General features: G+C 40.1%; 2 protein-coding genes across 3 annotated transcripts; both read right to left on the bottom strand.

Moving 5' to 3' along the window:
• Nucleotides 1-33,731: 33,731 nt before the first annotated feature.
• RSL24D1 (ribosomal L24 domain containing 1) lies at nt 33,732-49,681 on the bottom strand. The gene is made up of 6 exons (XM_012507292.2): nt 49,424-49,681; nt 45,033-45,146; nt 43,300-43,372; nt 37,774-37,837; nt 35,750-35,835; nt 33,732-34,640 (listed from the first exon to the last, which is right to left on the bottom strand). The coding sequence occupies exons 1-6, from the start codon at nt 49,502-49,504 to the stop codon at nt 34,567-34,569; spliced, it is 492 nt and encodes a 163-aa protein (XP_012362746.1). The 5' UTR covers nt 49,505-49,681; the 3' UTR covers nt 33,732-34,566.
• A 5,904-nt stretch (nt 49,682-55,585) lies between these two features.
• RAB27A (RAB27A, member RAS oncogene family) lies at nt 55,586-142,438 on the bottom strand. Of its 2 annotated transcripts, XM_030814066.1 has the most exons (8): nt 142,425-142,438; nt 125,687-125,813; nt 121,904-122,023; nt 85,860-86,034; nt 81,487-81,572; nt 79,700-79,803; nt 74,967-75,090; nt 55,586-58,294 (listed from the first exon to the last, which is right to left on the bottom strand). In XM_030814066.1, exons 4-8 carry the CDS (start codon nt 86,010-86,012, stop codon nt 58,096-58,098), a joined length of 666 nt encoding a protein of 221 aa, XP_030669926.1. In that variant the 5' UTR covers nt 86,013-86,034; nt 121,904-122,023; nt 125,687-125,813; nt 142,425-142,438; the 3' UTR covers nt 55,586-58,095. The 2 variants fall into 2 exon arrangements, with proteins under 2 accessions (XP_030669926.1, XP_030669925.1); XM_030814065.1 differs by lacking the exon at nt 125,687-125,813.
• Between the last annotated feature and the right edge of the window lie 1,741 nt (nt 142,439-144,179).

Below are 144,179 nucleotides of genomic sequence, written 5' to 3'. Positions count from 1 at the left end.
GACTTCATGTCTAAAACACCAAAAGCAATGGCAACAAAAGCCAAAATTGACAAACGGGATCTAATTAAACTAACGAGCTTCTGCATAGCAAAAGAAACTACCATCAGAGTGAACAGGTAACCTACAGAATGGGAGAAAATTTTTGCAATCTACTCATCTGACAAAGGGCTAATATCCAGAATCTACAAAGAACCCAAACAAACTTACAAGAAAAAACAATCCCATCAAAAAGTGGGCGAAGGATATGAACAGACACTTCTCAAAAGAAGACATTTATGCAGCCAACAGACACATGAAAAACTGCTCATCATCACTGGCCATCAGAGAAATGCAAATCAAAACCACAATGAGATACCATCTCACACCAGTTAGAATGGCCATCATTAAAAAGTCAGGAAACAACAGGTGCTGGAGAGGATGTGGAGAAATAGGAACACTTTTACACTGCTGGTGGGACTGTAAACTAGTTCAACCATTGTGGAAGTCAGTGTGGCGATTCCTCAGGGATCTAGAACTAGAAATACCATTTGTCCCAGCGATCCCATTACTGGGTATATACCCAAAGGATTATAAATTATGCTACTATAAAGACACATGCACATGTATGTTTATTGAGGCACTATTCACAATAGCAAAGACTTGGAACCAACCCAAATATCCGTCAATGATAGACTGGATTAAGAAAATATGGCACATATACACCGTAGAATACTATGCAGCCATAAAAATGTATGAGTTCATGTCGTTTGTAGGGACATGGATGAAGCTGGAAACCATCATTCTCAGCAAACTATCGCAAGGACAAAAAACCAAACACCACATGTTCTCACTCATAGGTGGGAACTGAACAATGAGAACACATGGACACAGGAAGGGGAACATCACACACTGGGGCCTGTCATGAGGTGGGGGGCAGGGGGAGGGATAGCATTAGGAGATATACCTAATGTAAATGATGAGTAAATGGGTACAGCACACCAACTTGGCACATGTATACATATGTGACAAACCTGCACGTTGTGCACATGTACCCTAGAACTTAAAGTATAATAAAAATAAAAAAATTAAAAAAGATCTTGTGACTACAGTTTTGCAGTACATAAAACATATGTATGTATTCACATACACATACATACATATAGATATATATAGTAAAAGCTTGGAAAATTATCTGAAAATATCCACAAGAAGGACATTTTACAGATCAGCAGAAATCGTTTCTATTTTAATGTATGAAAGGCTTTGTTTCTCTGTATATAATTCTATGTTTAACTTCCAAGCCTTAGAATAATGCTAAGAGTCAACTATATCTATAAGCTGATGGTCACTCCTTGCATTACAGATACTGCGCATGATCAGACTACAATTTACTTTCACTGTAATTCCAGATGGACTTCAGAACCTTAAGATATTAACAACAGACATCATCTTTGGCTAGAGAATAAAGAATTTTAGCAAGAAAAGAAATCAAATAATTACAGCCTCGTGTTATAAGAGCTGAAAATGAGGCATACATACATGGTACAGTTGGAACTAAGAAGGATGTTAAAATCTCTGAGCAGAGAGAAAACAGCATCTTCATAGAGTAGAAATTATCAAGCCAAGTTCAAAATATTTAATATCTATTGATTCCTGTCCCTCCATATCCTCATATCAGTTACCTTCAGTAACTATTCAGCTGCCCACAAGCTATTACCCCAAAAAAGAATCAATGGGTGCCTAGTCCAGGAGGCCAGCAGATGGTCTCCCTCCACTATTAGATGGGGTTAAGAGATTGTTTGCCATTGTTTTAACTCTATGGGGCTAAAACAGCAGAACTCAAAGTCCTTGCAACACTGTCAAACTCGGCTTCACAAATATGCCCTACCAAATGGCAGTATAAATTCTATTTCCATATTGGCCCCCATTTACTCATTTTATCAGATTAATCATCTCTGTCTATTCTCTCCATAAAACAAACCAACAGATGCACCGTGCATACTGAACAGTCACAGTATGTCAGCTAGTCAGCCACCCCGGTACCCCCATACACTTCTGTTTCCACTGATAAGTGAGTTCCATGTTTACCAAGAGTCATTTGTGTTTGTTCCCAAACCCGTTTGTGCCTGCTGTACCTGTGATCTGAATGGGGATTGTGATAGACAGAAACATGCCTCCCAAAGATGTTCATATCCTAATACACAGAATTTGTGAATACATTACCTTACACGGCAACAAGAACTTTGCAAATGTGATTGAGGTTAAGGACCTTGAGATGGGAGATTTGCCTGGATTGTCCAGGTGGCCCAATCTAGGCACATGAATCCTTGAAAGTGAAAAGTCCTGTCCAGCTGTAGTCAGTCAGAGAGAAATGTGATGTGAATGGTTCCGAGAGTTTCTGGCTTTAAAGACAGAGCAAGGGGGCCAGGAGCCGAGGGATGTGGACTGTCTCTAGACGGTGAAAAAGGCAAGGAAACCGCCTCTCCCCTAGAGCTGCCAGAAAGGAATGCAAGAGCCCTGCTGACACCTTGATGTTAGCCCGGTCAGACCCGTGCCAGACTTCTGACCTGCAGGCTGTGAAGTAATAAATTTATGTTGTTTTAAGCCACCATGTATTTGTGGCAATTTGTTACAGCAACAACAGAAAATGAATTCAGGGATTAAATACCTCATCCTCTCCATGCACACACATCCTCACCTAAGCCTTGCTGCAGCTACTGTGGTTTTCTACGGGCGTTGAAGGAAAGCCTATACACAGGTGGTCTGTCATGCTGTCCCCAGGGCCATGGCAAGGATGCCCAAATCCTGCATGGTCAGAACTCAGTATGGAAACAAGCGGGAATGCCAGTCTCCTGACAGCGTTTCAACAACAGATTTGCTAGGTCAAAGCCTACATATGTTTCTAACGTGGGGAAGAACAGGGCTCAGAATGAAGTTACAAAGAATCGAAAGCATAAAAATAAGAGTCATCTTTTTAATTCCCCATACTTAGTGCCTATAAATGTGCAAAGAATTTGGGGGAGGCATGTGAGATAGTGAAGCAAGCACAATCTCTAGAAATGGGCAGGACTGAGTTTAATTCCTTCCTTGAACAAATCACTTAACTTGATTGGCAAATGGGAATAAAAACGCCAGTTTCCGGAGTTGTCAAGATTATCAATAATGCATGCAGGTCTCCAGCCACATAGCCATTCAGTACATCAGTCACTATTACTGTTACCCGTCGCTTGCACCATATGCTGCTTCTTGATTTTTGTTTCTTGGCCTCTAACACTACATTAGGCCTTACTCAGAACAGTAACACCTGCCACATTCAGAGCTGCAGTTTTTCATTCATGTATGTTGCCTATTTGATTTTTACAATACCCTGAGAGGTAGCAGAGTAAGCTTTATTGTTTTATAGAGGTGGAAATTGAGGTGTGGGGTGGGTTAGACAGAGTGATTTGCAGGCTGCTATTAAGTGGCAAAGAAAAAACAAATCAAGAAGGCAAACCCTGACTCCTCCTCTAGTACTCGTTCTGCTGTCTCCCCACCTGTGGCCTATTGGTCCTGTCTCTGGTTTCCATACGCAACATGATTCTATTTGTGCAGCTGCTCAGCAAGATCCTCAGTGCCATTTTATCTGAGGCAGTGTTGAGACCTTCCTATTCCTACACTTGTCATAGTGACAGCCTTACACCTCACTGTACAGTATCTACCAAGCTGTCTTTCCCTCAGTCTTCCATTGCACAAGTCCTCCCACCTGTATGGTGCAGAGGAAGCCCTATGTCCAGGCCGGTAGACAGTGTCCAGGTTTGGACTTGTGTGCAATAGTAGTCAGAGTTGATGGGTTTAGGACATCTGCAGGGTCGGCCCTATAAAGAAGAGGGGCCATCACTCGAATCACTCCATTGATCTATAGAATGGTCTGACAGTAGATAGGTTTATTGTTGCCTCAGTTTCCCCAAAGGGGATCACTTTTCAGGATGTCATTAGAAATATGGTCCAAAGGCATATGGCACAAGGTTTGATGGCTACCTTTTGCCTCTCTGAATGGCAGCAGTCTCCTTGTTTCATAACCTCAGCACTGTGAGATACATATACATATACACATAGATGTAAGTGTACGTATTCTTGGTTGTCACATCCATGGGAGGTGCTACTGGCATCTAGTGGGTAAAGGCCACGGATGCTGCTAAACATCTTATGATACATGGAACAGCCCCACAACAAAGAATTATCCAGCCCAAGATGTCAATAGTGCTGAGGTTAGCCAGGCACAGCAGCCCATGCCTGTAATCCCTGCCCTTTGAGAGGCTAAGGCAGGAGGATCACTTGAGCCCAGGAGTTCAAGACCAGCCTGGGCAACATAGTGAGATCCCATCTCTACAAAAAGATTTTATTTTTAATTAGGCAGGGGTGGTGGTGGCACCTTTAGTCCTAACTACTCAGGAGGCTGAGCGGGGAGGGTTGCTTGAACCCAGGAGGTCACACCACCGCACTCCAGCCTGCATGACAGAGCAACACTCTCTCTCAAAAAAAAAAAAGAAGTGCTGAGTTTGAGAAAGCCTGACCTATAAGGTTCAGTCTCAACATTGACAACCCACTGGCCTTGCCTTATTTCTTTATCTTCTTTCTTTTCTGCTACGTTTCTGAAAAACTGACCAGAGGTTTCAGTAACATACCATTGCTAATAATTATCACAACAGTTACCATTTATTGAGCACTTACCATGTGCCAGATATCAACCCTTTAATTATTTAGTCCTCTGAGAACAACCCCCTGAGATAGGTGTTATTTTCATCCCCATTTTACAGATAAGATGACTGAGACTCAGAAACGTTATAAACTTGGGCTGGGCATGGTGGCTTATGCCCGCAATCCCAGCACTTTGGGAGGCCAAGGTGGGCGGATCACCTGAGGTCAGGAGTTTGGGACCAGCCTGGCCAATATGGTGAAACCTCATCTCTACTAAAAATACAAAAATTAGCTGGGCATGGTGGCAGGCACCCGTAATCCCAGCTACTCAGGAGGCTGAGGCAGGAGAATCACTTGAACCCATGAGGTGGAGGTTGCAATAAGCCAAGATCCTGCCACTGCACTCCAGGCTGGGCGACAAGAGCAAGACTCTGTATAAAAAGAAAAGAAAAAGAAAGAAGGAAAGAAAAAAAAAGAAAGAAAGAAAGAAAGAAAGAAAGAAAGAAAGAAAGAAAGAAAGAAAGAAAAGAGAGAGAGAGAAAGAAAGAAAGAAAAAAAGAAAGAAAGAAAGAAAAAAAAATGGTATATAACTTGCTAAGTATTACCCAAGTAGAAGAAGGCAGAGTTGGGATTCAAATTTAAGCGAGAGTTGATTCTAGAGCTACTGTTCTTAATAGCCATGCTATACAACTACATGCATAATTTCTCTAGCCTTCTTTTGTCTCTGTAAAATTATTTACTGTTTTCCAAACTTACTAATTCATATACCACCCTAATTACTTTTTTTAGATTACATGCTCTCAATGCTACTTGCTTAATGTTTGTCTTTGAACCTATTCATTCTTTTTTCATAGCCTCATTCTAAGCAAAGATATCTGTGAAAATGTACATGAGGCAGACACTGTGAAGTGACCACTCCAAAGCCCTTCAAAGCTCCCTTTTTCTCCTTGGGTTGAACCCAGAAAACTTTAACAACATTTAATTTCCAGGACACTAATGTCACAGAGCTGCTGTACCAGCCTCAGACTATAGGGATGGATACAGGTTTTCTAAGTTCTAAAGTTTATGCAGTTTGGGGAACGTCTACAAAAGAATCTAAGATTAGGAAACCAATATTGTTAGACCCTCCCAGGGCCTTGAAAGGAGCCCATGCAGGTGTGTGGTCCTGGAGCTTATAGCTTTATTAAATTCATGGGAAACTGCCTTTGCTATAATTCCCTGTTATGTAAAAAACACTCCTATCCCCATCTGTTTAGGCCACTGTTCTTTGGGTTTTCTTTTACACAGACCTAAATGCAATCCTGATTGACACAATGGGTTGGTTACGATTTTTCCTAGTACACAGTAAAATAAGCACATCATTAAAACAAAAACCTACTTGGTTGTGCACTGGCTGTACTACCTGGATATGGTTTCCTACACCACTGGGAATAATTCAGTCCTCTTTGGGAAATACTGATCCAGATGCTTGCTGGTGCCCCTTCTCATGTTCTCTGCTCTGGTAGAAGTGGCCTCAAGTGCAAAGGCCAGCAAGGCCGCATGAGAGATTTAATCTAAGACCTCAAAACAATTAGAACCAGAAACAGACATATACACACCAACCTGATGTGCCTCCAAAGCACCACCCACATGAAGATAGATGCTGGTGGAGAAGTGGTCAAAGGCTCAGCAATCAGGAGGAAGGTGAGAGGACAGATACAGTGTGCCATCACGTGATCTCAAGTTCAAAAAGTCAGGAACTGGAAACACCAGATAATGCAGAGGAGACTGAAAAGAGGATTGCTTTAAATTCTGCATAAATGCTTAGCCTTGTTGCCAGGTCTTCATCACCCCAAAAGCTCTTCATACGGCTAAACTATCAGCCAAGTGTGAAGGTAAAATAAAGACCTGTTTAAGTCATGTAAGGCCTCAAAGCATGTGTCCTGTGATCACAGCTATATATTCGTATAAAACTCTACATAAGCATAAATGAAAAAATTTTAATTGTTGAAAAGATACACAAAATCTCAATTTACTTCCAAGACTCGTCATCTCAGAAAGCCGCTGGAGAATGGGCTGAGGCTTTTGAAACCAAATCCAGTGAAGAAATGCAGATGTTTTCTTCTCTCTCCACTGTTCTACCCTTGCTAAAGGAATGAGCGTGAGCTGCTACGTAGCTGTGTGAATAGGAGGAGCAAAGGGAAATTTTCCAAAAGAGAAAAAAAGATCATTGGTTAATAGCCCCAAAATATTTTTCCAGCTACACACCACTGCCCGACACTTCCTCCTCTCCCCACTCCTAACATTAACAGCACAGGATGAATCTTCTTACCTCTTCCACTAGTCTGGTTACACAAGTTACAACATAAAGGCAAAGATAAAACAACTAGAAGTGAAATGGGCATTGGTGTTAGTGATCACAGAGGTAGAGTCAGCAGTTTGATCTAATCGATTTCAAGATGATTTCTTCTCAAATCTAAGAGATTTGGGGCAAAAATATAGGAACAAGGAAACAATGGTTTTATTATGAAATGTAGGAATTTGATTAACTAAACTGTTAAAGTCATACTGATTCATTGATATTTGACCTAGAAATAAATCTTTATTATAACTCATTTTAACTTACCAGACTGACCAGTTTTAGGAGCAAACAGTGAAGTGCTACTTTTTAGTTTTTGTTCACATTGTGTCAGTTGCCTTTTAACTAGCTACTAAAAGTTAATTACCACATCTAGGTTAGTAATCAAAACTGTAAACAGTAAAATAATCACCTTCCCCACACTATGATGGTATTCTCATGTTTACTACACATTCCTTTAAAATTTACCGTTGAATCACATTCACAATTGCCACAAAAAGAATAAAATACCTAGGAATACAGCTAACCAGGGAGGTGAAAGATCTCTACAACAAGAATTACAAAACACTGCTCAAAGAAATCAGAGATGACACAAACAAATGGAAAAACATCCCATGCTCATGGCTGGAAAGAATTAAGATCATTCCAATGTCCACACTGCCCAAAGCAATTTACAGATTCAATGCTATTCCTATCAAACTACCAATGACATTCTTCACACAATTAGAAAAAACTATTTTAAAAATCACTTGGGGCCAGGCACAGTGGCTCACACCTATAATCCCAGCACTTTGGGAGGCCAAGGCAGGTGGATCACTTGAGGTAAGGAGTTTGAGACTAGCCTGGCCAACACTGTGAAACCCTATCCCTACTAAAAATACAAAAATTAGCTGGGTGTGGTGGCACACACCTGTAATCCCAGCTCCTCGGGAGACTGAGGCAGAAGAATCACTTGAACTTGGGAGGCGGAGGCTGCAGTGACCCGAGATTGCACTGCTGCACTCCAGCCTGGGCGACAGAGTGAGACTCTGTCTCAAAAAAATAAATCAAAATCACTAGAAACCAAAAAAGAACCCAAATAGCCAAGGCAACTCTGAGCAAAAAGAACAAAGCTGGAGGCATCACGTTACCTGACTTCAAACTACACTACAATGCTACAGTAACCAAAACAGCATGGTACTGGTACCAAGAGAGACACATAGATCAATGGGACAGAATAAAGAGCCCAGAAATAAGGCCACACACCTACAACCATCTGATCTCTGACAAAGCTGACAAAAGTAATGGGGAAAAGACTTCCTATTCGATAAATGATGCTGAGATTACTGGCTAGCCATCTGCCAAAGATTGAAACTGGACCCCTTTTTTATACCATATACAAAAATCAACTCACAATGGATTAAAGACTGAAATGTAAAACCTAAAACTATAAAAACCCTGGAAGACAACTTAGGCAATGCCATTCTGGAGATAGGACCTGGCAAAGATTTCATGATGAAGACACCAAAAGCAATTGCAATAAAAACAAAAATTGACAAATGGGACCTAAATAAATTAAAGAGCTTCTGTACAGCAAAAGAAACTATCAACAGAATAAACAGTCTACAAAATAAGAGAAAATTTTTGCAATCTATCTGTCTGACAAAGGTCTAATATTCAGCATCTATAAGGAACTTAAACAAATTTACAAGCAAAAAAATGAACAACCCCCAAGGTGGGCAAAGGACATGAACAGACTTTTCAAAAGCAGACATACATGTGGCCAAAAAGCACATGTTTCAGTTCTCAATATCACTAATCATTAGATAAATGCAAATCAAAACAAAAATAAGATACCATCTCATGCCAGTTCAAAAAGGCTGTTACTAAAAAGTCAAAAAATAAGAGATGCTGGCAAAGTTGTGGAGAAAAGGGAATGCTTATACAGTGCTAATTGCACTGTAAATTAGTTCAGCCATTCTGGAAAGTAGTGTGGTGATTCTTCAAAAAACTTAAAATAGAATTACCATTCAATCCAGTAATCTCATTATTGGGTATACCCCCAAAGAAAAACAAATTATTCTACCATAAAGACACACGCACATGTATGTTCATTGCAACACTATTCACAACTGCAAAGACATGAAATCAACCTAAATGCCCATCAACGGTAGACTGTATAAATAAAATGTGGTATATATACACTATGAAATAGTATGCAGCCATAAAAAAAAACAAGGTCATGTCCTTTGCAGCAACAGGGAAGGAGCTGGAGATCATTATTTTAAGCAAACTAATGGAGGAACAGAAAACCAAATACCACATTCTCATTTTTAAGTGGAAGCTACATGATAAGAACACATAGACACACAGAGGGGAACAACAGACACTGGCGCCTGGGCCTACTTGATGGGGGAGGGTGGAAGGAGGGAGAGGATCAGAAAAAATACCTGTTGGGTACTATGCTTATTACCTGGGTGACAAAACAATCTGTACACCAAACACCCATGACATGCAGTTTACCTATATAACACACCTGCGTATGTACCTCTGAACTTAAAATAAAAGTTGAAAAGAAAACAAAATATTAAATTTACCTTTGAAATAAGTTCATTATTTCCCATTTCTTACATATGTTGTGATGAAGTCAAGACACCTGTATTCTGAATGCAGCTCTACCATCTACCACTATGGGTAAATACCATGGGCCTCAATTTTCTCATCTGTAAAATAACGTCTTTACACAAGAATGATTTCCAATGCTCCTTTCAACTTCAATGCTCTATGATAAACTCCTTGCACAAAAATTCCAAAATAGTCCAGAGCTAAGGTACTTTGTACTAGAAGTGAATGAAACGCAGACTGTGAGGAGTTAGGCAAGAGAAGCATTAACGCTGAAAAGCCTGCTCTTTCCCCCTAAAGTATGCATTCAATCTTTCCAGGCTGAGAAAAGTTCTGTTGCAGGAGGCAGCTAGTGGAGAGACATTAGAAACACCCAGAGAGAGACAGCTGTCTGCCGCACTGAAGATTTGCAACCCCTCAATCATTTATTACACAGCAACTCCAATCTGGTGAAATTTTTGTCTAGAGAAACCTCAAGCCTAGTTAAAAGAATTAAATCCCTGTTCTGAGTTTTTCGCATGTTACTCACAGAGCCTGAAAAACAGAATCATTTAGGTTAATTTCTTTTAGTGTCTACCCTGAGCTTGGTTTTGCCATCACCTTGGTCCTCTTGTATCTACCCTTCTCCTGACGTCTTGTGGCAACAAACTCAGAAACAGTGTCTCCCATCATCCACTTAATGGACTGTTTACTGTTGAGCCCAGACAGGAGGTGTTTCCTAACTTTCTCCTTAGAAAATGTTTTCACTGATACCACAGAAATACAAAGGATCATAAGAAATCACCACATACAATTTTATGCTAACAAATTGGATCATCTAGAAGAAATAAATTCCTAGACACAACATACAAAGACTGAATTCTGAAGAAATAGAAAATCTGAACAGATTAATAATGAGTAAGAAGATGGAATCAATAATAAAAAGTCTACCCAAGAAAAGCCCAGAACCTGATGGTTTTACTGCTGAATTTTACCTAACATTTAAAGAACTAATTCCAATTCTTCTCAAATTCTTCCAGAAAACTGAAGTGGAGGGAATACTTTCAAACTCATTCTACGAGGCCAGCATTATCCTGATACCAAAGCCAGACAAAGACTCTACAAGAAAATTATAGACCAATGATGAACAGAGGTGCAAAACTGCTCAACAAAATGTTAGCAGACCTAACTCCGCAACATTAAAAGAATCATTGTCATAATCAAGTGAGATTTCTCCCAGGAATAAAGGATGGTTCAACAAATTCAAGTCAATAAAAGTAATATACCACATTAATAGAATGAAGGATACAAATCACATGATCATCCAAACAGAAGCAGAAATAGTGGTTGACAAAATTCACCATCCTTTCATAACAAAAATTCTCAACACATTAGGTATAGAAGGACGTAATAAACGACATATACGACAAAGTCCTAGCTAACATCATACTCAATGGTGAAAAACCAAAAGCTTTTCCTCTAAGATGAAGGACAAGGCAAAGATGTTCACTCTCACCACTTCTATTCAGCATAGTACTGGGAGTCCTAGCCAGATAAATTAGGCAAGATTTTTTTATTAAGGCACCCTAATAGGAAAGGAAGAAGTTAAATTGTTTATATTTGCTGATGACATGATGTTATATATGGAAAACCCCAAATACTTTAGATATCCCCAAAAACTGTTAGAACTGATAAAAATTCAGTAAAGTTGCAGGATACAAAAATCAACATACAACCATCAGTAGTGTTACTGTATAGAAATAACAAACTATCTGGAAAAAAAGAAAATCAAGATAATTCTATTTGCAATAGTAACAAAAAAATTTCAATACTTAGGTGTAAATTTAACTAAGGAGGTAAAAAACCTGTACACTGAAAACTATAAAATACTGATTAAAGAAACTGAAGAAAACACAAGTAAATGGAAGGATATTCCATACTGATAGACTGAAAGAATTATTATTGTTAGAACATCCACACTACCCAAAGCAATCTACAGTTTTAACACAAAATTCCCATCAAAATTACAATGTCATTTTCCACAGAAATAGAAAAAACAATCCTTAAATTTGTACGGAACCACAAAAGACCACAAATAGCCAAAACACTCTTGAACAAAAAGAAAAAAAGTTGGAAGCATCTCACTACCTGATCTCAAAATATATTATAAACCAAGTGCAATCAAAACAACATGGTATCAGCATAAAAACAGACCCATCTACAAATGGAACAGGATGGAAAAGCCCAGCCCAGAAATAAAACCACACATTTGTGGTCAACTGATTTTCAACAAAGTTGCCAAGAATATACCATGGGGACAGGAGAGTCTCTTCAATAAATGTGGTATTGGGAAAACTGGATATGAAATTGGATGCTTGTCTCACATCATATACAAAAATAACTCAAAATAGATTAAAAACTTAAATGTAAGATCTGAAACTGTAAAACAGCTACAAGCAAACACAGGAAAAAAGCTCTACAACATTGGTCTGCGAAACAGCTTTTTTCTACATAATCCTGAAAGAACAGGTTACAAAAGTAAAATCAGACAAAGGTAATTGCATCAAACTAAAAAGCTTCCGCAAACAAACGAAAAAACAGAGTAAAGAGACAGCCCACAGAATGAGAGAAAATATTTTCAAAACATGCATCTGACAAGGGGTTAATATACAAAACATATACAGAACTCAAGAACTCAAACTATTCAATAACAAGAAAACAACCAGAATTTTTTTTTTTTTTTTTTTTTGAGGCAGAGTCTCACTCTGTCGCCCAGGCTGGAGTGCAGTGGCGCGATCTCGGCTCACTAGAACCTCCGCCTCCAGGGTTCATGCCATTCTCCTGCCTCAGCCTCCCGAGTAGCTGGGACTACAGGCGCCCGCAACGACGCCCAGCTAAATTTTTGTATTTTTAGTAGAGAAGGGGGTTTCACTGTGTTAGCCAGGATGGTCTCGATCTCCTGACCTCGTGATCCTCCCACCTCGGCCTCCCAAGGTGCTGGGATTACGGGCATGAGTCACTGCACACAGCCAACAAACAGATTTTTTTAATGGGCAAAGAACCTGAGCAAACATTTCTCAAAAGACAACATACAAAAGGTCAACAGACACGAAAAAATACACAGCATCGCTAATGATTAGGGAAATTAAAACCCCGATGAGATCTCACCTCACACCTGTTAGAATGCCTTTTATCAAAAAGATGAAAGATAAGTGTTGTTGAGGATTTAGAAAAAGGGGAACTGTTGTACATTGTTAGTAGGAATGTGAATTATATAGCAACTCATAGAAATAGAGAGTAGAGTCATGGTTGCCAGAGGCTGTGTGGTAAGGTGAGGGAGGGAATGGGGAGTTACTGGTCAAGGAATACAAAGTGTGATAGTCAGAAGGAATCAGTATTGATCTATTGCACCACAAGGTGACTATAGTCAATAATAACGTATTACACATTTCAAAATAACCAAGAGAGTAAATTTCAAATGTCTCACCATAAAAATGACAGGTAAAGGAGATGATGGACATATTAATTATTAATAGCTTGATTTAATCATTCCACATTGCATATATCAAAACATCACATTGCATCCCCATAAATGCATACAATTATAGTTTTTTAATATTAATTTTTTACAAAAGAAAGGGCTGTTTTGTTGCAATTAGCCTTTGCTTTGAACAGGTAAAGTACACCCTTCTTAGGATGCTTCTGCAGGATTCCAGAAGAATCTATCCCTATTCAGTGCCTCTGTCCTGAGTCCACACACCCCAACCCAACTCCCCCTCAACTCTCCACTCTTTTCTCAGTCTACCAGGTCTGACTCTGTTTCCTGTTTATAGTATTACTTTACCTTCCAGACCACTTCTCCAGCTCCAAGACCCTGTTTCAGCCCTGGACTATGATTTGGCACTCACTTCCTAGTTAGGATGCCTCCTGCCACTCTCAGTAAATATGCTCTTCAATTCAGCCTGGCCCCTAAGTGGCCTGCAAGTCCTTGTGGCCAAGGTCCCCACCTTGTGGTCGAGGCCTGCCCACAAGCAGAATCCTTGCCACTGAGAATCCAGTCAAGCAGGGAAAATCCCTACAGCAGCTCCATAAAGCTGCAAACTTTGTGAGGGGGGAAATCTGAACCCTGATCCAGAACAAATGCCTGAGACAGCAAGGTCCTGTCCCCTGTCTGTGCTGTTGGTGGGATACCTGATGATAACCAACTCTTGGTCTTGAGGAATGGGAGAGAGTCATGAACAATATTTCATCTTAAACAGCTCCCCAAAGCCCACAATAATGGTTACTACAAACAAATGCCCATTTTTGGATGAGTGACTGAACACTGGTTTCCCCTATGGCAAATGGCCAGTGATTGAAAAAAGGAATCCTAAATTATATTGTATGCAGCCTTATCAATGGAAAACCAAATGAGAGTCCTCAAAACAAATAGAAACTTGTTCTTTACTCCTGGAATTATTCACAGGAAATAGCGCCTAGTGATTATCTTTTGATACCAAATAAATGTCTACAAAGGGAAGATAAAACATTATTTCTAAGGATATAGCTGCCTTTGCCCATTCTCCTATGTATTTATGTCTAGATAAATGTATTTTTATTTCACTAAGAAACATTATTACAATATTGGATTCATAAAAGTAGTTGGAATTGTATTTGCTCATTTCCTGCTTAATATTTTGAGAAATCTTGGTCATTTAAAACTCCTTAAGCATAGTGTTGGAGAAATCAAACTACCTGCCAGGAGCTCAATTTATTCAAGCCATTCTAATTATCTCTGCACTAGGCTGCTACTAAATGGCGTCTATTTTTACAAAACAAGGATTTTGAAGAGGAAACGTTCCCCTTACAAGTCTGTCCAAACTATCTTGTCCCTCTTGGAAAGCAGCAGTATAAGCCTCCTCCCACTGTTAGCATCTAGCTGCCCTTCTGATCACCAAGATATGCTGGAATTCCCACAGAGGAAGCTCCAGCATGTTTCTCTGAAAGGCTGGGTTATCTACAAACTGGTCCAGGTCAAAGCAGGAGATGTTATTATGCTGAAACAGAGGTAGCTTTGTGTGATGACATGAAAACAGCTAAGAGAATGGAGGCCTGGTTTCCAGCCCTGCTGCTGCCTTTAACTGGATATGTGACCTCGAGCAAGTCTGTGGGGCCTTTATGAGTTTCAGTTTGATCATCTGTCCTAGGGGAATAATAATATGGGCCCTTCAAACTGTGCAGGGTTGTAACACACCTCAAATGAAAGAATTATGCAAACGTACCCTGAAAAGTTTAGATCTCTGTAAAAATGCCAGGTTGCAATCACCACTGAATGAAATCTCATGGTATTTGGGGAGACAGCTAATTCTAAAAGTTACAGAACCTAAGTCATATTTGCTCCATTCCCTGGTATATAATCTGAAATCGCTTCTTGATGCTTTATTGATGAAAAATATCCCAAGTCATCCTCGTAAACACATTTTTCATGATTATTTTCTTTCACAGTGTTTTTCTATTCAAAATCAACAGCTGAATAATTCAACCATGTCTGTAAGCCCACTGCCTTCCGTTGGCAGGACTAACAATGGAGATGAGAAAAAATGAGGGCAGAAGAGAGCAAAGCCATCCCTTTTTGTATTTCCATCAGAGACCTTGCCTGGAATCTGTCCTAGGTCCTTAGCTTCTCTTATTGGTGAAAATATTCCCTGTTACAGCTCTTGTCACTGCCTTGGAGACATTTCACCCTGACTGGTAGGCTGATCACATTGCTGTCAGTGGCCTCAGCGGGTTCGCCTACCTGCTTGTATTGCATTTCACATCCGTGAAAATTGCAGCAGTAAGGTCAGCCAGAGAGATGCGCAGCCTTCCACCGTATCTTCAGCAGAAGCCCACTTCATGCCCTCCTCTGCTCACCATTCCTCAGCCTGGGTCCTCAGGCCTTTATTTTCTGCCCAGCTCACACAAACCCTATTACTTATTTTTCTTCTCTCCAGCAGTGGAGCAAAGCTACATTGCCACCTGGAGACACAATTCCTCCTGTAGATCAGACCAAAAGAATGTCTAATCTTCCCAGTAGTTTTTCTTATCTTTAGAAAAAAAATCCAAAGTGACTTTGGCTGTGGTCAATCATTAGCCCTGAAGACACCAACTTCATTTGTCTGTTTTATTCTTAAAATCAGGGTGACAGGAATGTTCTCTTGGCAGCTGGCCAGCCCTTCCAGTATCATCGCTGTGTCTTCAGTAAGCATGAAGTTTGGGGTTTGAGTTGAGAGTCCTGGAGACCTCAGCTTCTTCCCAAGGCTAGAAGTTCTGACAGCATCTTGGGCAGGTTACTAGTTTGCTTCCCTTTGAGCAAAAACTCAAGTATACCAGATTCTTGGGCAAATAGGGGTTATCAAAAATGAGTCAGTCCTTCAGTAGCATGTAAGAAAATGTGTATGACTTTCCTCTTGATCACCATCTCCCAAAAGAAAATGATTGTTTTCCATGGCAACTTCCTCTACACTGAGAGTCACAAGACTGGTCCAAAGTTGGCCCAAGAAAACCTGTAACTTTTACTCCCAAGTTGATTTTTCAAGCATCTCAGACCATTACAGACCAGGTCAGCTTTCTCAGCTCTTCTCTAGTGAGAAAGGGTCTCTGGAGAAGTCGGTGAGGACAGCTACTCAGGTCTTCCATGGTCAGTTTAGGAAAACAGATCAAAATATTTTATGAGGTGTAAAAATAAGCCATGAAAAATTGTATACTTCAGCAGAAAGCCAGTGCTAAAATCTCAACACACTGAAAAATTTCCCTGCAGTAATATTGGTCCACATTTCAGAAGGCTAGAGGGAAAACACTAAGAAATAATTTTCTTGTTCAAAGAATAATTTGTTCTTTGGTAGAGCTGCAAGTTTAAGCAGTATTTCATAATGGAACCCTTTGAGAAAGATTTGAAACAAAATAAGCTACATTCATTCCCTCATTCATTATTCAACAGTTATTTATTGAACACCTACTACATGCCAGGTTTGTTGGAGACTCAGTAAGGTTTCCAAAGATCAATCAACCCTGCCTGGATCCCAAACTAGGAATTTGACCAAACTCATTGAAGAGGAAAACATCAGCATTAGCAGTATCAACATAAAACTTTCTGTTTATCAAGTGCTAGGAACTATGCTGGATATTCTCTTCCCAAAAACCCTACCAGAGAGGTACAAGTGAAGTCGGTGAGATTAAGAGACTTCTGGCAAACTGGCCATCATATACACAGCTAGTGTGTGGCAGAATCAAGATGCAAACCAAGACCACTCTGACCCCAAAGCTTTTGATATGATAAGCACCATAAGGTTCACTCTGAGAAAGCTGACTGGCAGTGCTAGAAGGGGAGAAATGACATCTCAGCCTTTCTTTAACATAGGGTACCAAAAGCAATGTTAACCTAGACTTGGTGGTGTCACCTTAATACGCATGTAACATACGACTTTTCTTATCCTAGGAATGAACCTGGCAGCTCACTTCAGTTTCTCATGCCCACTTATTTTTGTAAAAGTTACTGATTGGGTTACGGATCTTAACATCTTTGGATTGGCTACTTTGTCCTGACCTCTCCCGTGGCAATCAGTTCTAATTTCATTGAAATTGCTACATGTTCAGTCTGTCCACTTTCCTTGATCGCCCTTTTCTTTCCTGGAAGAAACCTTCACCATGTGGTTCCCACGGGGTTAATCCATATCCTCCCGTAGTAGTCCATTCTCACGTTGCTATGAAGAAATACCAGAGACTGGGTAATTTACAAAGGAAAGAGGTTTAATTGACTCACAGTTCTGCATGGCTGGGGAGGCCTCAGGAAAATTACAACCATGTCGGAAAGCATCTCCTCAGGACAGCAGGAGAGAGAATGGGGAAATGCCAGAGCTTATAAAACCATCAGATCTCGTGAGACTCGCTCATTAACACGAGAACAGTATGGGGGAAATCGCTGCCATGATTCAATGACCTCCACCTGGTCCCACCCTTGACACGTGAGGATTATTACAATTCAAGGTGAGATTTGGGTGGGGACACAGAGCCAAACCATATTGCCTCCTTTCCCTAAGAACAGGATCAATCCAGATAACCTGAATATTCCCTTCCCACTGACCACAGTGATTGGTTCAGATATGGGCATGGGACCCACTCATGCCAATCAGTCTGGAATGCCAAGGGAGAGAGTCTCTTGCCACTGGGTGCTAAGTTGGAAGAGTGTGAGTTCAGAGCTCAGTTTGCCATCTTTCCCCACATACACAGCTGAGGGACAGAGTGCGTGCACCCTGACAACACCACAAAGTGTCTGGCCCCTCATACCTGAGGCTAACTGCACATCTGGTCTTTTCAGTGTAGAGTGCCAATAAGTGCCTTCTTTCTAGAAGCTCTTTTGAGTTGGGTTTCTGTCGCTAGAAATCACAAAAATTCTAACACATTAGGGCAGTTATTTGTCTACAGAATTCTTTCGTTATGTGTGCCCCATCACTAAAAAGTTTTCCTCACCCTTAGTATATGTACATTAATTATATACTTGTATTGTGGTACAAACATTACAAAGCATACACAAAACATATACATTATAAAAGGATGATTAAAAGCTAAACATAAATAATAGCTTAATCTTTTCTTTCTGAATCCCTTTGAATTACCTTGCAAGCCCCTGAATAGCCACATCCCACTTTAGAGACAACTTCATTAAAGAATAGTACCAACCTAATGGTTTACAACCTGAAGCCATATTGGAAGGCTTTTCTTCAGAATGCCAGCGTTGTCAATAATATGACTGCAATCTAACATAAACCTTCAGAATCAAATTCTCCTATTATAAGCAGATGCCCGATCATTAGCTTTTAATTATATATTTAAATTGCAAATATTTCAAAAAAGAACACCATTCCAAATTGACACATCTGGAACTCCGTGGAAAGGGAAAATGATCTAAGCAATAATTCTGGACAGAGCCATGTGTACTGTCTTCTACCTAGAGAGCAAACAGGAAGAACACTATTCAGTTTCCTGAGGTCTGTGTGGAGGCAATCAACGCAGTAAGAAGAATCATAGCAAGAGTGTCAAGGCTCATGCCTATGAAGAAACACCATCTTTGTACTTATAAACTGCTCAATAAAAGTTTCCTAAACAGAGTTAGGAGGATAAGAGATATTGGGCAGTACTGAGAGGAAAATCAGAGCTCAGCACTTAAAAAATAAAGCAGTTTCTATTGGTGATGCATGCTAGCCTGTGGCTTTGCTGGTGATTGGTAGAGATGAAGGTCATTGAAACTTGCAAGACTGGGAACTTTAGAAAACGGGATGATGAGGAGCTCAATAGTGTCCTCTCCTTTTCAAGGCCATCGCTGAAACCCTTGCTGCCCTCCCCATGGAATTAACTTTCTCATAACTTGGCTTTGGTGCCCGTCACACTGTGTCATAGCTAGGTGGCCTTCATCTAGCTCTTTCACCTAGCTGTAGGTATTTTGACTACATTTCATTCATCTCTGCATCCCTAAGGCTTGCTTAACACAGGAAGGGGCAACTTCTGTGATGAACAAATGCATGTATTACCCAACTTAGAGCCAAAAAAAAAATTTATTTAAGGCTTTTGTTTGGCAAGAGATAAAACAGTAAGAACTCCAATGTACAAGGAACACCATTCCAAATAGAGAACTTTCTCATCTCTACCTGAAGATGAAAAGTGGATAAGAAATGGTGAGCCTTATGTGAGTCACTTTAAACCCACATGTGGTAAGACCTGCAGCCTGAGTCTACTGCTTCAAAAGGCAAGAGGTACCTTCTCATGCTTTCTCGATGACACATTAAAATAAGGAAAATAATAATGGAAAATATTCAATATATGTGATAAGCTCTTTACATGCATCAACAAAAAATATAAATATGTACTATCATCCCCAATTCACAGATGTGAAAACTGAGATTTGCAGAGGTCAAATAACTTACCCAAGTTAACAAAGTCAAAATCCAAACACAGAATTGTGTGACTTCAAAACTGTGCTTTATTAGAGGTTTCATTTGTTAAGCAGCCCCTCTCCTCTAGGTGGCCCTAGCTGTCATCCCTCTCAACCGGGATGCAGGATTTGATCTTTGGGTCCTTGTTGACTACGTTCCCATTTAACCCCTTTGCTGACTGACATCCTGTCTTTCTGAGGCTCTAGGATTGGTAGGACAGTACCTTTAGGACTCCTGATTCTAGCAACTCTCTGCTGCCCCCACCTGGCACCCAGAAGCACATACTCGATCATTTCAACCTAGTAAATCCCTCACCAGCACTATCCAATAGCCACAATATGCAGCTACGTTTGCAAGAAGCTACATTAACAAAGTAGAAAGAAATGGATGAAATCAATTTTCATTACTTTGTTTGGAACAGGGTCTCGCTCTGTGGCCCAGGCTGGAGTGCAGCGGCCTGGCGTGATCTCGGCTCATTCCAACCTCCAAGTCCCAGGCTCAGGTGATCCTCCCACCTCAGCCTCCCGAGTAGCTGGGACTACAGGCGCGTGACACCACGCCCTGCTAATTTTTCTACTTTTAGTAGAGACGGTTTCGCCATGTTGCCCAGGCTAGTGTCAAACTCCTGGGCTCAAGCAATCCTCCGCCTTGGCCTCCCAAAGTGCTGGGATTACAGGTGAGAGCCACCACGCCTGGCTACATTTTTATTTAAACTTATATATCCAAAATTTTATTTCAATACCAAAAATTAATGATATTTTACACACTTTTTCCATCAAAATCTGGTATATATTTTTACAATTAAAATACATCTCAGCACCATGGGAAAGGTATATTTAAACACACATACACGTAATTAGCCGCTTTTTAGGCACTCAGTTGCCACGTGTGGGCTAGTGGCTGCTATAGTCGACAACTCACCCTGAGACACTAAATCCACTTTTCATGTCTGATGAAATGAGTAAAGTGTTTCTGTCTGGAGAGAAAATGGCATTACCAAATTTAAATACTTAGCTAATGTGTTCCACCAAATCAACCTGGATTATGACAGAAGTCTATTACTTGAGAGGCAATCTTAATATAATGAGGAAAGCACGGGCTTAAGTCAGATGATCTCAAGTTCAAATCCCAGCAAAAGAACAGATGAAAGGATCTTCACTAATTGTAACTGTGAGAAAGCAGGCATTTATTTAATGGAAAATTAACACTCAGCAAATGAATAACAACTTGTGGTACATTTATGTGATGGAATATTATAACTCATTTAAATTAATAAACTAGTTCTACCTGTATGCACAACATGGATATAACAATAATAATATTTCATGGAAAAATATATGATACAATAGGATATCTTCACATGAGACCATTTTTTAAAAGTATAAGTGCTTGCAAAATAATATAATATATTGTTTGTGGATATAGACTGATGAAGCTAAATGATGAAAACATGCCTGAAAAGGTAAATATCCACTTCAGAAGAGTGGTTCTCCCCCACCCCCCACCCCCACCCCAGAGAGCAGAGAAATCTGCTGGCCCCTCACAGGGCACCAAAGGAAGGATGCTCTACAATCAGGGAAACGGGGCTATAGGCCCCGGGAAAGCTGGCTTGGCTACCTGCTGTTCTTCTCACAGAAATGCCTCTTAATTTTTTTTTTTTTTTTTTTTTTTTGGAGACTGAGTCTCATTCTGTCACCCCAGGCTGGAGTGCAGTGGCGCAATCTCAGCTCACTGCAACCTCTGCCTCCCAGGTTCAAGTGGTTCTCGTGTCTCAGCCTCCTGAATAGCTGGGATTACAGGTGCCTGCCATCATGCCCGGCTAATTTTTGTTTTGTTTTGTTTTGTTTTGTTTTGTTTTGTTTTTTAGTAGAGAAGGGTTTTCATCATGTTGGCCAGGCTCGACTTGAATTCCTGACCTCAAGTGATCCACCCATCCCAGCCTCCCAAAGGTCAGCCACCACAACCGGCTAGAAATGCTTCTTTAAAAAGACATCTGATGAAATATTATAATTTCTAAGTGTTTGGATGTTGGTATAATTATTAAATTAATCATTGATACATTAATCATTTCAATTTAGCTTCTTATCCATCACTACAATTCTTAAGATAAAATGTCTGCCCAGAAATAAGAATGTGGAGTCGGAAGAAGCTTTATTACTAGAAACATTAAATCAAGATGAAATAGCAGAGTTGTTCCAAGACAAAAATGTAAAGGCACCTTCTGGCCCTTTCTATTGAAAACTAGAAGGCATTTGAAGGGGTAGTTATTGTTGTTAACGTTTCATTGTGTGACAATTTAAGGAATTTACTTTGTTACAATACATTGACTTGGTTATAATACATTACTTGGTTATAATACATTTGACATTGCCTCAACTCCTGTTCCAATCACAGAAATGCCTCCAATAAAATACCTGCCAGGAATTAAGAACACTTTTTAAAGGGGATATGGGGAGTTCTTTGCGCAGTCCTTGTGATTTTTCTCTAAGTTTGAAATTATTTCAAAATAAATTTTAATTAAAAAAGGGGGTGGTTCTCTAGGGGTTCTCTGGATGGGGAGAAATGGAACACAGTGTGGAAGGGGAGACTTCAACTGTATTGGCAATGATTTATTAAGAAGGAGGAGGAGGAGAGGGAAAAGAAATGCTAAGACCAAAACTCGGGCAGTTAACAAATGACTACATGTCAGGAAGCCCCTCACCTGAAGAACACCATTTGTTCAGCCTCTCTCTGTCCTGTTAGTTTTGAAGGAGCAAACCCACCCAGTGCAATTCTTTTTTTTTCTTTCTCTCTCTCTCTCTTTTTTTTTTTTGAGATGGAGTTTTGCTCTTGTTGCCCAGGCTGGAGTGCAATGGAGCAATCTCAGCTCAATGCAACCTCTGCCTCCCGGGTTCCAGCGATTCTCCTGCCTCAGCCTCCCGAGTAGCTGGGATTACAGGCATGCGCCACCACACCCGGCTAATTTTGTATTTTTAGTAGAGATGGGATTTCTCCATGTTGGTCAGGCTGGTCTCGAACTCCCGACCTCAAGTGATCCATCTCCCAAAGTGCTGGGATTACAGGCATTTGCCACCGCGCCCGGCCACAATTCTTAATCTATAGAGTTTCAGACAAGCTCCAACCCAAAAATCTGTTTTCCAAGGTAACCCACCTTCCCACATGGCAAATCTGTCCTTCAACGACACTGGCTTCCAGAAGGTTCGAGAAGCACAAAGGGGTAATTGCTAAATATTGAACTTACTACCTAGACAAGTCTGGGAAGAAACAACTGTCTGAACCACCTAATAATTTAAGTTAAATGGAGCATGAAAAGGAGTGCCTCCACAGTTTACTCAATCTGTAGGATTTCTACAGAGAGCTATACCCACAATAAGAAATTCTTAAGTAATTAATGCAGTCGCTTGTCCTGCAGGCATTTGGATTTTAATACAGTGCTTAGAGAGGATTTATTCCTAGACATCTTTTTTAATCAACATCTCCTAACCCATCTGTGCTTCTGCAGTGAGGTTTCTAATGCTGAAGTGCTATGACTATTTCCATTTGCTCCATTATAATTATGCAAAACCATGTGTTTTGTTCTGCCTGATCCCAGTTCAATTTAAACACTGATTAAATTGGAAATAAATTAATGTGGTGCAAGTGTTGATGGAATCATCATAAACTGGCACTTACCCCTGGAAACAAACCATCCTCTAATGAATTAATTGTACTCTTTATTTGGGGAGAACATTAGATGTAATCAAATGGAGTGCACACACATTCACAGGCCCAAATAAATGGGTATGTTACAAGTGTGACAGTAAATTAAGTTAATTTCAAGAGGCTCTCTAGCACAGGATACACAGGCTGTAATTAGAAAAATAAGGAGTCCAGTAAAAGAAAACATATGATCTGCCTTGCCCATTTGACAACACCTTGTCCTTCCAAGGTAATGTGACTTTCAATCAAAGAGAATGGGGATGATTAATTCCTTGATTAATAACATGTACACATTCAAAGTAATGGAAATTCTAGATATTCACCAGAGAAAGTTTCTGCAGACACCACAGGAGTCTTCTACAAACCAGTATAATGCCACAAGCCCTGGGTTCCTTGCAGATAAAATTTGGAAGCTCATTAAAGGTATTTTATGGCTAATCTTTATTTCCATGAGGGTCTTATAAAGAGGAGGTAGCTAAATTAGCAAGTGCATTTCGACTCCTAGAAATCACAATATTCCAACCCAAACAGTGAGATAACTCTGCCCCTGCTTTTCTGGAGATGAGCCTGCATTGGACCTGAAAGGATGGAGTTCTCAGCAGTTGAGGCATTCTCTGGGCACCCTGCCTATCTTTGGGGACCCTTGCTGAAGGATGGAAGGGGTCCCTCTAGCTTCCTTCAATTAGAACCCATGAACTTCTAAGAACACGCTATGCAAAATAAGGAACAGATTACTTTCCTGGATGGATAGAGCTCACAATTAAGTGGGCGAGTACAGCAACCCATGTTATGGGAGTAAACCAGGCCCAGACATAACCCAGGTTCCATCCAAATAGAGGCATCACAGATACAGGCAATGAGGTATGCACAGGTAAGGAGAACAGTAGGAAAAGAAAAAAATGCCCGAACCTTTTTAGAAAAAAACCTTCTCAGGCTGAGATAGGTCCAAAATTTAGCACCACATTTTAAAATAGTTTTTGTTTTTAATTACAAAGTCAGTACTTCTCATTTAAAGCAACATCTGAATTAACACACAAAGAAAAATAACATTTAAAACATCCATAATGCTATTTATTCAGAAAATATTTGTCCTTGCAATGGTATTTGTAATTGTTTAAAAGCAGGATTTCTAAATCTCAGTACTACTGACATTTTGAGCCAAATAATTACTTGTGGTAGGGGCTGTCCTGTGCATTGCAGGATGTTCGGCGGCATGCCTGACTGCTCATCACTAAAGGCCAGTAGCACCAACCTCCATCCTGCTTGTATCAACCTAAAGCGTCTCCAGACATTCACAAATGGCCCCTCAGAGGCAAAACTCACTCCTGCTTGAAAACCACTCTTTTAGAGGAATCATATCATACAATTTTGAAACCAGCAATTTTCATTTAATGTATTGTAAGCATCTTTCTATGTCACTAGAAACATGACTGCAGCATCTAATTTAACTAGTCCTTAATCAGTCCTTAACTTTATTTAACCAGTTCTTCTTTTCAATGTTGTGCTAAAAATATAGTGAATATTTTTGTATGTGCATATTTGGGCACATAATTATTTCCTTAGGATCTATTTTCTTAATTAGGATTTCTGAGTCAAGTTTTTGTATATTTTTTGTCATTTTTCTTTTAAAACCCTTGACACACCTTGTATCATTTTCCATTTGTGATTGGTGTCAGCCTCTGTGGCTTTCTCTCCCTCGCTATTCCATGAGTGCAAGGATTGCCATCTATTCCATTTACTATAATATCCCCACCATGTCTAGAAGTGCCTGGCACATAGTAGAACCTCAATAATATTTATTGAATGGGTGAATGGACATGAAAAAATAGCAGTTAAACTTTCAAACACTTTGCAGGTTGCTAGTTTTGTAACCCACTCATCTTCTCCAAAAATAAACATTTGAAATTGATCCCAAAGTAATAAATAGGCTATAAATATAGCTTGCTTTCAGAGAAGAGGGAAGGGTATTAAGAAGCGGTAGATTAAAAGTCCAAAACCTAGATAGGAGCAGTGAATCACGCCTGTAATCCCAGCACTTTGTGAGATTGAGGTGGGTGAATCACTTGAGCCCAGGAGTTCAAGACCAGCCTGAGCAACATGGTGAAATCCCATCTCTACTGAAAATACAAAAATTAGCTGGGCAGTTGGTGGCAGGCGCTTGTAGTCCCAGCTATACTCAGGAAGCTGAGACAGGAGAATCGCTTGAACCCAGGAGGCAGAGGTTGCAATGAGTCGAGATCGTGCCACTGCATTCCAACCTGGGCAAGAGTGAGGCTGTATCTCAAAAGAAAAAAGAAAAAAAAAAGTCCAAACCAGAACACTTGGGTTTCAAGGCTGCAGTTAAGAGTGAAGAGATTTTGGTGGAGATAGGGAAGCAATGAACTATTTATCAAATCCCCATAGCTCCAGAGCTTCTTTAAAAAGTAATACTAATTTACTACCCTCATGACTGTAGAGCTCCCTTCCTGGGAAGAAAATAATAAAGACAGAAAGTGGTTTATTTGTTTTTGTAAGTCAGCTAAGAAATTCAGAAGATGCTGCTTTGACTAAATCATTTGTGTTTTGTGATGGAAACCCTCCAAAATGAGACTGAATAGTTCATCTGCACTAACACACTGTACCTGTCCATATCTCACTAATGGACCTTGAACTCCAGTGTCATTGGGGAGACACAAATCTGATGGTAGAACGTCTTAGTCTGTTTGCTGCTGCTAAACAGACTACCTGAGACTGGGTAATTTACAAGGAAAATAAATGTGTTTCTTACAGTTCTGGAAGCTGGAAGTCCAAGGCTGAGGGGCTCGCATCTGGTGAGGGCCTTCTAGCTGCGGCATTCAATGGCAGAAAAGCAAAGGGCAATAAAGCACATGGGAAAGACAGAGCTCACTCCCAGAGCCATTTTTCAAAGGCGTTAAACCCACGCACAAGGGTGGAGCCTTCATGGCCTAATCACCTGTTAAAGATCCTGTGTCTCAATACTATTACAATAGCAATCAAATTTCAACATGAGCTTTGGGGGGAACAAACATCCAAACTGTAGCAAAGAAGTTCTGATAAAATGCTTCAAGTAATATTCCACTTACTGCTATGCCCGTCCACAGATGGTACAACTCACTTATCTTGGAATAAAAACCCCAGTGTCTTCCCTGCATATGTCCTCTTCACCTCCTTTTAAAGTTAGGTGAGTTTTTGTGTGCGTGATAAACCATGCACCAATGGAAGGACAAGATGATGATGAGTGCCTCATTTAGGATCCAAGCAGAAGTCTTAGCCAGGCCTTCGTAATTGGGAGAATTAAAGAAAAAATCTGTAGATCCTGGCAAACGGACCATGCAGTCCTCACTGTTTATTTCCAAGGTCACATCGACCCAGAGAGAATATTAATCAAACTCCAATACAAAATGAAAATGATTGTCTTTGTACCTTGTTTTACAGCTCAAGGAACATCCAGCTAACCATCATAGTGCAGTCATATTAAGTACTTGGAAAATTATGTAACTGCTACTGTAGTTATCCAAGCATCAATCTAAAAATGTTCCCATTATTTTGGTGAGCCACTTGATAACATAAAGAAATAGTGTTTCACAACATGCCTCTTGAAAAGCCACTATTTGAAAACACCTTTACATTAATTACCTAAACTAAGAAATTCTAGCTATTACCGAGATCAGTAGTTCTGAACCTTGGGAACACATGGTGGCTTTTTAAAACTACCAGCACCTGGGACCCAATCCCAGAGATTTTCATTTAATTATTCTGGGAGAGGCCCAGGCACTGGTAATTATAAACCTGTCCCAGATAATTCTAATACGCAATCAGGTTTGAGGCCTCTCTCTCAATACTACTGAAGCTCATCCTCTGCTGCTTTGACCCAAATCTTCCTGGATACCTAATCTCTAAGGGAGACTTCTCAACTTAAAGAAAGAAAACTTGTTCAGTAACGTAAACTTTATTTCTGCGAGTCCATATAACTAACAGTGGGGATGAAATATTGTCATGTGTGTGGTGCACTGAGAGAACATGATCTTAGATTCTTTGCCTAGACAATTCAAATGGCACACTAGTAGTCGGGAGGATAAGGCAGGATTGCTTGAGCCCGGGAGTTTGAGTTTCCAGTGAGCTGAGATTGCACCACTGCACTCCAGCCTGGGTAACAGAGCGAGATCCTGCCTCTAAAAAAAAAATAAAATTGCCGGGCGCAGTGGCTCACGCTTGTAATCCCAGCACTTTGGGAGGCCAAGGCGGGAGGATCACGAGGTCAGGAGATCGAGACCACGGTGAAACCCCGTCTCTACTAAAAATACAAAAAATTAGCCGGGCGTGGTGGCGGGCGCCTGTAGTCCCAGCTACTCGGAGAGGCTGAGGCAGGAGAATGGCGTGAACCCAGGAGGCGGAGCTTGCAGTGAGCTGAGATCACGCCACTGCACTCCAGCCTGGGTGACAGAGCGAGATTCTGTCTCAAAAAAAAAAAAAAAAAATTAAATTATTTTTTTTTTAAAGAAGAAATCAAGTAGCACATCGGGCAACTTCAAAGCGTACTTCTCACCTTAGATGAACCCTGACGCTTAGCATTCAAACTTTCATGCCCTGGAACAAAGACAGCATTCTTATTGGCAATAATCTCCACAATTTGGAGAACCTGAAAACTGGCACAAGTGCAATAAATAACTATTAGATTTAAACGGTCCTAAAAGACATGAACTATAACTAGAATACACTTCCCTATGATTCAAATTTCTCAAATATAACATGAACTATTTTGTTGCTAAATGAGGTAAGCAGTGCCTCACACATACAGCAGACACACAATAAACACTTTTAAATCTAATGCTGAAATTGCTCATAAAGTGGGTATTGATAAAATTAGAATTCTTATTTGATAACAAGATTAGCAGGCATTTCAGCGCTGACCGTAAGACAGTTCCTCCAACAATTATACCAGAATTAATGTCATTGCTGTACTAAGTTTTTTCAGAAAGGTAAATTTCAAAAATCGTCATTTTATTAAACTTGCTGTCTTAATTACACTTAACCTCAAACGATATCCTGTCAGTCCTGAAAGAACTGGTAAGAAAAAGTATCCATTCTTGTCACAAGAAAAATGTTTAATTTCCCCAAGACATTTTCTTTTACTGCTAGATTTTTTTCCTCCAATGAATAAAAACATGTATTGAGGGCCAACCATGTGCCAGGCAGACGCCATGCTAGATGCTGTTTAGGATATCGGCTAGTGATTAGGAGTCACACAGACCGTGCTTGAATCTAAGCTCTGCTAGTTGTTAGTGACATAGATCAAGTTATTCAATTTCTCTAACTTTCCTGTTTCTCATCTGCACAATAAGAAGGGCTAACTTGAGGGGTTGTTGATATTGGGAGATAAAATATGCAATGTACCTGGCCTTAATTATTGCTCTATCACTGGAATCTCACAACTCTGGGACTAGGGGGTACTATATCCTGTTTGCAAATGTGTAATCAAAGGCACTGAGAGGTTGTGACCTAGATACTTTATCTTTTTTTTTTTTTTTTTTTTTTTTGAGACAGTGTCTTGCTCTGTCACCCAGGCTGGAGTGCAGTGGTGCGATCTCGGCTCACTGCAACCTCCGCCTCCCGGATTCAAGCAATTCTCCTGCCTCAGCCTCCCTAGTAGCTGGGACTACAGGTGCCCGCCACCACGCCCAGCTAATTGTTGTATTTTTAGTAGAGACGGTGTTTCACATTGGTCAGGCTGGTCTCGAACCCCTGACCTCGTGATCCACCAGCCTCAGCCTCCCAAAGTGCTGGGATTACAGGCGTGAGCCACCACACGCGGCCAATACTTTATCTTTTGAGATGTTTTCCCCCTACACTTTTTTGGGGGGTTTGGGGGCAGACAATATCTCTCTGTTGTTACCCAGGCTGGAGTGCAGTGGCACAGTCAGAGTTCACTGCAGTCTTGATCTCCTGGGCTCACGCAATTCTCCTGCCTCAGGCTCCCGAGTAGCTAACGCTACAGGCATGTGCCACAGTGCCTGGCTATTTTTTTAAGAGTCAGGGTCTCACTATGTTGCCCAAGCTGGCCTTGAACTCCTGGCCTCAAGTGGCCCTTCCACCTTTGCCTCTCAAAGCACTGGGATTACAGGCATGAGCCACCATGCTATTTCCATTGTATATTCTTTTAATGCATCTTCTGGTAATTCTTGTGTCTTCTAGAAATGGAGAAATTGTATCTCTACAGAGTCAAAAAGCTTCTAGCTCTTGTGTTCTGGCAGCATGAAGAATCTGAGAATACTGAAGAAAAACTCAGGGGACAGGATTGTATGCAACTGTAGCTTAACACAGCATGAACAAGCCTCTTGTATCCTAATCTGCTTTGGGATGGCATACCCTTGTAATCAGGTGAACTGCCTTTAATAGTTGCTTGCTGCCTGCATTGCATTTTCTGATACCAGAAAAGGAAATACATGACAAAATCATGAAGTACAGACTTAAGAAACTGTATGGGGCAACTGACAAGAATAGCATTCTCACTGGTGTTCCTCTTAAGATTCTACGGCTTGGTGTGGAACCAAATGTATAGACACTTTCTAAAATATAGTACACTAAACAAAACAAGTATGTAACAGTTGGCATTCTGAAAACAAAGAGTTTCTTACAATACTAAGGAGCCAATGTCCTATATTTTTGTCTTGAAGAAAAGAATCTGTTTCAACAGATTCTCCCTAATTCATTCTCCTTATTTCTAATTTTATACTCTGGCTATTGAAGTAAAGGACTATTTCCATCAACAAAGCAAGTTCCAGACAAAAGTTCTTTAAGAAACTTGCCCAAAAAACAGCTCATGCTGTTTCTCCTGGGATTCCTTGACATGTGAATGCTCCAGCCAGACCCAGAAATGCAGCTTTGTTTTACTACCATTCAATAATGATCTAAGCAGCAAAATCAGGTACGTAACCCTAAAGCCAGCACTGCTCCCCAGCAAACCTTCCCAACAGCACAGATTTCATTAATGTCAGAGTCACACCGGCTGCTTCTGTTCTTGGTATATCTCTCTGTTGTTAATTTATTCTTTGTATCTTTCAAATTACTGGTTATTTTTTAAATAGATTAATGTAAACCTAGCATATGGCTACACACACATTTTCCATTTAGTTGACATTTACTGAGCACCTTCTATGGTCCTGGTACCCAATACATGCCTGGGCTAAGAAACAGTCCCCGCACTCTTGGAAATTATGATAGAAATGCACTACCTGGATATGTTGGACGATGCCTTCCAGTTAAGATTTGGGGCTGCAAACTTTGATAAAAAGGAACTTATTAGCAGGATCATAGGGAGACACAGAATCAATCAGAGGCTAAGGTAAGAGACCAGGTAACTGGTACCCCAGGGAAGATCATGCAGCAGAACAATCACCTGTCCCGTCCCACGTGCCAGCTTCAATTGATTAAGATTAAAGGCTGGTGCAGTGGCTCACGCTTGTAATCCCAGCACCTTGGGAGGCCGAGGCGGGCGGATCCCGAGGTCAGGAGATCGAGACCACAGTGAAACCCCGTCTCTACTAAAAATACAAAAAAATTAGCCGGGCGTGGTGGCGGGCGCCTGTAGTCCCAGCTACTCGGAGAGGCTGAGGCAGGAGAATGGCGTGAACCCGGGAGGCGGAGCTTGCAGTGAGCTGAGATTGCGCCACTGCACTGCAGCCTGGGTGACAGAGCGAGACTCCGTCTCAAAAAAAAAAAAAAAAAAAAAAGATTAAAACGGGAGAGCTTAAATCAGAGGTCATCCTATAGCACCAGAAGGTAGACTCTTATTTAGCATAAGGAATACACTCTTCAGAAGAGGTAATTTCCCCTTTTGTAGAAACGATTCAAATCGACATGAAGACATGCAAGGTACAATTTGTGGATCTCCTGTTCAATCTTACAACATATTAATCAAGGAATATAGACTGGGAAATCCTTCCAGAGTCCTTGAAATCTAGTTTTTAAGTTTTTAATGTTGATGTTTTTCCCTTTTTCTTTTCAACACGATTGTCTTTTCAACACAATTCAGCAAGCTGCCATGTTAACTTTTACACAAAACTCTTCATTGGATATTTGAATTTACATTAAGCTGTGAGCAATTAAAGTCTGTTGTCTTTTTCCAGATCTCCATTTAAAATGTAAATTAAAGGGCAGAGGGAAAAGTAACTTCCCTTATGTCACTTAAATTATCCCTTAAGATTACGGGAAACTATTCATTTTTTCAAACTAAGAGAAACCAAAAATGTATTTCCCCTTCCCACTCTTCACAACAGAAAATGCTGAGGCAATGAGATGCTTTTTTTAATAACAGAACTTTCTGGCTGACTTAAAGGCTAAAACTGACATTTTAAACCATACATGTCCCTGTTTTTGTTAAGTGGACTTCACTCAGTTTAGCCACAGCTATCCCCAAACCTTAACACTCTCCACCTTTCTCCCAAGTCGAATCCCATTGCTGTTGTTAAGTTTTGTGTGGCCACACACAACCAATCCTAATAGCTAACACTTTAACACTAGTTTACTATGGTGGTGGCCTTTAAGTATTTTACATGTATTAACCGATTGAATCCTTGCAGAGAATTCCACGGTTGGTCCTATTATCATCTTCATTTTTCAGATGAAGAAACCAAGTCACAGTCAAGTTGAGTGTCACTCTCTTCGCTGTTATCTGGGCTTGTGAAGACTTGATATACAAGTCCTACATAATACAGGGAAACAGACTTGTATAAACACAAATCACTAACACCTTGATCTTCTAGTTCTGTGGTAAAGGAACAGGTTACCTAATCCTCAAATTTTTCTACCTATATATTTAAATGGAAATAATGCTATCTACTTCATGAGATATTGTGAAATAGGCCAATCTTCTCAAACTCTTCTAAACTCAATCTCTTCTAAACTTATTCTTCTAAACTCTTCTCAAACTCTTACAGATACAGAAGTTTATCTACAAGATAAACTTCTTCCTAAGGTTTCTATTTTTAAGAAATAAGAATTTTTAAAAATAGTTTTTCTATATTCTTACAAGGTATTGTAAGGTATATGTGTTAAGGATATTCCTTCCCATGATTTCCAATCCTATATTGTTCCAACCTGGGCAACATGGTGAAACCCTATCTCTACAAAAAAAAATAATAATAAGACGAAAATCAACCAGGCAAGGTGGTGCAAGCCTTAATACCAGCTACTTGGGAGGCTGAGGTGGGAGGATGGCTTGAGCCAGGAAAGCAGGGGTTGCAGTAAGCCAAGATCACGCCACTGCACTCCAGTCTGTGCAACACAGCCAGACCCTGTCTCAAAAAAAAAAAAGTTCCCTGTAGTAAACATTATGCTTTGTTTCACTGCTAGCTACTCAGCACAGGCCTCTACCATAAACAAGCTGAAACAAAGTAGCCTAAAAGTATTATACCATAACAACTTCTCAGGCAACATTTTCACGGGAAGTGATCCAAACAAGCTTAGAGGGTTATGGTGGGATGAAAAAAGAAATCATGGCCTTTGTATCCATATAGTTTAGAATGAGATCTGGGTTCTCAAAATACTATGAAATCATGACGAGGAAGAGAACTGTTTGTATGCTAAACTTAAGATGCAACATCAGCTCTTCAATTCAGCCCAATTTCCCCCAAACTGATGGTCGCAAGGCAAGGGCAGCTCGCTCCTTCGCTGGCAAGGTAGGACACTTGTTTCCTAATGAAATGTAACTTTTAAAATGTTTTATTTCTTTGAAAAATGAATATGGTATGTAGTAAAAACTCAAATTTTGCGAATGTCTTTCCTCGGATGTATCATTTCCCCTAATCGTCAATCAGTAATATTGTTTACAAATAAGAATACCCAGGCAACACCACACTGGAACTTCGGTCTCCGAGCACTTGGTCCAGGGATTGGTCTACAGCTTTAGTTTTACTATGTAATACTGAAACAAAAAATGAGCCATTACTTTATAACTATGTAAGGCTAAGAATTAGTAATTTTTTCTAAATTCTACCCTAAAAAACCATTATGCAAACTGATAGTTATTTAATATCTTTAACATACTTAAAATTGTAAACAATGTAAAAACACAGAAACATTGTATCTATTTCTTATTTTTTTTTTTTTTTTTTTGAGACAGAGTCTTGCTGTCGCCCAGGCTGGAGTGCAATGGCGCGATCTCGGCTCACTGCAGGCTCTGACCCCCGGGGTTCACACCATTCTCCTGCCTCAGCCTCCCGAGTAGCTGGGACTACAGGCGCCCGCCACTTCGCCCGGCTAATTTTTGTATTTTTAGTAGAGACGGGGTTTCACTGTGTTAGCCAGGATGGTCTCGATCTCCTGACCTCGTGATCCGCCAGCCTCGGCCTCCCAAAGTGCTGGGATTACAGGCGTGAGCCACCGTGCCCGGCCCTATTTCTCTTTAATTAAATCTATCTCCTACTTAAATGGGATGTATGAAGATTTCTTCTTCCAAGTAATCAATATTTCATATATTTGTTTAGTGCCTTTAAATAATAAATATCAGCATTACTTTTAAAATGGTTTTATTTTATGTACAAATAATGAACATATGTTGTACTCATAAATTCTACTTTCCAAAAACAGGAGCTTTTTAAAAGAAAACCACATAATAACTTTTAAAAGGCACTGGGATTCCTCTGCTTCTAGATCACTGCTGGGCTAGAAAAATAAAGTTTGTTCTACCAGGAATCACAAGTTAGAACTGAGTATTCTCCAAAGTGGAAATTCTGGAGTGTGGTGTCACTCCAGGCAAAGATTATTCAGTTCTCATCCCCAGCATCCACAACTACCTATCAGAAGGGTTAAACCAGGCCAAAACAGTCCAGCATAATTATGCTTCATCAAACAATGTCATTATGCTCTTCTAAGATGCAAATAAACCAAAACAGGAAATACTAAAATAAAAATAGTATCTGACACTGCCATATAAATTGTTAGTTCCTTTTTATATCCCCCCCTTCTATAACATCAACAAAGGGAATATTTTACTGCAAAAAATATTTTATTTTATACATCACTAGCCATGAATTTTTGCCATTAGTTACTATACAAATGCTGCCTAGTGCCATTATCCAAATGGCATAACCATTTTACATCCATAATTCTATAGTTGTAAGTCGAATTTTCATTATTTACTTAAGCATATCTATCAGTGAAGATTTAACACTGAGATGCAATCTAACATCCGTAATATCTGATGTTATGTACATGGCAACATAGGAAAGATGTATTTTAATCGCTTTTCATTTAAGTGACCTTATGTAAAAAATAAAATAATTTAGCAGTTCCAAGTCTCCAAAGGGCATTTTCAAATGTACATAAAAGAAATGGTTACAGAGATTTTTAAGCAGCATCTTCCATGTCCACATCCTCTTGTAACTGCTGTACCATTTTCTCTTCCAACTGCTTGCCTTTGCCTTTAATAAAGTAAAAAATAAACAACTTAATTCAATGTGACCTTACAGAATTCACATCAACACTTTATAAAGGATCTTGCATGTTTTCAAGTAATATTAGCCATTCCTAAAAAATTTAATAATAGCTAAACATAGGTCTTATGATAGGCCATGCATCAAATAAACATTCTACATACATTTGCTCATTTCACCCTCATAACAACCCCCATTTTAAATATGAGAAAACTGAGGCTCAAAGACAGATTAACTTGCTGAAGGTCACTCAGGTAGAAAGTCTTATAAGTCAAAGCACTGGCAGGTGAACCCCAGCCATCTGGATCCAAGGTGCCTGTTCTTAACACTGTTCTATCTACCTCAAAGAGGATTATCTAAAAAATTAGATAACAATGGTTCATTTCTGATGCTTTTTGACTATCAGTTTGTTATCATGTATATGTGAAACAAATGCTCCAGAATTTTGTCTATTTTGTTTCAATAAAATTTGGTACAAAAATAATACAAGTAGATTTACACAATTGTACTCAACATGTGATTACAGAATTTGACCTTTACTAAGATTTCCTTCCCTTTAAGTGATCTACATAAGTAAATTGCATAAGAGACTGTACTGGTGTTAGCTGAGCAAAACAAACAGTAGTCCAAATTTTAGTATCAGAATCATCTGGAATGTTACTGAACAATGGCCCAGACTCAAAGAGCCTGGGCCTATGTATTTATACTAAGTTCCCCAAGTTGGTAATTCTGATACCAACCAAAGTTTGAGAACCACTAATAAAAAATATTGTCCTTTAATCAATACAAGTGCAAGACAAAAATCATCTACAAAATTATTACTCAAATCATTTTGCATAACTTGGGGAATATGGAATATAGAATTCAATGAAGGGAAAAAAGAAACACCATATAAATAGATTGACTGCAACTGGGAAACACACTGAATAAATTACATTTTTATAGACCAAATCATATCATAAATTTACTATGAAAAATAATATTTAAAGGAAAAAATACCCAAAGTTAGTTGCTACCCAAATACACAGACCACCAAAATTCTAGATTTTTTATTTTTCTTCCTAAAGCAGAAAACTCCTGTGCAACGTGGTACTCACCTGCAAGAGGGGCTCGGATAAGATGGATGTTTTGCTTGACTTCTTTGATATCCTGAACTTTCTGTAGCTCTTTATTTTTCTTCAATCTACAACAAAACACATTAAAGACAAAATTTCAGTTACTAACACTGCTTTAAGAGGCATCAATTCACAATACAGCTTCTAAATTCTGTTACTTAAGTTAGCCCCACAGATGGGGAATGGAAACCTGATGGCTGCCTTTCTGTTCTCTCCCCTTTCTTCTCCCCACAACGCCCCCCATCCAGCAGGAGCATCAACACCAAGTGAACAAAGAGCCTCTCAGTTCTCTCACATTATTCCCACATAGCAAGTGGTGAACTTAACCTAAAAGAGATATATACCTTACATTTATTCCCAAATCTAAGGTAAGGTCACCTGTTAAGCCCTCACAAATGTACATTTTCTTCCCTAACAACTCAAACTCAAAGTGGTTTTTTAGTTCGTAATTAGCTCAAAATAGGATTCCTACCCTACGACACTTGTTCATTCATTCATTCTTTGTCCCTAGACTGGCACAAAATGGGAGCTCAATATATATTTGCTGAGTAAATGAAGGATGTGATTCATGAAAAGAAGTAGTGCTCTACTACATAAAACAACCTTTAACTGTTACAGTGCCTGTATCTTTTCTCCTCAAATAGATAAGTCTGTTATATAATTTTTAAAAAACCATTGGGTAACTACAAGAGCACAAAACACATGATATTCAATAGAAATGCCAACAGACTAGTTCTCAAACATTTTTCTGAAATGCTTTAAAATTTTTAAGCCAGAAACCTGCTGGCACGTGCTTCTTTTCCATGACATATTCCATAGCAATTAATTTAAAAGCTAATGGTCCTGCTCTGAAAAAAAAATAGCTGATTCCAAGCTGGGGAAGAGGAAACATCTCGTTAGCTATAAAACATGAATGCACTCAAAGAATGAGGAGAATTGTCAAAATGACATGATAGTCTGCCTGAAGGAACTCCCACAGGCCAAACTTGGGCCACTTAGAACATCAAAATAAATAATGACAATAAAGAATTATAACCCAATGTATACCATAAGAATCCATGAATACACAGATGTAATATGAATAAAGGAATAAATCTTGAAATTGATGGAAAAGGGAAAGCTCTTATGTGAGAAAGTCAACTAAAAAATGTAGAAGAAATGATGGAATTAGAAAAACCACCATTTGGCAACAATCACAACAATAGTAATAACTGATTCAGGCAAGACTCTAATGAAAACCAAAACCAGTAGGTACAAGTTTGAGGAGTAATAGGCTCTTTATTGAATCTCTATGTATCTCCCCCAAGATACGTACTGATTATAAGGAAGACAAAATAGTAAGAAACCTGACAGACATCACCTTAATCAAGTGATCAAAGTTAACATCACCAGCAAGGTGACACCATCTGCTTCCTGATATGATGCATGAGAAGGATACGCCATCATTTCTGTGACATCCCTGCCAAAGGTGCCTACCCAAAATCTAATGAGGAAGATATCAGACAAACCCAAATTGAAGAACATTCTACACAATAACTTGACCTATATTCTTCAAAACTTTCAGTGTCATGTAAAATAAAGAAAGATGAGAAACTGTCCAGATTAAAGGAGCCTGAAGAAACATGAAGGACTTTGTGTTGCTATGGACGTAATCAGAATAACTGGTGAGGTCTAAACAAGGTTTATAGATTATATAACAGTATTACATCAACGTTAATTTTCTGACTGATAAGACAACCACACTGTGTTTATTTAAGAGAATATTCTTATTTTTAGGTTACATACACTGAAGTATACTTAGAAGGAAAAGCATATGTCAATACACTGTGACACGGATAAAGTAAATGTAAAATGCTAGCAGAATATACAACAGTTCTTCATATTATTCCTGGAAGTTTTTGGTAAGTCTGAAGTTATGTCAAAATTAAAAATTAAAAAAATACTAATGCCTCTAAATATCTACTAGTAATTATTTCCCAAAAGTTACTCTATACAAATATTCATACCTGTTCATTATAAATTTAGCTTGGCGTTTCTGTTTGATCTCTTCAACTCTCTTCATTGCATCAACTACAAAAAAGTTCGTAAGAGTTAGCAAATGTATGCACATTCAAGCAGTATGATCAACAACTGCATTAACAAACACCTCTTTATTATTCTGATTTAGAAATGAATTTACATGAAAAAAGTCATTACAAAAACAATCCCTACTCAAAAAGCTGAAGAAGGTATATACTCATGGCCATCATGACTTTCAACATTCTCTTTCACAAGTATCATTTCTCTAATTTTTATTTGACAAAAGTCTCTATTGCTGTTAAATTTTCCTTCCACTTTAAACCAATCCAATGCTTTTCAAATTTTACTATAAAGAGAATTGGGACTACTGACAACTAATCCCATTCTTAACTTGTAATTTCCACGAATAAACACAGCATCTTTCTGGTCATGAACACTTCAGGTGCCTGGGATATGGTCAGCACATGATACTGGCAGAATGATCCAATCCATCAATACTAACAAGTTCTCGATCACAAAAATCCAACTGTTTTAGAAAATGTCTACAGGAGCATTGGCTAAAAGGGAGCTGAGTCCAACTATGCTCTAAAATCTCTATCAGTACTACTCTATGAAAGACAAACCACATATGAAATTTTAAATTTTCTAGTAGCCATATTTTTTCAAGTAAAAAGGAACAGGTGGAAATTTAATGATACATTTCATTTAACCTAAATTTCCAAAATACTGTCATTCAACATGCAATCTATATAAAATTATTAGTGAAATATTTTATTCCTGTTTTCATATTAAGTCTTCAAAATCCAGCATTCATTTCATTTACAGCACAACGCAATTTAGACTAGCCACATTTCAAGTGCTCAGTAGCTCAGACACCACAACTTCTGATCTAGCTCTTTAAAGATCTAAAGAATAATAAGATATTTATATAGTCTTAAAGTATCTCAAAAAGTATACTTATTAATCGAAAAGAGTAAAACAGTAACTCTTCAGTGGAAAAACCTGGCAGACACCACTTAACCAAATGATCAAAGTTAACACAGCTAGTAATGGAACTAATGGACAGCTTGTGTCTCCTGACAAAACACACTGAAAAAACTCAGCACCAAATCGCTGGTGCTCTTGCCAAATGTGCATTATCCAAACTTAATCTGAAGGAAACATCAAACGCCTGGCCCATATTCTTCTAAACTGTCAATATCATGAAATATAAAGACAAACTCAGGAAATGTTCCAGATTAAAAGAGATTAAAGAGACATGACATGTACTATTCTTACAAATTTTGCTATAAAGGATATTACTGGGACAACTGGAGAACTATGAATAGGTCTAAGATTAGATAATATTCTATCAATGTTAATTTCTTGATTTTAATAATTGCAGTATGGTTATGTGAGAGAATGCTCTTATTTCTGGAAATACATATTAAACTAGGGATCAAGAAGCATTATGTATGCTTAAACAGTTCAGAAAAATATACAATAAAGGGAGAAAGCGAGAAAGCAGAGAGAGAAAAAGAAAAAATTAATTTAACAAAATGTTAACATTCAGAGAGTCTGGATGAAGGATATCAGAGAACTCTACTTCTGCAACTTTTCTGTAATCTGAAATTAGGTCAAAATAAAAACTTTTAAAAAATGTAGTCTGGGACCAGTAACAGTGGCATCCTTTGGGAACTTGTTAGAAATGAAGGATTTCAGGCCCCACACAAACCTACTATATCTGAATCTACATTTTAACAAAAACCACCAGGACAATCTTTGAGACCTCTAGTATTAAAGCAATGTTTGTATAAATAATTCTAAGGAAACATCAACTATAAATCTGCATATGCTGTAGCTCAGAATTAATAATATGGGGGATATGTAACTTTGTCTTTCAGCAAAAATAAGGACAAGTTCTAGTACTCAGAAGCATTTCCACACTTTAAACTTATTTAGAAGGGAAATAAACACAAGCAGCAGGAAAATCCTTTCCAAAAAATAATATACTGCATTTCCAAATATTCCAGAAGATTGAAATATTTTGAACCTAAGAAGCATCTGACTGTACAGTTCACAACTGCAAAGATATAGAATCAACCTAAGTGCCCATGACCAACAAGTGGGTAGAGAAAATGTGGTATTTATACATGATGGAATAGTACTCACCCAAAAAAAAAGGAATGAAATAATGTCTTTTGCAGCAACTTGGATGGAATTGGAGGCCATCATTCTAAATGAAGTAACCCAGGAATAGAAAAGCTAATACTGTATGTTCTCACTTCTAAGTGGGGGCTAAGCTATGGGCACGCAAAGGCATACAGAGTGGTATAATGGACTATGGGGACTCAGAAGGGGGAATGGGGTGGGGTAAGGGGTAAAAAGTATAATTGGGTACAATGTACACTACTCAGGTGATGGATGCACTAAAATCTCAGATTCTGCCAATCTACAATTAATCCATGTAACCAAAAAAACCACTTTTATCCCAAAAGCTATTAAGATTAAAAAAAAGTTCAACAAAAATATGCAAAAAGTTAAAATAAAAAAAAAATCTGACAGACATTAAAAATTCACCTGCAACACAGACAGCCATGAGGGATAAAGTGCAAACTATTTTTCCTGGTATTTTTGAAATTCTAACATACTACTGTTTCTACAGACATCAGCACCTTAACAAAGGTTGTTCAATCCATATCCTCACAAAATTTGATAATGTAAGCAATGAATATACAACTCTTGTCAACAGATTAGTTTATAGACAAAATGATATTGAAATATGAGGGGTGTGGAGAATCAATGAATCTCTTAGAATAATAATATATTTTTCTGGAACACTACTGAAAACAACTTTTATTAATTGTGTAAAACACCAGGAAACAATCTTAAATTCCAAAGACTCTCATACTATATACCTAGCACTCATACTGTACACTTAGCAGTTTTCTTAGAAAAATCTATTTTTAGGATCCCAGTAAAAAGGAAAGCAGAATCAGTGCAGGAAAAAAAAAAAATCAATAGAGCACTGCTTCTTACAGAATTTACAGATGTATAAATGAGGGGGGCAAGAGAATGAGACTCTGTAATAAAACCTAACAGAAACAATAAAATAGGAGTACTCAGTAAATGCACCTAGAGGGCAGAGACTGTGTGTGACCTGTTCATCTTTGTATACCACAGGCAGTGCTTAATAAATGTGCACTGAATTAAAATAAATTAAGAACTGCAGAGAACATTACCATTACAGTATGTGAAGTCATACAGAACACAGCAGTATTTCTCTCGAGCAATGTAAATAACATGACACCAGCCTGGAGGACCATGGAACTGATTATACACCTATCGCTAAAATTGGATATGCACCTCATTTCAACAACAGCCTAAATACCCACTAAGTCAAAGTAGTTACAAAATATGTAAAAATGATCTGGAGCTGCTGTCTTCAAGTAGTAACAACAACAACAACAAAGGTCAAAACGAAATAAAAATGAATGAAGTCCAGAAATGCTTCAGGACTGGCGGAGTGCAGTGGCTCAAGCCTGTAATCCCAGCACTTTGGGAGGCCAAGGCAGGTGGATTGCCTGAGCTCAGAAGTTCACCACCAGCCTGGGCAACATGGTGAAACCCCGTCTCTACTAAAATACAAAAAAAACTAGCCAGGCGTGGTGGCATGCGCCTGTAGTCCCAGTTACTCGGGAGGCTGAGGCAGGAAAATTGCTTGAACCCGGGAGGCAGAGACTGCAGTGAGCCGAGATCACGCCACTGCACTCCAGCCTGGGTGACAAAGCGAGACTCCATCTCAAAAAAAAAAAGAAATGCTTCAGGAGTTTCCAATAACGTCCTTGATAAGGGTGCCTTTTGAAATCAATTTAAGAATCCTATAAGTTAATCTCTTCAGAAATCCTTGAGTTCAAGTGTTATTTCCTTACCAAATAAGCCCAATAAAAATCAACTGCTTTTCAGAAATTAACTCTTCCTCTAATTATAAAGCAGAAGGAAAAGACCTTATTTTTTAAAAAGGGGGTGGAGAAAGGGTACAATAATTAGGGCTAAGTATAGAAAAGGCAATTCCAAATCTAAACGCCAATTTCTCCACATGGTCCAGGGTAAACAAAGCTTTGGAACAAGCTTGACCAACCCACAGCCCAACATAAATTCATAAACTTTCTTAAAACATAAAGAGATTTTTTTGCAATTTTTTTTTTCCCTTAGCTCATCAGCTATCATTAGTGTTAGTATTTTATGTGTGCCCCAAGACAATTCTTCTTCCAATGTGGCCCAGGGAAGCCAAAGATTGGATGCCCCTGGTTTAGAAGGTGTAAATACTACTACAAAGGTCCACAAATTTTCAATTCTTCCCCTGAAGTCTCGTGACTGACTGGAGTACAGAAAGGGATCCCCTGCCTATGATCCATCAGGAGAGTAATAGTTTGTGGAATTCTAAGCCTTACAGACTCTGGTTAACAAACCACATCACCCCCACACCCAATACTAGAAATGGCTACAGGCTGCACAGAGGTAGCCATGGGAAGAAAAGAAGGCAGTGCCGGTGCCGGGCGTGGTGGCTCATCCCTGTAATCCAACACTTTGGGAGGCCAAGGCGGGCGGATCACTTGAGGTCAGGAGTTCAAGGCCACCCTGGCCAACATGGTGAAACCCCATCTCTACTAAAAATACAAAAATTAGCCAGGTGTGGCGGCATGCGCCTGTAATCCCAGCTACCCGGGAGGCTGAGGCAGGAGAACTGCTTGAACCTGGAAGGTAGCAATTGCAGTGAGCCGAGATCGTGCCACCGCACTCCAGCCGGGCGGACAGAGCAAGACTTTCCGTCTCAAAAAAGAAAGGCAAGGCCAAGGGTCCCAAACATCCAAACATACACAAATGTGGTAGAATCTACAAGCTAGCTTAAGGGATTAGCCTTTTCTACATATGGGACTTTTTTCATTAAAGTCTCTGCCTACTTCAGGGGAAAAAAAAAAAAAAAACAAGAACTAGATATATTGCTTTTAATTTCAGAAGATTATAACTTCATTTTTTACCTAAGTCAAACACTTAGAAATTCTCTCAGAACATTTATAATGATGACCTTCAGCACTACACTTTTCAATTTTAAAGAAGCACTGAATTTTATAAGGTATACAGAATACAAGTTTATATCCTAAACTATACGGTCTAAACATGTAAAGTGTGTTAGGTTTTGTGTGTATTTTAACTGTCCCACACTCACCCTAAAACAGTATTTTTCATCTCTATTTTTTCCAGCCATTTGTAGTTTTTACACCTCTGTGTGGGCACTTCAAGTAGTATCAAAGTTAATAATTATATTATTTTAAAATGAACACACCAGCCAATTGTAAAAAAAAATTGATGAAAGATACGATTACAACAGAACCATTAAAATGAGGATAAAATAGTAAAAGCCAAGCAATGATAAATGGAAAATTCAATATTTAAACAACAAACTGACAAAGTTATAGTATTATCCCAAACCAGCCTCTCCTCAAAATTACTGGTATTTCTTTGTAACTTACTAGTTTTATTCCATAGCTCTCGCTGGTATTTGATAGGTTCATTTCTACGTTTTTCAAATTCAAATGAATTATCCTGTAAGAGGAAACAGAGGAGATAAAAATAAGGTTTTAAGAAAAATAGAAAGGAAACATTTCTTAAAACGTCTTCCTTTTCATAAGTGTTCTGAGTGAACATACATCAAGATTCACCCCTCAGGATGATCTCAGAGAATACAGGTTTTCAAACTTTTTGTCCTTTACACACCTCCCTACTGAAAACAGCTCTCTATATACCGGAGATTCTCAAAGAGAGAGGTGGAGACAGTAACACCCCCATCCCTCAGAATGGCATATAACAATTATCAGGATTACAAACTGAAAAACCTTCCCAATTTCCCATTCCCAGATAAGATTCAATGCCAGAAAACTTTGAATTACGTTGAACCATATGAAATTGCCATTTTTCACAGATCAAAAAAGTCAACATCAAGAATTCCATGTCCTTCCTGTAGGAGATAGAAAAAAAGAGAGAGAAAATTTCATATGGTTCAACCTAAATATCTGTTACAGCAAAAAGGTATGAAAACTATACATTATCTTCAAATAAATGAGGTGCTACTCTGCAGAATATAAGTCAGGCCCTACACTTCTTCGGATTCCCTGCAAACATGGTTACCACTGCTAGTGGCTGGTATTTTTATAGTTAATGATCCTTTTAATCTTAAAACACACAAAACAATTTTAGAAAAGCTACACGTATTTCTTGGTTTTCAAATCTATCTGACAGGCATATAAAACAGCACTACCTCTGGATTTAGCTACTATTTCTTTTATATATACACACCTTTATTCAGATCATCATAACCTCAGCCACAAGGTAAATGGTAATCAGTAAATGACTGTGACTGGCAGTGTTTCCTCAGGCAGTTGCCACTTGCATTTGGGCTGCTATGCTTCTTCTCGTCCAGAATGAAAATTATTTTTGTGACAGTAATTATGATGTGGCCTTGCATCTGGTCAAACAATACTCTTTACATTCATTGCAAAGCTCTGGTATTAAGGAGACCAGGAAAGGGATTCATGGAAAATGCTTGTAGATACTGCCTTTTAGCAATAAAAAGGTGGGAAAGGGGTCATAGGTTTGGTGGGTAAAGGAGGCCATGGACGGAGGCGACAGTTTAAAAGATCTTCCTCCCTCAAAGGTGGCCTGTACTGCATTTTCATCTCCTTCCTTTGCAGGGACTGAACGTGGACAGCTTCAAAATATCCTTTTATCAATTCAATATAACAATATAATGATGGAGGCTCATTAACTCCTCTTTCCCCCTGACTTCTCTCTAGTCCTCCTCACACCAACACTACTAACTTCTCTGCTTTCAGATACAAAGTCCTGCTAAGGAAATCCAGAAACTGATAAATGAGTCTATTATAAACTTCACCTGAGCCTTGACTGCTGTTCAGAAATCCTTTATCTCTTAACTTCATCTCAAAATCTTTCGGTAGCAATTCCCAACTTTATCCCAAGCCATTTAAGTGATTTTCCTCTGTCTGCAAGAGCTAAAAATAGTAGCTCCACAGAATTACAGTTTTAAGGATCATGTGAGAATGAGATTATTTCCACAGCCAAATACAAATAAGGCACTTATTAATCATGTTATAGGAGGCCTTGTTATGACTGATTAAATGACATACACCCTTCAAATACTAAAACTGTGAAACGTGTAAAAACTACATTGATAGCTAACCGTACTCACCACTGTAAGCTCTTTACCAGCTGCTTTCCGGAATGCTTTGGTCCACCTAACTTTGCGAGGATTGCGCTTCTTTTTAAAGTTTTTATGACATTTAGATTTGCAAAATCTGAACACCTACAAGAAAAGTTAAAATATTGAGAAGTCAACATTAAAAACTTTTCTATCATAAGATGTTACCCCTGCTAGACAAAAAATACTTTCCCTTCTACTTAAACTGCCATTTAGAAATGTGTAAGATATATCAGATTAAATGGAAACAACTATTTTTTGACTATTAAACATCATCGCAACCAAAGGCTAAGGGCCCTGAAAATATTATTTTAAATTACTAATCATTTGTATAGAATAACAGTAAAATTATTTCAAATAAACGGAACAGTTTTAAGTAAAGTCATTTATTTAAGTCCTTTCTTATTTCAGGATAATTTTCAAAATTCACTGTCTCTATACCTCAATGGGAATAAAAGTTTCAAACAACCATTCTGAAATCTCCTTTGAGTCTTTCCATCTTCCTTGTTGAAAGCACAAAATAATTTCAAAAGCAACTAAAACTGGTGATACAATAGATTCATTTTCGACTTATTCATAGATCTGCTAGCAAGATTCTTTACTACGTTAACTCTCCACCTTCATCCTAAAAGATTTAATCCTTTAATAGTGCTAACTTACAACTTGATGACGCTTCAACATGTTCCTGAAATGGCTTATTAGGACTCATTTTATAAATCTAACAGTATTATTTTGTTACTTTATAATGCCTTAGAACACACTGCAATTTGTGTATGCCCTGGAGGAAATGGGAAGAGAAAAAGTAATTATTGGGGGTTTGTGGATCTTGGTAAAGAAAATTAAGTTGAATTATCATACCTAAAAGGTACGACAGATAATTAAACAGGTCAAAATAAACAGTACAAACACTTCAAACTAAATAAGCCTGTGTATGTATCACAAATCATAATCCTTTTCACCTTTTATATATGTTGCCCTATGGGGAACTTCAAGTAGGTCACTACACACAGTAGGACAGTTTTCTTAGAAACTGTTCCTATTAGTTTAATCTGATCCAAGCCCATACCTCCTACAGAGCCTTCTCCTAAGAGACTAGAGTGAAAGCATGTCTATATCCTTGAGTTAATTTCAAATAGACTAGAAAATGTAAGAACTACTAGTCTCCTGGAGTAGCTTACTGTGAAATCATAAATAAAAAATGAATATATGAAAATCATTGTGAAATGAATTATATTTCATTTGAGTATTTGCAGCTCAAAATACTATTACTTTTTTAAGCAAAAGCCTCCCACATTTAATATCTACTAGATAACCCTTAGGCAAATTCCTTTTTCTACTGTTTATCTAATGGGAGGACTAAACTTGCTTTGGCTCCTCTCAATTCCAAATAGACCCAGGGAGGAATCTACTTGGTTCCTTATCTAATACCTGAAAGGCACAATGAAGGATCTAAAGAGACCTGGAACCAGAGGAGGTGCAAAGGGGATTCAATCAGCAAATAAAGAGCATCTATGTGCCTGATGTTGTACTAGTGCTACGGATACAAGAACAATTAAAATTTGGTACTCTACCTTGAGAAGCTTAGTCTAGCAATGTGATAATCTCACTTTGCGATCAAGAAAGATCAAGATCTGACTAGGATATAAACAATGGGATAGCCGGGCGCGGTGGCTCAAGCCTGTAATCCCAGCACTTTGGGAGGCCAAGGCGGGCGGATCACGAGGTCAGGAGATCGAGACCACGGTGAAACCCCGTCTCTACTAAAAATACAAAAAATTAGCAGGGCGTGGTGGCGGGCGCCTGTAGTCCCAGCTACTCGGAGAGGCTGAGGCAGGAGAATGGCGTGAACCCAGGAGGCGGAGCTTGCAGTGAGCCGAGATTGCGCCACTGCACTCCAGCCTGGGGGACAGAGAAAGACTCCGTCTCAAAAAAAAACAAAAACAAAAACAAAACAAACAAAAAAAAAAACAATGGGATAAAGCTATAATCATGTATAATGTAATACGTAAACACATATGAGGAAGTGGTTAAATCTATGGTGTGGTAAGAGGTGGATGGCTTATGTGTCAGGCAAAGCTTTATGATTTCAAGTTTCTCTTTTAATTTAGTCCCCTAAATGCTAACATGCTAACAAATGATCCCCCATACCTTGGACTCAAAGTTCTTCAAACCTTTCTTATTCCACTAATTCAACATTTATTAAGCCCTCATTAAGACTGTATTTTCCCTGTTTGAAAAGTATGTGCAAATATGGAGAATTAGCATTAATTCTACCCTTATCCCATTTATGCCTAAGAAGAGTAAAAGGTGAAGTTTCTATTAAAAACAGTCTCAGAAACTAAGAGAATAAAGGCAAAAAGACTAGTTAAAGCCTGGGAAACATAGCAAGCCCCTGTCTCTACACACACACACACACACACACACACACACACACACACACACACACTGTTAATCTCCCCGTCTCTACAAAATTTTTTTTTAATGTTGGGCATGGTGGTGCACACCTGTAGTCCCAGCTACTCAGGATGCTGAGGAGGGAGGACTGCTTAAGCCCAGGAGACTGAGGCTGCAGAGAGCCATGATCACACCACTGCACTCCAGCCGAGGCAATAGACAGTGAGACCCCGTCTCAAAAAAAAGAAAAAAAGGACTAGATAAGAGGCTATAAAAGTGGTAAGAGCCTAATCTGAACTAGGACAGGAAAGTAGAAAGAAGGCAAAGACACCACTATCTTTGCAGAGGCAGGATAGGTAAGACTTGATAACTAGATATAAAAGGTGAAAAGATTCAGATGACTCTCATGTTTCTAGCAAAACTATCCGGGCACTTAAGAGTGGTATTAAGTCACAGAGCTAAAAGATCTGAGGTACTAAGGAATTTTCTTTCAGTAGGCCCACTGTACCTACTGTTAGGTACATCCAATGGAAAATTCAGATTTGGAGCTCAGGAGATTTAGGCTTGGAAATCAAGAACATAAAAAAAGATGAGATACTTGTTCTTTGTTAGTGCTTCGGGCCCTCTTTTATTTCCTCCAACAACTCTCTTCTGGATCCACTGGTGACTCCAAACCAACTCAACACTGTCCTTATTCTTCATCAACTTAACTTCCACTGTGTCTACCAAATCAATACCCAGGTCTTGACAGTTCTCACAATCTGTTGTTCTAATTCCAATACCCAGCCAACAAGCATTCTGGACGAAAATCACAAAATCGTAACGAGATCATGTATAAAACCATACTGCCTACTCTGAATTAGACCCCAGCCTGGCAATCTTTTGGTTCATTTTTATAAACTTCTTATCATGTTCCTGAGAGCAAGTATTCAAAATCTTCTAGGTTCTTTTACGTTATCAAACATAGCTTTGGTCCCTCACTTTCAGCTGAATCCCTTGGATCTATTTAATGAGGTCAATATCTTTGATCTGTTAGAGAGATATAAGGTGATGAAGTCAGACTTGTAATTATTTAGCAGGTAAAATTCACCTTAATATACAGATTCTTAGACCCTCTTCCCCTCCCCCCAAAGATTCCAACTCAGTCGATGTGGTGAAAACCAGGAATCTGTAAACACCCAGTAATTCAGAAGCAAACGTAAGAGATCAAATTCTGAGAAACAATGTGTTTCTCTGAGAAACAGAGGAACGGGATTCACTCTGTAATGACAAGACAAATTCATGTACCATTCAAAACGTCTTTCACAGCTAGGACTCATATTTATTATTTACGTTTACAGACTTATTATACTGTAGCCCTACGCCCAAGGCTCTATCATCATTTACAATCCAGTCACTTCCTCAAACAAATGTATTTGCTCCGTTCTCTGCCTTTTCTCAAAATGTTCACTTTCCTTCCACTTAGAAGGCCCCCTCCGCTTTCTTCCGCAAAATTCAGGATCCAAGATAAATATCACCTCCATGCTGAGTCTTTCCGTACGGGACCCTCCCCAACTCACCTGCAGTAACGTAATACATAACTCCACCATTAAGCGATACGGAACACTTCCATCAACCTCTACACTTTAGTATGGACCTTAGTATAATGCCTGACAGGGTATACACTCAACAAAGTTTACCGGATTCAAGAACTTGGCCCACGTACATGAGTGGCCAAACAGCCCTCACAGACATCCAAGATTCCTGGTAGGCGCTAGCTGGGATCGTTCCTGAAGCTCCTCGCTGCCAACGCCACCCGGAAGACGGCCAAGGAGAAACTCCCGAAGCGGAACGTTGAGACCGGAGGCCCAGTTAAGCCACCCTCCCAGGGGAACAACGGGAGGAACCCGGGTCAAACACGGCAGACGCAGAAGCACCCGGCACCGAGCCGCCGCGCCCAGGAACCGCGGGAGCTAGGCCGAAGCAAGGACTGGTGTCGACCGCCTCACCTTGCAATCGTTGCGGACGAACATCATGCCGTGTCCAGGATAGATGGGCCCCGAACAGAAATAACACTTCTCGATACGCATGTTGAACCCGCGTGGGACCCCACCAAACAAACGCCAAGCTTGAGAGGAAGTGACGCAACCCCGTCACCGGAAGTTACCTTCTTCCCCCTTCCCCGACCGGAAAAAGGCAAGCGTCCTTCGTTCTCGCGGGTTTGTTAGACCAGATGCGAGCACGACTGTGCCTCCAGCGGCCGTGTGGTCCAAAGCGCTGCCGTTTGACGCAGGCGCAGAGCTGCAGACTAGACCTGTTCGCTCTTACTGTGGGGAAATGTGGTTCTGCGCCACCTTGTGAACTTGCTCTCATAGCGCCTAGTTTTTTCTCTCTGTGTGTCGGCATTTATGCACGTATTATGTATCTTTGGTTTGTGCTTTGCCTCGGAGTGCTCTCGAGAGCACTCTCTTAACTCATTTGTTTACTGCCTGCCCTAGACCAGCCCTCGATTCTCGTCCCACAGTGATTTGCAGGGTGTAAGCGGCGAAGAACCTGCAATCTAACGTTCGTCGAACATTGCAGTGAAAACGGTTTAGTAGCTGATGCTCCAAGGACTTTACCAGCAATTTTTTTAAAATATAAAATCGTGTTATCCGCCTCCCCCCCATTTTAATCAATATACATATGTAGTAAACAAATATTTTCGCCAGAAACTACGACTCCCTCCCTAGACCTGCGGTCTTCCTCCCCAGGGGCAAAACAGTTCCATTTATTACCTGCCAGAGCTTTTCTGTGCATAGGCAAACATGTATATTTGTGTGTTGCCTGTCTCTACGTCCTCTTCTTTATAATACTAGTTAATATGCTATTTGCTCTTTTCTGCCTCTTGCTGTTACCTCGTCTCCCTTCTTTGGAATGAGAGCTCCATGAGGGGCAGGGGTTTCAGTTCGTTTGGTTTACAACTACATCCCAGTATCTAGAATAGTCCCTGGCACATAATAGGCATTTGATGCATATTTTACTGTAAAAGGGTATTTAACATTCTTTTTCATGTATATATGCCATTGTATGAAAGTATTTTAATTGGTCACTAATCGATGGGCATTCTTATCTTTTGGTATAATAAGTATCTTATTGGTACGCTTTTTCAACAGAGGGTTTATGTAGAACTGCTGGATCAGAGGAGCTGGATGTAGATATATAGTTTTAAAATTTGGCAGATAATACTAAATTGCCTTCCAAAAGTTTTTACCAGTTAACACTCATCAACAAATAAGATGTCTGTTTCACTACACCGCTGTGAAAAGTGATCTTTGCCAACCTGAGATGAAAATTTATTTTATTTCAACTTGAATTTAATTACAAATGATGTTAAGAATCTTTCACAATGTTTTTCAACTTTTTTCTGTGAATTGCCGGTTCAGGTCCTACGCAGTTTTCTATTCTTTCATTGATTTTCAACAGCACTTTACACGTTAAGGTTAATCCTTTGCCGACATGCATTTAGAAATTATTTCCCTATCAATGCTTTAAGCTTTGCTCATGGTATTTTTCCATGGAGAAATATGTTGTTTGTATATTAAGATTTATCCAATTTTTTATGATTTTGGATTTGGTACTTTCCTTTAAACTGCGCTTCTCACTCCAAAATTGTTTTTCAAAATGTTTTCTCTTATGTTTTGTAGTTTCAGTTTTTTGCATTTGAATTTTCAACTCGTCTGGAATTTAAGTATAAATGACATAGGACTCCAGTGTCTTTCCCTCAGTACTGTATGTTGATAAAGCATCCTTTCCCCCACTCACTCATAATGTCACATCTATGGCTCCATTTGTGGACTCGGTTCCATCGTTTTATTTGTTAATGTGCCACTGCCCAAATATTTATTGTCATTTTTTGAATAACTGGGTTTACCTCCTCTCCCTTTCTATTAGTTTTCATGCTGCTGATAAAGACATACCCTAGACTGGGCAATTTATACAGGAAAGAGGTTTAATGGACTCACAATTCCACATGGCTAGGGGCACCTCACAATCACAGCAGAAGCCAAGTCACATCTTACATGGATGGCAGCAGGCAAAGAGAATGAAAACCAAATGAAAGGCAAAACCCCTTTAAAATAATCAGATGTCGTGAGACTTATGCACCATCATGAGAACAGTGTAGGGGAAACTGGCCCCATGATTCAATTATCTCCCACCAGGTCCCTCCCACAACACATAGGAATTATGGGAGCTATAATTCAAGATGAGATTTGGGTGGGGACACAGCCAAACCATATCACCCTTCCTTCCTTGTCCTTCTTATTCATTTTTTATCTAGCTATTCTTCAACATTTATCTTTTCATTTTAACTCTAGAATCAGTTTGTATAGTTATAATCTTCAAATACACACATTTTTCCTTTTATTGGATACTTTTTCTTGTCTAGTCATTCAACCAGTAATTCCAGAGTAATGTTAAATAACAAAGGCACATACCAGAAATTTTAGTAATAAACATCTGCCCAATACTTCATTGTTAACCAAGAAACTGAAAATTATTTCACTTTTCTTTAGTCTTCCTCTCCTATCCTCCTCAACAATTATGGAAGAGCCTCACCAATCTGCAAACTTTACACAATTCCTTCTCAACTCTCAGTTTGTTCCTGCTACTTCACCAAGAAATTTTATACTCTTCCCATATACATCAACACCCAGGTTTACCCTCTTACCTTTGATGTCAGAGGCCACATCCTTTATCTGTGTTCTTAATTCCATACCTTAAGGCTTCATCTGAGACTTTGTTCCCTTCAGTCTATGAACATATTCAGTGCTTCACTTTAGAATGAGTGTGTGTATAGCCAGCCTTAGAAATTGTTCTTTTCTTTCCACCTATTTTAATGGAATACAAGATTGAACTGAAATCTTGGAAATATGATTCCATTTATCCTTCTTAGGGTTTATAATTCCTAAATCTAGGGGTATTTGTCTTTTATCATTACTGGAAAATTCTCAGCTATTATCTTTTCATATAGTGCCTCTTCCTTCAGTTTCTCTAATTTCTCCTTATAGAATTCCTACTAGATATGAGTTGGAGCTTTTTTCTTCCCTCTGTGTCTTTTAACCCCTCCAGGACTTTCTCCTTATCTCTGTCTGCTGAATTATGGGTAATTTCCTCTGACCTGCCTTCTAGAATTTTCTCTTCAACTCTGTCAAACCTGTCATTTAACCTCTAACCATTAAGTTTTGAATATCAATGGCTATATTTTTCATTGTTGGAAGTTTTTGGTTTTCTTTTTTTAATTCAAACCAGTCTGGTATCTTTAATATTGTCTTCTTTTCTGGGTTTTTTAGTTCCTTTCATGTTTCTGATTATCTTAAACACTTTGACTTTATGGTCTCTTTCTGATAAGTATATTATTTGAGGTTCTTAAATGCCAAATCCTGCTGGCTGTTTGGTCTGCTGGCCCTTGCTAATGACTGGAGGTAAGAATGAAGAAGAAATAGATTGTAATTTTTCATTGTAATCTCATCCATAGTAGGGTGTTTTTCGGCCTGTGCAGAAATGTCCCATCTGCAAACATTTTTGCTTTGCTTCCACCAAGTAATCCAGAACAAATCACTTCTTTAAAATGTTAATTTTTGTTAATTTCTTGATTGAACATACCCAGAAAAATTAGGTATTATACACTTTAACCTTAAACCTGTGTTCAAGCCGACTTGTGGTTGTAAATTTTCACGAGATTAAAGACATAGACTAGGTCGGCCGGGCATGGTGGCTCACGCCTGTAATCCCAGCACTTTGGGAGGCCAAGGGGGGTGGATCACAAGATCAGGAGTTCAAGAGCAGCCTGGACAAGATGGTGAAACCCCATCTCTATTAAAAATACAAAAATTAGCCGAGTGTGGTGGTAGGTGCCTGTAATCCCAACTACTCGGGAGGCTGAGGCAGAGAATTGCTTGAACCCGGGAGGCAGACGTTGCAGTGAGCTGCGATCGCACCACTGCACTCCAGCCTGGGCAATAGAGTGAGACTCCATCTCAAAAAGAAGAAAAAAAAAAAACCATAGAGCAGGTCCTGGATTTCTGTGTGTTTGGGGACAGAGGGCTGCAGTTTCAGCACCCTATTCTCAACAGGCCCAAGGTTTTCTTTACTAATGCTTTGTAGCCATTATAACAAAGCATCCTGATTACCGATACTGGCAAAAACAAACCAAAAGCAAACCACAATCAGCATCAGGTTGTTTTAAGTTCCGTCTGTTGTCTGTTTTTAAGGGGAAGGAGGTGGTCTTAGGGCATCGCTCATATTTTTTTGAGAAATCATCGGTACATTTTTTAAAAATATGTTCATACTTTATCCAGCATGATCTAAGTATCTTATAATGGAAGAGCTTATTAGTTATATAAATACCTATATTACCAATAACAGAAGAGCTGGAAATACCACCATAGAGATTTCCAATTTATAAAAATACCAAGTGAAACATGTCTTAGATAGATTGTTAGCCATCTTGACATCAACTTCAAAAGATCAGAAATTATTTCTCAGATTTCTTAATTTTTTTTTTTTTTTTTTTTTTGAGGCGAAGTCTTGCTTCGTCACCCAGGCTGGAGTTCAGTGGCATGATCTCGGCTCATGCAACATCTGCCTCCCGGGTTCAAGCGATTCTCCTGCCTCCGCCTCCCCAGTAGCTGGGATTACAGGCATGAGCCACCACGCCCAGCTAATTTTGCATTTTTAGTAGAGACTGGGTTTTACCATGTTGGCCAGGCTGGTCTCCAACTCCTGATCTCAGGTGATCTACCCACCTCAGCTCCCAAAGTGCTGGGATTACAAGCGTGAGCCACCACACCTGGCCTAGATTTCTTGATTTCTTACAATGAATTAGTATGGACTTACTATATGTGAACCTTTTTAAACATTTTTAATGCTGTTTTTATTTTCAAATTGTATTCTTCTGTCTTTGAACATTAACAGTGGCCCCTTTGGAAAACTCTTTCTCTTGACCCTGCTGCCTCTTTAAGTCCTTTACTCAGTCAATCAACAGACGTTTGAGTACCTATTGTGTACCAGGCCTTTTTCTGAGTGACGGTAACAGTTTTGAAGAAAACTACCTAAATCCCTGTCCTTGTTTGTGGAGCTTATATCTTAGTGGATGTGGACAAATACATAAATATGTCAAGTGAATCACTTGTCAGCCTCTTGGCTAAGAATAATTGTAAATACATCAAGTGGTGAAATATTTACATTGAGTGATATGAAGAAACGCAAAGCAGAACAACAGGTCAAGGAGTGACAATCTGGTTGGGGCCATGAAGGGGAGTGACTGCTCTTTAAGGTGGTCAGTAAAGTTCTTTGGACAAGGTGGCATTTGAACAGTCTTAAAGGATAGGAGAAGTATACATGGAACACTAGCATTCTAGACACAGGGAACTGCAAATGCAAGAGATCTGAGGCAGGAACATGCTTGACTGCTCCAAGGAGACCAGTGTGCCTGAGAAGAGTGAGGTGGACAGTGGTAAGAAATAAGGTCAGGAGGTCAGAGAAGCCATCTCTCCACATATGCCCTCCTCATCCAATCCATGACTGTACCCTCCCCAGCGTCTCTTGCATCACCTCTCAGCCCTGCCTAATCTTAGTTCAGGCCTTAACCATCCTTGTTTTGTTTATCTGAGATTGTCTACTACAACACTTCCCACATATAGGTGCTCAATACGTTTGATAACTTTTTTGTTGTTGTTTTTTTGTTTTCGAGACAGAGTTTCGCTCTTGTTGCCCAGGCTGGATGCAATGGCACAATCTCGGCTCACTGCAGCCTCCGCCTCCTGGGTTCAAGCGATTCTCCTGCCTCAGCCTCCCAAGTAGCTGGGATTACAGTCATGCGCCACCACGCCCAGCTAATTTTGTATTTTTAGTAGAGATGGGGTTTCTCCATGTTTGTCAGGCTGGTCTCAAACTCTTGACCTCAGGTCATCTGCCTGCCTCGGCCTCCCAAAGTGCTGGGATTACAGGCGTGAGCCACCGTGCCCAGCCTGATAACATTTTTAATGACTTTTCCAGAATATGTTGTCTTGGCTGGCCCCTCAGTTAGCACCTAATGGAACATGTATCCCTGAAATTCATTTCCTTTGGCATTACAACCTCTGGTATGAAACTTCGTGATAATAAATAAAGTTACATTCACACACAAATTTGACAGACTAGACCACTTTTTTATTACAGCTTAATTGGCACATGGTTCACTGAAAATACACTTCACTTTTACATAGGCTTGTAAATAGAAAAATACATTGATGCACAAAAAATATAGTACTTCAATACCAAACTTAAATGATTTCCAAAAAGAATACAGGTTATTTTAATAATTAAAGGTGACTCCTGTGTGTGCACTATATCATGTATACACTTAATTGTATGTTTAAGGCCAGTGGAATCTATAGCTAATTACTCATTTGGTTCTTGACAACTGAAACATGCAAACATTCTTATTTCTATGTTTAAAGACATTTAATGTGTTATTCTAACACAAATACACCATATAGAATTTGCCCTGATATGTAGCTGTAAAATTATGTTGTACTCCACTGAAGTCTTATGGCAACTATATAAGGCACTGCTGTGTGATTATGACCCTGCTCTTTTGAGACGGAGTCTCGCTCTGTCACCCAGGCTGGAGTGCAGTGGCGTGATCTCGGCTCACTGCAAGCTCCGCCTCCCAGGTTCACGCCATTCTCCTGCCTCAGCCTCCTGAGTAGCTGGGACTACAGGCGCCCACCACCACACCCGGCTCATTTTTCTTTATTATTTTTAGTAGAGACGGGGTTTCACCATGTTAGCCAGGATGGTCTCGATCTCATGACCTCATGATCCGCCCTCCTCGGCCTCCCAAAGTGCTGGGATTACAGGTGTGAGCCACCACGCCCAACCAACCCTGCTCTTGAAATGTCTAAATCTTATCCTCACTAGCATATACAATTCAAATGCACAGGCCTCCATGACTTCTTTGGAATTTAAAAGAAGCCTTCATTTCAAGGATAAAAATACGTAAAATTTTACCAACCACGGCTAAGTTTGTTATGGGAGTAGTGGAAGGACAGTGGAAAAAAAATAGGTTTTTTCATTATACTTACATTTTTCCTTTTTTAAAAATAAATTTAGGGGATACAAGTACAGTTTAGATACATGAATATATTGTGCAGTCGTAAAGTCTGGGCTTCTAGTGTAACCATCACCCAAATATACTTGTATTTTTCTAATTACAGTTCTACCAAACATTTTCCACCACAAAATACATGTATTTTTATTCTTTGTTTAAATTATGGTGAGTGATATTTCTTCCTAAATAGCCATTAAGATCTCTGGAAGTTTTGATCTACTTTATTCAAACCACTTTAATAAATAAGACTTTTCATCTAAATGAAATACCTTTGAATTTTATAAACGACTTCCATGAAACATATATTAAAACCACCTTTAATTTGGTATGAAGACACTTTGGCAATGCAGCAGAATACACGATCTTGGCAAGACCCAGCAAGTACAGTAAATATTTCATGAGCTCTAAGAAAAATATCATTTCATTTTTCTTTTATTGAACTACAGTACAAATGTAACTGCTTCAATATGAACATCTATCTTCCACCAAATAGCAAACAGGCATCTTATGTAATTAAAAACTAATTATTTCAATTCCACCAATGGAAAAGCAAAACAAGTTGCAAATATCAACAATACAGAGCCTGCTGGTAAAGACAGAGATGAGTAATTTATAAGCTAATTAAGCTGCAGCCTGAGGATGCCAGATCAACGTTATAAATATGAAGAAAAAGAAACTAAATATTTACTCATCACAAATAACTCCGCATAAGCACCAGCTATGTTCAGATGTGGCCAGCACATAGGCCAAGTATAAATGTACAGTCACAGTGAACTAAAGCCATAAAATCTAGTTCCCTGACCCTTCAATCAACAATTCAGAGCAATGGGAATATAGCGGGGAGCCAGAAGTCCCACTTTGGTTGCTCATATTACATTAAGCCACCCTGCCCCACCCCAATCCCCTTCCCACCAACAAAAAAGGCACTGTGAGTGTACAATTGGTCAATCCAGTTTATCCAAGGTCTATAGATATGGCCATGATTTGTCCTATATTCATGTTAAATAGAATGCTTACATAAAATTAATACTCAAAGACATTGAGCGGATGTGCATGTATATTCTTATTTAACATTTAAGTGGCTTTAATGGTATTTTAGAATGTCACCTACGGCATGACTCTTTAAATCTGGATTGAAGACTGTGGCAGTTTTATAATTGCATGTAAGATCTTAAATGTAAGACTCTGGGCCTACCTACATTAAGGCAGGTGACAGTACCCTCATTCATTCTACATAATAAATACACTCTTCTGTGACTGCAAAATTCTGAATCCTTGAATGATTTACTATAATAGGCTAAGGTTTTATAAGGCACTTTTGGCTCTGAAATATTTCTCCTAACTCTCAGGCTGAATCTTAAATAAATATTTACAAAGCTGCAACAAATTAATTTTAGAACCAGATGCTTTATTCATAGGTCTAATGGGGATGGTGAGAAGCAATTTGTACACAATGCCCATTAATCTCTCGCTGTGCCATGTATCAATCATAGAGAAGATCCCAGGCATGGGCCACCTGAACTACTACGTCACTTACTTGACTTCTCAACAGCCACATGCCCCTTTCTCCTTTTCTTCACTTAACTGATCCGTAGAGGCATGACCATTTGATCGCACCACTCCTTCAGGAATCCAGGACTTGTCCACACACCGTTCCATTCGCTTCATTATCAGGTCCAGAAGCATCTCAATTGCTTGGCTTATGTTTGTCCCATTGGCAGCGCTAGTTTCAAAGTAGGGGATTCTGGAAGACAGAGACAACTCAGGTAACAACATGTGGAGGGAAAGCACAGTGACCTTTGCTCTTGATAATTCAAATTAGAGAATCGATAGAATACAAATATACAAGATGACAAACATTTTACCACCCCAGAGTACATTAAAAAGTGAAAAAGACAATAAAATACTCACACTGCATTTCCAGTAGATATGCAAAACTGGAAATTTTAGACTCTTCAAAATATCAGTTTTTGGCTGGGCGCAGTGGCTCACACCTCCCAGCACTCTGGGAGGCTCAGGTGGGCAGATCACCTGAGGTCAGGAGTTCAAGACCAGCCTGGCCAACATGCGGAAACCCCATCTCTACAAAAAATACAAAAATTAGCCAGGAATGCTGGCATACACCTGTAATCCCAGCTACTGGGGAGGCTGAGGCTCAAGAATCACTTGAACCTGGGAGGCAGAGGTTGCAGTGAGCCAATATTGTGCCACCGCACTCCAGCCTGGGCAATAGAGTTAGACTGTCTCAAAAAAAAAATCAATTTTCATTTTTTTAAAGGAGCATATTTATGCAATATATATTTTGGTAATATATATTGATTTACTATAAAAAATTTATAAAAAGATATAAGTAGGGGATTCTGGAAGACAGAGACAGAATTAAATCTTTTTTCGTTTAAGTGTTTGGAGGGTTTTTTGTTTTGAGACAGAGTCTCTGTCACCCAGGCTGTAGTGCAGTGGCACGATCTCAGTTCCCAGGCGACTTCCCAGGCATCGATCCTCCTACCTCAGCTTTCCGAGTAGCTGGGACCACAGGTGCACACCACCACTCCTGGCTAATTATTGTATTTTTTTGTAGAGACAGGGTTTTACCATGTTGCCCAGGCTGGTTTCTAACTCCTGAGCTCAAGCTACCCACCTGCCTTGGCCTCCAAAGTGCTGGGACTACAGGTGTGAGCTGCTGCACCCGGCCTCGTTTTAAGAATTTAAAACTTCATTCTTGGTATGAAAGCTGTTTAAATTCCTCTAAGTGAAAAGTAAAACTTGAAAACTTTCAGAAGAAAATATAACAGACTTATCTTTTTGACATTGGAATAAGAAAGGATTTCTTAATATAGCTATAAAAGCTCAAACCACAGAGAACAAGTTTGATAATCTTGACAATGTTAAAATTTAAAACTTTGGTGCCACAACATATATCATAAGCAAAGTTAAAAGATGAGCGACAGGCCAAAATATATGGTGTTTCATATAACTTGCAAATGGGTTAGCATCTGAAAAAAATAATTCTTCAAATTAATTAAGGTAATAAACAAGATAATATGAAATAGACTAAGGATATGCACAGGAAATTCTAAGAAATTACATTTATGAAAAAATGTTCAACCTCACCCAAAATAACGGAAATGCAAGTTAAAATAATGGTATATTAACTCACACCCGTCAGATTGGCAAAAATATAAAAATCTCCCAATATCAAGTATTGCCAAGGAGAAGAAAGGAGGAACTTGCATTTACTGCTTATGTAAGTACAAACTTTTATTACTACTTTGGAAAATAAGACGGTAATATCTGGTAAAACTGAAACATGCATGCACTACGACCCAGCAACAGCACTCCTGGGTGTACATCTAAAGCAGAGCCAAGCCATGTTGATGGGCAGGAAGTGAGTTACAGGGATACCTGAGACATCAGCAATCCCTCAGTCCTTAGGGCAACTGAGAAGGTCTTAGGGCAGCCAGAGTCCCTGAACCACTCTCCTCCAAACTTGAGCAGCCTTATCTATTTATCCCAGTGAGCTGTACAAATATTATCATTTTCTGCAGGTGCCATGCTATGAAAAATATTCAGAAACCCTGTCCTGGAGCAGCACTATCCAATAGAACTTCCCACAGTGACAAGAACTTTCCATATCTATATCATCCAGTACAATAACTACTAGCCACATGTAGCTATTGAGCACTTAAAATGTGGCTAATGCAACCAAAAACGTGACTTTTTTGTTTCTGTTTTGTTTTGTTTTTTGGAGATGGAGTCTCACTCTGTTGCCCAGGCTGGAGTGTAATGGTGTGATCTTGGCTCATTGCAACCTCTGCCTCCCAAGTTCAAGCGATTCTCGTCCCTCAGCCTCCCAAGTAGCTGGGACTACAGCAACATGCCACCACTCCCAGCTAATTTTACCCTGTTGGCCAGGCTGGTCTCAAACTCCTGACCTGAAGTGATCTGTCTGCCTCCCCTCCCAAAGTGCTGGGATAAGAGGCGTGAGCCACCACACCTGGCCAAAACACCTGAACTTTTAATTTTAACTTAAATAGCTACATGTGACCAGTGGCTATCATACTGGATAGTGCAGCCCTAGAGAACCTCTCATATATGTACACGTGGCATCGTCTAATGGAATAGATATTGCAGAGCTATTTGTAATAGGGAAAAAATTAACCGAAATGTCCATCAATAAGCGTATGAATAGTGATATATTTATACAATGAATTATAGAGTGCTTAAACTGTATCAACATGGCAAAAATTAAACATTGAATTAAAAAACCAACTTGTATGATACAAGATCATTTGTGTGAAGAACACAAAATAAGTACACATCATTATAAAAACATCTATGTAGTAAAAGTACAACTTCTTGGACTAGAAATATATAATTTTGACTGCTTTTAGCTAAAAGTAACCGAAAATTGTGGCTCAAATTGGCATGAATCGCAAGTAGGAATTTATTGTCAAGCATAACGAACACAGAACTGGAGTGTTTCCAGTGTTAATTCGCTCGCCAAACAGTAGAAACGAAGAGCCTAATTCATCTCATCCTTCTGTTCTGCCATCCTCCACATGTCAGCTTTGTCCACAGTCTCACTCCCTTCATGACCCCAGAAGTTAAAACATTCCAGGCATCACATCTCAACACACCAAAGTTTCAAGGAAAAAAGGACTCTTCCTCTGTGTGTCTCCCTCAGGAGAGAGGAAATCTTTCCCAGAAGTCCCTGGAAGACTTTCTCTCGTGTTTCATTGGTCAAAACTGTATCACATGCCAATGCCTAAACCAAACTCTGGCAAGAGGAATGGTACACCACCATCATTGGCTTAAACCAATCAGTCTTCCTGGGCTGGGGGCTGGCACGTGCCTCTCTTAAGTAGCATGACCTCTAGAAGCAGAGTAGATAGCTAAAGGAAATTGAGATTCTATAAATAAAGGCATGAATATTGTCTAGGCAACCAACAACATCTGCTATAGGAAGCAGACACAGTGTGATTCCCTCTGAGGAGGCAGGAAGGAGAATGGAATCAGCAAGGAATTTTAAAAGGGGCTTCAATTGTATCTGTAAGAAAATTTTATTTTTTATTTACGCATAATATAGTTTCAGAGTAAATATGATCATTTAATACACTGATATAATCTGTAAAGATTAGTATACTTGGGATAGCCATAATCTTAAAGATTTGTCTTTTCTTTATACTAGAAGGATTTGAATTTTTCCCTCCTAGCTATTTCAAGATATACAACAGATTGTTGTAAACTATAGTCACCCTACTGATCCTTCTAACACTGCATCTTATTTCTTCTATCAAACCATATGTTTGTACCTATTAATCAATCTCTCTTCATCCTCCACGCCCTCCTACCCTTCCTGGCCTCTGGTATTCGCCAATCTACTCTCTATCTTCACGAGATCCACCTTTGTAGCTCCCACATATGAGTAAGAACAAGCAACATTTGTCTTTCTGTGTTTGGCTATTTCACGTAACATAATGATCTCCAGTTCCATCCAAGCTGCTGCAAATGACAGGATTTCATTCTTTTTTTTTTTATGGTGGAATAACATTCCATTGTATATATAAACCATATTTTATTTACCCATTCATCCATTGATGGGTAGATTGCATGTCTTAGCTCTCGTGGATAGTGCTGCAATAAACATGGGAGTACAGACAGCAAATATCTTTTTAATATATCTGATATACATTTCTATATATCTTTTGGGATATATATATCTCTCTCTCCTAAGAAAACTTACATAAAACTTTTAAGAAAACTTCCAATAATATATGTGTATATATATACACACATACATATAGATGTATATATGTATCTATACACATACATATAGATGTATATATGTATCTATACACATACATATAGATGTATATATGTATCTATACACATACATATAGATGTATATATGTATCTATACACATACATATAGATGTATATATGTATCTATACACATACATATAGATGTATATATGTATATATACACATACATATAGATGTATATATGTATATATACACATACATATAGATGTATATATGTATACACACATACATATAGATGTATATATGTACACATATATGTATATACACACATACATATAGATGTATATACACACATATATATGTATATACACACATACATATGTATATATGTATATATACACACATACATATACGTATATATACACACATACATATATACATATATACACATATACATATATACACATATACATATAGATGTATATGGTTAATTGACTTCTAGGTATTTTATATTCTTCCTAGCTATTGTAAATGAGATTGCTTTCTTGGTTTCTTTTTCAGATTTTTCCCTGTTGGTGTATATAAATGCTAATGATTTTTGTATGTTGATTTTGTATCCTAAAACTTTACTGAATTCGTTGATCAGTTCTAAATTTTTTTTGGTGTAATCTTTAGGTAAGAAAAAAACTCTTAAAGCAGGCCTGTGGCAAAAAGGCCCAGAAAAGTTAAGCGGTCTGATCAATGTCATTCAGCTAATTAATGACAGAGAAGCGAGCAGGCTCTTCCTGTTTTCCTATACAGGTCCTCATATACTATACTACGTCTTGTAAAACAAAATAGGAAATGTCTTCTCAGTGTTTCGTTCATAGAATACTGATTTCCAAAACTACTAACTAGAAGAAAAAAACTGGGTGAATTCAAATTTTGCAACATGCTATTTTATTAAATGAGTTTTCTGGACTATGACTATTTTTTTTTTTTTTAGCTTTCCCCCTTTTTTGCCTCAGGGATTTCTTGTATATGCTCTTCAGAGTGTTCTGGTGTGCCTAAATTGAAACAAGCTGATATATATGAGTCATTTAAAATTGAAGGAAAAAATAACAAAAATTATTTCTTGAGCTACCCAATACTATGTGTCTTACATACATGATTCACTAAATATAACCACTACTGTATTCAGGTACACAATATTCCCATTTCACAAATGATTAAACTAAGGCTGAGAAAGATGAAAGGAACTTGCCCAATTCACAATGCTAGAAAGTAGCAGTTAGGATTTGGGTCCACAGCTAATTCCAATGCAGCCAGCTTAATCATAGGTTCTACTGGTTCCAAACTAGCATGAGGATTTTCAAAATAAATAAATCTGACGCACTGCACAAGAAAAAGCGCTGGCTTTAGGGAGTAATCAGAGGTCACTGGCCATGTTTATCAAAGGCTTTGCCACTTAGCAACTCCAGACTGTATTTCTGGACCATACACTTGAAGACATTCTGAATTTTACAGCATCAAGTTGCTCAAGAGCATCAAATCTTTTTTTTTTTTTTTTTTTTTTTTTTTGAGACAGAGTCTCGCTCTGTTGCCCAGGCTGGAGTGCAGTGGCGCCATCCTGGCTCACTGCAAGCTCCGCCTCCCGGGCTCACGCCATTCTCCTGCCTCAGCCTCCCAAGTAGCTGGGACAACAGGCGGCCACCACCACACCCGTCTAATTGTATTTTTAGTAGAGACGGTGTTTCACCATGTTAGCCAGGATGGTCTCGATCTCCTGACCTCATGATCCACCTGCCTCGACCTCCCAAAGCGTGGGATTACAGGCGTGAGCCACCATGCCTGGCCCATCAAATCTTAAGTATATATTTGTTTTGTTATCCAAAGACCTGTGGTACAGGTGTAATTTTTGAATAACTCATAAAGCATTGCTTCAAAACTGTATGGCTGTTTTTCATATAATCTTGAGAAATCAGTCTTCTTGTCGAAGTCATCCTTTATACATTTGAGATGGTCTTTGCAACAGGATTAATCAACTGACAAATTCATCTTGCTTTTCAATAAAGCCATGAAAGTTGTGATAACATTGTATTTCCTTCAACTGTTGACTTCATTGCCACCATTTGTGAGGAATCTAACCAAAATGCTCTTAGATATCAAAGCAACAAAGCAAAGTTATTTTATCATCTCAGGAAGTCCTGCAATTGAATTCAGTAAAGTATTTCTTTAAATTTATTAGAACTTTAAAGTCCTCCACGATTACTTTTCTTGAAGACTGTTTTTGTTTTTCTATATTCTCACAGCATGTTAACAACTACATCAGTGACTCTGATTACAATTTATCTTACTCTTTTATTCTTTCTTGGCTAGTAACAGCTTCTATATGAGAGCTTGGTAAAGTTTTCTTTTTTAACTTCTTAATGCTTTTACAGATCTTTTCAGAACTCTTTCACTTCTGATGTTACTAAGAAGCATATTTAGATCAGGGGTTCCCAATCCCCAGGCCACAGACTCGTACCAATCCATGGCCTGTTAGGAACCAGGCCACACAGCAGGAGGTAAGCAAGGGGCCGGCGAGCAAGCGAAGTTTCATCTGTATTTACAGCTGCTCCCTATCACTCGCATTACCACCTGAGCTCTGCCTCCTGTCAGATTAGCAGCATCATTACATTCTCATAGGAGCACAAGCCATATTGTGAACTGCACATGTGAGGGATCTAGGCTGCACTCTCCTATGAGAATCTAATGCCTGATGATCTGTCACTGTCTCCTATCACCCCCAGATGGGACTGTCCAGTTGCAGGAAAACAAGCTCAGGGCTCCCACTGATTCTACATTATGGTGAGCTGTATAATTATTTCATTATATATTGCAATGTAATAATAATAGAAATAAAGTGCACAACAAATGTAATATATTTGAATCATTCCGAAACCACCCCCACCTCCACTGGTCCATGGAAAGATTGCCTTCCATGAAACCAGTTCCCAGTGCCAAAAAGGTTGGGGACCACTGAGTTAGAGGATATATGTGTAGGGACATAAGGCTATTTTTCCATTATGATTCCTCGGTAATGCTGTCTTATTGTTTGATAACTTTCTCCAGGAGGTGATAAGGCCTTGCAACTGAATCTCTGCAATTCTCTGTTTTAGCACAGCTATTAAAAATCGGTTGGGGCTGGGCGCGATGGCTCACGCCTGTAATCCCAGCACTTTGGGAGGCCAAGGTGGGCGGATCATGAGGTCGGGAGATCGAGACCATCCTGGCTAACATGGTGAAACCCTGTCTGTACTAAAAATACAAAAAATTAGCCAGGCGTGGTGGCGGACACCTCTAGTCCCAGCTACTCGGGAGGCTGAGGCAAGAGAATGGTGTGAACCCAGGCGGCAGAGCTTGCAGTGAGCCAAGATCACGCCACTGCAGTCCAGCCTGGGTGACAGAGCGAGACTCCGTCTCAAAATAACAACAACAACAACAAAAAAAACTGGTTGAGAAACTATCACCTCATTCGAGTGTTTATCCACCCACCTGTGAGTTCTGCAAGGCAGAGTTTCTCCATTAACTCTACCATGTTCATGTTCTATCATCCTTTCATTTGCTGACTCTAAAATAGCTTAATCAGAAAAAAGTTTGTTGGGCAAAATGACATGGTCTTAGCAGTTTTTAAACCTCCTGCTTGCCTCTTAGTTACTGTCAATCTTTTTTCCTCCATCTATCACCTTGCCCACAAAATAAAGATAATGCATCTCTGTCCTCCACTAGTCACATGTAATATTTGATTAACAACTTGAAGAGGCAATCCTTTGTGACTGAAGTCAATATGCGTTTATTTATCAAGAATCCATAATATTATTGAGCTAAAATCCTGGGGATAGCTTGTGATGCCATTGTTACAAGAATAGAATTTTAGAATGAGATTTTTCAAAATGTAAATAGTTACATTTTCTTCATTATGATCTTTCTCAATTATATCCATTAAAAATCAGTTAATGTCCACAGAACATTTCTTATACTTAAGGAGAGGGCTTGACCATTCTATCACCTTTCAGAAATACATTACATGAAAAAGCAGTTGAAAAACTCAGATCTCCCGCAACAGAATAAATTGGAAATTTTTTAAAAAGTAGTTGAACAGTAAGCTTTTTTAAAATACTAAATCACAATAATGTATACTTCATTTTAAAAATTCTCTCAAAATCAGTTACCAATATCTTTCCAACTCCAGAGTCTCCAGCCTCATTTGATTCCTTAATTTTCCTCCACAGCTCCTGAAAATTACTTCACCATCATTTTTGAGGAATAAATGAGAAAACATAGTTGAAAATACTTTGAATACTATAAAACCTATGCATGGAAGTTATCGACAACATGGATCAATGGTTAAGAGTCATAACCTCAGGCCGGGCGCGGTGGCTCACGCCTGTAATCCCAGTACTTTGGGAGGCTGAGGCAGGTGGATCACCTGAGGTCAGGAGTTCAAGACCAGAAACCCCGTCTCTACTAAAAATACAAAAATTAGCCAGGCGTGGTGGCAGGCGCCTGTAATCCCAGCTACTCAGGAGGCTGAGGCAGGAGAATTACTTTAACCTAGGAGGCGGAGGTTGCAGTGAGTCGAGATCACGCCACTGCACTCCAGCCTGGGCAACAGAGGGAGACTCGGCCTCAAAAAAAAAAAAAAAAAAAAAAAAAAGTCATAAGTCATAACCTCTGGAGTCATGCTGCCTGGATTCAAATCCTAGTAGTACATCTTACCAACTGTGATTCTGACAAAAGTTTAACCTCTGTGCCTCCGCTGCTTCATCTGTAATACCAAATAACATCAGTGTCCTCTTGTAAGGATTAAATGAGTTAATATTTAAAGCACTTAGATCAGAACCTGACACATAGTACAAACAATAAATGTTTCTTATTTCCAACACAGAATTGGGTTAGGTGATAAAAGCTTATTTGTAATTATGTTATTTAAAACTCAGAACACAGCCGGGCACAGTGGCTCACACCTATAATCCCAGCACTTTGAGAGGCCGAGGCAGGCGGATCACCTGAGGTCAGGAGTTCGAGATCAGCCTGGCCAACATGGTGAAACCCCGTCTCTACTAAAAATACAAAAATTAGCTGGGCGTGGTGGCAGACGCCTGTAATCCCAGCTACTAGGGAGGCTGAGACGGGAGGATCTCTTGAACCCAGGAGGCAGAGGTTGCAGTGAGCCAAGATGGTACCAGTGCACTCCAGCCTGAGCAACAGAGGGAGACTCTGTCTCAGAAAAGAAAAACAAAAACTCAGAATACATCATCCCAAAAAAGCAATGTCACTAGCAACATGGTAAACATTAAATTCTCAATCTGTGTGTTGTGTGAAAAAAAAAAAAGGATAAAAAATAAAAATAAATTCGCAAACTAACCCACGAACATCGGTTTAATCCACAATGTAGCTGATCTATAAAATCTACAATACTGCTCTAATTCTGGTACCTGGGACCATGCCTCCCTACATCAGAGATGCTGCACTCAGACCTTTCCTGGCCAAAGTGCTTTGGGCCCCAAAGCATTTGCCTCCCTCACTCCTCAATAAACTCCTCACTTTCCAAGCAATCTTCATTAAATGCTGGAAGAAAATGGATCTTACTCTACTGATTAATACTGAGGTATAAATGACTGATGCTTCTAGCAGAGCTGTGAGCTACTGTCCAATGTTTATTAACTTAAGCAAATATTTAATTGGTATAATTTCAAGGTATAAGAGCTCTAACTTTTCAAGTTACTCATACTAAAAGATGCACAATATTAACAAGACATAGTTTAGATTTGTAACAAACTTCAAATTCAAGTAACAAACTTCTTTCAATTAAAAGTATATTTTCTTGCCATTTGTAAACCTCTAGGTCATGGGACCAGGAGTCAGGTTAACAACTTTAAAATCCTTAGACTAATCATTCAGAGTCTTCGGAGCAATTTGAGGCAGTAAGATTTTCATTTCTACAAGAATAAGTGAATAGAGTTCACTCCACTCTCAGCTCTGTGCCAGTAATTGAGCTGTAATCTCATCTCACAAACTAGATGAGAGCCATAGAAAAGACCCTGAATTCAGACTTTCTTTCCATAAGAAAATGATGTTCCAGGCGGGATGCGGTGGCTCGCCTGTAATCCCAGCACTTTGGGAAGCCAAGACGTGTGGATCACTTGAGGCCAGAAGTTCAAGATCAACCTGGCCAACATGGTGAAACCCCGTCTTTACTTAAAAAAACATATAAAAATTAGCTGGGCACGGTGGCGCACACCTGTAGCCCCAGCTACTCGGGGGGCTGAGGCAGGATAATTGCTTGAACCTGGGAGGCAGAGGTTACAGTGAGCCGAGATCGTGCCACTGCACTCCAGCTGGGTGACAGAGCTAGACTCCATCTCACAAAAAAAAAAAAAAAAAAAAAAAATTCAAGAGGATGTATTGTCCCCATTTTAACCATAGAAAGATTGCTATTGTTCCTTTTCTCCACATAGTGGTGCTACTGTAGCACTACCATGGAGCTGTATTGCCAAAGACGAAAATATTCAGTGCTGCTAATCGTATTATCAGTCTGTAAGCAGCCACTTAAAGGCCATTTGGAGTACATGCAGACCATTAATTATAATGCATTTTCCAAAAATAGATTAGTCAAAAATTTTAAAATAAAAACTTTAAGTAAACAGATTCAAATCAATGAGAAGGGCATGAGCATTTGCAGTTTTTCACCAAGATATTGCTTGTGGTATAGGTCAGCATCCTGATTTATTTTCCATTATTTATTCTCACAAAACTAAAAGATCCTAAATCTCAGAGGTTGCCAGAAATAACAGCAAGTATGTTTGGTGGTTCTGTCAAATGGCTCTAGATATTTGGCTCACATGTGGATCTAGAAATTATGAACAAATGCCTCACTAAAGTGAGAAGTGAGTTTCACACTACTTTTCATAGTCTGTTGGATGCTAATTGAACAACATTTCCAGGAAACGGCTGGTGTGCTGACTATCTGAACCTGGGAGATTGCGGCAAATGAAATCCAGATCCTCTGCTGAGTTAAATGGAGCTCTTCCAACAATCTTGTATGTTTGATTATGGCTTATTTGTGTACTTTTCAAACATGCCCAATGCAACATCACTAAGTTATTTCTCAAATCAAGAAAAGATGTAATCAAGTTGGTAAAAAACTAAACTATTAGAGATCAAGCTATTTGTACCACATTTCATCTAGTTCAAACTAGAGAAAACAGTGAGCATGCTGTTGAACTAAGCTACTTGAAATCCCTGAAATGATCCATACTGATATTATTATGTTGTAAATAAATATTTTTAATTCCTCTTTCATTCCAGAAACTCTTGATCATCTTCCTCAGCAATAACCAGCAGCCTTCAGCAGGGAGAACATCATTAAATTTGCTGCCCATTTCTTTGCACAGTACACAAAATATGTACATTCGGTTGTCATTCTTAGTTAGTATTCTTTTTTGTTTTTGTTTTTGTTTTATAGACGGAGTCTCGCGCTTTTGCTCAGGCTGGAGTGCAATGGTATAATCTTGGCTCACTGCAACCTCTGCCTCCTGGGTTCAAGCGATTCTCCTGCCTCAGCCTCCCAGGTAGCTGGGATTACAGGCACCCACCATCATACTCAGCTAATTTTTATATTTTTGTAGAGATGGGGTTTCACCATGTTGGCCAGGCTGGTCTCGAACTCCTGAGCTCAGGTGATCCACCTACCTCAACCTCCCAAAGTGCTGGGATTACAGGCATGAGCCACCATGCCCAGCTTTAGATCATATTCACATTTTTCTCTGTTTTCCTCAACTCTGAATCAAGAACAAAGGCTTATTATGACCACCAACTATCCTCTGTGAATAAAGTATGGACAGACATTTCAATGCAACCATATTTAGTCACAGAGTGAAGCCCCTGTCTGCTCACTTGTGGTTGGTGCTCCCTCACTACCAATGCCAAGGTCGCTTCCCAGCCTACATCATAGGTGATGTAATTAACTGGGTGAGAAAAAAAATCTTCCTCTCTTAACATGGATTTTCCAATGAGAAGTCATTGACCATATTTCACTCACTCATGCATGGCACAAGTAGACAACTGGTTCATATCCTGTACAAGAATGACTTTGTCCAAAGAAAATATCTGCTAGCATGCTCACCTGTCAAGCAAAATGTCTGCTACCATGCATATTTGGTAGGAACTCAAAGTGTTGTCTTGAACCAGCAGCACCAACCTCTGGAAACTGATCATCAGCATACATTTGTGGGCTCCAACCCAGACCTACTGAATCAGAAACTGTGGGACCCAGTGTTCAGGTGATTGATTCTGACGCACACTGAAGCTTGAGATCTAATAGTGTCTCCCAAAAGAGGAATGTTGCCAATATTTCATTCTGCTTTCTCTTCTATTTGTCACTGACTTCGTAGCTATCTTTTTAAAGTGTTTCAGCAACCATGTGAACTGTAATCACTTGGCTGGCAGGAGTGCAAATTTGAACAACTTTCTGTTTTGTTCTCTTCTCTAACTTCATTGACAATATCACTCAATATAGTACATTGGAAACCATTATGTTGCATTTGTTCCAGGAAAATTCAATTGGTTTACCATAGAGATCACTTTGATTTGTTAGGAAGTGACCTAAGAACTTCATATTACAATTTAACCAAGTTTCACAGAAAAACAAACAAACAACAACAACAAAAAAACACGGAAAATTAGGGGTAGACTCTTAGGCCACTACACATTTTTTTTCTAACATTCATTATCATGCATACAATTTGCCTTTTACATTTTTGTCTGTTGTATGAAGTCCTCATTCTCAAATTTTCTTGTCCCAGAGCACACAGATTAATATTCCATATTCGCACTGTAGTGTTCTTTATTAGGCTTACGAAGTTCTTCTGAGACATGGTGTTTGATTCTTTGAATGTATGTCTATTCCAGAGAACCACTTGTAAACCAATGATCTGGGGTTTTTTTGTTTGTTACTTTATTTTTGTTAGTTTTTCTTTTCTTTTTTTTTTTTTTTTTTTTTGAGACAGAGTTTTGCTCTTGTTCCCCAGGCTGGAGTGCAATGGTGCGATCTTGGCTCACTGCAACCTCTGCCTCACCAGGGTTCAAGCGATTCTCCTGCCTCAGCCTCCCGAGTAGCTGGGATTACAGGTGCCCGCCACCACACCCGGCTGATTTTTTTATTTTTAGTAGAGATGGGGTTTCACCATGTTGGCCAGGCTGGTCTAGAACTCCTAACCTCAGGTGATCCACCTGCCTTGGCCTCCCAGAGTGCTGGCATTGCAGGCATGAGCCACCGCACCTGGCCCCAATGATCTGTTTTATGAATTGAGAATAGAAGACAGCATAATAGTAACAAAAAATGTAAATTTATCAAACAACATACAAATTATATGAAGATATGCCATAAACTTTATTCTGTTTTCTGACTGTTAGCACATGGATAAACTAAACAACAGTCCTTTAGTGCATGTACAACCAGTGTAAACGTTCTAAGAATGAAACAAAACATCTGTGAAAATAATCATTAAAGTTATATGTCATATTTGTGAAACGCATGTGAACCAAATTGTTCCATCATATTTTCCTCTAAAAGTGTTAAACAGCCTACCGAACTACATGTTATGCTTTCTGTATCCTAAGGGACTCTGTTTCCAGCCCTTTCCTTTCTTCAAGAGTTTCAATCATTATTTGCTAAATCCTCTTTTCTCAGTTTAACCCAATTCAAAAACTATAGATTGAGCTCCTCTCTATGAAATACTCCATAACCATCGTGACCTGGGCACAGGTGAAAGACAGTCCCCTACATCCCTCAGATACCCCATATGACAGAAGGCAGGGTTAGGCTCCGTGATACCAGACAGGCTGTGGAATCCTAAGAACCAGGGCACAGCAAACAAGCAAAGGGCTGAAAAAGCCCACAGGGGCAAGAAGTCAAGCCTGACCCTCTCCTAGTACTTGAGAATATACTTGAATGTGCTTGTTTGATCTAGCTAACTCCTCTAACTGCCTTTTTCTTTCTTTTTTTTTTTTCTTCGCATTTACTGACACACTCTCAAAAGAATGCTCTAGATCCATGGTTTCCATTGCTTCATCACTTACTTCCTCCTTACCCATTGCAACATACCTCACAGCTTCAACACTTCAGTATTCTCTGTGGTATTTGATCTCTCCCTGTTTCTTTTCCACTACATTACATGAGTGCCTCTCAGGGTAGCAGGGGGGCATTTCAGAATGGCCGGTAAGGCTCTGTCAACCTCCACCTCAGAATCACCTAAGTCACTGGTTCTCAACCATTGCACATGAAGATCACCTGGGGAGATTTTAAAAGATACCAATGCCCAGGCTTTGTAATGAGTCAACTTGGCTAGGCTAAACAACATTTCCCAGAATGACTTTCTGGTTAGGGTGGGCCACAAAAGAGATTTGGGGGCAATTTTGGGGGTGGGAAGTGAAGCAACATCCATTTCATAGCCCTCATATATTGTCGCTTATGTGCTGGCTCACCTTGTTGGCATACACCTGCAACTAGACCTGCACCTGGGCCAGGTGAATGTCGTTGGCCCTGTGACAAAGGGCCCCAGTTTCTGCAGGACACCCACACCAGCCAGGTCAGAGGCAACAGGAAGTGACATGGGTTTTAGTCCCTCATCATGGGCACCAGCTGGTTCTCACTTTTCCCGTCCATCCCCCACTTCACATCCCTCTCCCCTTCCTGTCTGCCTGTCCTGTCCTTCAAGCTTCAGCATCAGACACAAAGACAACACCTTACAGAGACTACTTACCCAGCTCCCACAATTGCATATGCTCAAATTCCTGTAACAGATCCCTTCATGTATAGGTATGCTTCTTCAACTGAACCCTGCCTGAGAAACTCCTCCAGACCAATTATGTCTGATGGTCAGAGGCGAAGCCCAGACATGAGAATGTGTTAAAAGTTCTCTGGATGTTTCTAACATGGTTAAATACTATCTGCCCTAGGGTAAAAACCTCTACATGCAATTGCAAATCCTTGCCAGAGTAAGCCTATAGTGGAGGGGAATCCTTCAGCTGAGCTAGCCTTGAGAAAAACCTAAAATCCTGCCCTACTCTATGTGTTTTTCCTGATTTATTCTTCCTTTTCCTTTTTCACAAAGCTAGCCTCTGCCCACCTCACAGTCCACTGCAATCTATCAATCTCTAGTCTTTCCTCCCTCCCCACCTATAGCCTCTAGACTGATCTGGAAATGTAAACATAACATCCCTCCATGCTCAAAGGCTTTCAGCAACTCACTGTCCCCCAGGGATCAAATCTAATCTCCTTACCTGGTATTCAAACCTCTCCAGAGTCTTGCTTCTTCCTACCTGGCCAACCTATCCTCCCCGTCCCTTCCCAGTATAAACCCTACCAGCTTTCTGAACCTCCATCAACCAAAGAAAGAATAAAGCAGTGATCACACAATAAAAAGGGAAAGGTTTTCCCTTGGCCTCCTTGGATTCTGCTAACCACCAAGGCCACAAGCTGGGTAACATCCCCTACACCATCTACACCATCTCTGTTTCCCTCCCCTCCCCTCCCCGCTCAACCCACTTGCTTCCTTCCTCTTTTAATGCTAGTAAGGGTTTGAATTTACATATGGGTTCTCATTGTGTGAGAGGCAGAAAGAAAGTAAAGTAAAAATTCCTTTTAGAGGCACCCTTAACACTTTAATACTTTAATAAGCAGCAGCTGACCACTTCTTTCATGTCCAATTCATGCTGCTGCTGCTGCTGCTGCTGCTGCTGCTATGATCCTATTCCCAGAACTCAAGAACGACAGTATTTTGCCGACCCTCCACCACAAGACCGTAGACTAAGCCAAAGGAGATCTCACACTCCTCTCTCAGCATAGAAATTTCAAAACCAGCACCTAGTCTGCAATAACCAATAAGCCCTTCTTATATGCTACCATTCTCTACAATAGTACATGAAGTGGCTTTGAAATTTCCTTGCTGAGGCCAGGTGTGGTGGCTCATGCCTGTAATCCCAGCACTTTGGGAGGCTGAGGCAGGTGGGTCACAAGGTCAGGAGTTCGAGACCAGCCTGGCCAATATGGTGAAACACCGTCTCTACTAAAAATACAAAAACTAGCCAGGCGTGGTGGTGGACTCCTGTAGTCCCAGCTACTTGGGAGGCTGAGGTAGGAGAATCGCTTGAACCCGGGAGGCGGAGGTTGCAATGAGCCGAGATTGTGCCACTGCACTCCAGCCTGGGAGACAGTGTGAGACTCTGTCTCAAAAAAAAAGAAAGAAAAAAGAAAGGAGAAGAAAAGAAAAGAAAAAAGAAATTTCCTTGCTCAACATGGAGGATTTCTTTACCCCAGGAGTCTCCTATTTGCATCTTGGAAAGAAGGCCTTACATACTAAGGCACCTCTGAGACAGCTCAAAGTTGTCTCTCTGCAAATGCCAAGAGCTTGAGAAAATGGGACCAAAGCACTGAAAGAGGCCCTTGCCACATGCATTTTCAAAGGATCCTACTATCATATCATATAAAAAGGACACATTCAACATGCCCCCAGGCCTGTGGCTGAGGTTTTGCTTTAATTTTCCACTTTTGTCTTTTTCATTACTGTTCACCTGCTAATGTTTATATTGAAAATGTTTTCTCTAGACTTCTCCACAAAAATACTCACCCATATTTCTCTGCGAGTGCAATGGCTTCCTCCTCTTTCACTGCTCTCTGGTCCTCCAGATCACTCTTGTTTCCACACAGCACTATATCTGGGTTTTCACAATATGCATGCATCTGTAGCTGGCCTATTAATATAGGAAAGTTTATTATATATGTAAATAATAATGTAAGTGTATGATCAATGAACAATACATGCAAAAGTGCTTTGAAGACTGTAATGTATATAGAGATATTGGGAATTGACATAATGCTTTCAAAGCATCAGTAATCTTATCTGTAACGCTGAATAGTTGGGGCAGAAATATAAAACCATTCTTAAGCACATACCCCAGCTTATTGATAGCAGAGAGTTTATAGAATGTGCTACCTCTCAAGTGTGAGGGCCCACATATGCACACACACACGCATGCGCACACACGCACACAAAACACCTTTCTTTTTTACGAAGGCTATTTGAAAAGAAAGTTGGAGGAGTTCCTAGGGTTTACTGCTAATCTTAAAACTGTTGTTATGTGTTTTTTTCTCCATAGCAATGACATTTCTAAAAGAATTGTTTTTCTCCAAACTAATCCAAAATGTTTTTCACATTTTTCTATTATCCTAGGGCAGAATCAATTCATTTAAAACAAACAAGATACAGGCTTCAATGAGAAGAAAAGTCCCAGAATAAACAGTAAGTGACTCTGTCACCAGAACCAAGTAGAAGCAGAGGACTATAATTCTTATAGTGGAATAATTGTTATTCCACAGCACTTATTTCACCTGAAAACCTGCAAATAGGCACAATTATAAAAAGCAATTGACTCAAACCAAAGAGCTTCACTAAGCTAAATAGTTTAATCTTTCAAAGTAGGAAAATAACACCACATTTCTTACCCATTACACCCCAGAATAAAATTAAGGCCTAAACGTTCACAGTAAGACATACTTCAAAGTTTATGGCCCAATTTATTTTTTCATCATGGTTAACCAGAAAAGTGTGGACATTTTAGTTCTTCATTATGAAGTCGTGTTCATTATATCTTATCATAAGAAAGTCAAGTAGGCAAGTGTTTACTGAGCATTAGCACAGGCCTGATACTCTGCACGGAATTTCACAACAGTTCTTTGCCCTTATGGGGCAACTGGGGTAATAAGACCTACAGAGGAGAGACTAAACTGTGTGCCATTTCATGAAAAGCCACGCCCTTTCTTTCCTCCAGGTTGTTACACATGCTGTTCCCACATCGTTGAATACTTAACCACAACCTTCCTTCAAGACTTGCTTCATGGTTACCTCATTATCTTTCTGGTCTCCAGAGTGGCTCTGTGCTCTGTTAATGCCTTATAAGGTGTTATAGGTCCATGCCCGGTGTCATGCTATGAGCACGGACTCAGGATCCAGTGTACCGAGGGTTGAATCCTGGCTCTGCCATTTACTAGCTGTGTGACCCTGATGAAGTTATTTGACTGCCTCAGTTTCCCCATCTGTAAATGGTGATAATGATACTAATTACTTTATACAGTCAAGGTAAGGATTAAAATGAATTAATCCAGTGATTCTGCAGGTAAGGACTGTGAGCCACCAGCCTTAGCATAACCTAAGAATGTGTTGACATGCAAGTCTCAGGTCCCACCCCAGCTCTACTGAATCAGGAATGCTGGAAATGGGGCTAGAAATCTGTGTTTTAAAAAGTCCTCCAGGTGACTGAGATGCACATTCACATTTGAGAAGTTAATACATTAAAGCATTTAGAAGAGCATGTAAGTATCCCCAGTAATTACAGTTAACAGTATTTATTTTGGGCAGTCTAGGAAGTGTGATTATTGGTAATTTCTTCTTTTTGTCTCATTTTTCCTAATTTTTCTACTAAGATTGTACTTACCTAAAAAGCAAATTAATCAGTTATTTTAAAAACTTCAGTAAGAAAAAAGTCACCTACATAAACAACTACAATCTGATACTGGATGTGATAAGGACCCTATACACAGTATAAAATGTAACAGGGGTTAAGAGGAGGGAAAACACCTAACACAACTAAGGTTATTACAGAAAATCTTACAGAGGCCATCTTTGCTAGGTTTTAAAGAATAAGCAGAACTCCAGTTGGTTAAAAAATGGGGGCAGGTGTGGAAAGGGTTTTTCAGACAGAGAGAATAACGGGAATAAAAAATAAAGAGGTAAAAATATGTAAAATATATACTGTTGGGTTCTTGCACCACTTACGTGACTCTACAGAAGAAAGTTTAGAAATGTAGGTTACTTTAAAGTTTCCTTAGGAGACACACTAGCACTGGATGAAGAGTGACTCTGGGCATGACTTGCTTACTCCTCTGAACTCCAGGAAGACAGGGCAGTGACTACCACACTATCAAATTCCTTTTAGATTTCAATCCAGGCCCAGAGGACTCAGCCTCTGTTCTGTCTCCTCAACTGAGTGGGGCTTACTTTAGACTTTTATCACCCTTCTCAAGAGGGCATAGAGAGATTGAGTGAGAGGGAAGGGTCTGAAAGGAGCAAAGGGAAATGGGAGGGTATATAGACCTGCTCTTCTCTCCCAGGCCAATCAGGGCCCACGAGTCAGCTACTTCTTTAATGCAACACCGTGTTCTGGCACTCACCACTGATTTTTATATATTTGTGTGTGTGTGTGTGTGTGTGTGTGTGTGTGTATTTGTGTGTATTAAGCTATTATTTTTATTAAAAGATAAGAAATGGGCCGGGCACCGTGGCTCACACCTATAATCCCAGCACTTTGGGAGGCCAAGGCGGGCAGATCACCTAAGGTCAGGAGTTGGAGACCAGCCTGGCCAACATGGTGAAACCCCATCTCTACAAAAATACAAAAATTAGCTGGGGGTGTTGGTGTGCGCCTGTAATCCCAGCTACTTGGGAGGCTGAGGCAGGAGAATTGCTTGAACCCAGGAGGCGGAGGTTGCAGTGAGCCGAGACTGCACCATTGCACTCTAGCAAGGGCAACAAGAGTAGAAACACCATCTCAAAAAAAAAAAAAAAAGATAAGAAATGAATGATCGTTGTAATACTCAAAATGCTTACAGGAAGAAGAAAAAATAAAATTACAGATAATTAACAAATGTTTATTCCTAATTAAGATTTGATATTACCACTTCTGACACTGAACATTATACCTTTTTGTTTAAATGGTAGGGGGTGGAGAATACTTTCTATTAAACATATAAAATCTTCAACACGTATCAGTGTTCTTTACCTCATTGAGCAATAAGGATTCTTTTACTCTCTAAGGAAAACAAAACAAAATACATACATATGTATACGTATTTTCACATAATTTTGTTCTTTATCCAACTAGTTAGCCAGGATAGGCAATATTTATCTAATGTCTCAGAGTTTTAGTGTCTACCTATGAAAAACAGGTAGGTTATTTTTTGATGCTAAGATTCTGTGAGCACTCTCTAGTGATCCTTATAAAATAGTTGATTTTAAAAAGCCCCAGAACTTGTTCTGATGATGCAAAGGAGGGATGATGAACACGGGCTGAGATTAAGGGACCGTAAATAGCCACTGTCGTTCAGCTACAAGGGAAATAATGAGGTATGCAACTTAGCCAGGCATCTAGCGAAGTGAAGCCCCAGTAAGCATTACTATATTTGGGGAACTCATATTTAAAGTAATTAATAGCTCTTCAACTCTTAGTGGCCAACTGACTTGAGAACGGGCAAAAAAAGGCCATTAAACTGAAAGCCAAAGCTTCATATCCTTGGATAAGTCTACTGCTTTTTAAGGCTCAATGTCCTTCTCCTGAAATAAGGGCACGACACTGACCCGAATCTTTGCCCAGGGTGATTGTGAGGATCAGATACAAAGTATGTGAAAACCACAGTGCACTAAATTATTTTTAAACTCATTTTTAAACTAAGGTTTTCTACTATCAAAACTACAGCCAATTACCTTTTCATAATCCCAAAACAGTAAGTAATGTTTAAGTAGCAGATCTTTTTAAGTCAGTGTTATAAAGATTTAGATATTAAGAATTTAATATTACAGCCTTCCCTAATAGATCCTCTAGGGTTACACTAACATGACCAAATAAGGAAACTATACATTTGAAAGCTGTTATGCAGTCAAGTGGCAGAATTCTAAATGGCTATGAACCAATCATTTAGGAGGTTAAAATCTCTCCAAAATAAAGGTTGACATATATTGCACTGGTGACCACTTTTATCAATGCAGTTGTAGAGTTTTCCATGGCAGAATCCTCCTGAAAGATGCTCTAACCCTAAAAGCTAGAAGGGGACTCTAAGCACAGAAAAGACATGAAGCCAGGGGTATGATCCATTAAGTCTTTAAAAGCTATCTGCATCTATATAACATATATAATATCCATTTAATGCCCAGAGATGATAGAAGAATTGATAGCATACAATAGACAAGCAGATACTTAGAGATTTAACTTCTCTAGGCTTCTACTTCCTCATCTGTGAAATGGGAATAAGAGTCTCTTCTCTGGGATAGACTGAAGAGGAGAGCACACATAAAGTGCTGCCTTGTACCTGGAGCACAGGAAGTTCTCAACAAATCAAAGTTATCAGTACCAGGGAGAAGCAGAGTATTTCAATTATCTTTGTCCCTAAACTAAAAACCTGGCTCCTTAAAATAGTGTTTGCACTAAGATCTCCTCCAAAACAATTTGTCACAGAAGTAGAGCGTTAAGAGGGCATTCTATAAATAAGAGGGGAGTGTGTAGCAGGACACTGGGGAACATTAACACTTACTTATCCAGTTTCTGACATTGAGGAAACTTTGCTCATTTGTCAGATCAAAAAGTAGGAGAAAACCCATAGCATCTCTGAAGAACGCTGTTGTTAAGCTACGAAACCTAGGAACATAAAAGCAGAATGGTCAGTTAAACCATGGCCCCACTCCTGAAATATAAAGCTACAAGCAATGCCTTCAGCCTCTTACAAAAGTTTACCAATAACAAGCTACATGGTGATATTTCAAAAGTGTACAGGATAGTTATTTATCACTTATATCAGTTTAAGTGTTAACAGACCATGTGATTTGAAAACCCAGCCTGCTAGAGAGGGATGACAAGAACCAGCTTGTGACCTTAGTCTCAGCCAAGAATTTATTGTACAATTATGAGTTAATTTGGCCAAAAGCAATATAGTGTATGTTTTCCTTTTGTGAAAGCTTGACTTGACATTACAATGTGTTCCATGACCTTTTAACTTCAGAATATGCAGAGATCTCTTATCTCCGATGGCCATTTGTTTGGCTTGAAGGTAAGAATCTCTTGACTCAGACATTCTGTCTTGGTACTCTACCTTCCAAGGCTTTATCCTCCTGTCTTCCCTGTCTTCTCTCTCTCTCTCCCCACCCCCAACCCCACCCTATCACCAGTCACTTTCCTCTCGTCTTTGCCTATAGGTAAAACCTGTAACTGACAGGCAGGCTCCAGGGAAGAAAATATTGGTATGAATTTGTCATCTAATCAGCAATATTAGGTTTTTCTCAAATACTTTTAATCAATGTTTTTATTAAAAAGAGTTCTTGGCCAGGGGCCATGGCTCACGCCTGCAATCCCAGCACTTTGGGAGGCCGAGGCGGGAGGATCACCTGAAGTCAGGAGTTAGAGACCAGCCTGACCAACATGGAGAAACCCCATCTCTACTAAAAATACAAAACTAGCTGGGTGTGGTGGTGCACACCTGTTATCCCAGCTAATCAGGAGGCTGAGGCAGGAGAATCACTTGAACCAGCGAGGTAGAGGTTGCAGTGAGCTGAGATCACGCCAGCCTGGGCAACAAGAATCAAACTCCACCCAAAAACAAAAGAGTTCTTATCTTTCAGAGCTACATACCACAAGTATTAACAATGAAATAATATAATGTCTGGAATTTGCTTCCAAATTATAGGGTAAGGGGGTGGGGGTGAGAAGAGGTAAGGGGTATAAATGAAATTCTGTTGGCCACAATTTCATAATTGTTGAAGCTGAGTAATGGGTACAAGGGTTTATCATATAATCCTTCCACTTTTGAATATCCTTGAAGTTTTCCGTAATAAAAAGTTAAAAAACAAAATCTTTCAAGGTGGCTGTGAGAGAAAACAGAAGTTTTAGCTAACTGAAAGCAACTTTATATCAAGATTTCATGTGGCTTATTTTGGTCAAGTAACCTCTGGTCATACGAATTAATTCCAACCAGATTTCCCACTAGGTTTCAACAATTGGGTAAGAATAATGCATGTAACTTGGCCGCTTTCTTGTGGTTGAGTAAATAGCAAAAGGAAATGGAGCAAAGTGTCTAAGTCAAAACATTAAAAGAAGGAAAAGAAAAAAGTCCACAAGTAAGAATCCTAACCTCTCCTTTGACCTTGTATGAAATAAGGCCACCATTCTCATCTCAGACTGACAAATTTCCTGCTAATTTGGCAGCATTCTTTATCCAAGTGCAAACCAACAAATTGGCTGGCTTTTTCCTGCTCAGGTCACTGTTTGAAGAACATACCTATTTTTCCCTTTCCTTTGGTAAGGAGCACATAACTGAAGATCTCATACCTCTCCTGCCCTGCTGTGTCCCATAACTGCAGGTGGATTCTCTGGCCTCTGCCAATGGCTCCATCCGGCCCATTGGCTCTGTACACCTAAAACAGCAAAGTGAAAGAGAAAACAAAAGAGAACTTCTAACACCAGTGAACCCTTCTCACCTTTTTATTCAGTACAAATCCCTAAGGCATCTAAACTTCCAAAGAGAATGCCATCTGGAATACAACCATGTTGGTATTTATGTCAAATAATTATATCCAGGTAATGTAATAAGTTATATTGAAATATATACATATATATTTTATAAATATATTGTAAAATATGAATATAAAATAATGTATAAAATATAATAATTAGTTTACCTTTCCTCAAAGTTCTCTTGGGTCACTAGTTTCAGGAAATATTACATTTCTATGGCTTTTCCCAATCTCATCTTTTTTGTTTGTTTAACCAGGGGGTACATGTGCAGGCTTGTTACGTAGATAGATTGCATAATGCTGGGGTTTGAGCATCTATTGAACTCATCACCCAAACAGTGAACATAGTACCCAATAAGTAGTTTTTCAGCCCCTGTCCCGCTGCCTTCCCCCTTTTGGAGTCCCTAGTGTCTACTGTTTCTGTGTCTATATCCACGCATACCCATTGTTTAGTTCCCACTTATAAGTGAGAATGCATGTGGCATTTGATTTTCTGTTTCTGCATTAATTCACTTAGGATAATGGCCCCCAGCTCTATCCATGTTGCTGCAAAAGACATAATTTCATTTTTTATGGCTGCATAGTATTCTATGGTGTATATGTACCACATTTTCTTTGTCTAATCCACCACTGATAAGCACCTAGGTTAGTTCCATGACTTTGCTATTGTGAATAGTGCTACAATAAACGTTTGAGTGCAGGTGTATTTTTGGTAGAACAATTTTCCCTTGTCCCATACCACATTTTAAAAGTGCTCTTAAAATAATTTTATAGACAACACTCCTAGAACAGCAGAGAAAGGACCGTCAAAAATTTCTTCCTCCACAATAGCAACAAAAACACTGGTAAAAATTGTCCAAATCAATTTTTTCAGTACTCTAGAAATTAACAAAGACTTGCAACATTCCAAGGATCATTTATTCAAGAAAAACAGCTGAATATCAGTAAAAACAGTAGGCTGTGAGGTGTTTTTTACCTTGCCCCATTCCCATCCCCCTCACTCCAGCTCTTAGAAGACTTAAAAGCCATTTGCACAAATGTGGTAGTTGTGAAAACATCAGCCTAGCCACCACTGTGGACAGTGAGGCACAATCGGTTTGGAGCTCCCTAAAAGTCCCATACTGAGAAAAACTGTCAGGAAGCCCCTTGGAAAGCTCCATGCCCCAGCTTTGTCTTTATTTGACCTCACTCAAAGCTTGCTCTTTGAGAACAGCCCTATCCCGAGGGCATTTGTTGAAAACTCTCAGCAGTAATTATCTAACATCACAGTTACCAAAAGTAACAATACCAATTAGGGCTAACAAAAGTCTAACAAACAAACAAACAAAATTAAAGAAAAAAATAGGAAATGAGATTTCTATAATGCTCCCAAATATTCCTTGGAACCTAAAAGGCCATGTTCATGGGCAGGGCTCTACGAATGCCCAGGAAAGATCTAAAAAGGTCCTAATCTCTCACTTCTGACTGACTGTGAGGTTCTTCTCAGGCAGAAAATAAAAGCTAAGGCAGAGTTGTAAACTGCCTGCAGTAGTATTAAACACATACCCCAACAAACACACAGAGACTCTCAGAAAAAGCTAAGAGACTTATTGGTTCAAGGAATTTAATAAACTCTGTCCACTCATTAGCTGTCCACTAAGTTGACTGAGCAGAGACTTCAGTAGCTGCAAATAAAGAATACAGATTTTGCAGAATTATCCCAGAAACATTATTAAACAAACAGCAACAACAAAAATAAATTACATATGCAGTAAAAACAAGAAACCCAGGTAGGGGAAAGAATCTGAGTTTCTAGAATAGACACATTATTTTAAATGTCCAGTTTTCAGCAAAACTTATACGACACACAAAGAAACAGGAACGTATGGCTCATGCACAAGAAAAAAGCAACTAATAGAAATTATTCCTGAGAAGGCCCAGATGTTAAATGTATTAGACAAAGACTTTACATCAGGAATTATAAATCTATTCAAAGAAGTTAAAAATCAGTAACATAGCTGTCCTCTAAAATTAAAGGATAAATTAAGACAAAACAGAAAAGTCATCTCCAGCAGACCTGCCCTACAAGAAATACTAAAGACAACTCTCAAGACTGAGCTGAAAGGACACTAGACAGTAACTTAAATCCACACAAAGAAATAATGAGCACCAGTAAAAATGTAACTGCATAGTAAATATAAAAAACAGTAAAAATGTGTTTTTCTTTGTAGCCCTTTTCTTCCACCAGATTAAAATTTAACTGCAGGCTGGGAGTGGTGGCTTACGCCTGTAATCCCCCAGCACTTTGGGAGGCTAAGATGGGTGGATCACTTGAGGCCAGGAGTTTGAGACCAGCCGGGCCAACGTGGCAAAACCCCATTACTACTAAAAATATAAACAATTAGCCGGGTGTGGTGGTGGGTGCCTGTAATCCTAGCTACTCGGGAGACTAAGGCAGGAGAATCGCTTAAACCTGGGAGACACAGGTTGCAGTGAGCCGAGATGTCACCACTGCACTCCAGCCTGAGCAACAGAGAGGGACTCTGTCTCAAAAAAAAAGAAAAGAAAAGAAAAAGAAAAAAAATTAACTGCATACAGCAATAATTGTAAAGCTGTGTTGATGATGGGCACACAATGTAGAAAGATGTCATTTGTACAGCAATAACAGCACAAAAAGAGGGGATGAAACAGAGCCATATAAGAGCAAAGTTTTACACACTATTAAAATTAAGCTGCTATTAATCAAAATTAGATTGTGATTGTAATCCCCAAGGGAACTATTAAAAAAGAACTCAAAAATATATAATAAATAAAGGGAATTAAAATGATACACTAGAAAATAGAAAAAGAAACAAAAATATCTATCAACAGACAAATGGATAAACAAAACGGTGTAACAATACAATAGAAAATTATGTAGCCACAATAAGTAATGAAGTCCTGATACACGCTACAACATGGAAGATCCTTGAAAACATCAGGCTGAGTGTAAGAAGCCAGACACAAAAAGACATATATTATTCCATTTATATGATGTGTGCAGAAGCCATTGATAGAAAATTCATGGTGACTAAGGGGAGGTAGAAAGAGGAATGCCTGCTAATAGGTATGAGGTTTCTTTTTAAAGTGATGAAACTATTCTAAAATTAAATGGCTGTGATGGCCACACAACTCCGGATATACTAAAAACCACTGAATTTTATACTTTAGATGGATGAATTTCCTTTTTTTGTGAATTATATCTCAACAAATTTATTTTTTAAGTTATAAAATAAGTAACCAACAAAAATAATCACATACATACATATAGATTCTATCAACTATACGTTAATACTAAATATTTCATTAAGGCCCTATTGTTATTCAGTGGGTCTTAATCTCTATAAGACTCTCTGGTAGTAGAATAAAATACTAGAATGGGCAAAAGGGAATATTCTTCTGTCGTAAAAGCCAGGGACCTTTCCCCCTGACAGAATATGATCCATTAAAGGACCTTTGTCATTAATTTCCTGACCACTTGTTTACCTGCTTCATGCTAACAATGGATTTTTCAGCAAGAAATGTAGTCTAAGGAGAAGGCCATCTTTCCTTATCTGCAACTGTGACACCATGACCTTCTGCCTTCCCTTCCAACACTAGAATAACTTTCAGTCTCAAAGTCCTTAAAAAATAAATAAATAAAAGTTTCTCCCTTCAACATTCTGCAGAATATCACACTCACTACTGGCATTCCCCACTCCTACTCCAACCTCACCCTCCTGGCAGCAGTGATGAGTTCTTCCAGTTAGTGTTCCATGTGGAACTGCTGAGACTTTATTAGGAGAAATGCCATTAAAAATAATAAGATACCAAAGGTGGAAGACACAGCCCACAAAACAAGAGTATGAGGGGCAAGGTGGTTGGCAGGCTTCAAGACGAAGGTAGACAAATAACTTCTGGAGTTCAGAGGGAAGATACAAGCCAAAAGAGTACCAAGGTGACATTTTAAAGTACTGTCCACTTCCACTTTGTGTGCCTGGTTTTATATGAAGTGTTGTCAGCACAGCCTTTTCAATCATGTTGCCTGGATTGAACATAACTCACTTTCATATGTACCCTTTAATTTCAGATCCCAACCTTTGTCCTCCTAATTCCTACAAAGTAAACTAAACAGACCAGCAAATGTTGACTCAAAGATTACATTTTTACATAGAAGGATATAGAACTTACCACTCTCTTTTCCCGGAAGTCAATGCCCACTGTTGTGATAAATTTGGAGTTAAATTTACCATCTGTATATTGGTAAAGTACACTGGTCTTCCCTACGCCAGAGTCTCCCAAAGCTAAAAACTTGATGAGGTAATCATAATCTCCATCAGACATAATGAAGAACTCAGTGGTTCACCTGTAAAATGCACACAAATTTTTTTAATTAAAATCCATTAGAAAACATTAATTATCCATTTAAAAAGTGACAACAATATTCAGTTTAACACCTAATGTTAACCTGTATGTCTACAGGTTGTATGAAAAGAGAGTTACATACATATTGTTCACCATCCTTGAAGACCTAATAACTAGCTAGATGAGAAGCTATTGAAATAGTAATTAACAGTGTAGTTTTAATTTAACATGCAGGTAATCCCAGCACTTTGGGAGGCCAAGGCAGGCGGATCACCTAAGGTCGGGAGTTCGAGACCAGCCTGACCAACATGGAGAAACCCCATCTCTACCGAAAATACAAAAATTAGCCAGGCGTGGTGGTGCATTCCTATAATCCCAGCTACTCGGGAGGCTGAGGCAGGAGAATCACTTGAACCTGGGAGGTGGAGGTTGCAGTGAGCCAAGATCGTGCCATTGCACTCCAGCCTGGGCAACAAGAGCAAAACTCCATCTCAAAATAAAAAAATAAATAAAAATAAAATAAAAACATACATATTATAGTACCATTAGGACAAAAATTCCAAGTGGGAATGATAATCAACAAGAAGGTAATAGTCACTAAGTCTTATCTGCAGACCATATAGAACAAAAACTAATACAAGAAAAACAGAGGAAGAAGAATGTTATAAGGAATAACAGTAATCATTAGAGTGCAAGTGGTTCCAATTTCCCCACCTTTTTCAAAGTCTCCTAGTGCTAAAATTTGCAATTGCAAAAATAAGGAACCAGTCCAAATGCTCACCAATCAATGAGTAAAGAAATTGTGATATATATATATACATATATGTGTGTGTGTATATATATACATATATATGTATATATGTGTATATATGTATATATGTATATATATATGTATATATGTATATATATGTATATATATGTATATATGTATATATGTATATATATGTGTATATATGTATATATGTATATATATGTGTATATATGTGTATACACACACACACACACACACACACCATGGAATACTACTCAGCCACAAAAAGGAATGAAATAATGGCATTCACAGCAATCTGGATGGAATTGAAGACCATTATTCTAAGTGAAGTAAGTCAGGAATGGAAAACCAAACATCACATGTTCTCACTCATAAGTGGGAGCTAATCTATGAGGATGCAAAGGCATAAGAATGATACAATGGACTTTGGGGACTCGGGGGGGAAGGGTGGGAGGGGGGTGAGGGATAAAAGGCTACAGATTGAATACAGTGTACACTAAAGAACTTATTCATGTAACAAAACACCACCTGTTCTCCCAAAAACCTATGGAAATTTTAAAAAAAGAAAGAAAGTCTCCTAGTGCTAGAACCTTGCCTTTTCTCTCTTTTTACATGGACATCCAGGCAATTTCATTTATTCTATTCATTTTCACTTGTTATTACAGCTCCTTCAAAGACACTGTTATTTCACAAGTAAATTTAGTCCCTGCTTCCTTACGTATTACTATTAACATGTACTACACATTAAGTCAGACTTCTCTGGAGCATCACTGCTCACTTGGGAACTGAGTTCCAGATTTGAACAATCACTGCTCAGAGACCATAGTGCCACAACCAAGGGCTCGCCTACCTATATTTACCTGGGTATTCTATCAAGAAGTGCTAAAAATTCAGCACTTCAATATTGACTAAAACAAAAGTCCACCTTAAAGAAGAAAAATTCATTTATGTCAGCAATACCTAACGATGGCTATTTTTGGTTCTTTGCAATCAGCACTTTTCATGATTTGTTTTTACGTTCTAAATAGATTCAAACCCAAAATATCAGTCCAACTAGAAATGGGATCTCTCTCCAGGGGAGGTTTACTTTTTTATTACAATGTTATTGATACATAATATTTGTACATTTTTATGGGGTACATGTAATATTTTGTTACATGCATAGAATGTAATGATCATATCCAGGTATTTAGGGTATTTATTACCTCGAATATTTATCATTTCTATGCATTGGGAACATTTCAAGTCCTCTCTTCTAGCTATTTTGAAATACACAATACATTTTTGTTAACTATAGTCATCCTAGTCTACTGTTGAACATTAGAACTTATTCTTTCCATCTAACCGTATACTTGTACACATTAACCAACCTCTCTCCATTCCCCACCGCCAATGCCAATAAACTCTCCTGAAAATCATAAAAATAACTAGTTATCTCATTAACACTGACAACTCTACATGACTATTCAAACATACATATTTATCCATCTATACACATGCCAGATGTCCTACATTAGATGCTACTGACTCCCAGCATTATCCCCTTTTTACCCAGCCCTATATCCAGAAACTTGGCTGCCATACTCAGTGCTTCCTATAGGACTATTTCTATATATCCATAAAATTAATAAAAACTCAGACAAGAATATTTACTGGTTTTCAGTGTTGCCTTCCTCACCCCATCCTCAACTTGGGGACTCACCTTATGCTGAAAACTCCTGAATGCTAAGCCCCAAGAGTCACTGCAGTGTGTTTCCTCAGAGTGCTTCAGTGTAGATCTGCAACCTCACGTTTCAGGTATGGCTAGCCCGTGGATAAGGGCAGAGCCTCTACAAACATTCAAAATTCTATTTGCACACTATAAAGAGTGACACTTCACAGATGATGCCTTACCTATCTTTATAGCTTGGATATTTGCAAGTGTAGGTCACCAGTATTAATGACATGTAACAGAATTCCTCTCCAAAAAACGACAACTTGGACATCAACATTATAGCATGTCACATCACAGCATCACACCTGGCTCTAACTTATTGGAAATAAGAGCTAAGAATTGAAAAGCAAGTCCAGATAATGTCGACTCATTTGAGGGCTTCCCCTCAAACTGAATGGAGCAGCAGAAAACAATACCGATCCTGCAGTGAGAATGATGCAAGAAGACACTGTGGCTACCTTATTTCCTATTTATTTTTAATTTGAAAAAAAAAGTTGGTATAACTATGTTTTTTACATCACTTAAGGTACCGGAAAAAACGCTGTCACCAATGGCATCATATTCTAGAATTCTCTAAACCCACTTAAGTGGAATTCAAAGACTTAAATGAAACTATCTCTAAGGTGTTTCATTTCCATGGGTAATCACACATGTAAGTCTACAAATGATCTTCATGAGTTTTGTTTTCTATTCACAATGGCAATACTGACCAAGTAATCATAAAGGGACTGTTAACAAACCACATACCGCAAACTGAAGGTATAGACACCACCATCAATATTAATCATAGTTCGCAATTTTCAGATTGTATCTTAAAGACAATTATCTGCTTTCTTGATCTGAAAATAAATGTTCAGACCTTCCACTCTCTGGGTTCAGTTTTCCAAAGGATAAAACAGAACCCAGAGAGGTAGACTGATTTGCACGATCTAGAATCTAGATCTCCTGGCTCCAAGTCCAATGTCTATTCTACCCCAAGCTTCATATCCATTACACATTTTTGTTACAAATGCACAATGGGCTTTCAAGTGACCAGTAGTACGGTATCTCACAAGAAAACCTAATAGGAAACTCACCAAGTCAAGCAGAGCTGGGTTTGAATGCCAGATCTCCCAGACACCAATTACTTGGATGTCTTTGAGCCTTAGATTTCCAGGTTTCTGTTCTATAAAAAAGAATATACACTACCTCACACCATTGTTCTGAGGATTCAATGAGATACTGTTTATGGAGTGCCCAGCACAATGGTTGGCATATACTGGGTACTTAACTGTTAGCTCACTTTGTTCTCCCCATTGTGGGTGTTCAGACTGGGTCTGAAGATCTAGAACAAATTTCAGACTGACTCTGGCCAGCTTAAAACATGTCTTTCTAGCACAAACAATTGCTAACTGGCTCAAAGTGGTCAGCTGAGTTGACAAAGATCACTTTCAAATAATTCTGATCTTTTTTGGCTGGTTTTAACCATTTGCAATTCATTTAATACAGATATGTTTACTTCAAAAGAGTTCTGATCAACTTAAAAACAGACTCAAATCCATATAAAATACACCCATCCATTTTAGCAAGTTCATAGTTGTTCAAAAGAATCTGGTTCATATTATGTTAAGGTGAGTTAAAAGAGGTTCTCCTACAAAACTACTTTCTGACTTTGGCTAAAACCTGATGTATCTAACCAAAATTATTGGAGTCTCATTGTAATTAGCTTTAATTGCTTCAGACTGGTTTTAGCTAGCTCAAATAGGCTCTGACTTGGACATGCAGGTTCTGACAGGCTTCTATAAGTTGTAGTTGGTTCTGAGTATATTTTACTGAATCAAACTGTGCTGACAAATTAAACCTACTTTCAATTGAGTCACACTTGTTCTAACTCTATTAAACTGCTGGAAACTAGTTTGATAACTATAGTTATCTATAAAATTGTTTTTACTGGTTTAGACTGATATAGATTGGTTCAAAACAGTCTGAAATGTTTCAAATTAATTTCAGATGTTCAAACAGTTCAAAACTAGAAATGTAAAATGACAATCGGAAACACCAAAAAACAACAGTTTGGTGTTTAAAATGTGTGCCAAACCAACGAACTTAAAATTTTATTTTTAAATTACCTCATTTGTAGATATTCTGTATCCAAAAATTTATCTCCACCATTATGTACTGTATCATCTCACTCGAACAGCATATATGTGTTCGAGCACAGTAAAGGACTGGGAGAAAGGAGCACTGGCATAGGAGAAGATGACAGAGATGACAGATAACAAGGAAAGATGTGATGAGTGACACAGGCTTCCTGGGTTGAGAATTCACCTCCCATTTTACCTGAAAGACCTGGCAGGAAAACATTCACCCATGACCCAACAATGAAGATTATGATCGGGGAAAACCTTTAGCAAATTTGGAGGCTGTCTAGAGTTTGTCCAAAACTGATCACGCTGACCGGGCTGGTCTGGGTTAACAGAGACCAGAATTCCAAAGAATAAGAAAATTTCAGAGAAATAAAGGGAGCTGGGGGCAGGCAAGTTTTCAAAATAACAGACCTTTCAAGGTTTGGGCATGGTGTTGAGGGTGACAGCCTTCTTATCTGAGCTTGCAGTCCAATTAGTGAAAACCTGGAGTTAATGGAATTACCCCATCTTTCAGCAGAAGATCGTTCTAGTCTACAGCAGACTATACTCCCACCTCCATCCTGCAAGCCCATACGTGGTTTTCTCATCACTACTGATCACTACTAGGTGAAGACAACTTAATGTTAAGTCTCAATTGATGGTATATTTTCATATAAATAATTTTTGTTCTCTTATTTATTACTCGAGTCCTGAGTAGTATTCCTAGGGCCTGTTTTCCAGAAAGAAAATACTCCACTCCTCAAATACAGAAATCTAATAACGTAAATGATTTTTGTGTTGGCATTTCATTTCAGGAAGGAGTAAATAGTGAGAACACACGGTAGCAGAATTTGACATTTGGGGCACCCAAACAATGTTGTATGCTCACCATTTCCTGCTTGTACTCCAGCCTACTGAGGTTTGGGAAGCCAGTTCACAATGGCTTCCCTCTGACACTCTCTTGCTGAAAATGGGTCTGAAACCTAGGTCAGATGCCCACATGTCAAGCACTTTACACGCATTAGCACAACAATCCTCATCACTGCCCTATACATAGCATATACACAGTCTCGCTCAGAAAGATCTGGGGCTGTTCTATCATAAGTGCTTCAATGAGGGCATAAGTAACTGGGTCTTGGCCAGTCTACCCACATATTAGCATGGGCGCAATTCCAATGTATTATTGAGAGACAGGAAAAAAAAATGGAGGTTAAAGGCAGAAACTCTACAACCAAGCCACCGGTATTTGAGTCCAGTCACGTAACTTTGGAAAATTGATTTAATCTCTTTTGCCTTGGGCTCCTCATCTGTAAAATAGGAAAGAGATTCTATTTTATCAATTCTAACACACTTTCTTATTTTAACTTCTTTAAAATTGGGGTGCATCTTACATTTCAGTCTTACAATCCAAGACATCTTGCAATTGCTATTATAAATCAGGTGTCACTAGAGATACAGTTGTGTGAAAGCTTTTTGTTAGCATCTTCTGGCAAGGTCAAGAATGCATCATCAATATATTTTAGACTTAATGAAGCACAATAATACAGCTATTTCTGAGGGCTATTGTGAGGACTGAGCTAGTGTATACACACAAAGTTTGGAACAGTGCACAGGACACAGTAAGTCCTATGTAAGTGTTAGCTGTTATTAGCAGCAGCATCCAGCAATCTGGCTTCCATTCCAAGGGTCAATATGCAGGCAATGTTCTTTTCTTTCCTAGAAGTATAAGAAAGTACACTGAGCACCTAAACCAAAAATTAATTTTTAAAAGTAAGGATCTGCTAAGAGTATTTGAAGCCAAGGTTACATATTTAAACTCTGTACCGCCTTGAGAAAAGTGCTGTCTACCTCAAGGAAATATCTTCTAAAAAGTCAAGAATGACCTCAATTTGGGATATGCAAAAGACTTTCTTATTCAGCTCACTTCTCTCTCTCCTCCTTATACAAATATTTTTTCAAAGTGCTCTCCACCCTCACTATCATCAGATTAACAATAGAAAGCAAGGAACACCCACTTCCTCAACATGTACTATGTGGTGTTAATTGCCTGGTGAGAGAAAGTCTATCATCTTCCTTATTTTTAAAATAAAACATATTTTCACCTGTAATAGCAGTGACTGAGAAGGCTGAGGCAGAAGGATGGCTTGAGGTCAGGAGTTCGAGACTAGCCCAGGCAACTAGCAAGACCTATCTCTTAAAAAAAAAAAAAAAATATATATATATATATATATATATATATTTAAAATATATATATATATATATATTTAAAATATATATATATATATATTTAAAATATATATATATATATATTTAAAATATATATATATATTTAAAATATATATATATATATTTTTTTTTTTTTTTTAATTAGGCAGGTGTGGTGGCATTAGCCTGTAGTCCTAGCTACTTGGGAGGCTGAGGCAAGAGGATTGCTTAAGCCCAGGAGTTCAAGGCTTCAGTAAGATATGATCACATCACTACATTGTAGCCTGGGCAACAGATTAACATCCCATCTTTAAATAAATTTATTTAATAAATAAAAATAACTGCACATGTACCCCTGAACTTAAGTTGAAGGAAAAAACACTTAAAGATTTTTAAATGTTTTTTAAAATATTTTTAAGTGTTTTTTAGGAAATAAGATAGAAGAGAGTAGATTTAGTTAAGAGCAAAGAGAAAAGATCTAGTTCTATTTCTCCCTCTCTCTCTCTGCTACACACACACAGACATATCACAGCCCAGATTTTCCATAAAGTGTCATATTAAAGTGAATCATAGACTCCCACCTTAGGATCCCCCACTATTAGGCAGAATCATTCTAAAACTACTCTAGATAGGTCAGCCATTTTCTGAAAGCCAAATTTTCCCTCTGTTATCCATATTTAGTACAGAGCAAAAGAAAGGGGAGGAATAATATTAACTGAACAGCTACATGTAATAAATATACTTGATTTTATTTTATCTGCTCATCATCCTTAAAAAGAACTTCATGTCTGGACAAGACTCATACCATAGAGAGAGTGATGTTTTCTCAGTGTGATGGCAAATAGGCTTGAGTTCAAATTCTGACTTTTCTACTTTGTATGATCTGATCCAAGTTTTTTAAACTAAGCCTTATTCTTTAAACTGTAAAATGGAGATAATAACAGTACTAATCTCATTGGGTTGTTTTAAGGACTAAGTGAGATAACCCACAGAAAGCTTTTAGCACATTGTTTGCCCTGTGCTAAGTGTTCAATAATTGAGACTTATTAAAAATACTATTATTAATAGTTTCACCAAGTTCTTCATTAGCAAGGCATGTAATTTTATAACCTATTCTTAATGTAACCAGTACCTGAACCTTCAGAAAAATCATAGAAAGAAATTCAATTTAAGTACAATGACTTTGGGGTGCCCTATCCATCACAAAATCTACCTTGGCATTCCAATCTAAGAATGAGTTGTATCTGGATGATTTTTGGTAATTTCAGACCTAGGAGTACCCATCAGTTGAATGCTCTAATTTCCAGAAGAGGAAACTGAAACCCAGAGAAGGCAAATGAATAGTCTGAAATAAACCAGCTAGTTAGACATGGGGCTAGTCTAGATCTCAACTCTCCTAAATTCCAGTCATGTATGCATATTTTTCTTCTGTCTGTATTCCTTCCTTCAGAGCTGCTCAGTTATAGCTGCTTGAATTCAAGAATCAAAAGTTTTCTTCAGTGCCAGCAGTTATAGCAGTGATAAAATGCTTTACAATTAAGGCTTGGGCTCTCAGAGAGGTTGGGTTGAGGAATCTGTACTTCTGTCCTCAGAGCCCCTCTATCAAGAAGCCCTTCATCCTGATGGGCTCTGCCAAGGACAGAAGTCATAAATTGGGAGGTTGTCTGCTTCTTGTTGGTCATTGCAAATCCAAGAAAAAAAAATTACTCTTCTTGATACTTGTACCACATCCCATCTTTCTTTCCTATGGTTTCAAAATGAAAAGCAAGCAGAGCAATCATGAAATTTTTCATTTCCCTGTAGAATTGCTCAGCCCCTTTTTCTCTCAAATAAGTATTTTCCTCTCAAATAAGATTATTTTAGCCCAAGTGCAGCGGCTCACACCTGTAATCCCAGCACTTTGGGAGGCCGAGGCGGGGGGATCACCTGAAGTAAGGAGTTCAAGACCAGCCTGGCCAACAGGGTGAAACCCTGTCTCTACTAAAAATACAAAAATTAGCTGGGCGTGGTGGCAGGCACCTGTAATCCCAGCTTCTTGGGAGGCTGACGCAGGAGAGTAACATCGAGATCGCACCATTGCACTACAGCCTGGGCGACACAGCGAGACTCCATCTCAAAAAAAAAAAACATTATTTTCTTTGACATCATGTCTCTGTAAGGATACTTTTGGCCCTCTCTCTTTTTCCTTCATTCAATAAATATTGATTGAATACTTATTATATGCTGGGTGCCAGGGTACAATGGGGATCCAACTCAGTTATATTCAATGTGAAAAATCTCTTACTCTTGCCTTAGACCTTATAGTTTTAGCCATGTCCCAGTCTAACTTCTCCCAACAACTATACCTGCCTTTGGGTTTTCAAATAAGTCAATCTTTCTGAACATTTTAAGCTTCCCTCATAAACATAACACAATATGACATCAAAATTCATATCCCAAGTCACATGTTTGACAAAGATGCAAAAGGAATAAAAGTGTGAAGCTTGGGTGGCCACCGTGGCTCACACCTGTAATCCCAGCACTTTGGGAGGCTGAGGCGGGTGGATCACTTGAGGTCAGGAGTTCGAGACCAGCCTGGCTGACATGGTGAAACCCCATCTCTGCTAAAAATACAAAAATACAAAAATACAAATGGCTAGGCGTGGTGATGGGTGCCTGTAATCCCAGCTACTCAGCGGGGTTGAGGCAGGAGAATCGCTTGAACCTGGGAGGTGGAAGTTGCAGTGAGCAAAGATGGTACCACTGCATTCCAGCTGGGAGACAGAGGGAGACTCCATCTCAAAAAAACAAACAAACAAAACAAAACAAAAAAACACATAAAGCTCAGTAGAGAAGAAAGAGACAGCCTCAACCTCCTGGGCTCATGTGATCCTCCAGTCTCAGCCTCCCAAGCAGCTGGGATCACAGCAGTGCACAACACCATACACCATGCCCAGCTTTCTTTTTTTTTTTTTTTTTGTCGGGGGGAGATGAGGTCTCCCCATGTTGCCCAGGCTGGTCTCAAACTCCCGAGCTCCAGAGGAGAAATTTTTATAAAGAGAAACATATGGTATATTATAAAGAATTTTTTATCTGAAAATATTTTGAATTTTTTAGAATGGTTAATAAAATATTTGAGTGTTCCTATGTAGTTTATGGACTTCACTTCTTGCAGCGCAAAATTATTTTTGCAGAGAAACAGGGGCAGGTGAATATAACTATTACTTTTCAGATAGCACAGAACATCAGCATTTATGTGAATTATAACACCACATGTTCTTTCATATAATTTAACATCCCCTTGTTCAGTGATTCATTTGGAGAAAATGTTCATATACAAATGACTGGCATAGAAATATAAAGCTTATCAGTGTTTTTATGTTTAACGTTAAAAAGCAGTAGGCTTTTCTTGCTTTTTTTGTTTTATTTTGTTTTTGTTTTAATAATGCCATTGTGGACAAACACCCGGCATTCTGGAAGGAAACACATAACAGAGACACCAAAAGCAAGGAAGAGAAGTCACATGGCATGAGGCAGGCTAGAAGAGGCATTTTATAATGTACCAAGATATATGAGTAGGGACACTTGTATTTACCAAATGAGCCCTGGCCACAACTCTCACAGACCATTACAATTCCTACACCCTGAGGTGAAACACAGCTACTTTCACTTCAAAAGCAAGATGCATGCTGCCCAATAGCAGGAACCCCATTTCCAAAAGCGGAGACAGCCTATGTCTTCCGTGCAGTTTACTCAGGTCTCAACTTCTGGTCTAGATGTGCGTAGATATGGTTGTGCCCTCCCTAGTATGTCAAGAGTGGAAAAAATGACGTTATAAACAAAGAGCTTGTCTTGTTTGTGCAAAATCTCAAGCGGAGAGAAGTGGAAATCTAACGCCTTTGAAAAGTAGAAGGAAACAGGAATATGATTCTTTCTTGTTTCTTATTAAAAGATGAGTTTGATTTTATCTAAATTCAGAATATTAGATAACTGCATTTTATATTCACCTATAACCTAGGAATCATAAGTTCATTCCTATCAGTACAGTGTTTTATAATAATAACATAAGTCCATCCTTAACAGTGATGTTGAGGCAGCAGAGAAGTTCATGGCTAGAAACTGTTGAGATCTTAAGTTGTATAGCATTTGGCTTAATATTTATAAATGCACCTGCTACATAGGAATATTCCATCTCCCTCACCAACTGCTAGAAAACTGCTAGACCAACTTCTAGCAGATGGTGACATTCCAGTATAGCAAGTTCTTCAGACAAAAAATAAAATTATCTGTTTACTGTTGAATTAAATATACATTTCTAGGCCGGGCATGGTGGCTCACGCCAGTAACCCCAGCACTTTGGGAGGCCAAGGCAGGTGGATCACTTGAGGTCAGGAGTTCACAACCAACATAGCGAAACCCTGACTTTACTAACAATACAAAAAAATTAGCCTGTAGTCCCAGCTACTTGGGAGGGTGAGGCAGGAGAATTACTTGAATCCGGGAGGTTCACAGGCGATAATGCCACTGCACTCCAGCCTGGGCGACAGAGTGAGATTTCGTCTAAGATATATATATGATATAGATATATATAAAATACATATAAATATATATATACATTTACAAATGCTTCCAAAACACCAAAACATACCTCATTTTTAACAGCATCTTCCAGATGTTCATAATTTTTCTTAAAGAGAAAGACCAAGATGAAGAAAAAAATAAGCAGTCATAGCCCAGAAATCCATGAACTATTTCTGAAATGTTACCATCACCTCAGTGGGTAACCAACATAACCCAGTAGGCAAATAACACAAACAACTATATGTTAGGAAACAAGAGGGCATTGAAATGATTCCTGAAAGCAGAAAAGGTTCTGGAAGACCAATGTCAATAACTCAAATGAGATATCGGCTTTTTTTTTTAATTTATGGAAACCATTGACTTCATTTACCCAAAAGACATTATTTGTTGCCCAAGACTCTTCCAGGATCAGAATATGAATGTTTATAGAGATTTATGGAAAGTAAATTCACCAAAATACTGGGTCTTACAGTACTTATAGTTTGTGACAAGCACCTCTTGCTTCATAGATATAGGGTAATAGAAAAAAAAAGCACACATAGAATATATGTCATTGGTAAAACATAGGCAATACAGTGGAAACAGGTGTGGCTGTTTGATTTGCTTAGTAATATCTCAAATAATGTGACAGCAGTCTCAGAATGGACACAACCACTCGACACTCCAAAAGTCTGCTCAACCCCTAGCTAAACATGCCTCTTACCACCACCCAGAAGCAAGCAGTCTCCAAGAATTTGGAATGAGTGCAAAATCTATAAAGTATGCTCCCACTGAGTGGTCGCTTTTTGTGAGCACATAGAAGACAATGAGACACAGACTTCGGAGTCAAGTTCTCCTAAATTCAAATAATAGTACACCATCTCCTACCTGTACAAAGTGAACAGCAAAATGCCTGATGAAGATCAATGAATCATAGCTATGCTTATGATTATGACAGATTAAGGCTTAAACAAGGCTTGAGCACTAAGCCTGGTGCTTTTTCCACTCTGCCTTCAGGATGACACTAAGACTTCATAAAGCTATCAAAGAATGGAGTGGAAATATTTCCAGAAAATGAAAAAGGAGGAACAACTTAAGCTACCTGGAAGGTAGAACATCTGCAAGTCCAACTGGTAAGTACCGGGAATTCTGGTATTAACAAGCTCTGAAGAGGTAAAATGAAAAGCTTTGGTTATCTCAGAGTGCCACCAAACTCATGGGCCCAAGGCTCAAAGGCAGAAAAAAATAGAAATGACAGCACTGCTACCACAGCCAGGACTGAGAGAATTACAAAGCAGACAGCACTCAAAAAAAAATCAGATAGCACTCAAAGGACTTCACATTGCAAAGAGAATTTCCAAGTTGCAAAATGCAGACCTAAAAACAGAGTCAAGAAATCTGCCAAGATTCATCTTCCTAGAACATGAAACATGCATGGAAAGCCTTTGACCAACACAGACTGACTCCCCTCTTGCATCTCACCTTCCTCAAGTTTTTTGTTTGCTGCAACACAGGAAAGATGTTAATCTGTTAGGGAAACACACCAATTCAAAAAGCAAACCCTTTGCTTTCTGAAGGAGCAATGATACTTCTTTCCTTACAAGAAAAATGATGAATTAGAAGCAGCCAGACGTGTTAAAGATGACTGTCCAAATAATAAAAACAATTAGACAAATATCCATGGGTTGGCAGTAACTGGGGAAGAGAGGGGGGCATTTATCATTGACTTTTTAAAAATTGAGAATATGAGTACCATCAGTTTGACACATAGATACTTACAAAGACTACTAAGAGGCACCAGGTATGGCTTCAAGCCTCCCTTGTCCTACCTACCCCACACCCTCATCCTCACTAACGACATTTTTTTTTTTTTTTGAGACTCGCTCTGTGGCCCAGGCTGGAAGGCAGTAGCGCAATCTCTGCTCACTGCAAGCTCCGCCTCCGGGGTTCACGCCATTCTCCTGCCTCAGCCTCCCAAGCAGCTGGGACTCCAGGCGCCCGCCACCTCGCCCGGACTACAGGCACTAGCCACATTTAAGCAGATATATTCTCTGCCCACAGGAATATGTTCTTCAGGTACATGGTGGCATGCCAAAGCACACAGGACTTCCATCTCTTCACAGCTGATTTTCATTTCCATAGTCAAACATCCACCCTACCACACCCCACGCTGTGTTCCAACAGCCTCACTTCCAACCATCATCTGGGTGCCATAGCCTCTCTACAGTCTTCCTCTTCTGGCTTTCCTGTCCCTCATCTCCAGGTACTGTTGCCAAACTCCGGTTTGCATGTGCAAAAAGTGACATGAAACTAACAATACTAGTGCTTTTCTTGTAACACACTGAGTTGCTATGTCAACTTCAAGGTGTTCAACCCTCCTCAATAAATTCATAATGCTGCTGTATCTTCAGGGACTCCTACTTTTCCAATCAGGAAGAGTTTTTCCACTGCAAAGTCTGGGAAAAGAGCCATTCTGGAAAACCAAGTGTTTCTTAATACTATGCCAGTTTGGGTTTCACCATAACGTTAATGAAAAGGTAGCACTCTGATACAAATAGGTCATGTGTTTAAAATATTAGTATCTATAAATATGTTCATTATATGCCAACTTAGTTCTTTTGAAAACATTAAACTAGGCTCAGAAAAATCAAGGCTTCTCCCAATGTTTTAATACCACTAAACCAAGGATGCTAGGATTCTTAGCTTCTTCCAATTGGTGTCAATAAGCTGTAGACAGCCAGCTATATATAGGATATATAGGTCTTTTTGGTATTTGTCAAGTCTACTGTTTCCATTAATAGATATTTACAACACGTTTAAATGTTCCCTAAATATCATATTCTTTAGTAACTGAACCAAAAAAAAAGAAAGGAAACTCACCTAATGGGCAAGGTCAAATCAGATATACTTCTTATTGCTTCTCAAAGTCTTTCCTTATTTCACCTATTATTCACTATGCAGAGTCTCAGAACAGACTGTTTGCATTTCTATCAGCAGCTGTTGATAGAATGGGGTGTGACTTGCGTTTGCTTATGCAAAAGGACTGAGGAACGACAATGCACTGCCACCCAGCCAGTTTCTAACTCAGCCTGTCAGATTACAGTTGGCTTTTTTGCTATTATGTTGTCCATCTCTAATTTTATTGCATTGTGATCACTAAATGTGGTCTGCATAACATCAAATTTGGTGGAATTTAATAGGAATTAAGTGTATTTATTTAGAGACCGGGTCTCACTCTGTCACCCAGGCTGGAGTGCACTGCCGTAATTATGTCTCACCGCAGCCTTGACCTCCCCAGCTTAAGCAATCCTCCCACCTCAGCCTCCTAAGTAGCTGGGATCACAGGTATGCACCACCAAAAATGGATAATTCTTTTTAATTTTTTTTGGAAGACAAGGTGTCACTATGTTGCTGCCCAGGCTGGTCTTGAACTCCTGGGCTCAAGTGATCCTCCTATCTCAGCCTCCCAAAGTGGTGAAATTACAGGCATGAGCCACCATGCCCGGTCTGAATTAAGTTTTATAAATGTTCCATGATTATGTGAAAACAATCTGTACACCCTGTTAGTTGGATGCAAAATTACATACATTCTAGTCAAGCTAGTTAGTTGTGGTTTTTGATCTGATATATCCTTATTTATCTTTTTGCTACTTCATCTGTTTCTAAGAAAGGTGTGTTGAAACTCCTAGATCATTTTCATTTTTAGAAAATAAGCCCAAGGTCATGTCTTAAAGAGGATGAATATAAAGCATAATAAAAGAACAAGCATTGCAGTCCTTATTCAGAGAAGCATTAAATTTGTGCTTTTCAGTTTGTGTTCTATGAAACTCTGGGATTCATGAAAATATTTTAACAGTTCTGTAAACTTATTAAGATTTTATTTTTCTATTGTTTGTTTTTTGGTTTTTTTGCTGTTGTTTTTTTTTTTTTTTTTTTTTGAGACAGAATCTCACTCTGTCACCCAGGCCGGAGTGCAGTGGCCTGATCTCAGGCTCACTGAAACCACCGCCTTCCGGGTTCAAGCGATTCTCATGCCTCAGCCTCCCGAGTGGCTGAGACTAAAGGCCTGCGCAACCACGCCCAGCTAATTTTTGTATTTTTTAGTAGAGATGGCGTTTCACCATGTTGGCCAGGCTGGTCTCAAACTCCTGACCTCAAGTGATCCGCCTACCTCAGCCTTCCAAGGTGCTGGGATTACAGACATGAGCCACCGCACCTGGACTCCTTCTGTTATGTTTTTTAAAAACTGGAATAAAAAAAGCATATAGTCAAATAAGTTATATACCAAATTTAGAGACCTCCAAGTTATTTACTTATGCTACTTTGTTATTTATGGCTGCCTTTAACGTATACATGTTATTTGGAATTCCTATAATTATTAGTTGAGAAGACTGTACTTTGCACTAGACTTCTCTCCTTTTCTTAATCAGAATAGATTACTTTGTCTATTGTGAAATTATTTAAGGAAGCACATGTGAACAACATTCAATAAACGGCAGTCAAGGCTCAGGCACATGTTTCAGCAGATGTTTGCTTTCATCCTGTTACAACAGTCAATTGAGCAATAAAGAGTGAACACAACATGTTGCATCATAACATTTTATTACAGATCACTATAGAGATTATTCTTTGGGAAGCTTGTTGTCTGACTTCTAGAAGCATTAAAGGGCTATTCTAGGTTTGGGCTACTTCTTTATCATAGCAGATCAGTATCTTCATAGTCAGTTCCTGCATAGGAAACCTACATAATATCATTGCAACAAACCTTTCATTGCCTCAGAAAACTGCTCTCGCCCAGCTGGTTGCAAACTTTCTTTAGCAATAAAACTGTTTCTTCAAATAAAATCTTACATGGCACCCCAACATATAAAATAGATGGCAGCAGAATGATTCTAATGAAAGGAGTGAAGGGTAAGACACCAATGCCCATAGACCCAACAAGGACATAAGAAGAATCTCACTGTACACATTTGGAAAATCATTGCAGAAAGGTCTACCTACAATGCAGCTCTGAATCATCTCATTTGCCTTTGGCTTTGCCCCTAAACACTTCCTCTCTGTCTGACCACTTCAGCTGACAGCTCATTAGTAAAGTCTGCCACACTCTTTTATTCAGCATCTCCTAAAGATGCCACCTCTCAGGTATCACCTTAACACACTTCTTATCTGGGAGGGATTTGAAATGCTTTGGGTGTCCCTGGTAAGAACTGCAAGAGGAGCTATTTAAAGCTTGAGAGAATGAAACAAGACCATAGGAAGAGTCTTGAGAACAACCATCATTGGATCATTCCTGGGGAATGGGTCCTGGAAATGAGTCCTGGAAAAATCGAGGCCAAACTGCCCAAAAGGTAACCAAAGAAGCAGCATCGACCATGGGATAGGAAACTGGTGTCCTTAAAGGGGCAAGAGAGAAAACTGCTGGGAGGATTTTTGTAACCAGCTACATTGGTGATCCTTTCTTGTATCTAAATGGACACTTTGAGGCCATTAGAAAATATGACCAGATTAGTCCTGACGGGCTCAAAAATCTATATATGGATGGAACCCTCAAAAGTCAAGATATGGTTTGAAGAACACAATGAAATGTTGGTATAGCAACTTTAAGATAACTGAGAATATATTATTTTGTGCTGTATCAGAAGCCACTTCATACTAAATTATAGCACAAAAGAGCATAAAGAGGTACAAACATTTTTTTAAATACCGATTAAAGTAAAACTTCAGATTTTCTCTACTAACTTCATTTTCTTTCTATGAATTCAGAAGAAATTTCTAGTATTAGGCTCAGCTAATGGCTGCGTCATGAGGAGTGTTTTATATGAAAGTACCCTTGCTTAAAACCATTACAAAGTTCCAGGGAAGGAGAAAGGGGCATGAGATAGAGGGGACAGAGAAACCCCTAGCATTCCCTACCTGCCTTCATGTCAAGGCAGCACAAAATCAACTCCAACCCACAGGGATTAAGTACAAAGGGAGTTTTCAGACAGGTGTTCAAAGTCATATCAAGGTCAAACACCAAGAGACTAAGGAGCAGGTCAACAAAGGGGAAGAGTAGTTTATGGATCTGGGAGTCTCGGAGGACAGCATTCCAAGAATTCAAGAGGACATCTAGGCAGACAACACGGTTCATTACAGCCCACAGTAACAGTAGCTAGAAAAGACCGGGGGAGGGTGGTGAGGGATATAAAAACTACATATTGGGTACAATGTACACTATTCAGGTGATGGGTGCACTAAAATCTCAGAATTCACCACTATATTATTCATCCAAGTAGCTGGGCACAGTGGCTCACACTTGTAAACCCAGCACTTTGGGAGGCCAAGGCAGGTGGATCACTTGAGGCCAGGAGTTCAATAGCCTGGCCAGCATGGTGAAACCCCGTCTCTACTAAAAAATACAAAAATTAGCCAGGCGTGGGGACACATGCCTGTAATCCCAGCTACTCTGAAGGCTGAGGCACGAGAATGGCTCGAACCTGGGAGACGGAGGCTGCAGTGAGCCAAGATTGCACTACCGTACTCCAGCCTGGGCGACAGAGTGAGATTCCATCTCAAAAAAATATAGAAAATAAAATAATAATTCATCCATGCAGCCAAAAACCCCAAAAGCTGATAGATGATAGATAGATAGATAGATAGACAGATAGATAGATAGATAGATAGATAGATGATAGATAGATAATGTATATGTATATCTATATCTATCTATATACAAAAAAAAAAGACCCATAGTAGTTGTTGCTTTATCAAAAGCCAGAGAAATTTTCTAACCTTCTAAGTTATAGCAATTTATTCGATCAACTTGCTTTCCTCTAGTCTGCCCATCCAGTTTGAAAGGTTCCCCGGCCGGGCGCGGTGGCTCACACCTGTAATCCCAGCACTTTGGGAGGCCAAGGCGGGCAGATCACGAGGTCAAGAGATCGAGACCAGCTGGTCAACATGGTGAAACCCCAGCTCTACTAAAATTACAAAAATTAGCTGGGCATGGTGGCGTGTGCCTGTAATCCCAGCTACTCAGGAGGCTGAGGCAGGAGAATCGCTTGAACTCAGGAGGCAGAGGTTGCAGTGAGCCAAGATCGTGCCACTGCACTCCAGCCTGGGTGACAGAGCGAGACTCTGTCTCTAATAAAAAAAAGAAAGAAAGAAAGGCTCCCTAATGGCCAGGCGTGGTGGTTCATGCCTGTAATCCCAGCACTTTGGAAAGCCAAGGCTGACAGATCACCTGAGGTCACGTATTCGAGACCAGCCTGGCCAACATGGTGAAACCCGTCTCTACTAAAAATACAAAAATTAGCCAGGCATGGTGGCGGGCGCCTGTAATCCCTGCTACTCCGGAGGCTAAGGCAGGAGAATCACTTGAACCAGGGAGGCAGAGGTTGCAGTGAGCCAAGATCGTGCCACTGCACTCCAGCCTGGGTGACAGAGCAAAACTCCGTCTCAAAGGAAAAAAAAAGAAAGGCTCCCTAACTATTCCAACTAGGTTCCTTCACTAAGTTTCCTTTTCCTGCCTAGACAGATGGAAAGCCAGGCATCCAGGTTAGAATTTAGTCCCCCAAGGCCATACCTTGTCTCTGTCCTCAGCTAAGCCCAGGATAAGGCCATCTATGGAAACAAAGCTCCTATTTTCTTAACATGCCTCTGAGAAAGATATTTGAAGCCTAGAGGTTAAGAACATAAGGGCTAAAATAAGCAGGCAAGAGGGTGACTCAGAAAGAACAAGAGCCTTGTTTAAAAAAAAAAAGAGTCGGGGAATAAACCTCAATACAGATTTACTAACACAGAAATAAAGACTTTGTGTTAGCAAAGAGACTATGGATGAGCAAGAGAACAACCCAAGAGGATAAAGGAAGTTGTAGACGAGAGGAGCATAAACCATGAAGATGTAAGTATCCCCGTGTTTATAACACGGATAATTGATAAGCAATGAGCAAGTCTTCAGAAACTATGTTTGAGTGTTCAGGGGAAACCAAAAAAACAAGCAACATTACACTTAATTTTTTAAATGAGGGTGAAATGAGATTCTGCATGACAGAGATAACTGTAAAGTAGTAAAAAAGGTTTCAGAAGCCACACATGAAAATCAATCTCATAATTCTACGATCATATTTTAGTATGTCCACATTTTAAAGTATAAAGTTAGACTTTATATACCAACAAATTTGGCTGCAAAGGTTTGTAAGTTGAGTTTTGACCTCGAGAAACACCTTCCTATTTTTTAAAGAAAGAAATATTATAATGATATTCCTTTTAAGTTACTACTTTCCTATATATACTTGCTTATCACATAAAAAAATAATTGCTATATAGCCATCAAGCATTAAAAATAAACCAACACATCTAACAATAGGCCTCAATGGTACTAATCTATTTTCCTAGATATATCACTCTAAAACCATATATGAATGTACAAGAAATAAAAGTTTTTTATTTTTCTTTTAGAATCTACAGCATAGAACATGATAAAATTATTCTGTATAAAAATTATAACTTTAATTAATTTGAAATAATTTCCATTAATTTCTGATGCTTGTAAGCATTTTAGATATACATTCCTTTAGCTCTTATACTTCTAAACTGTGAAAAATCCTGACACAGGAAGGAACAGATATTAAAATTCTATTACTTCTAATCTAAAAGCCCTCCATCTTATGTTCTCTGTAGGAGACAGAAACTCACAAAAGAAAATGTTTAGCTTCTACTATTAGGAAATTGGACATTTTTCACATATATTACAGTAGAAGGGGTTTTACATTTCATTCAGGCACAAAATATTTATGAACTCAGGAGCAGCCCAAACATAAAAATAAAATGCAGCATGACTTTCCAAATCAAAATCTGGGGCTTATGTCTATGGATTTTTGTAACCCTTTTGGGAAAAGGCAGAGTTGGAAACACAATTTAGTTGTCCAAGTATTAGAACTTTTAAAGCATCTCTTTGATCTATGAAGAAAATGCACAAAAATACGTTAAAGGAGGCAGTACCAGAAAATCCAGCAAGTTGTTCATCACTACACAACTCTATGCACAGATGACATGAGCAATGATTTGTTTTTCCTTCACTTCTGACTGCCGGGGCTCAGGGCTGAGGTCCTATTGACTGCACATAGTAGAAGAAAGGGAAGAGAAGTTGTTTCAATGGCAACATCCTCACCTACTTATGTCTCTTTACTCATGGCTCCAGTAATTAACAGAATGATCATAAACTGAAACCAAACTGCATCTCTATCCCTTCCACTCTCACCCTGGAAGCCTGTTCTCATAAATCCATCCTCCTCGGGGTATTCCTTTAATCAATGTTTCTTAATATGAATGAATGCTTTGGCTAAATTGTACAGGTCATCTGCCACTTTTAAGTACTCCATTCCCACCTCATGGGTGTGTTTCATCTCTCTGGTACAGTTGCATATTTCCTGAAGAGTCTCATTTTGTGTATTGCTTCTCCACTACCCCTCACCACTGGACAGACAACTGGCCAGCTGTCACTCAAATGCTAATTGTGTCTACCATCTGCTTTCTCTAGTAGCCTTTTTCTTCCACTGGTTCCCTCCATTCCCTGCCAATTTTATTTAGGAATGACTCAAAAAGTGTTTGAGGACTCCACTGATAGCTGTGCTTTTTTGATAATTAAACCATATTTACATCCAATTCAACAGTATTTGGTAAACAATTACTACCTATCCAGTACTGTGCTAGCAACTACGAATGGCATGAAAGAAACACATGATCCAGCTGCTCCCTTCAAGAAGTTGGTAATCAGGGTGAGGTGGAATGATGTACTCATTTACAAAAAAAAGGACGGATAAGACAATATTATCAGGGAGAAAAACGTCTGGTACACCATGTGGACCAGCCAGCACAAGAAATCAAAAGTGAAAGAGGCTTCAAGTCAAAAGACCTGACCTCTGCTACTTCCTTCCTAGCTATGTGTCCTGTGGTGAGCCAGACAGCTTCTCCTCACTGTTTCCTCAATATGGGAATATTTATCTAGCAAGATTATTGGAAGGATTAAAGGGTACATTGCATGAAATGCATTTTATAAACTGTAAACTACTGTGTACATGTAAGATGGTTGTTTTACAAGTCAAGTAGAGTATGGGAGGTCAGAAAAGGGGAGCGATCTGTTGGGCATGGTGGCTCATACCTGTACTCCCACCTATTCAAGAGACTGAGGTGGGAGGATCACTTGAGCCCAAGAGATCAAAACCAACCTGGGCAACACAATGAGACGCTGTTGTACAAAAATTTTTTAATTAGAAAGGTGAGGTGGCCTGTGCCAGTAGTCCTGGCTGCTCAGAAGGCTGAGGTAGGACGATGACTTGAGCCCAAGAGTTCAAGGCTGCAGTGAGCCATGACTGTGTCACCACATTCCAGCCTGGGTGACGGAGTGAGACCCTGTCTCAAAAAAAGAAAGAGGGAGCAATCTGACCATGACTAAAAGCAAGAGCCAGGACCTGAGCTGAGCACCTTCTTCAAAGCCAGGCAAGATTTAGCTAGATAGTGAAGAATAGGATACACAGCATGTTTCATGCAAGGGCATGTTTTGACTTCAATTTAACAAGTATTGAGGAGGCTTGCTAATCATTTCAAAGGATATAAATGTGCCTAAGATATAATCCTCTAAGTACAAAACTGGCTGTAAACTCAAAGGAATGCTTATGAGGTAATGTGGCAAGTTGAGGAGAGCAGGACGACTAATCCATTGGTATATGGGGTTCCTCTGCCACCATCTGTGTAGACCCAGGATAGGTCACCATCCCTCTGCAGGCCTTGTTTTATCAAATATGAAATAAGAGGTTTGACCTCAATGGTCTCTTTCCAACACAGACATTCTATGCTGTATGATTCCAGGTTCAAAGTTCAAAGCTTAGCCATGAGAAATTTAAGTTGGGTCATGGTGACAGTTGTCCCTTCTATCACCTCTCACTCCTTGCAGATGAGAGCCTAGATGAGGGCAACCACATGGGAATGGGAAGAAGGGGATCCAAGAGACACTAATTTTAAAATAATAGAACAGAGTTACACATCAGGTGGAAAAGGACACAGCAAAGAGAACACCAAAGAATAAAGCCTAGGGGGCCAGGAGGCCAAAATAATGTTGCAGACAGAAGCAGGACATTTGAAGTGGGGAAGGGAAAGAGCTGGAATGGGCATATGGTGTTTGTGGGTGGTATCAGATTTTTGGAAGGGAAGGATGATGAGATTGGATCGGGGCAGGTTCAGTGTGAGAGATCAAAGCCACATCACCGAGAAATGCTTGAAAATCATCCCCATTCCCTGTGGCCCACATTTACCTCTGTCCTTGAGACAGAGGCAAAGTAGCCAACAGTGAAAGCTCCAAAAAGAGGGCCATGACTGTACAAGCCACAGAATAGGGAACATGCTGTTAGTCCAGGATGAACAAGACCAAGGATAACAGCAGGGTGCTCTCAGCCAAACTCAATTACACAGGACATGATGGGCAGTCCCTGCTGTTCTGATTAAACTTGGTTCCCAGATACCATCTCTCTGTTGTAAATTTCTTTATCTGGCAGCTAGTAAAAAGAAAAATGTCAGGGAAGACAGCTAGATGTCCTGCACAGAATTCACTCCTCTTAGGAGCCTACAATCGGCACCTCCTCAGATTCCAAACTTAGGCCTTGCCCATCATCATCCACCACCCATCTGAATGTATCTCAATGAAAACACACACTGGCTGGGCATGGTGGCTCACGCCTGTAATCCCAGCACTTTGGCAGGCCAAAGCCAGCAGATCACCTGAGATCAAGAGATCGAGACCAGCCTGGCCAACATGGCGAAACCCCGTCTCTACTAAAAATACAAAAATTAGCCAGGCGTGCAGGTGGGCACCTATAATCCCAGCTACTCAGGAGGCTGAGGCATGAGAATTGCTGGAACCTGGGAGGCAGAGGTTGCAATGAGCTGAGATCATGCCACTGTACTCCAGGATGAGGCATGAGAATTGTTTGAACCTGAGAGGCGGAGGTTGCAGTGAGCTGAGATCGCGCCACTGCACTCCAGCCTGGGCGATACAGCAAGACTCAGTCTCAAAAAAAAGGAAACACACAGTGGACAGGAGTTGTAGTATCATTTTCCTCCAGCTCCTTCTCTGCCCCTCTCACTCTCCTTGAAACCACTGACACTAAGAAGTAAGAGGTTAGAACCCTTCTCTTATTACCCTTATCTAATTACTTAATGTCTCTGTGTTTTCCTAGAAGAAGAATTCACTACCTATACCACGTCCACCATGTTTTTGGTCTCACCTAACACTGCTATATGAATGTGCATGTCTCCTAATGCACACCAGCAAGAGTTTCTCTAGAAAACTGCTTTCCAACCTTGTTCATGATATTTGTATGACCTACCAGGGCATATGCTCTTGATCAAAGGTAATAGGTCTGAGGGCCCCAGAAAGGCCAGGCCCTGTCCAGCCACCTTGAGGGACAAAGGGCTCAACATCTCAACACATCTGAACTACTTCAGTGCACAACAGGGGGAGATCACCTCCTCTAGGGTAGGCATCAAAGTGTGAAATTCCTGGGCTATACCTATGCACACATGTTCAGTAATAGAAGATAATGTCAAATTGCTGTCCAGTATAGTTGTTTTACACTCCCAACTTCATATCTTCACCAACATTTGGTGCTTGTTGTCAGACTTCTCAAAATGGTAACACGTTGTGATCTAAATTGACATTTCTCTGAGTGCTAATGAGCGTGAGCATTTTTTATTAGTTTCTCGGCCATTAGTTTCCTCTTATTAAAATGCACATTTGTATCTTTCTCCTATTTTTCTATTGGGTTCTTTTTCTTTAAGACAAAGTCTCGCTCCATTGCCCAGGCTGGTGTGCAGTGGCACAATCTCATCTCACTGCAACCTCCGCCTCCTGCGTTCAAGTGATTCTCATCCCTCAGCCTCCCAAGTAGCTGGGGCTACAGGCATGCACCACCATACCTGGCTAATTTTTGTAGAGATGGGGTTTCGCCATGTTGGCTAGACTGGTCTCGAACTCCTAGTGGCAAGTGATCTGCCCACCTTGGCCGTCCAAAGTGCTGGGATTATACACATAAGCCACCATGCCCAGCCAGGTTCTTTTTCTATGGATGTGCAGTTCTTCAAATATTCTGGATACTATTTATCGGTTACGTATGTTGCAAATATATTCTTACTGTTTTTGGTTTGTCTTTTCACTTTTTTAGTGGCTCTTAATCTTAAAGTAGTCAAATTTATTCTTTTTTATAGTTATTTATTTTATATCTTATCAAGAAAGTCTCTTTTTTTTTTAATGGAGACAGGGTCTCACTCCAGTGCAACGACACAATCATAGCTCACTACAGCCTCACCTTCTCAGGCTCAAGTGATCCTCCCACCTCAGCCTCCCAAGTAACTGGGACTACAGGCATCAGTCGCCATGCCCAGCTAGTTTTCTTTTCTTTTTTGTACAGATAGGGTCTCACTATATTGCCCAAGCTGGTCTTGAACTCCTAGTCTCAAGTGATCCTCCCACCTCAGCCTCCTAAAGTGCTAGGATTACAGGTGTGAGCCACCATGCCCAGCCAAGAAATTCCTATCTAAAGCAATAAAGATATTCTTCTATATTATGTTTGTAAAGATACTGCCTTTTTATTTAAGTCTTTAATACACTGAGAATTCAAGGTATATATAGGGATCTAATTTCATTATTTTTCCCTTAAGTATATACAATTGTCATAGCACCATTTATTGGGTAAAATTATCTTTTGCCCAGTGATATGCAATAAATGAATGTATCTGTTTCAGGGCTTTACATTTGGTTTCACTGGCCATTTTGACCATCCCTGGGCCAGTGCCACAATGCCTTAATCACTATGACCCTAAAATATAACTTCCTATCTGGTAGGACTGGTACCCACCTTACCACGGACATGGATCCTTCACATTTCCATCTGAGTTCCTCGAAAACCATATGGGGATTTTTATTGGAATTGCATTGCATTGCATTGGGATTGCATAAATCTGTAGATCAAATTAAGAAGATTGACTGTTCATGATGTTTAATTTACCTACCTAAGTACATGCATATTTCTCCATCTATTTACGTATTTTAGTGCCTTTAAAAATATTCTTAAGGCTCACAAAAGAAGATATACAAATGGCAAATAAGCATATGAGAAGATGCTCAACATCATAAGTTATTAGAGAATTGCAAATTAAAACAAGAATGAGATATCACTATATACCTATCAGAATGACCAAAATCCAAAACACTGACAACATCAAATGCTGGTGAGGATGTGGAAACCCGGAACTCTCCTTCATTGCTGGTAAGAATGCAAAATGGTACAGGCCTTTTGTTATAGACAGTTTGGCAGTTGTTTACAAAGCTAAACTTACTCTTACCATCACATTCTTTGGTATTTACAATCCAATCACATTCTTTGGTATTTACCCAAATGAAGGGAGAACTCATGTCCACACAAAAACCTGCACACTGATATTTATTATAGCAGGCTTATTCATAATTGCCAGAACTCAGAAGCAACAAGATGTCCTTCAGTAGGTGAATGGATAAATCAACTGTGGTACATTCAGACAATGGAAAATTATTCAGCACTAAAAAGAAATGAGCTATCAAGCCATGAAAAAAACATGAAAGAAACTTAAACGCATATTACTGTCTGAAAGAAGCCAATCTGTATGATTCCAACTACGTGGCATTCTAGGAAAGGCAAAACTATGGAGATAGTACAAAGATCAGTGGTTATTAGGGGTTGGAGTGGGGGAAGTGAAAGAGATGAATAAGCAGAGGATTTTTAAGGCAGTGAAACTATTTTGTGGGACACTATAACATACATAGATGTCATTATACATTTGTATACATACCCATAGAATGTACAACACCAAGAGTGAACTCCAATCTAAACTATGGACTTTGGGTGATAATGCGTCAATAGAGGTTCATCATGTGTAACAAACGTACCACTCTGGTATGGGATGTTGATAGTGGGGGAGGCTGTGCGTGTTGGAGGGGGGTTGGGAGGGAAGGGAATATATGAAAACTGTACTTTCTACTCAGTATTACTGTGAACCTAAAACTGCTCTAAAAAATAAACTCGGCTGGGCATGGTGGCTCATGGTGGCCTGTAATCCCAGCACTTTGCAAGGCCGAGGCGGGTGGATCACGAGGTCAGGAGTTCAAAACCAGCCTGGCCAAGATGGTGAAACCCCGTCTCTACTAAAATATAAAAATTAGCCAGGCGCAGTGGCAGGCACCTGTAATCCCAGCTACTCAGGAAGCTGAGGCAGGAGAATTGCTGGACCAGGCAGCAGAGGTTTCAGGGAGCCGAGATCGTGCCACTGCACTCCAGCCTGGGTGACAGAGTGAGACTCTGTCTCAAAAAAAATAAAAAAAATAAATAAACTCTAAGAAAAGAAGATTTTTGGCTGGGTGCTCCAGCTTATGCCTATAATCCCAGCACTTTGGGAAGCCAAGGCAGCTGGATTATGAGGTCAGGAGTTCAAGACCAGCCTGGCCAACATGGTGAAACCCCATCTCTCCTAAAAATACCAAAAAAAAAAAAGTTAGTTGGGCTTGGTGGCATGTGCCCGTAGCCCCAGCTACTTGGGAGGCTAAGGTAGAAGAATAGCTTGAACCCAGGAGGCAGAGGTTGCAGTGAGCCGAGATCGCTCACTGCATCTCAAAAAAAAAAAAAAAGCATCTTTTTAAAAAGTTTTCGGGCCAGGTGCGGTGGCTCATGCCTGTAATCCCAGCACTCTGGAAGGCTGAGGTGGGTGGATCATGAGGTCAGGAGTTAGAAACCAGCCTGGCCAACATGGTGAAATCCCATCTCTACTAAAGATACAAAATTAGCCGGGCGTGGTGGCCTGCACCTGTAATCCCAGCTACTCGGGAGGCTGAGGCAGAAGAATCGCTTGATCTCGGGAGACAGAGATTGCAGTGAGCCAAAATTGCATAACTGCACTCCAGCCTGGGTGACAGGACGAGACTCCATCCCAAAAAAAAAAGTTTTCAATAAACACTTTTCATGAAGATCTTGTACATCTTTCAACTTATTGATACTTTGTTTTTCTCACTACTGTAAGTGATAACTCTTAAACATGTATCTTCTATTTCTTATATAGCCATATTAATTCCAGCAGTTTGTTAAACATATTAGGTAAAAATAAATTACTTCTTTTCTAATCTTACCTTTTAGTCTAATTATAAAAAGTTGGCCGGGCGTGGTGGCTCATGCCTGTAATCCTAGCAATTTGGGAGGCCGAGGTAGGCAGATCACAATGTCAGGAGATCGAGACCATCCTGGCTAACACAGTGAAACCTCGTCTCTACTAAAAATACAAAAAAATTAGCCGGGCATGGTGGCGGGCACCTGTAGTCTCAGGTACTCGGGAGGCTGAGGCAGGAGAATGGCATGAACCCAGGAGGCGGAGCTTGCAGTGAGCCGAGATCGCGCCACTGCACTCCAGCCTGGGTGACAGAGTGAGACTCCGACTCAAAGAAAAAAAAAAAAAAAAGGTCTAATTATACCTTTTGTTTATATTTCTTGTCTTACTGTGCTACTGAGAATCTCCAAAAAAAAAAAAAAAAAAAAAAAAAAAAAAGCAGTGAATAGACATGGTGACACAGGTAGTCTTACCTCTTTTTTTTCTTTCTTTTTTTTTTTTTTTTTTTTTTTTGAGACAAGATCTCACTCTGTTGTCCAGGCTGGAGTGCAATGGCACAATCACAGTTCACTGCAGCCTCGGCCTCCCAGGCTCAGGCGACTGTCCCACCCCAGCCTCCCTTGTCCAGGCTGGTCTGGAACTCCTGGGCTCAAGCCACCCACCTGCCTCAGCCTTCCAAAGTGCTGGGATTATAGGTGTGAGCCACCACACCCAGCCCAGTCTCGTCATGTCTTGATTCTAACGTTTCACTGTTAAGAATAACATTTGCTGTGGATTTTTCGTACACATTTTTATCAGGTTAAGGAAGTTCATCTATCCTAGTTTGCTAAGTATGAGTATTATGAATGGGTGTCAACTTTATCACATTTTGTTTCAGCATGTATCAAGGAGACTGCTACTTTTTTCCCTTAATCTGTTAATTTACCAGCTTTTATGTTTATTCTGCCTTTGATATTTTTCTTTCCTTTCTTCTAGCTTCTCTCACTTTCCTGGTTTCTGCTCTTTTCTTATACTTTCTACCTAGAATTTCTCTTTCAAAGTAAGTGTGTTTCTTCCTTTTGCATTCGCCAGGGGGTAGGGGAGAGCAAAGGGAGGTAGATCTCAGGGTAATTAATAAACATTTGAATGGCTAAAAAGTGAAATACCTAATAGGTGCCAGGTCCTTGAGGTGACCTTACCCAAAACCAGTCTGGAAATGTGCCATATTACATTTATATAAGTCGTTCCCGTCTTGGGCTTAAAAAAAAAAAAAAGCTACTTGAGATGCAGTCACTAGAGGAAGAATTATAGTAGAATGCTTTAAACAGAAATGGTGTTTCGCCCTCTAGAGAAACATCGAAAATGCATTAGCTATCATCCGAATTTTCTTTTGAACACAGTACTATATTTAATTTTAACTACTAGCGCTTGGGTTCCTCAATTTAATACCTAGAAAGTACTAGATTATAAAAATGCCAAGTATCTTAAGAGAGACAAGGAATAATGTTTATGCATTCTGTAATTCAACACTGTATGTTAAAGAGGCCAGCCCATGTCTCTTCTTAATTTTAAAATTAAAGAAGCTGAACCCAAATTTCTGAATTCTAGCTAACAATTTAGGACCCACTTCAAAAAACTTTGCCAAGTTTTTTCATTAGTCTATATTTAATTGTCCTAAAGTCTGTATTTCATTTAACTCCATGAAATGCATATATTTGAGGAAAGATGTTAGAGTAACCATGATCTAGAAATGAAAAGGGCACTTACACAAAAGAAACAAATCAGCAAACAACTCTGTTACGGAATTCTGGAGTCTTTAGTCTTACAAAAAACCACATTAAACATCATAAGAGAATACAACATTTAGTTCACACCTGACTCCAAAGAGTCCCTCAACTATAGCCAAAAAAAACTTTTATTTATTTATTTATTTATTTATTTTTTATTTATTTTTTTTTTTGAGACAAGAGTCTCGCTGTGTCGCCCAGGCTGGAGTTGGAGTGCAGTGGTACGATCTCAGCTCATTGCAACCTCTGCCTCCTGGATTCGGGTGATTCTCGTGCCTCAGCCTCCCAAGTAGCTGGGAGTACAGGCATGCACCACCACATCCGCCTAATTTTTCTATTTTTAGTATAGACGGGGTTTCGCCATGTTGCCCAGGCTGGTCTCAAACTCTTGACCTTAGGTGATCGGCCGGCCTCAGCCTCCCAAAGTACTGGGATTACAGGTGTGAGCCACTGTGCCTGGCCAAAATCTTTCTTTTGTGATTTCTACAAACCTTTAATAAGTTTTAGATTTTTTTTTTTTTTGAGATGGAGTCTCGCTCTGTCGCCCAGGCTGGAGTGCAGTGGCGCGATCTTGGCTCACTGCAAGCTCCGCCTCCCGGGTTCACGCCATTCTCCTGCCTCAGCCTCTCCGAGTAGCTGGGACTACAGGCGCCCGCCACCACGCCCGGCTAATTTTTTGTATTTTTAGTAGAGACGGGGTTTCACCGTGGTCTCGATCTCCTGACCTCGTGATCCACCCACCTCGGCCTCCCAAAGTGCTGGGATTACAGGCGTGAGCCACTGCGCCCGGCCTCACTTTTAGATTTTAAACATTTTTCCAACCTCTATAAGCTAGAATAGATGGGGATCTGTTTTTTAACAGAAATTTAAAGCTGTTTTAGAGAAAAATAAACTTGGCTCAAATGACAAATGTGAAATTATCAAAATTACAAAGCATAGGAGGATGTGGGAAAGGGTTGTAGTGTTCACAGCACATAGGAAAGTATTTCCCCAAAAATATAAATTAAATGTACTTCAAATATAACAGAAGTTAAATGCAGAATAGCATACATATACCTATCCAAAATCTGTTAATAATTTTAAACGAGGTTTGATAAGTAAACTGGCCTCCACCAATGATCCAAAGATATACTAGTAAAGCTTGATGCCACTGAGGAGGAAGAGAGCCTGGTTTAAATGACTGAAATTCATTCAGTCATTTAAGCAGTAGCTAATGAGCACATCAATTAAACATCTAACAGACAAGAATTGTGGATATGCCACTATGTTAAGAACCAAGAATGTGGCTCTAGAAGAGCAACACAGTCTAATAGATAAGCTGTTCGTGGAAATGCCCAAAGAAAATGCATGGAAAGAAGAACTATAGGGCCTGGCATGATGGCTCATGCCTGTAATCCTAGCACTTTGGGAGGCCAAGGTGGGCGGATCACCCGAGGTTGAGAGTTCAAGACCAGCCTGACCAACATGGAGAAACATCGTCTCTACTAAAAATAGAAAATTAGCCGGGCCTGGTGGCGCATGCCTGTAATCCCAGCTACTTGGGAGGCTGAGGCAGGAGCAACATTTGAACCCAGGAGGTGGAGGTTGCAGTCAGCCGAGATCGCACATTGCACTCCAGCCTGGGCGACAAGAGTGAAACTCTGTCTCAAAAACAAAAAAAAAAAAAGAAGAAGAAGAACTGTAACAGAAGTATGCGCAAGCCGCTGGGGAGATGGGAGGGCTGGGGAGATAGCACAAGAGGGAGGAGAAGGAGCCCACCATGTCTAAAGAGGGAATCAGAAAAACTTCACATAGGGGCATTTGAGCCAAGGACTAAAGTCAGAATGTGAGTGTCCAGGCACACAGAGGGACAAGTGACAAATGTGAATGGACAAAAATTACACAGTGCACTAGATAATGTGGGGAACGACTTTACCTCACATGTCAGCCAAATAAGCATTATCCTTTCAAGATAACAGAAACTGTAAGCAAATAATTCTTGATGCCAATCCAAAACATGTAACTGAGTTTTGATGGAATTTGGTAAGGAATGCCTGATGCTCAAAATTAAAAAAAAAAAACAAAAAAAAAACGACCAGGTTTAAATCCATCAGGAGGGAACACATCTTGGGCTGACTGATGCGGGCGGGTAAGGGTTTGAGGGTTTGCACTTGCAAAGGTATAAGAGGCTAAGGTAGATTAGGATGCATTAAAGGACTTCAGCAGTGGACATGGCTGAAGGGATGCATGGAGGTAGGGGAGAATGTATTCAGAACAGAGGCTGAAAACATGGGAAAGTGTTTGAGACCTAGGCCTAAAAGGACTGTGACATGGCACTAAAAAGTTTGTTTGTCATCCTCTGGGCAAGGGAAGGCCACCATAGGCTCTTTATGCAGGAGAAGACCATGAGATGTGTGCCTTAGAAAGATCTCTATGGCAGCCACATGGAGACAGGAAATATACAGAGCATCAGGAGGCTCTAATGTTACCGACTGAATGTTTGTGTCTCCCCAAAATTTGTATGTTGAAATCTAATCCCCAATGTGATGGTATAAGGAGGTCGGTCTTTGGGAAGTAATTAGGTTTTGAGGATAGATCCTTCATGAAGGGGATTAGCGCCCCTATAAGAAGAGGCCAGAGAGCTACCTTTCTGCCTTGTGACAATACAGTGAAAAGTCAAGTGTCCGCAACCTGGAAGAGGGCACTCACCAAAATCTGAGCATGTTGACACCCTGATCTCAGACTTTCAGCCTCTAGAACAGTGAGCAATAAATTTCTGTTGTTTGCAAGCTATCTGGTCTATGGTACTTTGTTATAACAGTTTGAACTGGCTAAGACATACGGAAAGAGATTTTGAGGGTTTGAATTGTGTTGATGACAGCAGGGATGAAAAAGAAGTGATTAATTTGAGATATATTTAGGAGGTAGAAATCAATATAACTTCTTAACAGACTAGTATAGAAATTAAAGATAACCGAAACTTTTAGTTTGGGAAATAAATGGTATATCACTAACTGAAAAAGGAAAAGATGGTTTGAGAAGATGATAATTATTACAACTAACACTGAGCACTATTCTAAATCCTTTAAAGCACTAACTCATTTAGTCTTCACAACAACCGTATAAGGTCCCTAAATCTACAGATGAAAAAAACCAGCGCACAGAAAGGTTAATAAATTTGCCCAAGGTCACACAGCCAGAAACGGCAGAACCAACCTGTGAACTCAGACACACTCTCAACTACCACATTACACTGTATGGTACACAACCAGTTGAACATCTCTCATGTCTGAGGGACATCAAGGGAGTTGTGTTTAATTTGCATTTGGAAAACAGACCTAGGGCTCACAAGAAGAATATGGCTACGAATTTTAGTGTCATCAACATAATTGTATTTCCTGAGGCCATGGGAAAAATGAGATGGACATTTAGAGTGAAGAGAGAACCAAAATGTAAGGAGCAGCAAGAAAGATCCAAGAAGGACATTAGGAAGGAGATTTTTCAAGCAGTGATTGTCCACAGGCTGGCTCAGTTGCCACACCACAGCGGTACAAACTTGAAGTGGTCTGGACCTTCTCCGTGTGAAAATGGCGAATCCATTCACTATTTGCTGGATGAATGGATTTACCATCTACCTGTTTGCTGGATTTACCATCTAGCTAAAAGATAGCTAAAAGATTCCAGCTTAGATTATGTCATCAAGAAAGGAGGCCTGATGAGTATGAAATGGGGAAAACAAGGAAAACAAACAAACAAAAATGGATGCTCTCAGCTCTTGAAAGGATGATTTATACCCGTGTTTGAGCAAAGCAGATTCTGCCTTCAGAGAAGCAGCAGCAAAGCTAGCTCATCTCTCAAGCAGCACCCCATCTCATCCATCACCCACTTCCCCTACCTGCCCCCCAGCCTACTCCATGGGACCTCTGCTCTGCCAAGAGGGCAGGGCCCCAGCCACGCTGCAGCAACACCAGAAGCGCACAAGAAAACGTGCTGTTGCATAGACAGCGCAAATAATGGCTCTTGTGATAATCAGCTTTTGTTTTTAATGGGCTTCACATGACTCATCAGCTATCATGTATGCTATAGCCTGAGCTCTGGCTCTAAATCAAACAAGTTCAAAGGGAGGAAGAAAGGAATAACAGCAAAAGATGAGCAGATATCTCAAGAAGCCTTAATCCTACGGAGGAAAAACAGAAATGGAGGCAGGAAGAAGACAGTTTCCCCTTTGAGCACTCAGGTACCGAGGGTCCAGAGAGGGCGGAAGCTGAAACAGCCGCAGAGAGAGGCAGCCTAGTTGCCATGGTGCCATCCTGCCAGCCAGCAAGGTTTCACCAGACTGTTCCCTTTCTGCCACAGTTCCTGTCTTGTGGGCAGCAGAAGCACCAAGAAAGAAGAAAAGTGGTTGTTTGTATTCTTATGGCCTCAGGGTCATATCTCTATGACTTAACTATTTCTACAAGTGACAAGGAGAAAGTGGTAAGAGACAGAGAAAGCCGCCAAGATGGGGGCAAACTCCTTTGGAATGTACTAAATCCAACTTCATTCTGTGGATAAAATGCCCCCGTGAATAAACACTCAACCCCAAAACATCTTTTTTTTTTTTTTTTTTTTTTTTGGTATTTATAATCCAAGAACCTTGACAGAGAATGTCAGCTTTTTATCAAGGCTCTTTCCCACAGTGACTTCTGATATTGGGGATTGGGGTTCATTCCCAGGTGAAAAGCATGAGTTTGTGGCAAAGAAAACAGTATTGTTTGGTCACCACATTGGAATGGAAGCCAGGACATTCTGAAGGATGCCTTGGCACTAATACAAATTAGCAAATGACTTTAGCACTTCTGAGCCTCAATTTCTTCATCTGTGAAATGAGAAGAATGGACTGGGTGAATATGAAGCCCTTCCACTCTCTTAACCTATGCTTATGGGTGCTCAGGGCACGGGAACCCTTCCAGGTGACTCTTGTGGTTAGGCTGTCCACGTGTCAGGACCCTGATTGTGCCCCCAGGGACACACAAGTATGAGAGTGGCTACAACTCAATGGAAGCAATAAGTAAACACATACACACTCACAAAGTTCGATCCCTATATTCGATTAAACCATGGGTTAGTAGACAGGAACCATGTCTCATGCATCTTCACGCACTCAAAATCCAGCCCAGTCCAGGCACTGGGCTTAACAAATGTTTACTGCATGCATTTTGAGGCAAATCTTTAAAATGTCATATTATGAAGCTTTTCCGACATGTCGGTTATGAATTGAACTGTGTCCCCCTAAAATTCACATGTTGAAGCCCTAACTCCCAGTACCTCAGAAAACAATGTTTCTTGGAGCTAGGACCTTTATAGAGGGAATCAAGTTAAAAAGAGGTCATTAGGGTGGGTCCTAATCCACCCTCATGGTCTCTTTACAAGAAAGGAACTGGGATCACAGATATGAACACAGGGAGGATGGCATGAAGAGACATAGGGAGAAGACAGCCATCCACAGCTAAGCAGAAAGGCCTGGAACAGATTCTCCCTCACAGTCCTCAAAAGGGACCAACCCCGCTGACATCTTGATCTTAGACTTTCAGGCTCCAGAACTGTGAGGCAATAAATTTCTGTTTTTGAAATCACACAGTTTTAAAGCCACCCAGGTTATGGTACTTTGTTATGGCAGCTCTAGTAAACTAACACAATATCCAGAAGTAGAATTATATAATGAAATCTCCCATCACACTCACCACCCAGATCTTTCACTCCAGCATACTTCATTTTGTATCTCTAAAATATATGGACATTTCCTTACATAACAATACCCTTATCAAACCTAACAGAATTAACACTAATTTAAAACAGATTTAATTTAATTTAAAACTAATTTAACAGATTTAATTCCCAGAAGAAATAAACCTTATACTAAAACACACACTTACATTCCTCCATTAAAACTATTAACACTATTAGGCTGGGCACGGTGGCTCATGCCTGTAATCCCAGCACTTTGGGAGGCTGAGGCGGGCAGATCACTTGAGGTCAGGAGTTAGAGAGCAGCCTGGCCAACATGGTGAAACCGCATCTCTACTAAAAATACAAAAATTAGCCAGGCATGGTAGCGTGGGGTCCCAGCTACTCAGGACACTGAGGCAGGAGAATCACTTGATCCTGGGAGGCAGAGGTTGCAGTAACCCGAGATTGCACCACTGCACTCAAGCCTGGGCGACACAGCAAGACTCTGTCTCAAATTTAAAAAAAAAAAAGCTATTAACACTATCAAAAACAAAACACCAATAAGCTTGAAATTTTGTCAAACAACCCTCAGAGGATAAGCAAGTCTCTCAGAATAATTCAATTTCCAAATCAGCTCTCATATTCAACAATTTCCTGAAAGTAAAAACCTGTGTTTCTTTATTCAAGTACAGAAAAGAAAGGAAGAATGCAGTCAGTATTCATAACCACTCCCCGGTCACTGAAAATGCACTTTTCAAACTAATCCCAAGAAATTTAGTAGACATCAAGTCTTTAATTTAAAAACAGTACGTGCAATGGTATTGTATGTTATATTACACATAATTTAAGCGCATGAAAATTGACATGACAGAGCTCAAAACCACTACCAAAAAAAAAAAAAGATAAATACAAAACCATACCTTTACAGGGTAGAGAACCGCTTGTTAGGATTTTCTAAAACGTTAGAGACTGGAGTTACCGATGCTTCAACAATTGACAACTTCCAATCACATGTCCTCTTCAGGAAGGTTACTTTTTGTCTAATGTTAAGACAAAGAGAAATGTTAAAGTCAGAATGGGCTACTTAAAAAGTTTTTCAAAAGAGTCTTTGGAAAAGCAGTTCGCTCCATCAACTTTCAAAACAGGCATCGCTGTAAAAACCCACAATCCAGCTAATTAGTCTCAGCTGTTTGTCATATGGCACTGCAGACCAGTCAAGTGATTTTTGCCCCTTTCAAGCTTACCAAGTTCCAATTCAACTGGCCACTCAGAGGGCGGCTTTATTAACCTCTTCTGGTGTTAGAAGACTCGCACTTCAGCTCTTTCTTCTGCCCACCTACCCCGTGAATCAAAAAAGTACAATATTTGTTTTCTTGAGAAAACATTTAGAAAAGTATTGTATTCTCAAGGCCCTTAAAGGTTATATTCGTATTGTTGCTTACAAATACAATGCCTGATCCAAACAAACAATATGGGAGATCAAATGGAAGTGACAGGAGGGATGGGACTAGATTACCCAGACCTTGCAGCTGGCCTCCAATTCCATAAGTAAAACTGCCTACAAGGGAATCCACCCAGATATCCTGCTGGCATCTCAAATCCAACACGTCCCGTACTCACCTCCTTTGCTTTTCTCCACAACCTTGCTTCAAACCCACTTCTCTTCCTGTGTCTTGAATCACACAATCCCAACACAGCCAGAAATCTGATGGTTCTCATTAACTCCTCCCTCTCTGCCCCTCCCACTTCCAATTGGCCACCAAGTCCTAAGGATATTCATCTTCTCGCTCTTACTCCAAGTTTTGATTATTTCTTGGACGGCTATAATAAACCACTTATTTGGTTTTCTGGTCCCCACGTATTCTTGACTCTGATCCATCCTCCACACCACACCCAAAGTGATCTTTCCAAAAGGCAAATGAGAGTCCATCACTCTCCTGTTAATGGCTCCCCACAATCTCCACAATAAAATCCCTACTCCTTAAGTTTCTGCCTTCAGTATCACCTGCCTCCTGCCTATAAGCCGCTAGAGTCCAGCCATCAGTACTTTTTATAATTCTCTAAGTTAAGCGGTTCTCAAACTGTGGTTCCAAGACCAGTATTATCAGCATCTTCTGGGAACTTACTAGATTTGCACATTCTTGGGCCCACCCCACTGTATCAGAAATTCTGAGGACAGGGCACAGCTGTCTGTGGTTCAACAAGCACTCCAGGTGATTCTGATAAACACTAAAGTGTGAGAGCTGCTGCTCTAAATCCACCAAGCTCTGTTCACTAAGAGAATCAGCTCCTTGGCTCCTTGTGCCAGCAATGCTGAGCTGGATATACCTTCCCTCTGCTTACTGTTTCTGGAACTGGTCACCCCTGTATGCTAATTATTCAATTTATTTCTTGGTCTTTGTTGTTGTTTTGTGACAATCTTGAAGACAGGGGTTCTATCTTGTTTTTTATTCATTCACCCCATAATCACTTATTGAGCACTTATGAATTATTCGGTGAAATGTTGGACATAGAACTAATCAAGCTATCCCTTGCCTCTAGGAGAAGCTACGCTTCCATTTTGGCAGCTCAAAGTGTGCCTGAAGACTCAATCTGTCCAATCTAAAAAAACCGCCACTGGCCTCAAGAACTGTGGGCAACTAAGAAAGTCTGAGCACAACCAGTCTGACATCTCTTCTCACGGTAAATGAAATGGAATTTTTGTTTCACACTTGACGAAAATCTCATGAAAATGCACCCCTTTCTCTTTTATATCACACAGCAACCTCGAGAATTTTGAGAACAATTTAGTAAGAAAATGTATCAAGATTTTTAAATCCCAGATTAAAATTCATCAGAGTTAGCTTCCTTTAATTACAAGTTCATATTAGCACTTCTCAACCCTCAGGATATATAGGAATCTCCTAGGGATCTTTCAAAATGCTAATTCTGATCCAAGATTACTGTAGAGGGAGATCGAGACCATCCTGGCTAACACGGTGAAACCCCGTCTCTACTAAAAATACAAAAAATTAGCCGGGCGTGGTGGTGGGCGCCTGTAGTCCCAGCTACCCAGGAGGCTGAGGCAAGAGAATGGCGTGAACCCGGGAGGCGGAGCTTGCACTGGGCTGAGATCGTGCCACTGCACTCCAGCTTGGGTGACAGCGAGACTCCGTCTCAAAAAAACAGAAACAAACAAGAAAATCCTGTAGGGGGCTCAGGAGTCTGTATTTCTCCTAGTAAGCACCCAGGTGATGCCCAGGTAATATTAACATTCCTAACTCTGGAACTACAATTTGAATGGCAAGTAAAATTATGACAATACCGTTTTTCATAGTCTGCTTAAAGCAACAAAACCTTTTTTGTCTTTCTTTCTTTTTCTTTCCTTCTTTCAGCTGTCATCTGACCCCTCTATGTTTTCTTCAAGTAGTTTTAGGGTTCTTGGTCTTATGTTTAAGTCTTTCTTTCTTTCTTTCTTTCTTTATTTTTCTTGTTGACAATTTTCCTGAGCAAACTAATGAAGGAATGTTTAAGTTTTTAATCCATTTTGAATTGACTTTGGTATATGGTGTTGGAATAAGGGTCCAATTTTATTTTTCTGTTTTCCAAAATTTAGTTTTCCATACAGTTTTATTTATTGAATAAAGCTGTAATTTTCTTCTTGGAAAAAAAACAAAAAACAAAAAACAAAAAAAAACCTTTTTTGGATGCTTTTGTATTGAAAGCTTTCTAAAATATCTTTCAGACTTCAGAATAAAGATGGCATGCTCAACATGTACATGTGGTTCTGCTGCCTCCCAAAATCTCACTAATATAACAATAAAGAATGTTTTATTTCTTTTAGACATAAACTCACAAGGACAAAGATCAGGTAGTGGAAGGAACAAAATGGTAGAAGCTGGAGAGAAGATGGACTAGAGGTAACTGATTAGCAGACCTCGGAAAGCTGACTCTTCATCTGCCAGTAGGGAAATCCAAGAAGGAACTCATCACAGAATCTCCAGAAAGTCTCAGGGATTCAGAACCCCAAAACTTCTGGAATTTGGGGGACAGTAAAATAGGGACTCAAAACAGACAGAATGGTGGTCATCTGCTTAAAAAGCAGCTCAGCACACCAAGAGAAGAAAAGCAAGAACGAACTACCAAATAGAAAATAATGAACAAAATGGCATAGTAAGTCTGTATCTATCGATAATTACTTTAAATGTAAATGTATTACATTCTCCAATTAAAAGACATAGAGGTTGGGCACGGTGGCTCACGCCTGTAATCCTAGCACTTTGGAAAGCCAAGGTGGGCAGATCACTTGAGGTCAGAAGTTCAAAACCAGCCTAGTCAACATGGTGAAACTCCATCTCTACTAAAAATACAAAAAAATTAGCCAGGCATGGTGGAGGGCACGTGTAATCCCAGCTACTAGGGAGGCTGAGGCATGAGAATTGCTTGAACCCGGGAGGCGGAGGTTGCAGTGAGCCAAGATCGTGCCACTGCACTCCAGCCTGGGTGACAGAGCGAGACTCCATCTCAAAAGAAGTAAAAATAAAAATAAAAAATAAATAAAAGACATAGAATGACAGAATATATATAAAAAATAAGATGCAATTATTTGCTGCCTGAAAGAGAGTTGCTTTAGATTTAAGGGCAGACAGACTGGAAGTAAAGGGATGGAAAAAAATATTTCATGCAAATGGAAACCAAAAGAAAGCAGGGGTGACTATACTTACATCAGAATAGACTTCAAGTAAAAAACAGTCCCAAGAGACCAAGAAGGTAGTTATGTGGTGACAAGGAGGTGAATTCATCAAGCAGACATAACAGTTGTAAACATGTAGGCACCCAACATCAAAGCACCTAAATATATAAAGCAAATATTAACCAAACTGCAAAGAGAAATAGATAACCATACAATAACAGTAAGGGATTTGAATACCCTGATTTCAACAATGAACAGATCATCCAGATAGAAAATCAATAAGGAAATGGCAGGTCTGAACAACATTATAGAACAAATGGAATTAATGGCACATACAGAACTTTCTATCCAACTAGAGGAGAATATACATTCTTCTCAAGTGCACATGGAATATTCTTCAGGATAGAACATATGGTAGGCCACAAAACAAGTCTCAACAAATTTAAGAAGGTCGAAATCATATTAAATATCTTTTCTGACCACACTGATATGTAACTAGAAATCAATAACAGGAAGAAAACTGAAAAATTCACAAATATGTGGAAATTCAGTAACATAATCCTGAACAGTCAATGGGTCAAATAAAATCAAAAGGAATTTTTTTTTAAATCTTGAGATACATGAAAATAGAATATAACACATCAAAATTTTAGGGGATTCAGCAGAAGCAGTTTTGTTTTGTTCTGTTTTGTTTTTTGAGACAGAGTCTGGCTCTGTGGCCCAGGCTGGAATGCAGTGGCACCATCTCGGCTCACTGCAAGCTCCACCTCCCAGGTTCACGCCATTCTCCTGCCTCAGCCTCCCGAGTAGCTGGGACTACAGGCGCCTGCCACCACGCCCTGCTAATTTTTTTGTATTTTTAGTAGAGACAGGGTTTCACTATGTTGGCCAGGATGGTCTCGAACTCCTGACCTCGTGATCCACCCACCTCGGCCTCCCAAAGTGCTAGGATTACAGGCTTGAGCCACCGCGCCCGGCCTGCAGAAGCAGTTTTAAAAGAGAAGTTTACAGTGATAAATGCCTCCATTAAGAAAAAGAAAGATCTCCAGTAAACAACCTAAGTTTATATTGCAAACAAAGTAGAAAAAAGGGAACAAACTAAGCCCAAAATTAGAAGAAGGAATGAAATAATAAAAATTGGAGCCAAAATGAAATAGACAAAAAAAAAACAGAAAAGAAAGAAAAGATGAATAAAACTAAGACTGTTTTTTGAAAAAATAAAATTGACAAAACTGGCTGGGCGTGGTTGTTCACGCCTGTAATCCCAGCACTTTGGGAGGCCAAGGCGTGCAGAAAACCTGAGGTCAGGAGTTTGAGACCAGCCTGAGCAACATGGTGAAACCCCGTTTCTATTAAAAATACAAAAATTAGCCAGGTGTGGTGGCGGATGCCTGTAATCCCAGCTGCCTGGGAGGCTGAAGCAGGAGAATCACTTGAACCTGGGAAGCAGAGGTTGCAATGAGCTGAGATTGCACCACTGCACTCCAGCCTGGGTGACAAAGCAAGAATCCATCCTTAAAAAGGTAAATTATATATATATATATAGAGAGAGAGAGAGAGAGAGAGAGAGAACTTTAGCTAGTCTAAAAAAAGAGTAAAAACTCAAATAAATAAAATTATAAATGAAATAAGAGGTGTTACAACTGATACCACAGAGGTACAAAGACTAATAAGAGATACTCTAAATAATCCGGTCGGGCGCAGTGGCTCACGCCTATAATCCCAACACTTTGGGAGGCCAAAGTAGGTGGATCACTTGAGGTCAGGAGTTCAAGACCAGCCTGGCCAACATGGTAAAAGCCCGTCTCCACTAAGAATACAAACATTAACTGGGGCATGGTGGTGGGCACCTGTAATCCCAGCTACTTGGGAGGATGAGGCAGGAGAATCACTTGAACCCAGGAGGCAGAGGTTGCAGTGAGCCGAGATTGCTCCATTGCACTCCAGCCTGGGTGACAGAGTGAGACTCCATCTAAAAACAACAACAAAATAAAGACAAAAAAACAGTGGGCAAAGCACAAAAAAAAAGAACAGCAAAGGAAACAACAAAATGGAAAGGCAACTGGCCGGGCACAGTGGCTCACACCTGTAATCCCAGCACTTTGGGAGCCCAAGGAGGGCAGATCACTTGAGGGCAGGAGTTTGAGATCAGCCTGACCAACATGGCAAAACCCCATCTCTACTAAAAATACAAAAATTAGCTGGGCACGGTAGTGGGCAACTGTAATCCTGGCTACTCGGGAGGCTGAGGCACGAGAATCACTTGAGCCTGGAGGCAGAGGCTGCAGTGAGCAGAAGTTGTGCCACTGAACTCCAGTCAGGTGACAGAATAACACTCCACCTCAAAAAAAAAAAAGAAAGAAAGAAAAGGCAACCTATAAAAGGGAAAAAAAATGTAAATCTGATAAGGGGTTAATATTCAAAATATACAAGAACCTCATACTACTGAATATCAAAAAACACCCCCCAAAAGAAAAAAAAATTTAATGGGCAAAAGACCTGAATAGACATTTTTTCAAAGAATACATAAAAAATGGTCAACAAGTATATGAAAAAGTGCTCGACATCAGTAATCATCAGAGAAATGCAAATCAAAACCACAGTGATTTTGATTACCTCACATCTGCCAGGATGGCTAATTTAAAAAAAAAAAAAAAAAACAAGAGATAAGTGTTGGCAAGGATACGGAGAAGAGGGACCCTTGTACACTGTTGGTGGGAATACAAATTGGTACCGCCACTATGGAAAACATTATGGGGCTTCTTTAAAAAAATGTTTTCAAAAATTTTAAAAACAGCATACCATAGGATTTGGCAATCCTACTTTTGGGTATAATACATTGAAAGAATTGAAATCAGGATTTCTAAGTGATATCTCCCATGTTCACTGCAGCGTTATTCACAATAGCCAAGACTTAGAAACAACCTCAATGTCCATTGACAATGAATGAATGAAGAAAATGTGGTCTACACATACAATGAAAAAGTATTCAGCCTTAAAAAAGAAAGAAATCCTGCCACCTGTGACAATACGGATAGGCGGAAGATAATATACTAAGTTAAGTAAGCCAGACACATAAAGAGAAATACTATGTGATCTCCCATATATTTAATATATAGAATCTAAATGTCAAACTCTCCAAGCATGGTGGCCACTCCTGTAGCCCCAGCTACTCAAGAGGCTGAGGCGCGACAATTGCTTGAGCCCCTGACTTCAAGGCTGCAGTGAGCTATGATCACTTCACTGCACTCCAGCCTGGGCAGCAGAGCAAGATCTTGTTTCTAAAAGAAAAACTTTTAATTTAAAAAAAAGTAACTCAAACTCCCAGAAGCAGAGAGCAGAATGATGGTTGCCAGGGACTGGGAGGAGGGGGAAATGGGAAGGTCATAGTTAAACAGAACAAGTTTCAGTTATGCAAAATAAATAAGTTCTGAAAAGCTATTATACAGTATTGTGTCTATGGCTAATAATACTGTATTATATACTGAAAATCTGCTAAGAAGATAGATCCAGTGTTAATTGTTCTTACCACACACACAAAAAAATGCAATAATAATAATAAAGGAGGCAGGATAAAACTTTGGGAGGTGATGGATGCGTTTATGGCCTTGATGGTGGCGATGGTTTCATGGGTGAATAATTATCCCCAAATTCATCAAGATGTCTACATTAAATATGTACAGCCTTTTTATCTGTCAATAATATCTCCCATAAAGTAGTTTTTTTAAAAATAAATTGTTAAGTAGGGGAAGGAAAGAACGAACAAACAAACGTAGGAACAAATGAACAAACTCAGGTAAGAAAGAGGAGATGAAAATGGTATATTTGTGGCGGGGTGGATGGAGGAATGAACTAAGTTCTCTTCTTCTGTAATAAAGTGTCAGTAGATAATGACTAAAACTGAAAAACTGACCACGGAAATATAAATATGTCATTTAGAGACCAGATGTGTAAACTACTGCAAGACTTCAGTGGTTAACTCTGGGGAGCAGGAAGTGGGCTGGGGGAGAGGAGTCTACTGGTTTTTTCTAACAGCCCTTGTAGAACAATGTCCATGTATAACTTTGGTAAATTTGGCGGGGCATGATGGCTCATACTTGTAATCCCAGAACTTTGGGAGGCAGAGGCGGGCAGGTCACTTGAGGCCAGGAGTTTGAGACCAGCCTGTTTGCCTCCATAATAAATGGCTCCTGACCGCTGTATTGATTTTGTGTCTTTTGTTAATTTATATTTCCTTCTCCCTCCCCTCACCTTTGCTGTCAGGCAGCTATCCCTCACCACAGTAATCAGTGTGCCTTCCTGGGACAACCCCTACCCCTTCCAATGCACTGTTTTTAATTGACAAGACACCTGGAAACCAAATGACCAAGCTTATTAGAACTGTGTGTAAAATGAAGAAAAATGGGCACCAAAAAATGTTCTGAAAGTTGCTCTGTGATGCAGGTTGGCAATTTGCAATACATTAACCATCTGTCTAACTCAGAACCCTTTGGCCTTACTATCAACTATGGGTCAGTAGGCTATCAACTCAGTGGGACCAACCATCCCAGTTTAGTGGGGACTGAGTTATAGCACTGAAAGTCATGCATCCCTGGAAACCATATCCCAGCACTGGGCAAATTACTTCATCTTCTACAACCTGTTTCATCATCTGTAAAATGAAGGATAATATCTGCTTTGAAAGATTGTTGAGGATTAAATGAGAAAATGTTTGCATAATTCTTGACACATATGATAGCTGTAGCTATTATATTCACTTGCATATTGTTATTATCAACCCTAATATCAGGTAGAAAAAGAAAGTATTCTTAGAAACATAACCTGTAATTTGCTTTATATATAGTGGACTTCAGGAAGCTGCAATGTTTGCTTTTGTGAATTTCCTTCCCATTTTGTAACACACATTTTGTTTCAGGGACTAAAACATATTAAAGAAATTTAATAGTTCAACATTTCTGATTTCTCTACTGGACAAAAGCCTGGCGGGTTTCCACTATCCTTTCATAGACATGACTCTTTTACACTATGGGAGCCCTGGGGTATTGATGTCAGTAGCTGCTTCTAAACTTGTGAACAGAAATCAGCCTGTCACCTCACAAAGAAGGACATCACACATCATATCTGAAATTTGTTTTTAATTTCCATTTTACTTTCTTCCTTCATAATAGCACCAGATTATTCAGTCTTCTAAGTATTATTATTTTTTTTTTTTTTTTTTGAGATGGAGTCTCGCTCTGTCACCCAGGCTGGAGTGCAGTGGCATGATCTCGGCTCACTGCAAGCTCCGCCTCCCGGGTTCACACCATTCTCTTGCCTCAGCCTCCCAAGTAGCTGGGACTATAGGCGCCCACCACCACGTCCGGCTAATTTTTTGTATTTTTAGTAGAGATGGGTTTCACCATGTTAGCCAGAATGGTCTCGATCTCCTGACCTTGTGATCTGCCCACCTTGGCCTCCCAAAGTGCTGGGATTACAGGCGTGAGCCACCGTGCCCGGCACAGTCTTCTAATTATTTAGTGAATTCAGTACATTGGTGTGGGGCTGAAAATCTGCATTTCTAAGTTCTAAGTTCTAAGCCAAGTCATTCACTAAATATGTCAATTCTATCCCTGAAAAATAAGGGCTTTTATCACCAAACAGATGAAATACCATTTCTGAACTCAAAAGCTGAAGCAACTCCCTACTCCACAGTTCTTAGTTACAGCCTGAAGGAAATTGCTCACATCTATGCACCCCACAGACAAAAGGGCACAGCTGCTAAAAGAACAGTTCCAAACTTTGGAATAGATAATGGAAAAGATCACAAGTTACTCAAAGCCAAAATAGGGCCTAGGAACCCTCTAAGAAGCAGTAGAGACAGCAGAAAGAGCCAGGCAGATAAGACTCTTCATAAAGGCTCCCATGGCCTCTCCTCCCATACTCATATTTCTTCTCCACCCAGTGTCCGAGGCCTGTGACCACAAAACACAGGAGAACACAGAACCTCAGAGAAGCCTTGAGGGGCAACTGGTCAACCAATTAGGGCAGGTGAAAATGGATCCAGGACTGGCAGCAGAATCATCTAGGGTATGTGATGAAAATCTGAAATTGTGGGTCCCATCCAGGCCTCTGAATTAGGATCTCTGTGAGGGAGGCCTAGGGAATTTGCATTTATAACAAGCTTCCCAGGGGCTTTCTGGTTATACACAAGCAAGTTTGTAAGCCACTGTTCTAGGGAGACAACAGAGGGCAAAAATGTACAACTATAGTTAGGCAAATAGCCCGTACATCAAGATCATATTTAACTTCTACTAGCCTCAGATACCAAATCTGTAAAATAGGGATAATAGTGACCTAGCAAGGTGGCTGTGAGAATTAAATGAAATATGTAATAGCCTCATACACAGTGTCTCACATACAGCAGGTGCTCAAAAAAAGTCCATTCCCTCGCTTGTGTATGGCATTCTAATGAAGACTTACACCAATAGTTTTTGAATAAATATCACCTGTTTTGAATAAATATCACCAAGGAAAGCAGATGGCTAGGAAAGTTAAGGCCTCAATGTTAATGACTCATCAACTACAAAGGCCGAGGTCAGCAGCTTTAACCAGCAATTGAGTCATGAAATGTACCTGTAGACAGTGGTTCTCAAGCTTCGGGATGCATCAGAGTCACCTAGATGGCTTTAAAACACAGACTCTAGGCCCCACCAGAGTTTCAGATTCAGTAGGTCTGGAGTGGGGCTGAAAATCTGCGTTTCTAAGTTCCCAGGTGGTGCTGATGTTACTGGTCCTAATCTCACACTTTGCAATAAAAAAAGAAAAACTATGCTGTGCATATTTCCTGTTTGACACTAGACTGGTTAGTTACATGTAAATAGAGAAAAAAACTAAGAAACCAACAATTTCTGAGGCTGTGCTGCCTCTGTCCCTGAGAATCTTACTATGTTGTTTGAACAATGCATAGAGAGGACAGGAAGATTTGAGTTCTATCTTCCCACTCACTTGCTGTGTGACTCTGCATGAGACATATGATCTCTTCCAGCCTGAGTTTACCCAGGCTGGGAGTAAAGGTGAGCTAGGCACTGGTTCCCAAACCAGGTTGCCCACCAACAATCACTAGAGCAGTATTTAAAATAAAACATAGATTCCCGGGCCCTAGCCACAAACCTAATAAATTAGAATCACCAAAGGAGACACTGAAAAATGTGTTGTTGTTTCTTGTGGGTATGGTATTTTTTTATATACATATACTTCAAGTTCTAGGGTACATGTGCACAACGTGCAGGCTTGATAACATAGGTATACATGTGCCATGTTGGTTTGCTGCCCCCATCAACTCATAATTTATATTAGGTATTTCTCCTAATGCTATCCTTCCCCCAGCCCCCACCCCCTGACAGGCCCCGGTGTGTGATGTTCCCCTTCCTGTATCCAAGTGATCTCATTGTTCAATTCCCACCTATGAGTGAGAACATGCGTGGTTTGGTTTTCTGTTCCTGTGTTACTTTGCTAAGAATGATGGTTTCCAGCTTCATCCATGTCTCTGCAAAGGACATGAACTCATCCTTTTTTATGGCTGCATAGTATTCTATGGTGTATATGTGCCACATTCTTAATCCAGTCTATCATTGATGGACATTTGGGTTGGTTCCAAGTCTTTGCTATTGTGAATAGTGCCGCAATATACATACATGTGCATGTGTCTATTTATAGTAGCATGATTTATAATCCTTTGGGTATATACCCAGTAATGGGATTGCTGGGTCAAATGGTAATTCTAGTTCTAGATCCTTGAGGAATCGCCACACTGTCTTCCACAATGGTTGAACCAATTTATACTCTTTTGTGAGCATGTTTTAAACAAAAGCTCCCTGTGCAATTTTCATGTACGGCCAGTTTTGAGACGCATTAACATGGTAATCTTTCTTCAGCATTAAAGCTCTTGGGTCTTTTTGATTTCCAATTCACTGGGTCCTGAGTCTATACTTACCCAGTAGCCTTCTCCTTTTATATTTTCTTCACCTGGATATTCTTCCTAAAGGAAGCATACACTATCCTCATAAAAAGGAATCTACTCTGCTTAGCAGTTCCATTTCTCATATATCAGTAAACTGGCATTCTGGTTTCATTTAAAAAATAAAGTCCAGGATGGGCACAGTGGCTCACGCCTGTAATCCTAGCACTTTGGGAGGCCAAGACAGGCAGATCACTCGAGGTCAGGAGTTCGAGACCAGCCTGGCCAACATAGTAAAACCCCATCTCTACTAAAAATACAAAAATTAGCCCAGCATGGTGACACGCTCCTGTGGTCCTAGTTACTTGGGAGGCTGAGCTAGGAGGATCCACTTGAGCTCAGGATGTTGAGGCTGCAGTGAGCTGGGTGACAAAGACAAGAAAGAAGGGAAGGAAGAAGAGAAAGGAAGGGAAGGAAGGGGGAAGGGAAGGGGGAACGGAAGGGAAAAAGGAAGGTAGGAAAGGAAGGGAGAAGGAAAAATAAGAAACCAGAGGCCCTGACAGACCACAGCTACATATTTGGATCTTACACCTACTACAATGAAAGCAACTAGGGGATTTTAAGCAGAAGGATATGACCTGAATTCCTTTAATTTTTTAAAATTTTGTCTCATGTTCTTCAAGAGTGTGAATTCCTTTTTTTGGACATCGCTGGCTTTGTGTGAAGAATGGGCTATGGCAGGGAGGGGCAAGAATTGGAACAGAAAAGTAGCAGTACAGGCCTTTAACCAGCAGCTGGCACAGGGCAGGCACTTGGATATTTCTGCACTGCTTTAACATAGGGAAATCATAATATACTTGTTTCACTTCCTAATGTATTTCAGAGGAGCTCAAGGAAGAGACTCTGGGTGTTAGCAAAGTTCCATCTAGATGTCACTTCTTTTGAACAGCACATACAATTTTGGATTGTCCACAGTACAACTGGCTCCAATCAAGAAGTATTAGAATAAGAACATAAAAAGAACACACCAGGGAACCATCAGACCAGGCTTCTGGAACCATCCCTGCCATCAATTAGCTATGTGACCTGAGGCACAGCTCTGGACTTCTGGGAGGGGAGCCTGGGCTACAATTTCCAAGGTCCCTACTAGCTCTTAAATTACACAATTCTGTAAGTGTAACAAATGTGGTTTCCTTATCTGGGTGGCAAAATGGGCTGATGACTCAGGGTGAGGTTTTTTTGTTACAGATTTTCAACCTCCCAGAGAAGCTCTAGTGAAGCTAGAATCAGGGTGTTAATAAAGAAACTGTCCAGTTTTATTGTTTCCTATCCAGGGTATGGTGGTCAGCTGGAAATATGGGAAGTAGACATTCCTGGCAGCTGAGAGCTTATCGTGCAGAGACTGAGAACCCAAGTCCCTGTGTAACCCTTCAGGTACACGTTCTCTGTGGTCCCCTGCTCACGTGGCTTCCACTCATGTGGAAGCACACAATAGATACAGGCACTGAAGACCAGCCTCTCACTTCCTCCTGCTTGTAGGCTGTTCCCAAAGGGTCCACTGCTCTCCTATGGCCAACCTGGCACCTCCACGAGAACCCCATTTTGCATGATCCCTGGGGGCAGTGGTTCTCAGCCTCAACTGCAACTGCCCATCAGAATCCCATGTGGAGACAATAAATAAATAATAAATAAATAAATAACAGCCTGAGCCCTACCCCACGTTTACTGACTTAGAATTGGGGTGAGGGAGAGGTTAGAAAGACAACAGTGGTAGAGTTAGGCTTAGTTAGTTTTACATGATGGAGAGAACGTGTAACTTGGGAAACTGCAAGCCAAAGAGGTTGAATGAGTTGTCTAATGCAGGGTTTCTTAGCCCTGGCACTGTTGACATTTTAGGCAGGATAATCCTTTGCTGGGGGCTATCCTGTGTACTGAGAATGTTCTGCAGCATCCCTGGCCTCCACCCACTAAATGCCAGGAGTAACTCCCCAGTTGTGACAGTCAAAAATGTCCCCAGGCATTGCTAAATGTCCCATGTGGGGTGGGGCAGGGGAGAAAATCACCCCCAACTGACATACACTGGTGTGATATCACATAGTTAATACTCAGGAATATGGAGACTAAAAACCGACCTACTGATTCCTGACTGTGTTGATTCTTCCACATTCAAGCAGGAGCTCCGGAACACAGGAATGAGCCACCGCCTGAAGAAATACCACTACCCACTTCACTACACAACCCACTTCACTACACAGCCCACTTCACTACACAACCCACTTCACTACACAACCCACTTCACTACATAACCCACTTCACTACACAGCCTAGGGCAGATGTGGGACCTGGGACAGCTGACCTTGTCCCTAATGAGAAAAGCCACATTAGGTCTCCAGTATTTGACTGTGAGGACAATGCCTTATCTTTTCAAGGACTGTTACACCTCTTCACCCATTCTTGGAGTTGTTTCCTTGTAATGATGAGATTTATTATGAAAATCACTATTTTCATAATGATTTCTTAGCAAGAAACAAAGAAATCCTGACCACAGTCATAGGTTATATTTTAAAATTCTTTAGTTTTGCAAATGAACATTTCAGTCATGACCTATTTCTGTATGTTTCATTTCCCCCCTTATTAGGGCTAGTACAGCAAGAATAAAAGTATCCTATTATTGTGTTTAGCTGATTTAGACCTTGACTTTGCTTTTAATGATACAAATACACAGGAGATTAGTATTCAGCCATACCCTGATAGGACTTGACCGGCCTCCCAGGTGGTGGGATCAGGCCGAGGTAGATAAACTGTAGCAAGTAAGAATGAACAGATTTTTCAGTCTCTTGGCAACCAATTTTATTATTATGCTTTGACCTGGCAGCTGGTAAGACTTCATATGAATTAACCAATGAGACTATGAAAAAACAAGATTAGTGGTTCTGAAATAATGGTATTCAAATAGCAGTTAGAGAAAGCAGTTCATTTTCAAGGCTGCTTTCTTTTAAATAGGTATAAATAATTGTAATAAAAAATAATCAAATCTCATTTAAAAAGAACAGATCTCTAGTGAGCAAGTCACATACACCTGTCCATCTACCTTGGTCCTTGTCATATGTATATCTTCCATATTTATTCTACTAAAATAAAAAGGGGTGAGGAGTTTTGTGGGAATAGGCCACTCAAAGCAAGCAGGCTTTCCATAAGACAACACTTATACTCAGTAAGACCACCTTAATCAAAGCACCTTACAATAAATACTCCAGAGGGTCAAAAGTGTTAACAAAAATGTAAAAAAATAAAACCACATTGAATTACAGGCTTTCTGGCATAACAGCAGGGACAAGAACCACATGGGACCTTCAACAGTCATGCAGCTCTCAGAGAAAAGTCAAGGTGTCTCATGAGAATGGCTTTGGCTGCCACATGTTGGATCTGGGGACTGAAGGACAGTATGATAATGAGGTGATCTGGAGTGGATGGCTAGAGACGTGATTAAAGGTCAACATGAAAACATAAGCAACTTTTTTATGACCTCTTAAGGGAAGGCATTATGCAGCAGAACAACCGCTGGTCCCAGAGTCCTACTTCCAGCTCTGCCACTAACTCTATGTGACTTTGACAAAGTGACTTAACCTCTCTGGAGTAAATTCCCTTAACTATAAAAGACTAGAGTAAAATGAAATGTTATCTGACTTCCTTCTAATTCTAATACTCCTTGGGTTTACAAATCCTCTCTTTTGGATACATGCACAATCACCAAAAATCAGCCATGGCTCAATCATTCTTTGCACATTTTCACGATCGATGCATTTCCTATGCATAAGCATAACCTCCAGCTAGGGCTGCCAGACACAAAACAAGACACCCAGTTAAATGTGCATTTTGGATAAAGAACAATTTTTTAGTAAAAGTATGTCCCAAATAATGCATAAGATATATGAAACAATTATTCGGTGTTTATCTGCAATGCAAATTTAACTTTTTTTTAGTTTGCTAAATCTGGCACCCCACCTCCATCCCCACATAGAATCAAAACTCTCACTCCACACACATGGGAGGTTGGCTGACTAAAGCACTACACGGCAAACTTCCGTTTAAGGGCAACATATACAGAGGAAAAAACAAACAAAAACAGGAAAGGAGGAACAAAACTTTCAGCATTCCTCTTGAGTAAGAGAGGCATCTAATTTTACTTGACACTAAATAAAATATAAGTGATACTAGACCTGAAACATACAAGTACCTGCACAACCAGAGAGTCCAAACAGAGCTGAATGCTCTCTACTCCACACACCTTACCCTACAAACATAAGTAAATTACAAGCCCTTTATCTCTGCCTCCAGCTCAGGGCTCATGTCTGCACCTAGCTTAAGGGAAACCAAATCATAAACTCAAACTTCCTGACCAAGAGGCAGAAGAACAAATACGGTCCAAACAAAACCTGTAAGCGGCATAAAAAGTGAAGGCTATAGAAGGGAAAAATTACTCTCTTCAAGAACCAATCTTGTTTTAGCAATGGCAAGGCAATTTCCCTTCTTAGTGGCCTGGCCAACGTGGTGAAACCCCGTTTCTATTGAATAAATAAATAAGAAATGAATTTCCATTTTCTTAAATTTCCAAAAAACTTCACTCTTCTTAAATCAGCACAAGAGGCCAACACCCTGGAGATAGGCACTGAATGGCCCTGTCCAGTTTGCCCAGGATACAGACAGAGGGCTCCGGTCTGCCATTGTGGGAAGGACCAAAAGCCTCACCTTTCTACTTATTTGACCTTTCCCTTTTTAAGGAAGATAAGACTATTATGTTTGGGAAAGTAGGACAGAAGACGAGAGACTTAGGAGATGTTGGTGTATCTATAGACATTGCTTCTCTTAGAAAAAAATGGATGGAATAGTGGGAAAGAAATAACAGAACACTCTACAGACATACCATCCTGAATGTGCCCAATCTCCTCTGATCTTGGAAGCTAAGCAGGATTGGGCCTGGTTAGTACTTGGATGGGAGAAATGGCAGAATGATCCCTATTGCTCCATCTTCCGTTCCCTTTTTCATTAGTTCAACACATATCTTTTTGAGTGCTTAATATATGTCAGAAACCATTCTATGTGCTATGGACATCACAGTGAACAAGGCAGATTACTGGCCATCCTGGAGCTTGTCTTCTACCAGTGAAAGACAAATGTTGTGTGTGTGTACTGGTTTGTGTATGACAGTTCTATAAATACTCTAAAGAAAACAAGGCAAGGTAAGGGGGCAGAAAATGATGGGATGGGTGAGGGATACTATTTTAGATGGGGTGGTCAAAGAAGGCCTCTCCAGAAAAATAGCTTTTCACCTGAATGAAATAAATAAGAAAGCCATGCAGACATCTGAGGGGAAAAGCATTCCACGCAGAGGAAACAAGTGCAAAGGTCCTGAGGTATGGCTGGAGCAGAGTCAGCAAAGGAAAGAGTGATGGCAGATGAAGCCACACTCCATGCAAGGGCTGTATAGACCATGGTGAGGACTCTGTCTCTTCTGAGATAAAAAGCCATCGGAGAGTTTCAGGCAGAGTGACGTAATAGACTCTGGCTGCTGTGTTAAAAATAGAGTGTGGAGCAGTAAGGGTGGAAGCAGGGAAGCCCTTCAGAAGGCTTTTGCAGTAATCCAGGTGACGGAGATGATAGAATTTGGTGGAAGCAGCAGAAGTGGTGAGAAATTGTTATCATCCTAGATGTATTCTTTTTTTTTTTTTTTTTGAGACGAACTGTCACTCTGTCACCCAGGCTGGAGTGCAATGGCACGATCTTAGCTCATTGCAACCTCCGCCTCCTGGGTTCAAGCGATTCTCCTGCCTCAGCCTCCTGAGTAGCTGTGATTACAGGCACCAACCACCATGCCCCGCTAATTTTTGTATTTGTAGTAGACACAGGGTTTCACCATGTTGGCCAGCCTGGTCTTGAACTCCTGACCTCAGGTGATCCACATGTCTCGGCCTCCCAAAGTGCTGGGATTACAGGCATGAGCCACCGCGCCCAGCCAGGTGTATTCTTAAAGTAGAATCAGTGAGATTTGCTGAGGAATTTTTTTTTTTTTTTTTTGAGATGGAGTCTCACTAGGTTGCCGAGGCTAGAGTGCAGTGGCGTGATCTCAGCTCACTGCAACCTCTGCCTCCTGGCTGCAAGCGATTCTCCTGCCTCAGCCTCCCGAGTAGCTGGGGCTACAGGCACACGCCACCATGCCCGGCTAATTTTTTGTATTTTAGTAGAGATAGGATTTCACTGTGTTAGCCAGATGGTCTTGATCTCTTGACCTTGCAATCTGCCCGCCTGTCTCCCAAAGTGCTGGGATTACAGGTGTGAGCCACCGCACCCGGCCTGCTGAGGAATTTAATGTGGGGTATAAGAGAAAGAATCAGGAGTGATTTCAGGGTGTTTGGTGTGAGCATCTGAAAGAGTGAAGTTGCCATTCACTAAGATGGAGAAGACTAGGGGAAAGCAGCTTTGGGAGAGAAAACTCAAAAGTCTGGCTCCTAGAGATTGTTGCTCACTTCAAAACCCTTACATCTATTCTAGAACCAAAACAACAGAAACTGAGAAGCTGATTTTAAATTTCATGTGGAAGGCCAGGCACGGTGGCTCATGCCTGTGATCGCAGCACTTTGGGAGACTGAGGCAGACAGATCACCTGAGATCGGGAGTCCAAGACCAGCCTGACCAACATGGAGAAACCCTGTCTCTACTAAAAATATAAAATTAGCCAGGCGTGGAGGGACATGCCTGTAATCCCAGCTACTCAGGAGGTTGAGGCAAGAGAATCACTTGAACCGGGAAGGCGGAGGTTGCAGTGCACTGAGATCATGCCATTGCACTCCAGCCTGAGTGCAAATCAGAGCAAAACTCCATCTCAAAAAAAAAAAAAAAAATTCATATGGAAATTCAAGGGACTGGATAGTCAAAACAATCTTGAAAAAGAACAAGGTTGGAGGACTCACATATCCTGATTTCAAAACACTATGTAGCTACAGTAATCAAGGTAGTATGATACTAGCCTGAGGACAGACATACAGATCAGTGGAATAGAACTGACAGTCCAGAAATAAACCTTCACATTCATGGTCAATTTATCTCAAAAGAGGTGCCAAAACTATTCAAAGAGGAAGAGTCTTTTAAACAAATGGTGCTGAAAGAACTGGATATCCACACGCAAAAGGTTGAAGTTAGATCCCCTACCTCACACCATATTTAAAAATTAACTTAAAATGCGTCAAAGAATGAAATGTAAGAGCTAAAAACTATAAAACTTTTAGAAGAAAACATAAGTATAAATCTTCATGATCTTGAATTTGACAATGTTTTCTTAAATTTGACATCAAAAGCACAAACAACAAAAGGAAAAATAGGCTGGGTGCAGTGGCTCAAGCCTATAATCCCAGCACTTTGGGAGGCTGACGCAGGTTGATCACTTGAGGTCAGGAGTTCGAGACACGCCTGGCCAACATAGCAAAACCCCGCCTCTACTAAAAATACAAAAATTAGCCAAGCATGGTGGCGCACGCCTGTAATTCCAGCTACTCTGGAGTCTGAAGCAAAAGAATCACTTCAACCCAGGAAGCGGAGGTTGCTGTGAGCCAAGATCATGCCACTGCACTCCAACCTGGGAAACAGAGTGAGACTCTGTCTCAAAAGAAAAAAAAAGAAAAATAGATTAAATATACTTCAACAAAATTAAAAGTCAAGGCAGGTCACAGAAATTAAGGAAGGAAGAAGAAAGGGAGGGAGGGAAGAAGAGAGAATGGTAGAAACGAAGGAAGAAAAAAGTAGGAATGAAAACGTAAAACAACATAAACCAACATAAAATACAGAAAATAATGATCCTCAGTCAAGTTCCTTCAGCATTATATTAACCTTTCTTCACTTCTAACCATCTGCAGAAACTGTTTTCCAGATTGTATTTTCCCTCTAAAGCAAGTTTTTAAGAAGGCCAAAAAAAAAAAAAAAAGAACAAGAACAGTGAGTGGAGAATCAACAAATTTAATTAGCAATGATTACAGAAAACTTACATAGCACAACTCTATAATCCCTCTATCCCCAGCTCCAGCATCTGACTAATCAACCAACCATAAAAAGTGAGAATCCATCCAGAAGGAAAGAACGTCTGTTAAGCTGTAGGGGTAAGGAAGAGGACCCTGTGGCAGAAGACCCTGAGGCCATATGGGCCCAGGTGGCCAGCAGGAACGGAAAGGCTGGGAAGGCTCCTCAGTCCAGGGCTCACAAGATGCCCTTCGCTTCAGGCCTGACTTTGCTGAACTGGTGATCTATTGGGACAGAGACAGGCTTTGGCAATAGTTACCAAAGCCTGTCATCCTATCAGCCCCACTGCCAGTCCCGACCGGAGGGCCTGGCTGCCAGGTAGAGTTTTCAGTCTAACTGACAGGAGAAGGGAGAGCCCCTCCCTCGCAGCTAGTCTGCAGTCCAGACCCTCGCCCACCGGAGGGCAACCAGGTTAAACAGTTAAACTGAAAGCAAAAGAGGGAGGAATGAACCGGGGGCGGGGGGGGGAGCGTGCGGGAGGTCGGGGACTTTCCTCCTTTCCCTCCAGGAAAGTTTCCTACCCCTGATGGGCACCCTCGCACCTGGATGCAACCCGGAGGCGACCTGAGACCCTGGCCGGACCTGGGACCGCACCTGGCCAGCACCAGGCAGTTGTCATCACTGGGGTCTGCGCTGAGGGCCTGGGAAAGAAGCCACTTTTCAGGCGGGCTTGGGCGCCCTAGGACGGCCCCAAGGGGACGCCTCGCTAGACCCTCCCGGAGGGTCCGGACCCGCCGCGCGCCTCCCGCTCCTCAGGCCCCCTCACCTGGCTCGCCCCGCCGTCCTGTCCCCGCCCGGCTCGGGTCCCCGCGCGCCGCGTCCACCCGCTGCCGGCCTTTTTTGGGTCGTTGGCGGGTATTTTCCGCCTGGCCCCACATCACTTCCCGTAAAGGAGAGAGAGGTGGGGCGGGACCTTCTCTCCTCCACCTCCCGCCTCCTCCTGTCACCTCGGGAGCGGCCCCCGCCCGGCTGTCTCGCTCTCCCCGGCGGCCGCGCCTCCGAGGGGTCCTCTGTGAGCCCCGAAAAGGCCCCGCTCGCCTCCTTTGTCCCAACACTAGTTTCCACTGCGCCATTCTGGAAGGCGATAGAAGATAAAGGAGTGTTTTTGTTTTGGGGACACAGGAGGGACATTTACAAACTGCACCAAGGACCGGTGCGCGGCGAGGTGTCGTTTAGGGACTCTCCCCTATTCACCTCCCCCAAAAGCCGTGTTGTAAAGGTGTTTTCCGGGGCATCAGCTCGCGGTCGCCACCTTAGCAGCCGGAGGTGCCGGCCCCGCCCGGGGTTCCCGAGTCCGCGCGGCTCCTGAGGCGGCGTCCCAGGCCCGGCCCTGCCCCCGGCTTCCCGCCCCTGCCCCCGGCTTCCCGCCCCTGCGGCTCCTGGCTTAGGTCGGCCTGGACACGACCTTTCCGGGGCAAGGGAAAGTCCAGGATTCCTGGAAATAACATGGGAGAAAAATAAGTAAAAAATTTCGCAGGAAAAAAAATCAATGTAATTCTGGGAGGAAATGGCAAACGGAGTCTCTGCTCACACTGTCTAATTCAAGAATATAAAACCACTGTAAATTTCTAAGAGTGTTAGAGCAATGAGTTTAAAAAGAAGAAAACTACAGTATGTTAAGGAACCGCCTCTGTCGGAAGAAACCTGCGCGCCTTTGCTGCCACCCAGCGGCTCTCTTCTCCCAGCGCCTACGGTGTCGCTCGGGCCTGCGGGGTAGTGAACCTGGGACTGCGGAGGGGGTCAGGCCTCGTGATTCCCACTCAGAGGCAGCCAAGTTCATCCATCTCAGTGGCCAGGAGGTGTGAACAGCAGCCCTTGGGCCTGCCCCTATGGAGTCTAAGGCAAAGGCCCTTTGAACCAAATGTTTCCACTTCTAAGCAGGGTAAAATGTTGAGAAGCCTTAGTTCAGCTTCTCCTGCCTTCTAAGCCGTCTCGCTGACTTGTGTCTACCTCCACCGCAAATTCCAGCTGTCGCAGGCCCGCCCGGCCAACTCCATCACCTTTCCAGTCTGTAGCTAGCTTCTCAGATGGGTCCAATTTACAAAATCACATGTAGGATGAACCATATGAAATTACCAACAGTTGGCAATTTCATACATTTGATATAACATTTCCAGGCAAACATAACACAGTAAACTCGGGTTTAGAGATAACAGATGTCATAGCAGGTTGATAACTTCAAGAGCTGTTCCCGTGTGAGAGAAGGGCCATCAGACTGTTGGTGAGGTTAACAGAGAAAAAGGCCGGGCGCGGTGGCTCACGCCTGTAATCCCAGCACTTTGGGAGCCCAAGGCGGGCAGACCACGAAGTCAGGAGATCGAGACCATCCTGGCTAACACGGTGAAACCCCGTCTCTACTAAAAATACAAAAAATTAGCCGGGTGTGGTGGCACGTGCCTGTAGTCTCAGCTACTTAGGAGGCTGAGGGCAGAGGAATCGCTTGAACCCGGGAGGTGGAGGTTGCAGTGAGCCGAGATGGCGCCACTGCACTCCAGCCTGGGCGACAGAGCGAGACTCTGTC

Source organism: Nomascus leucogenys, chromosome 6, assembly GCF_006542625.1.
Source record: "Nomascus leucogenys isolate Asia chromosome 6, Asia_NLE_v1, whole genome shotgun sequence".
NCBI classification, from domain to species: Eukaryota; Metazoa; Chordata; class Mammalia; order Primates; family Hylobatidae; genus Nomascus; species Nomascus leucogenys.
Note: the sequence above shows the minus strand (reverse complement) of the source record. Positions and strands in the feature narration are given on the sequence as shown.

Coding starts and splice junctions, on each gene's coding strand:
- RAB27A (XM_030814066.1), bottom strand. CDS start 86,012: ATGTCTGATGGAGATTATGATTACCTCATCAAGTTTTTAGCTTTGGGA. Junction 75,091..79,699: donor CAATGTCAGAAACTGGATAA/GTAAGTGTTAAT, acceptor CTATATTAATAG/GCCAGCTACAGATGCATGCA. Junction 58,295..74,966: donor GCACTCGCAGAGAAATATGG/GTGAGTATTTTT, acceptor TCTGTCTTCCAG/AATCCCCTACTTTGAAACTA.
- RSL24D1 (XM_012507292.2), bottom strand. CDS start 49,504: ATGCGTATCGAGAAGTGTTATTTCTGTTCGGGGCCCATCTATCCTGGA. Junction 37,838..43,299: donor AGAGCTATGGAATAAAACTA/GTAAGTTACAAA, acceptor ACTTTTTTGTAG/TTGATGCAATGAAGAGAGTT. Junction 34,641..35,749: donor TATCCGAGCCCCTCTTGCAG/GTGAGTACCACG, acceptor ACTTTATTAAAG/GCAAAGGCAAGCAGTTGGAA.